This window comes from Engraulis encrasicolus, chromosome 21 (assembly GCF_034702125.1).
Source record: "Engraulis encrasicolus isolate BLACKSEA-1 chromosome 21, IST_EnEncr_1.0, whole genome shotgun sequence".
Lineage (NCBI taxonomy): Eukaryota > Metazoa > Chordata > Actinopteri > Clupeiformes > Engraulidae > Engraulis > Engraulis encrasicolus.
Window position 1 is genome coordinate 23,815,538 of NC_085877.1, and position 144,179 is coordinate 23,959,716.

The window sequence follows — 144,179 nt, forward strand, 5'->3', positions numbered from 1 at the left end:
CTAAAAGTAGTAGCAACGATAGTAGTCTGAACAGAAAAACAGAAAAAAAGGTTTTTTTTACCCAGTAACAAAGAACACAGAATTCCAGGTATGTTTTTTTTTTTTTTAAGTTAGTCAATCCCAAAATGGTGCCAATGAAGAATGAGACTTGAGAAGTCTCATACGTCCCCGGCAGTCACATCCTTCCAGACTAGCGCATTGAGGCTCAGCCCACACACACACACACACACACACACACACACACACACACACACACACACACACACACACACACACACACACACACACACACACACACACGAGCAGCAACGTCCAGCAGCTCTATAATGTTGAACTTCTGATTTGTGTGTTTGTTCACTATTATTATTTTTACACAAGTTACTCCCATTGCCTCACCCCACACCCTTCCACACCCATCCAACATGCTATGTAGTGAGAAATGTTGAAATAACGTTCAAGTTTGTAGTGCGGAACGTTCACACAACGTTTAGGGTCTAGTCTGCACGGATCGCTAGAACTAGCCAACCCACATGCATGCACACACAGCCACTTTTGATTGTTTTCCAATAGCCTACGCCACCCACCACCCAAAACCCAATTTGGACCCACAACACACGCACGCACGCACACACACACATAATCTCTCTCTCTCACACACACACACACACACACACACAAACAAACACACACACACACACACACACACACACACACACACACACACACACACACACACACACACACACACACACACACACACACACACACACACACACACACACACACACACACACACACACACAATCTCTCTCTCACACACACACACAAACGCACACACAAACTTTAAAGCTGTTGAGCTTTTGATTTCTTCTGTAAAGGTGCAAGAAAAGCCAAACTATTCACATACCAGCTTGTCTGGAATGTTGGGTGCTTGTTTTGACACACACACACACACACACACACACACACACACACACACACACACACACACACACACACACACACACACACACACACACACACACACACACACACCAAAATGCAGACTTCACAGGTAAACATAGTTGAATTCTAAGAGGGAGAGGAGTGGAGGAGTGTGTGTGTGAGTGAGTAAAAGGAGGGAGGGAGGGATAGCAATAGAGCTCCCCGTTCACAGGGCGTTTCATCTCGACCTTTTTAATTTTGTCCTTTCTGGGCACCTGTAGTGAGTCGTCAGGTCAAAGGTCACATGTTAAAAGGTCAATCAACAAGGGGCCGGCAGGACGTCATGCAGCCAGGGCGCATGGACAAACAGGTTAAGTGTGTGTGTGTGTGTGTGTGTGTGTGTGTGTGTGTGTGTGTGTGTGTGTGTGTGTGTGTGTGTGTGTGTGTGTGTATGTCAGTGGTTTCTGTACTGTGGACAACAAAACTAGTGTTGAACTATGACCTTGAGTGTTTCTCTGTGTGTGTATACGCGCGCGCACGTGTGTGTGTGTGTGTGTGTGTGTGTGTGTGTGTGTGTGTGTGTGTGTGTGTGTGTGTGTGTGTGTGTGTCTGTGTGTCGGGACTGAACATCCTATGATCTGGGCCACTGGGTTCTCCTGTGATGCAATGCAACACACACTGAAAAGTTCCACACTGAAAAGTTCTCCTGTTAAGTCTGTGTGCTGGCCTGCGCATTTCCAGTCTACACCAACAGAGGGCACTGCCAAGCCATTACGACACACCACCTACTCATGTTTTTTTTTTTCAAAACACACACACACACACACACACACCACAACACACACTGAAAGCTGTGTACACATACAGCCAAGTGCAGGTGTGTGTGAATAGCATGTGAGCTTTAGGGGATGATCGGGGGAGGCCAAAGAAGGAGCAGTGGAAGAGGTAGGAGTGCTGTGATGATGTTGGGGACAAGGGGTTTTGTGTGGGTCCAAACAGGAGGTTCTGTCGAGACGACGGGCCTCCACCTTCTTCTTTTGCTCTCCTCCTCCTTTCTGATGGCGTCCCCAAGGATGGGAGGGAGAGAGACAAAGATGAGGGGTCAGAGGGAGCGGAGAGGCGCAAGGTTGAGGGCTGCACTAGTAGTCGGCAAGCCAGGGGAGAGGGTGTAAAGAGCAGGCCAGAGGCTGGTAATGTCCTAATTTGAGGTGTTGGGGTGGGAGTAGTAGTACGAGTGGTGAAGTTGCTGTCCAGGGGGAGAAGGTGACTGCTGGGATACTGCAAGGGAGGTGACTGATCGGTATAGGGATTTGAGAGTGTGGTTGTTGTCTGTCAGAGGGATGCGCTGTACCAGTAGGCTGACATCCTCCTCCTCCTCCTCCTCCTCCTCTTCCTCCTCCTCTGGAAACTCTAGGGTGTAGGGAAGCGAGGGAGGCCAAGAGAGATGTGTGCACTGCAGCGATGGTTGGTATGGGTCTGTATGTTGTTTTAGGAGTGTGGCTGGCTGTGTGTCAGAGAGATGCGCTGTGTAGTAGGCTGACCTTCATTCTCCACCACCACCACCTCCTCCTCCACCTCCTCTTCCTCCTATTGGAGGTTTGTTGAGAATGAGGGAGAGGGATGGACGAATAGAAAGTGTCTCTACGGGAGTTTAGGGAGTGTAGTGGCTGTGTGTGTCAGAGGGATGTGCTGTAGGCAGACCTCCAAGTAGACAGACCTGGCACTTCTTTTTCTTTTTCCTTCTCCTCCTCCTCCTCCTCCTCCTCCTCCTCTTCCTCCCCCTTCTTGGTGGGGTTTCTGGGTAAGCGAGGAAGGCTAAGGGACGGGGTTGTCATCGGGATGGGCATTTTGCGAGTGTCTGTGGGGAGTGTGGTGGCTGTGTGTCAAAGGGACGTGCTCCTGCTCATCCTCCTCCTCCTCCTCCTCCTCCTCCTCCTCTTGGTAAATGGTAAATGTCTCTGTGGGAGTTTTGGGAGTGTGGTGGCTGTGTGTCAAAGGGGCGTGCTGTCCAGTAGGCCCACCTGCTCTTCATCCTCCTCCTCCTCCTCCTCCATCACCTCCTCCGCCTCCTCCTCCTCTTGGTAAATGGTAAGTGTCTCTGTGGGAGTTTTGGGGAGTGTGGTGGCTGTGTGTCAAAGGGACGTGCTGTCCAGTAGGCGGACCTGCTCTTCCTCATCCTCCTCCTCCTCCCTCCACTGCCGCCGCCTCTGACGCTTTTTCTTGCCGTAGCAGCTGGCGAGGAGGAAGGAGGGCACTAGTTGAACATGATGTTGTCGGGGTCTTGGTCGGCCATCTGGGCCATGTGCCGCAGGATATCTTTTTTGGTGATGATGCCCAGGAGACGCCTACAGAGATGTAAAGGGGGTAGGAGGAGAGAGACAAGGAGGAGGAGGGAGGGAGAGAGAGGAGGAGGAGGGGTGGAGGAGGAGGATGGAGGGAGAGAGAGACGAGGAGGAGGGAGGGAGGGAGAAGGAGGGATAGAGAGAGGAGGGAAGAGGGAGAGAGAGAGAGAGAGGAGGGATGGAGAGCGAGAGGAGGAGGAGGGAGAGAGAGACAAGGATGAGGAGGGAGGGAGAGAGACGATGAGGAGGAGGGGGGAAGGAGAGAGGAAGAAGGAGGGAGAGAAAGACGAGGAGGAGGGATAGAGAGATGAGGGAGGGAGAGAGAGACATGGAGGAGGGAGGGAGAGAGAGATGAAGATAAGGGAGAGAGGGACGAGAAGGAGGGAGGGAGAGAGAGGGAGGGAGGGAGGGAGAGAGAGAGACGCGGAGGAGGTAAGGAGAGAGACGAGGAGGAGGAGAAGGAGAAGGAAGAGAGAGATGGATACAGAGGAAGAGGGGAAAGGAGAGATAGAGACAAGGAAGCATGGAGGGAAGAAGAGACATAGGGAGGGATGGAGAGAGATGAAGACAAGGGGGCAGGGAGAGAGGGAGGGAAAGAGAGAGAAAGAGGGAAAGAGGGACAAGGAAAGACACAAAGGAGAGCAGCAGAGGAAGAGAGAGAATACCACGAAAAACAGAGTCAAAGAGAGAGGAATAGAGAGGGATAAAAAAGGGGGGAGACAGAGAAACAGATAAGAAAAAAGAGAAAAAAGATTGATACACACAGAGAGAAAGACAGAAACACACACAGAGAGAGATAGAGAGACGGAGAGAACAGAAAGAGAGAGAGGAGAAACAAAAAAAGAAAAGGAAGGATGGGAGGGAGGAGTAAAGGAGGTATACAAAACAAAATGAAGGGAGAGAAAAGAGAAAGTATTCATTAGTACAGTAACGGCGTTAAAATGTGGAACTGTGGAAGGTCGGCTGACTGTGGAAGGTCGGCTGTTGCGGTAGAAGAATTGTGGAACCAAGTTTCTGTTGGCAGGTGCAAAAGCTACAAACCTTGGCTGGAATTTCAGAATCAATTGGTTGTATTACCCTTTCTGTTTTATTTGTTTGTTTGTTTGTTTGTTTGGCCTATGGTCAGACTGCTAAACATGGCCCCAAATATCAAACGTCTGCCACTGTTGCTCTCAAATACCAATGCCAAAGCCAATTTAGCTTTCCTCTTCAATGAACCACAGAGAATGGGTCTGATTGACAAAATGTAACGTGGTATCACAAACAGTAATGTTGGGCATTTTTGTTCCATTGAGAGGGGAAATTGTGCAGATCCCCTGTGCATGGGGTTCAGGACAAAGGCAAATTTAGGTGAATGGTTGAGAGGTCCGCACACTTGAAATCATTTGTATCTTCATTCAATCACATTTTTTATTTCTATGTCACCCCCTCCAGCGTCAGAGAAGTTGAGGATAGACCAAGTGGCAGTTGTGTGTCATGTGTAGCAACAAGCTGGCACCATGTTTACTGCTGTATCCTTTAGCCAAGCCTAATGCAGTACCTGCACATCTGCCAACACAAACACCAGGCACAGATGGAAGCGGTGGAAGACCGGGTGGAGAGAGAAGAGAGAGAGAGACGAAAGGAAACTCGGAGGGGGAGAGAGAGAGAGAGAGAGAGAGAGAGAGAGAGAGAGAGAGAGAGAGAGAGAGAGAGAGAGAGAGAGAGAGAGAGAGAAAAAACACAGCCAGCGGGCCAGGCAGTGAGGTGAGGATGTTTGTTTGTGTGAGTGTTTGTGTTTGCATGTGTGTGAGTGTGTGTTCTGAGAATGATTTCCACTGGAGGATGGTACAGACAGACAGAAGCTGGAACAAGGAGGTTCAGTACACACTGAGAGATGTAAATGCACGCGCACACACACGTACAGTACATAAGCACACACACACATACATACCACCACCTACTTGTGAGTTTTCATGCATTCTCAAGACCAGATTAGGTCTAGCTCAATTCCACATATCAGCCCTGGTAAACTATGCAAACGGTTAGCTAGTAGAAAATGTCTTTCGTAATTTCAAATTTGAACGCTCCCAAACTTGGATATGTGTGTGTCTTGAGTGTAAAACAAGGTGGCCCTCTAGTGTTTACCAGTCAAATTACATGTATTTCAGTATATGTTCTCCTCACGCATATTGAATGACGACTTTGTGCTATAGAAATACTTTCGATTGATTGATTTTGCTGTTTATTTTGCTATTTCCCAATAAATGACATCAGAGGAGTGAAACCTAAGAGCAGTCAAAAGAAGAAATCCAACCATACATTAATCTCACACTAAACTGTGGGATACTTATTAGCTAACCAAACAGGTCAAGTGTCAATCAGAGACCGATCACCTGTGCTGATGTCCACTGGTGGATTTGATGAAGTGATGAAGTACATTGCACTTTCTGAGCTTTAGGTTTCGTAGTTCTGATCAAAATGGGAACTAATTGCAAATGGGAACGATAAATGTGCATATGCATGTACCAGTGTGTGTGTGTGTGTGTATGTGTGTGTGTGTGTGTGTGTGTGTGTGTGTGTGTGTGTGTGTGCGTGCGCGCGCGCATGTGTGCATGTGTGTGTGTGCGCGCATGCGTGCGTGTGCGTGTGTGTGTGTGTGTGTGTGTGTGCGTGTTATTAAATGTGCATGCTACTCTACTGAAAGTATTACAGGGTTAGAACAGAACACTAGTGAAGGAGGCATTGAAACATCCAATCAGAGATCAGAGGAAGAGACAACCAGCCAGAAAATGAGAGGTGTTGGAGGAATTGGAGATACAGTATGTGTGTGAATGTCTGTTTGGTTATGGGGGTTGTCTGTTGGGCATTGTATCATTTTTTTCACCCCTCAATCACTCAGTCACTTGTCAATCACACACGGTACTCTAATGTCCCAACACACAGACACACACCCCTCCACACAGAGGACTTGACAATGGTTGCTAAGGCAAGAGGGAACTGGCTCTATGTGATGGGTGGCTTGGGAAATAATAATAATTAAAAAAAATAAGATGGAAGGAAAAGGAAAATAGTGCCAAAACTAAAAACCACAAGTGTCAATCCCGCCTTCAGAAAGTAAGTGATCCCTGCCAAATACAGTATTTGACATATCCCGAAACATGTTAATTAACTATGTTAACTTGCTAATCATCTCATCTCATCTCATCTCAACTTGCTAATTAGCTATGTTAATTAGCATATTGGTTATGTTAATGTAAAATAGCACCGCTCAGTATTTTTTTCCAAACTTCAGATGATGTTTCAGTGGTTCACCATTATCGTAAGAAGTGTTGCTTTAAAGGTAAAATTCTGTGTGAATCATAGCCTTATTACAATCCTGCTGTTTGTGATTGGAATAACAACAGAAAAATATTTGCACAATAAAGACCAAAACATGGACTGACAACTAACACTTAGGTTTTAGGTTCATTTTCAGGTGTATGCCCATTACAGTTATTGCCAGCTGTTGATTTGTTATTTGGTGCATGCTGCTCCAAATGCTCTTCCAATTACTGAAATCACATTTTAAAAAATCATTCTTTTCCCCCACAAGCCGCACCCCGTAACCTTGAAAACGACACAACTATGGGGATCGACTCAAACTTCGACTCAAACTTCTTCTCCATTTCTTCTATTATACACAGGCAGAAGACATACTTTCTTCACGGGACTGACACCTGTATGGAAAAACTACACACTACAAGAAAGGAGGAGTAGGAGTAGGTGGAAGATGTTGCTGCTAGCATGCTACCGCTAGCAATGCAATGCTACCGCTAGTGCTACTCGCTAGAGTTACTCGCCAATTGTGCACAAGGCCGCGCTACACGTGCCGGCGGTCAGTGGTCATCGATCTGTAGTGGGGCCCAGCAGCGAGTAGAGATTTTGATTGCCAGCAAAAAGAAAACAAATAAAAATAGGACATGAGTCATTGACTTTGGGGTAGGTGTTAGGGTTATTTTGTACAAATAAGGTAGGTAGGTAAACAAGGTGCTTAGCATGCTATCCACAGAGCTAAAAATGAACAAATACATAACTACATAACTGACGTTACTGTAAGTATAGTCTATTGTCAGGACATTGTAATGTCCCTTATTGAAGTGTAAGACCCTGTGTTAGAAGGAGAATAGGCTAATGAGAATATCTATGCTTATGGTGCTAGGTGGCGGTGCTACGTCACACAATGCTAGTGGGAAAGTCTAATTTCTTCAATCGTGTATTACAGCAGGGGTTGTCTATCCTTTACACACGAGTACCTCTCTTTTGATGACGCAACGTCACTATAATACAGGTAGAATTCCCAGAAACACCCAAGAGTTTAAGACCCAAGACCAACGCAAAAGCTGCAAAGCCCGGAATCCCAGTGCAAAGTGAATGGGCACGATCGTGATGAAGCAGTGCTGCTTTTGCTAGGCAGTGGGCATGTGCACTTTGCCAGTTGGATGCATTCTGGTTAGAATTTTCTAACCACAATGTATCCAACTGCCAAAGTGTGCATGCCCAGTGCCTAGCAAAAGCAGCACTGCTTCATCATGATCGTGCCCAATGTCTTTATTAACATCATCCTTGCTAACAACACCCTGACTGCCTACACTCAAGCCGCGATTGGCTGATGTGGTGGTCACTATGGCTGGGAGGGGAAAAACAGCCAATCATATGTACTTATTTCATATTTCCCATTCTGGCCCCGTTTCTCCAAAGCATCATTTCTAACCAGTTAGCAACTTAGTAGGTTGCCAATGGGAAATTGCAGTGCAACAACCCAAGTAAGTTGTTAACTTGGTTAGCAACGACGCTGTCGAGAAAAGCAACCCTGTTCTGTACTTTTACTTCGATTCATTTGAAACTTCCCTCTAGTTTCATGCGTCCCATCTAAGAGGAGTAGGAGGGGCCTACTAGACCGTGCGGGAGTGGTCTGCCTGTCATGGGCAAAGGGGTAGAGCTAATCACCAGAGGCTCCGCCTGCTCCTTGAGCTCCTCCAGGTGTGCTAAAATATTCTTCTTTGTGATGATTCCCAACACAATCCTGCAACACACACACACCAACGACACACACACAAAGACAGACACACAGGCTCAGCAACACAAAAGAAACAAATAACAACAAAACAACTAAATGCAGACAAAACAATAAAATAAACAACAAAATGCAGACAAAACATGTTAAAGTAAACACAAAAAGGCAAGCAAAATCATAAGACGTAAGATTAACTCAACAACAGAGGAAACATAAAAAACAATTAGGCTACAAATTATCATTGCTTAAGTTAGTACATTAAGTTGTTAAAAAGCATAGTGGGCTGAGATTCAAGGAAAAAAGAAACTTGTAAGCACTAGAGTTTTGGTAAACCGGGGAGGGAATGCAAAAAATCATGACAAAGTGAGGAATCAGAAGTGCGTAAGAAATTGTGTTGACGTGGGACTGCCCATACATCTCCTGTGGAATACTATCCTGAGGGGTTCTTACTGCATGCAGTACTTATTCAAATTCCAGTCTGTGCAAATGTAGGTAAAGGGCAAAAAAAAACGAATTAGAATCTCAAAAATCCTTTTTGAACTTTCAGTATCTGAAACGTTTCAAGCCACCTGGCAAGCCAGACTAAAACATGACATTTTAAGTCTGGAATCAAACGGTTCAGGGCAATGAGTATGACCAAACTGTTTTTGTTGTGGTTCAAATTGCTTCTTCACTGCCTGAGACAACGCTATGACCAATCAAACGACCACTTTTTGTAGCCGTAGCCATTCTCTCACAAGGACCTCTCACAAGGACCATGACTAGACCAACTCGGCAGGCAAAACATATTTTTGGCCGCTAGCTAGGCGGGTTCATCAAGTTTACTACTAAGCTATGAATGGAGTGAAATTTGAGCATTAAGCTCAAAGTAGTCATCGATCAAGAGGTTTCCATAACGTGAAGCAAGTGTCTTCAGGAGAGTAGGGAGCAGCAGCAGCAGCAGCAGCAGCAGCAGCAGCGTGAGCTCTGATCAACCTCAGAGACAGTGTAGAGCTTAGCATGCAAGAGCCATGCAACAGCATTAGTGTCCAGACTTGGTGTTTGTGTGTACGTGCGTATGTATGTTTGTGTGCATGCTTTCGTAATGTACTGTATGTAGGCCTATTGTATGCAAGTGTGTATGGTTGTGTGCATGTCTTTGTACCCTATTCATGTGTATATGTGCATGTATGTTTGTGACTGTATGTGTTCACATATGTGTGTCACTGCATACGTGTGTGTGTGTGTGTGTGTGTGTGTGTGTGTGTGTGTGTGTGTACATGTGTGCGCACGTGTTTGTGGAGAAGAGAGAGAGAGAGAGAGAGAGAGAGAGAGAGAGAGAGAGAGAGAGAGAGAGAGAGAGAGAGAGAGAGAGAGTATCACATGTGTACATCAATCTACTGTACCACACACAGCGCCAGACACGGGTGCATCTCTGGCGACAACGGGTAACATGGCGGTGGCGAGCGGATGATGAGAGAGACAAGACAGAAGAGGAAGGAAGGAGAGAGAGATCATCTCCATGCAATAAGGAAACTTCCTTCCTCTTTGTTTCTTTGTTCAAGACATTTCCCTTCCCCACAAAATAAGGTTTAAGTGATACTGTGCCATTTTTGGAAATGCGTTCATTTTATAGTCCCCTTGAGTTAACTGATAGAGTTGTATCTTTCTCCTGAAGTTTCAGCCATTCGCTGAGTCTGGCAGTGCAAATTCTATATCCAAGCTAGCAATTTACATTGAATAATATGAGACCAGCAGACACCCTTGCCTTATGGTTCCATTTTGTTTCTCCATCCGAAAACCATAGACCCATGGTTATATACATACGTTATATATATATCGTTGTGGGTGACAAGGCAATATCTGAGTCCCACCCTACCCCTTAAAGGGGTATGCCACTATTTTGGGGCTTAATACAGTTAAAATCGTTGGCTGGGGTTTATAAAGGTGGTAAAGTGTCTTATTTTTCATGTTAAACGTTGTCTTGCTGTAAGACCAGTTAAAAGAGGGAATATGTCGCTAAGCTAGTGAAAGTCAATGGATCCGTGTAGCATTGTAGCATGCTACACGGATCTATTGACTTTCACTAGCTTAGCGACATGCTCCCTCTTTTAACTTGTCTTAAAGCAAGACAACGGCTTACATACAAAATAAGACACTTTACCACCTTTATAAACCCTGGCCAACGATTTTAACTGTATTAAGCCCCAAAATAGTGGCATACCCATTACACCCACCAGACCACCCTACACCCACCCACTAACCCAGTGTTTCCCAACCTTTTTTGTCTTGTGTACCCCCCGATGCCTTTTCGTTGTGCCATGAGTACCCCATAACTTCTGTTCTATATTGCTTTCTCTATCCCAAAGTAACTATGCTCCATACATTTGTAAAAAAATACATTTCTGCAAGTACCCCCTGCAGTGTGCTCGCGTACCCCTAGTGGTACATGTACCCCTGGTTGGGAAACACTGCACTAACCTACCTAACCCCCAACTCCCACCCACTGGCCCTCCAGCCCCACTGGGCCCCCTTGCCCCCGCCGCGTGGCCCAGGATGACCTTACCCGTTGTGGGTGACCAGGCACTGGCGGAGGCCCAGCTTGCGGAAGATGTCCACCACGATCTCCATGGGCGTGTGGTCGGTGACGGTGAAGGGACTCATGTCCAGGATGGAGCGCAGCTTGAGCGGCCGCGGGCTGTCGGCGGGCAGTGTGGGCGCGTGCTGCGTGAAGTAGACGCGCGAGTTCAGCATGATGCCCTCCTGCTTACGCCGCGCGTTCTCTGGAAAAGGCGGAGGAGGAGGAGGGGGGGTAGAAAAGAAAAGACCGGGAGAAGGGGAGGGGGAGGGAAAGAGAAAGAAACAGAGACAGAGAGATACAGATTAATGCAGGGACTACACTGGATGCATTGAGTGAAGTACTGAAGATGTGCGAGTTCAACATGATCCGCTCCTGGTGAGAGAGTACCAAAAATGACCATTGTCTGATTCTAGTGAGATTACTTCTTAACCAAAGACCAAAGACCAGTTGGTACCATTCAGTTTTTGGTACCAGCATCCAGTTGAATCATACGTGCTAGAAACTTACATCACCTCAGAGCCTCAGACACCGACTGGAAGAAATCTAGGACAGGTGTACAATGAGCATATTGAAAAAAATGGTAGAGGTGTAAAATTTGTGTAAAATGGTGGACTGTTCCTACAACTGTATCAGGTAGTGAGCATGTGGTTACCGATGGCGATGGTGATGTCCCTGCGTAGGGCGAAGCCCACCAGCCGCTGGGACTCCTTGGAGACGATGACGGGGAAGCCATTATAGCTCGTCTGGCTGATCACCGTCTGAAGCTCCGCTAGCGTCAGGTCATCCTGAGAGAGGAGGGGGATAGAGGGAGAGAAGGAGGGGCGAGAGAAGGACAGGTGGGGAGAGAGAGAGAGAGAGAGAGAGAGAGAGAGAGAGAGAGAGAGAGAGAGAGAGAGAGAGAGAGAGAGAGAGAGAGAAGAGTAGGAGAGAGAGAGAGAGAGAGAGAGAGAGAGAGAGAGAGAGAGAGAGAGAGAGAAAGAGTAGGAGAGAGAGAGAGAGGAGAGAGAGAGAGAGAGAGAGAGAGAGAGAGGAGAGAGAGAGAGAGAGAGGTGAGACAAGGTGGGGATAAAAGAGGAAAAAGTAAGAAAGTTGGAGGGATAGAAAGGGATAAATGGAGAGAAAAAGATAACAATAGAGGTTATGGCAACAAAATGTACCACAAAGAAGAAATAAAAGAGGTGCATTCCAATTCAGACCAGTGAAAACATTTATCTGATTTGGAACAGTAAGTGGCACACTAATTTGGCTTTTTCTCGGAGAGCAGAAAGCACAGAGCATAGATACAGTACTATAAATATCTATTACAGCTATCTACAGAATATAACAGAGTGATTCTCCTCATCTGTGTGCACTCTGAGTGGGGGATTTGAGATCTAGAGACAGAGAGAGAGCGAGTGAAGAAGAAACAGGGAGAGAGGAAGAAGCACGGTCATGGACGTGGTTCCACTCCTCACCTGTGTGAGCACGGCGAGCGGCGGGTCGGACCGGCGTGGCCGCATGACGTCGCGCGCCAGCGTGGTGTGGGTGAACTCCTCCTTGGCGTCAAGGAAGGGGTAGCCGTTGAGGCGGATGTGCGCCTCGTAGATGCCCTCGCGCCCAAACGCGTCGCCCACCCACTTGCTGGTCATCACCGCCGCCATCAGGGGCACGATGTACTCCAGGCCGCCCGTCAGCTCGAACACGATGACCACCAGCGAGACGGTCATGCGCGTCACGCCACCTAGGGGTGCGGAGGGGAATAACTCATTATAGTTAGATAGGGAGCCCCACCCTTAGACCAGGGATAGGCCAAATATGCTCGACGTTACATTTGGTGTGATAGCCACCTGGCTCATGGTAGCCAATACGAAATGTTTTGATCATGAATATTCATCAATGTAGAAACAAGAAACTGTCGGGACTTTGCTCAGCACACAGAGTTAAGCTCAACTTTCTTGTGCAGTGCATATTCGATTATATTTTCAGAATGTGCCACTATCCAGTTTTTAGTCACAAATGGCTCCCGACCCAACTCACCGAGGCAGGCTGCGGCCCCCACCATGGCGTAGAGTCCTGGCGTGATGCAGTCTGCGCCCACCTCGCACCACTCCTTGAAGAGGAACCAGTCGTGGTGGTAGTACGCCAGCTGCTCCATCACGATGCCCACGATGCGCCCCGCTATGGCCCCAATCGCCATGCTGGGGATGAACAGACCCGACGGCACCTGGCAGAGGAGGAGAGAAGGGGAGAAAGAGACAAGAAATTAATATAACGGTGCGATGAGTCCCCATTGGGGATGAACAGACCAAAAGGCACCTGGCGGAGGAGAGAGGGGAAGAGAGAGAAAAAAGATGAATAAAAAGGTGCAATGTGGCCCGTTGGGAATGAACAGACCCACAGGCACCTGGAGGAGGAGAGAGGGAAGGGGTAGAAAGAGAAAGAATAGATGGAAAAGGTGTGATGTGGACCGTTGGGGATGAACAGACCCTATGGAAGGGGAAGGGGGAGAGAGCAGAGAGGTTCAAAAGTCGTTTATTGGACCAATGTCAATGAATTTATTAAATGAAAAGAAAGAAAGAAAGAAAGAAAGAAAGAAAGAAAGAAAGAAAGAAAGAAAGAGGAATTAATGGAGGACACGAACGGGTAAAGAAGCAAGATGAGGAAATAATGAAAGAAAGAAAGAAAGAAAGAAAGAAAGAAAGAAAGAAAGAAAGAAAGAAAGAAAGAAAGAAAGACAGGAAGGAAGAAAGAAAAGGTAAGGTAAGAAGGCAGAAAGACAGACAGAAAAAATAAAATAAAGGAGAGCAATAGAGGAAGAACACAGAAGAGAGGAGAGAACAGTGAGGTGTTGAAAACATGTTGAATGGTAAAAGGAACTCCACCAAGAGAGAGAGACTGCCAACAAGACATAATTATGATTATGAATGGCTCCAACCATGTAATTAACTTACTGCACTGATAAGAGTGATGAAAACAGCATGACAATAGAGACGCCAACACCGCAGTAATAATCCACAAAGGCACTTCCAACTTGGCTCTCCTCTCCGAATAAGCAGTCAATGATCACTCACTGTTCATCTATGTATTCATACATCCATTTTTCCCCCAAAGTATATTTTCTATCCTATTTCTACCCTTTAACAATATATGTCAACATCATGGCACAGAGCAACCTACCTTGAGGCTGAAGGTGAGTATGTTCACGATGACCCTGAAAACCCATACCAGGTCTAAGGCCAGAGCGTTGAAGGGGGGAGCTCTACCTTATATATATGGGTTCTAAGTGTTTATCAACACAATGTTATGAGGAGGGGCAAGACACTGGCAGCCACCCACGTGACCTAATTTTTTGACCCACAGCGATTTCCAACAATCAGAGGTTGAGTTGTGCGCAGCTAGTTTAATGCAGTCAGGTTATAAACAAAATGTAGAACCCATGTATAGCGCCTGCCTAAATGTGTGGCATTATGGGAAGTGAAGTTTGTATATCCATACCCAACAACCAGAAGGTCAAGTGTACACACAGCAGAGCATATAGCTACCATCTAAATAATCATCTTTATCCAACCACATCTCATATAATATACAACGCGTTCCAAAGTCATTTGCATTATAATTTGGAACACGACGTAAGCTTAAGCAGCCAAGTGGCCAAGTAGTCAGACAGACACAGTAAAGCAACCAACCATCACCAGTAGCTCTTTGAGTGCCATGGACTTGAAAACGCGCCTTTTCAGAATGTATGGCACAGTGCCAAAGACTTGATATCAAGTCAATTGCGTTTTTTATGGGGGGTGGGGCCTAACACGTTGATCTGGTATGTTTGTTGTTCACATGGACAAAGAACTAAATTTTTTATGGCTCTTGAAAAAACACTCAAACACTCAAACATCTTAGATGATCCTACACTGAACTATCTATACCTACTGTATATACGCAAGCCACCAACGTTCATGCAGTTAACAATGTCGAAACGGTATCCACTGACCTTGAGGCCGAAGGTGAATATGGTCATGACGACCTTGAAGACCAGCGCCAGGCCCAGCTGCCACATGGCCGAGTAGACGCCCGGCGTGGAGGCCTGGTTGCCGGCGGCGTCCACGTAGGCGGCGGTGCCGTTCATCTTGGTCCGGTACTGGCAGAGCTGGGAGGACTCCAGGGGGCCGCAGTCGGTGAAGAGCTCCTTGATGAGCTCGCTGGTGTTCTGGCGCGTGTAGGGGTTGGGGAAGGCCACCAGGGCGGTGACGGCCGTCACGGTGATGACCTCCAGCACCGGGTACTTGCCGAAGCGCGTGGACTTGCGGCGCCGGCACCAGGCGATGTTGGCCCGGATGAAGAAGGCGCCCCACAGGCCGCCGAACACGCCCAGCAGGATGAAGGGGAACAGCTCAAACAGGTACCTGGAGAGGGAAGGGGGGAGAGAGAGAGAGAGAGAGAGAGAGAGAGAGAGAGAGAGAGAGAGAGAGAGAGAGAGAAAGAAAGAGAGAGAGAGAGAAGCAAAGGGGCAGAAAAAACAGAGAGAAAGAGATAGTGGGGAAGAGGGAAAGAGAGACAAAGGGCAGAGAGAGAAAGAGAGTATGTGAGTGAGTGATGGGGCATTTATTTGCTTACCTGATTTAGCAACTATGTCTATTTAATGGCCAACAATTTTGCATTAAGTAAAAAACAAACCAACAGCAACAATCTTCTATAATAACAATCTCCACTACAGTAACAAATAAGCTAAAAGCCAGATGAGGGGAAAGAGTTTGAGTAGGTACCAGGGCGTGTGGTACTCCACATAGAACAGCACCAGTCGGCTGTTGCCAAAGGGGTTGATGGAGCGCAGCACGAAGGCAGCCACCAGCGCCGCGAAGAAGGAACGCCACAGGGTCTTCAGAGGGAAGTAATAACTCACCTGGAGGGAGAGAGAGAATAGAGAGGGATGAGAAGAGAGAGAGAGAGAGAGAGAGAGAGAGAGAGAGAGAGAGAGAGAGAGAGAGAGAGAGAGAGAGAGAGGGGAGAGAGGGGAGAGAGAGAGGGGGGGTGAGAAGAGGGAGGAAGGGAATGGGGGAAAGAAGAAGGTAAAGGTAAAGGGGTTGATGGAGCGCAGCACGAAGGCAGCCACCAGCACAGCGAAGAAGGAGCGCTACAGGATCTTCAAGGGGAAGTAGTAACTCACATGGAGGGAGAGAGAGAGAGAGAGATGAGAGAGAGAGAGTCGGGGGGGGGAGAGATGAGTGAGGCCTTCAGGGGAAAGTAGTAGCTCACCTGGAGGGAGGGAGAGAATAAGAGAATAGAGGGGGATGAGAACGAGGAATGAAACAAAGAACAGGAGGGAGGAAGAGGAGGAAATAGCGGAAGAGAAGAAGGGAAGAGTGACAAGTTCATCGGAGAGCGGAAGAGGCTCTTCAGAAGGAAGCAGCTTGTCTGGCGCACAAGAGAAGAAAGAGAGATGAGACGAAGAAGAGAGAGAAAGAGAGATGAGACGAAGAAGAGAGAGAAAGAGAGATGAGACGAAGAAGAGAGAGAAAGGGAAAGAGGGGAGGGAGGAGGAGAAGGAGAAGCAGGGAAGTAGGAAGGCGATGATGAAGGAGCACCACATGGTCTTAAGAGGGAAGCAGTAGCTCACCTGGAAGAAGAGATGGAAGAGGGCAATGAGAGAGAGGAGAAAAAGAAGGAGGAGGAGAAGGGAAGACGGAAGGCAAGTATAACTGCCGCCACTAAGTTGAGGAAGAGTGGAGCGCTACAGGAAAGTAGGAGGGAGAGAGAGAGAGAGAGAGAGAGAGAGAGAGAGAGAGAGAGAGAGAGAGAGAGATAGAGAGAGAGAGAGAGAGAGAAAGAGGGAGAGAGAGAGAGAGAGAGAGAGAGAGAGAGAGAGAGAGAGAGAGAGAGAGAGACCTGCCAACAAAGAGAGGTAGAAGCCAAAAAAGAGGCTGAAAGAGTGGAGGGGGAGACGGCGATAAACAAAAGAGACACCGGACAGAGCGACATAACAGCCGCCTATTCCAGAGACAAAGGCACTGAGGCACAGTGCTGCTCTGAAACATTAATGGCAGTAAGGAAACACCATCAACAGCACTCTCTGGGTCGCCATCTTATTCCCCAGCAATCTCTATCTTGCCTTGGAAATGTCAACATAACATGTACTGTACAACGTGTATTAGTCAGGGGATTACAGTAGGTCCGGAAGATGATGGTGATTAATTTCTCATGATTACAGTTACATTGTGACAGAACACTGTATGTGGGAGTGTAAAAATGAATGCTAATTAATTAAAATGAGTTATTAAACTAAACTAAAAAAATAAACAAACAAGTGTCTGAGTTGATATCAAGACAGTCTTCCCTGGCCTAGTCTGAAGTGGACCAGTTTGCCTTCCATAATTAAAATGAATGTTATGTTGGGTAGAGTCAATTAGTCAGAGTCTGTGTGGATGTGTGTATTTGTGTCAGAGGAGATGAGCGGAACAGCGAAAAGGTGTGTGAGGCAGTGTGAGAAAGTGTGTGTGTGTATGACACTGACTGAATGTGTGAAAGTGAATAAGTGAGTGTGTCTGATTGTGAATAGGTCAATTTAGAGAGGGAAAGAGACAGAGAGAGTATGTGTGCATGCGTAAGTCAGTAATGTAAATGTGTGTGTGTGTGTGTGTGTGTGTGTGTGTGTGTGTGTGTGTGTGTGTGTGTGTGTGTGTGTGTGTGTGTGTGTAGAGTAGAGTAACATTTTTCAAAAAAGAGAGAGACTGTGTGCGTGCCAAGTCAATAATATAAATGAATGTGTGTGTGTGTGTGTGTGTGTGTGTGTGTGTGTGTGTGTGTGTGTGTGTGTGTGTGTGTGTGTGTGTGTGTGTGTGTGTGTGTGTGTGTGTGTGTGTGTTTGTTACTAACCTCCTCCAGACTGAAGAGGACCCCTCCAATGGGCGCCCCAAAAGCCACCGACACACCTGCTGCTGAGGCTGCAGACAACACCTGGATAGCACACACACACGTACACGCACACACACACGCACACACACACGTCAGCAAAATATTTTTTATTTTTTGGAGGAAGAAGATCATTCATTTTGCAAGACATCCCCTGACATATTCATCAATTCATCTAGCCGCAATGAAAGCAGGTTCATACAAACGTCTCCAAACTACTAACTAACCACTACTACACCGCATGGCCATCTTCTCACACCCATCTCTCTTCTTGTCTTCTTGGCCTCGTTTTTACTACAGCCTGAAGACGAAGACCTCCCTAGCTTTATGTGTGTGTGTGTGTGTGTGTGTGTGTGTGTGTGTGTGTGTGTGTGTGTGTGTGTGTGTGTGTGTGTGTGTGTGCGTGCGTGCGTGCGTGCGTGTACCTCTCTCTTCTTGGCCTCGTTCTTGCTGTACTTGGGGAAGAGGTAGCTGAAGATGTTTCCGCAGCAGCAGGCCACATGCACCAGCGGGCCCTCCTTGCCCAGGCTGAGGCCCGACGCCACCGCCAGCACCAGTGTCATCGTCTTGATCATCAGCGTCCACTTGCCCAGGTAGCCGCGGATGATGAAGCCACTCAGGATCGTCTTGATCTGACGGAGGGGAGGGGGAGAAGAAGCGAAGTATACGTTTTTATTAGTAATAAGTTCTTACATTATCAGGTGACCAGCGTCTTGCTCATCAGTGTCCATTTGGGTGATGAAACCACTAAGGATGGTCTTGATCTGGAGAAATAATGTATAAATAAGTAGTATTCATTATTTGTACGGTGATATGGGTTATTGTGTCATCGTCTTCATCATCTGTGTCCACACTTGCCAAGTTAGTCTGAGTATCTTGAGAAAAATATCAAAATAAATAATTAATAAAAATAATAATAAAATAATTGAGTCGAGTGGGGGGGGGGGGGTTTAAGTTGCGTCTGTGGGTAGGTTTAAGAAACTGCAGGTGCTCATCGGTGTCCAGGAATACATGTATAGAGCAGATAAAGAGGCCGAGGCACTCTGAGGTGAAGTTAAAAGTCCTCTATTACATACATCTGTCCCACTCAGAGTAATAAAGGACTTTTAACTTCACTTCAGAGTGCCTCAGACCCTCTCTCTGCTCTCTACAGAAAAAAAATAATTATTTGTTAAGACTTAGTGATTCAGTGATGGTCTTAACCACCAAAGTCCACTTCACCAGGTAGCCTTGGATTGTCAGAATTGACTGGGGAAAGGAACGGTGTGGAGGACACAGTCTTCATTATCACGTTATGTTTTTTCCCTATCATTTTGAAAAAAGAAGGCAAGAAAGATAAACAAGAAGAAAGCTAAGGAGCTGGCACCAGCAGAGGGAAAGAGGGAGTTCCTTATCTGATGTCAGATTGACCTTATTCGGGCTCAGGCTGTAGTGTACTGTGCCGTACTGTGCTGTGCTGTGCTGTCCTTTTGGCTTTCCAAGGTGTTCCTGCTTTGGCATTTACCCAGCTGAGCTGCTTCACTGGATTCACTCACGCTTGTAAGTACTAGGCACTGCAAATTTAGTTGGAGATCGCTTCTTTTTCTATAAATTACTGGCTTGTTTTATTGTAGAGAGAGAAAACGATGTGCATCAGATGTGTTTGTGTTACAAACAACCCATGCTATCTTACTTTTGGAAAGGCTGACTATGATTGTAGAAATCCCCTCACAGACCACTTGAAATCTCACAGACCACCAGTGGTCCCCTTTGAAAACCACTGGCCTATGCACTGGCCATCCTCACTGTTTTTTCCACTTTACAAGCACATTTGCCACTTAAGGACTTGCAACTGTGGACCCTCTGACAGAAAAAAAAGAAATCTCAACCATATCACAGTCCTCTGTGAGCCACTGACTTCACTGGCCCTGAACTAACCCTTTTCCGGGTGTTCGCTAAGCACAAACATCCAGTGACTGATCTCCTGCCGTTGCCCTGGAGATGTCGAGCTTGATTTTTTTCTTCTTTTTTTAAATATCATGAGGCCAACTCTTTTTTTTCCCCCTTCTATTTTTTTTAACTGAATGACGAGGGGTTGTTATGGTTACCGAGAGGGACCTTTAGAAGGGTGCCATTTTGCTTCGATTTTGTCAGCATTCACCTTGAATGGCATTTAAATGAACTGCTAGCTAGATACACAGCTAGTCACAAGGTTATTATTATGGTGTTAGGAAAGGTACAGTTTGCTACTGTTAAACATGGTCAATACCCAGAGAGATTCAATATGTCGTGTCAGTGAATTATCAGTGATTTCACCAAACAAATGAAACAAACTGTCTGCATGGTTGACATTTTGGTCTTGCTGAGAGGACACACGCAATATTTGTCCTGTTTCACACAATGCATCATGCTTCACTTCTCACATCATCTCCACTTGGGTTGCATCTGCCCTGCACTACATCTGGAGACCACAAGGGGGAGCACCTGCTGACAACAATCAGTATGCATTTCAATCATTACAATCAAAAAGCTAAGAAGTTTATTCTTACGACTATTATTTAAATTCTAAATCTAAGTCTAAGTCTACATGTACACATTCAATGTCTAGAAGAATACCAATACATTGAGACATATTAGTTTGTCATGAATGAGTTTTTCATATCAAACACCATTCAAATGCTGAACAATGTTTTTTTTGTAAAGTTTTTCACACAGATACCCGGATTTCTCACATTACACAAACAAATCTTTGGTTGGTATTTGAAGAACCATGACGCACTCCAACTAAGCATGGTTCCACATTGGAATGCAGAAATACAGCATCAAACCTACAGAAAAGCAGAAATACTAAACCTACTCCCTATTCCCTTCTTCCCATATTCGTCTTTCCACAAGTCAGGTTGACTGAGCCCCTTCCTCAATTCGACATTTCCCGATTCTAATCCCTAAAGGAAAAAGGTTGAGTCAAAACGCTGCCTGGTAGAGTTCCTGGTGCCTGTCTGCCTGCTTGCTTGGCTACTGAGATCCAGCCACTGCTGTACATTCCAAAGCCTGATCATAAGGCCCTGTGTTACCCAAGATTGAGGCCAGCGAGTTGAAAGTTTAATCTTACATGTGTGTGAGGAAATCCTTCCTAATGACAGTGGCAGACACTGGCAGCTCAGGGGGGAAGCTGGGTAACACGTAACACCTGAGGTACTGCTACGATACGTACGCAGTTGATGGTAGCACTGCACATTATGTCCAACTGTACTACGTAAATGTGCGTGTTAACAACATTCTAATGCTTGTTCCCATAATTCAGTCTACAATCTTAAAAAGTCCCAATAATGCTTTGAATGAGTAATTGCATTCAAGTGTGTGTTTGTGTATCTGTGTATGTTTGAGAGTTTATATGCGTGTGTGTGTGTGTGTGTGTGTGTGTGTGTGTGTGTGTGTGTGTGTGTGTGTGTGTGTGTGTGTGTGTGTGTGTGTGTGTGTGTGTGGGTGTGTGTGCGTGCGTGCGTGCGCGTGTGTGTCCGCAACTCCGCATGCATGCATGCATGCCTGTGTTAGTCCACATCTCCAATGCCTTACCTCAGGGATCCCCGATCCACAGGCGTAGGGTGCGAACACCTTGACCAGGCAGACGGCCAGGAAGGCGAAGGACAGCGCCCAGTAGATGTACATGAAGTAGTTCATGATATAGGAGCCAGGGCCCTGGTGGAGGAGGAGGAGGAGGAGGAGAGGCACAGAATGACAAAATTGCAGTCATGCATAGTAGCTACGAAGACACAAGGTTGCAGTTTTTTTTGCACGTTTGCAATTACAAGTTTGATCAAGCAAATGTAGACTTGAAATACAGTCCATAGGTTTACAAAAGAGAAAGCACTTGACAGGGCCCAGTAGATGCACATGAAATAGTTTATGATGTAGGAGCCAGGGCCCTGGAGGAGGAGGAGGAGGAGGAGGAGGATGAGGAGGATGAGGAGGAGGAGGAGGAGGAGAAGGAGGAGGAGGAGAAGGAGGAGGAGGAGGAGGAGGATAGGCATAAGAACAGAGAGCACACAATTACAGCCATGCATGATTGCATCTTTTGTGTGTTTAGATATTTTACACTATGTAGATCCTATCTTTCCACCTTAGTTTATTAATTTATCTTTTACCGCCTCCCTTATTTAAATGTTTTTTTTCAATGTATGTGCAAGTGTGTGCTGCTACTGCTACTACTACATTTGCAATTTCAAGTTTGACTAAGCAAATGTATACTTGAAACACAGTACATGGGTGTTGGGTTACTGAAGTTCACATGTACAAAAGAGAAAAACAATGCCGTGGTGAAGAGCCAGAGAAACGCATTTACAAACGGGACTAACCACCAGCTTGCTCGCCTTCCTGTCTATCAATATAGTATGTGTCCTGTCTGTCCACAAGCCCATCTGTATGTCAGTCCATTGGCCTTTCGTGTTTGTCCACCACCCTGTCAGTCAGTCAGTCTGTCTGTCTGTCCTTCTGCCTGACTCTCCACCCGTCTCTCAGTCAACCAGTCTATCCATCCGTCCGTCCGTCCGTGTGTCAGTCAGTCAGTCCCTCCTACCTAGGCCTGTCCCAAGGAGCCCTTTTGTCTCCACTCTGCCTGCCTCTGTGTATCTGTCCCCCCACTACACAATGTGTATAGCTGGCAATGTGTCTGTCTGTCCCTCCATCCAATCTGTCTGGGCATATTAGTCCATCCTACCACAACCTATCCCAGTATTAGCTCCACCAGCAGTGGGGGCACCTGTATTTCCTTTGCCTGCCTCTCTGTCTATTCGTCCCCCATCGGCCCATCTGTCCAGTCAGTTAGTGTGACAGTCTTTCCATCTCCATACCTCTGCTTGTCCCAGGATGAGCTCGGACTAGGTCTTCCGCTGGGGGCACTTGTCTCTACCCTGTGCATATGTGCATAGTGTGTGTGTGTGTGTGTGTGTGTGTGTGTGTGTGTGTGTGTGTGTGTGTGTGTGTGTGTGTGTGTGTGTGTGTGTGTGTACCTCTGCCTGTCCCAGTATCAGCTCAGCCCATGTCTTCGACTGGGGGCACTTGTCTCTAACCTCTGTGTTTGTTTGTGTTTGTGTGTGTGTGTGTGTGTGTGTGTGTGTGTGTGTGTGTGTGTGTGTGTGTGTGTGTGTGTGTGTGTGTGTGTGTGTGTGTGTGTGTGTGTGTGTGTGTGTGTGTATACCTCTGCCTGTCCCAATATGAGCTCGGCCCATGTCTTCCACTGGGGGCAATTGTCTCGCTCGGCGAAGGTGGTCTCGTTGGAGCCCCAGCAGCACTGCTCGTGGTTGAACCACATGGCACTCAGGCACACGCCCTCCTTGATGTCGTTCAACCAGTCAGCCGCAATGTCTATCACGCCCGCCAGTGCCCCTGCAGGAGTGGAGGAGGAATAGATTTTGAGTTTTGACTTTCATTCATTTTTACAAGGGAAAGTGTAGAAATTAAACATTATCCTTGCAGCCAGCACAGATGTCTATAGCAGTTTATAGGACTACATGCTAATTATCCGCCTATTGTCCCTTGGCCGGTGGATGTAATACATAAAAGCATAGATAAAAATGTACAGGAAAACATCACATTTGTCATTAGAACAGTTTGGATGGATGGATGGATGGATGGATGGATGGATGGATGGATCGATGTAGAGAGAGAGAGATGAAGTGAGGGAGGTTTGGATACGGATGGATGAAAAGAGATGGATGGAGGGATGGAAGGGGAGGGTGGAAGTGAAAGGAGGCATAAAGGAGGTGAAATGGGGGGATGGAGGAGTGGAGGAGGAATTGAGGAAGGGATGGATGATAAATTATTGGTGGAAATTATAGGTGGAAGGGGGGTGAAGGAGAGAAGACAGTGTAAGGGGGGGTTGATGGAGAGAGTAATGCAGGAATAGTGTTGTCACGATACCAATATTTTGGTAACGGTACCTGTATCAACATGTATTTCGGTACTTTTTGGTACTAAAAAAAAAAAAAACGAATAAAATATTGTAACGATTCTATGTCCTGTAATGCAATATTTTTCCAGCTCCCTGTACAAACTCCCGGAAAGTACGAGTATTGGAACACACCATCTGTGTCTCCCTCCGAGTAAATGAGCTAGTTCTCTCGTAACCTAGCATGTTTAGCTAACTTGCTACAGCCAAAGAGGCAATTTTACAGGATGGATTCACAAAGCAATCAAAAATAATGTCACTTGTGCAAATTCTGCATACAGTTTAGCATGATACTATTCCAACTGTAAGTTAAATGTACAAATAAGAGTGCTAAGCAATCGCTAACGCTAACCGCTATTCAGTAGCTGCAGCAGCTGTTGTCGTTTGCCTCATTGTTGCATACCGGTACTTTTCAAACGCAGTATAGTCGGCCTACCGTTTCAAATGCCTTAGTACCGTGGTACTTTTTTAATACCGGTATACCGTGCAACCCTATGCAGGAAGGGACAAAAAGACAGAGAGATGGATAGGGATGGATGAAAAGATAAATGAATGAAGAGAGAGATATATGGACGGATGGAAGGAATGACACAGCAGGTGGAAATGAGAGAAGGATGCAGAAAGGAGGAGAACAGGAGAACAGATGGCAGTTCTGTGATTGTGCTACATGCCAGCTTGTCATCACCCTCTGAAGTCTGCCTGTTAGATTAAAGATGGCAGCTTAATGAATCCACTTCATCCAGCCGGCCAATCTAAATGACACCTCAATGTCTCCAAAAATTTGACTACAATCATGCGTTATGACATGTTTCTTTTCAGTGGAGGCATAGAGAGCATCTCTCCATCTCTCTTCCTCCATAACACTTCTCTATCTATTCCGCCATCCCAGCAACAGCTTCATTTTCTTTTTATACAGGCATAGTAACACACACACACACACACACACACACACACACACACACACACACACACACACACACACACACACACACACACACACACACACACACACACACACACACACACACACACACACACAGACATGTTACATCATACTAACAGCTTTAGCCTCTTGTCCAAAAAGTGTCTGTTACTAAGTGCCAACCAAAGCAGGGCACAACCATGGGTCTTTTTCATGCGACGTCAGAAAACCTTCTGACACTGAACATTTCAATGCATTCCAAGAAGCCATAATAAATGTTGCATTCAATGGAATAGCTATGTATATCTAGCTATGCCACTCTCTTCTGCTTCACACCTTGACCGAGGCAGAAAAGCAAGGCACAGAAACAAGCATACACACACGCGCGCCGCCCGCACACATGCACGCACGCACAGCCTATTTATCTCTAGCTGCTGTAGACACTAGTGAAACACACACACACACCTGCACTGTCCCTGGGGATACATGATGGAAGCAGTGATCACACGGCCGCACTGTCAGCCTGTTTTAAGCCATTTAAAGTTGGCCCCTGCACACACACACACTGACAAACATGCGCGCATGCGCACACACACACACACACACACACACGCGCGCACATGTACGCGCGCACGCACACACACACACACACACAAACTGTTTCTGAGTGCTGTTCAGGTGCGAAAGGAGATGACCTCTGACGGAAGCGTCCTCCACCCGCCCGCACTGTGGACCCATTCAGGCCAGACGCTTAACTTAATTGGAGCCCTGTTGAGCTCGTTAGGCTGGTTAGCCGGGAAATTTGTGGAAGATTTGATTTTATTATGGTGCGGGACAGTTTCCAGGAAGCACAGAGAGAGGATAGGACTGGAGAGGGACAGTGCGAAGTGTGTGTGTGTGTGTGTATGTGTGTGTGTGCCATAGCTTACAGACAGAAGTTGGTCTGGCAATTGTCTCATGTTTCACTGTGCATCTGCCTGTAGGGTTGTGTGTGTGTGTGTGTGTGTGTGTGTGTGTGTGTGTGTGTGTGTGTGTGTGTGTGTGTGTGTGTGTGTGTGTGTGTGTGTGTGTGTGTGTGTGTGTGTGTGTGTGTGTGTGTGTGTGTGTGTGTGTGTGTGTGTGTGTGTGTGTGCGATGATCTACCTGAGGCCAGTCCAGTGAGAGTGACCACTAGCCATCCTGACCAGGCGTCGTAAAGGCTCTTGGTAAACTCCCACGCCGACTCCTTCTTCTTACTGTTGATCTGTTAAACACACAAACACATTTTGCCTCTTTATTTGATTTGACATTTATATATTTATAACTGATATGCAGCTTAAGAGAATCCAAACTTTCCAAGCCTTTACAATATTAAAAAGACCGGTTCACTGCGTGTTAAAAAACGATAAAAGTGACACACGCACACACACTTTACTTCCTTAATTGAATTGAATTGAACTGAGCTTCATCACAGCAGAATCCAAACGTTCCACATTTTAACGGTATTTAAAAGATCCGCTCAATGAATGTTTTAAGAAAATGAGGCAAAATGCAGTGAATTATTTGGCTTGCTTCACAGTCCACAGATTTGAGCATTTGCGTATCCATAGAGAGAGGCAGCTTCAGTGTGCACTAGAGGATGACATTTTTCAGGAATTCCCTTGGGTCCCGCGGGATTCCCGCGGGTGGGAGTCAAAATTTTAAAGATGAGCGGGAGCGGGCAGGAGCGGGAATAAAAATGAATGGGAGCGGGCAGGAGCGGGAATAAAAATGAATGAGAGCGGGAACGCTCGCTTATTTTTTCATTCAAAAAGCCTATGAAACGGGAGTGGGATTGATTTTGAGTGGGAGTGGGCAGGATTGGGAAACATTGGGTTGGGACGGGATGGGATTGTTTCTTTTACTCCAGTCCGGGACGGGACGGGATGGGATTTTTTTTCTGGGACCGGGATGGGATGGGAATGAAAATCCACTCCCGTGTCATGCTCTAGTGTGCACACAACACAATGCAACTGTGCCATCTCATAGTCTCTCTCAACCACACACACAACCACGACCCAAGACCCACGAACACACACACACAGACACGCAGACACACACACACACACACAGACAGACAGACAGACACACACACACACACACACACACACAGTCTCTCTTTCACATACACTAGGGCTGTGACGATATTGAATCGAATCGTCATTAATCGTGATGCGCAGATATTGTATCGCGATACAAGGGCGCAGTATTGTGACGTGTCCTTTCAAAGTTCTGTTACCCTTTGTCCAGAAAACAAGGCCGACAGGCGGACAACAGATGCGTCCCTCTATGCCAGTTCCAACTATGCCATCCCCCCCCCCCCCCCACCCCCCCCCCCCCCCCCCCCCAAACGCCCCCCTGGCCTCCTCCTAGCCTGTCAACGCCCCCCGAGGATGTACTTTTTGTTTATTGGTCATCATGGACACTCCAAATATTGTGGCAGGCAGCAAAATGGCGAGACATGGCTTTATTTTTTGCAGTTTAGGGTATAATAAGCTTATCATTCTTGGATTTGGAAAAGAACCATAGGCTATGATTTGAAATTTCACATAGCCTAGATGAAGTGAACATTACAAATTACCAGACATTTATTAGGCCTAACAACCTTTAGTATCACGCCATTTCAGCATTATGTGCATGTGGGAAAGAATCTAAACATCGACAAATAATAAATAAATAAAACCGTTTGGGTGAATCATGCGCTTACCGGTATGTACTTTTTTTCAATACCAGATTCACCGTCGAGGCACAAAGCAGTGAAACTCAATTACCCAGAATGCTGCACGTGAGCTCTCTGGTGATTCTGGAAAACAAACATGGCGGCAACTCGCTTTACTACCTTAATAATGTGTTAATCCGACGCTAGATTTCTTAACTGATGAAAATCGAAGGCAGAAATCAACATTGTAGTGTCTAAATATGAGGTCGATTGGTCTATTTGTGGCGTACATCACGATCGGCTGAGTTGTTGGCCTCACGTTTGTCAGTTAGCCTGTGGCTAGGCTACTTTTCGCCAACGTTAGCATCCGGTTTAGTATAGAATGCTTGCACGCATTCGCTCCGGTCCAAAATGGCAAGTCTGCCGCCTTGTGGCCACAGGTAGGAACAATTGAAGGAATGCGTTTCAGACACAATTGAAGGAATGCGTTTCAGACGGACGGACGGACGGACGGACGGACGGACAGACAGACCCTCTTATAGAGATGCTGGGACGCATCTAAAAACCCACATGATATGATGTGATAATGATTTGAAGCTTGGAAGCACTATCATATTAGCCTTTTGCAACCTATTCTACGTATAAACCATCATAGTTTTATTTTTATTGCATAATGTTGGCAAAGGTGAAAAAGAAAATTAATGAAGTAAATATTGCAATGCATCGTAAAAATACATGTATTGCAATGCTTCGTGATAGTATCGCATCGTGGTATGTGTATCGTGATGCGCATCGAATCGTGAACTCCTTTCAAATACCCACCCCTAACACACACACACTTTCAATTTCACACACACTCATTCTCTATATCTCTCTCAAACACACACACACCTAACTGACAGCCTCTCAGCAGTTAAAGCAGGAAGTGTAAAGCCAGCTTCATCTCTCATCTCCAACTCACTATCTCTTCTGCTTTCCACGAACACACTACACAGGGAAGGCCACCTGGCCTCGGGGATACCAGATATTCAAATACTCGCGCACGCACGCACAAGCGACATCTAATAGCAGAGACTTGCAGTAATGTTTACATCGCTTAGGGTTTGCTGCAGGAGAAGGAGCTCAGCCTACCTCTGATGCTGGTTGTGCTGTACCACCAGAAAGAGAGAGAGAGAGAGAGAGAGAGAGAGAGAGAGAGAGAGAGAGAGAGAGAGAGAGAGAGAGAGAGAGAGAGAGAGAGAGAGAAGAAGAAAAGAAAAGAAAGACAGAAAAAGAGCAACTTTCCTGACACACACACGCACACACACACACACACTCTTTCAAAAATCCAAAATTCAACATCTTCACTACATCTGCTTACTCAGAACCAAAGAGACAAACCACACACACACCCCCTTCTGAGTACACACACACTCTACATCTCTCTCCAACACACATTGAGTCTCTCTTTCTCGCTCGCATGCACATGCACACACACAGATTGTCACTGGAGACCTTGAGGACTTTCCATTGTACCAAACCACCAGACACACACACACACACACACACACACACACACACACACACACACACACACACACACACACACACACGTCTTTGAGAAGCAAACTGAAAGAGTTCATCTTACCACATGACACCAATGAAGCACCAACAAACTACCCAGCCAAACAAATCTACATTGTTCCTACAGAATAATGTATGTCAATGAGAGAGTGTACACAGTCAAGCGTGCGTGCTTGCGTGCATGCGTTCACACAGAATTCCGCGGTCTCTCCAATTAGTGAGAGCAAGCAACAACTCTCTTCAATACTTTTAATATACTATATTTTATATCTACATTTATATATTTTTGCGATGAATAATAAAACCAAATACTTCTCCTGGTCGACTTCATTTCATTTTGTAATAAAAACAAGGTGTCCCTCCAACGGCATACGTTTGCTGCCTGGTTGGAGGATGCTCTCCTTGAGTCATGTCTGGGGTGTAGGCCTATTACTTTCAAAATACATCCAAAATTCAAAATAAGGATAAGAAAGAAAGAAAGAAAGAAAGACAGAAAAAAGAAAGGGCTTGTTTTGCATTTTCCTCCTGTCTGTGAATGTTACATTTTGAGGCTCCTCAACCACGATGGTCAAAACAGTGCCACTGAGCATGAAAAGTGTACAAAGTTGTACCCTCCAAATTTGGACCGTTCTTTGTAGGCCACTTAGTATCTACCCTACTTCAGGTAGCTGGAATTCAAACAGAGTAAAGGGCGGGTTATGCTTCCTACTTGTGCCACAGAGTGAGCTTGTCGCAGCCATGATGCAGTTAATTTTGGTTTATGCCCTGTTTTGAAGCACGGTCTGCGCAATGTCATTCCAAGCTCAAACTGCCTTCAATACAAAGAGTAACCTAGACGTGTCGGTTGTTTTTTTCGCTTCACAGACTCGACGACAATGAAAATGAAACATTACATCTTTATATCACGTGCATGTTTGATCGCACTGGCAGCCACCGTGGTAGTTTGGAACAAAGAAGTGGCTCATTTGTCGAGGACGAAGCGGAATGTTTCCTCGTCCTCGGAACCACTGTTCAACTGTCCAAATAACTTCAGCGTGGTAACTTGCAAGCGCACGTGTTGTCTTTGGTTCGTGTAAATAAATCAAACGACAAAGCACGGGCAACTTATTTAATGAAGAGCTCACAGTCCGTAGACCGACGAAGGTTAGAACAAGGAAGTAGCTTGTTCTGGACTCGAGGACAGAGCAGGCTGGTCGAGAGGACCAATCAGAGACCTATTTTCGCACTTCACGCCGTCGCTCCCTGCGTCGAGACACAATTTTGGGGAGGTGCCCCAGAGTACCTGCGTGATGGGGGGGGGGCTTCACTCCGTTAACTGCGCGGCTCACTGCATCACGACGCAGGGACGCTGATCTTGAGGCATAAACCACCCTTTAGACTGCCAACTCCATTGCAAGTAGGTAAGTAGGAAAACTAGAAAGCATTTTCAGGTCAAATAGAAGAAAATGAGAGTGCTGCTGTGGGTTATGAAATAAACATTTGTTTGTATGTGTGCATGTTGTCTTCGGTGCATGCGTGCCATGAGTATGCATGGGCCTTTCAGATGACGTTGTCCTAGGTCCAACAAAAGCAGTCAGCGACCCTGCGCATGTGTATATACTGTGTGTGTGCGTTCGTGCGTGCGTGCATGCTCGTCTCACCTTGCGGTGCCGCTCGCGGTCCTTGCATTTCTCTCGCACCCAGTCGATGGTGTGGAAATCATCATAGGTGCCCACGCCCGGGATGGGCTCCTCCAGCAAGTCCAGCAGGTGGGTGGAGCTACTCACCACCCCGCCCCCGTTAGACATGGCGTAGTTAGAACCTGCATGAACAACAGAGGAGAGAGAGAGAGAAGAAGAAGAGGAGAGTTAAGCATGGCGTAGTTAAGTTACATTCAAACACCTCACTACTAGTTACTCGCTTCTCTCTCACTCGCCTACTCGCTCGCCACTTGCTCATGGAGGGTTCTCTTAACATTCCCGCAGGTTTAACAGCTACTGCAAAAGCGAGAAGTTAACTGTAAATGATCCAAACTGTGCATTCTAATTGGTTACTTGCCTCACTCCAGTTAAAATATTTTATCTCAGAATCTGCCTTCTAGCTTCGCTGAAATACAAACATTCCATTGACTTCTCACGCTCAGCGAGTAACTAGTAGCGATGTGTGTGAATGTAGAACCTGAGGACATACATGAGAGAGTAGCTGACCGGCCCACCCCTGTTCCACATGGCCTAGTGATTCCCAACCAGGGGTTACGTGGACATATGAACAAATGCATTGAGTATAGTGACATTGGGATATAGAGCATGAGTGAGGGTGTACTCAGGGTATGACAAAAAGGCTTTAGGAGGTACGCGAGACAAACAAAGGTTGGGAAACCCCGCCTAAAACACAGGAGAGAGGAGGATAGAGGAGAGGGGAGATCAGGAGAGGGATATATCACACCGTTATTGTTCTACATATCAGGTGCCGTGTAAATTACACATTGCCTGGTTACCACCAGACCTACGATTGTGCAAAGGAGCATGCGATCTCCCAGGCTACAATACACACAAGCCAAAATCAATAAGCGCACAAGAACAAAACACCACAAGCATAGGTAACCCCAGCCTGAAACATGTTTGTGCCACAGTGAGCAGCTGTTCAACTCAAACAACCTTGTGTAAGTCAATACATTTGTGAACATTTTCTCATTGATTCAGACATATTTGGCAAATGAACTCGGCCCAAAAAACAAATCCAGTTGCTCACACCTTAATTCTAACCCTTTTACCTTGTGTCAATACAAACAGTGACTCTGACCGGGGGAATATTCTAAGAACATGTTTTAAGTGAAACCTCGCTCAGTTATTCTACAAGAAGTGGTAAACCCGCTAAATAGATAGCCCACAGGTGTCATCTTCAATTAGATGACTTACCACTACCCCAAAAGCTAAGCTAAACTAGTTTCCTACTTCTTGGAATACCCCCCATGAGTTCAACCTGGTACCCTCCCAGAACGAAAATACAACAAGGACGTGTTCATTTCACGGAATTCTGTGAGCCCGTGTTATAAAACAATACATGGACTCTAGTTCAACCCCAGCCTTCTGTCAACAAAGTCCCAACTCTGTCCTGGGTTCACCCGCTGAGAACTGGGCTGTCAGGTTGACTCACGGCCAAGGATTTACCCCTATGCAGGGTCACGAGTCACCTAGAGTCAAAAGAGAAACCACATGGTTGGTACTGTAGCTAGCTAGACTAGCCACCACCACACCTTTCTAACTCTAGCAACAAGCATAGCGGCTCATATAATCAGTTTAACAGGCCTCTACCGACAGGATTCTGGGTAATACTGATGTCACATCAGAGTCAAACATTTCAAAGTAACACTACAGTACTTTTCCTTTTCTCTTTGCTTTCTGGTTTAGTTGGTGTTTCTGTGTGATGGTGTGGCCATCACTAAGGTTGTGTATGCTCTTTGAATTTCACACCAATGAACCTGGACCCCGTTTCTCAAAAGCACCGTTGCTAACCAGTTACCAACTAACTAGGTTTTCAATGGGAAATCTCATTGCAAACAAGTAAGTTGCTATCTTAGTTAGCAAAGATGTTGTCGAGAAATGCACCCCTGACATTTCAGTGTGACAGTCAGAGCCCTGTTTGTGGCCCGGGATCGAATCAGGGTGGCCAAATCTTGCAGCAGTATGAAATGCAGTGTAGTAGTAGTAGTAGTGGGGCTTTTGCAGTGGTGCAGTGCCAGGGTTTTGGACACGACCCTGATCAACACAACATGGGAACATGAGTCCTCCAGCTGTGGTTTTAATGGTGTTGACCCACATCCTGTGTTGTTCACAACAGCCAATCTAAATGCTTTTCAGCTCTCCGTGGGCTGTGACGGCACTTCGGTTGTCTGCTTAAGTGGTAAAGTGTTGCTCCTATCTAAGTACTTTAATAAGCAAGAAAGAAAATTCTGCTAAAAGAGAAAACGTGGTGTGGCAAATGTTTTGTGACGTCATTTTTTACAATTTGTCAGATTCCAAAACTGTGTGGTTGGATACAAAGATCACCCGGCTGTAACTTTATGTCCTTGCAGCTCAGCTGTAGTGGGTTACATATTGACACTTTACGTGGATTGCATTGTTAAAGGTTTGCTTTCATCACCGGACTACAGGATATGGATAAAAACTATGCATGTCAAACCGGGGTCCCTGCTACCTGTACTTGAAATGAGAATTCAGAGAGGCTTTCGACCTGCGGCCAAATACACAAAACATTGCTTACAGTTTTAAAATATAGTGCTTTAAATTGCAGCTCATATCAGATCTTGTGGGCTTCTCTGTATGAAATGCAGAGCTGTACGTGAGAAATCTCTTTGATGGCCGAGCAACAGGGTAGACACTGACACGCAGTGCGCACTACATCAAAAGGTCCCTCCTGTGTGGAATGATTCTGTTTGCTGACTGCCCAGCATCCTGCGTTGCAGTTTCCTCTCCTTTCTTAGATCTGCACTCAGCAGGCTGAACTTGCAGGTCACACTGGGACCTTTTTGGGTAAGCGTGTAGTATTTGTGTTGGCCCGCTGATAAACCGGTTCAGGTTTTATGGCGCTTCCTTCCTCTAATCTGCAGCCAAATGAGCTGTGAATGAGGCAATCCTCAATGGCTACAAAATACACACTGCCTTGAACATGAGCTGCTTTGATGAGCTGCAGAAGCCGAGGCAGAAGCTAGCAAGACTAAAAACATCAACATAATATTACAGTTTTTCCGACAAACATTTCGTTAGTCACGGTGTTGGAGGGGTTCGCCAGTATCAGAGGCATGGCAATCATCATTGGAAAGGCTATTCTTTGCTGTTTCGAAACAAATATGACATGGAAATCCCAAAAAGAATAAGCTTACATTGTTGTGGTGAAGCAACTTAAATTCAGCAACACTTTATCTTTTCAGGGGACTTTGTCACAGTAGGGACACATTGACGCGAATTTGGCGCCAAGCGAACTTCGCCATTCATTCCTATGAGACAGGCGAAGGCAAGTGAAAGCAAGCGAACAGGAGCGATGCGAAGCGAAATAATTAAACAAAGTTTAATGTTATGCAAATGAGGAGCGAATTCGCCTGCGGCGGCCCAATCAAATCAACAATATAACTGTCCCATTCCATTTGATTCGCCGCAACGACCTGATGACGGTTGAGCGGTCACTGAATTTCACCTCTCTTCGCCTCGCTCGTTTCGCCTCCTATGTGTCCCTACAGTCAAGGTGGTGGGTGCTTGTTGTTAAGGTGGGTGCCTCAGCAATAAAGCACTGGGGGAGAGCCTGTTTTCGTCTGGAATCACTCGATTCAGATAGCTGAGGGCTGTGCGTGGGACTAGCCATTGTTGTTATGGTTCTAATAGCCTCTGCACTGCCTTCGTCAATGCTACGACCATGATGCTCTCCAATGTGATTATTTGTTGTATTACATGTACATGTACTTGATACACAAGTTACATGATACATTGTCATATTACATGTTTAAGTACACATACACCCCACATATGATACTTCACAGTCAAATGCTCTCTCCCTCTCCCCATCTTTCTTTCAAACTCATCGGTGCACACGCACACGCACACCCCGGCCAAGTCATAGTCATGCTCTCATAAGACCCATAAACCCTCTTTCTCTCTCTCTCTCTCACACACACACACACGCACGCACCACACACACACACGCGCACACTTGGCAACAGGAAGTAAGTGTCCTAAGACAGCTCCAAGCGCACCTTGACCTCTGTCTAGCACACAGAGCACGTGATGAGGGCTGAGCTCAGTGCACTGCCTACCGCCAGCCAGGCAGCATGATAAGCCCTCGGCAGTCTGTGCCTACTGATGTGAACACACACACACACACACACACACACACACACACACACACACACACACACACACACACACACACACACACACACACACACACACACACACACACACACACACACACACACACACACACACACACCAGGGTCATTCCATGTCAATTCAACAGGAGCCTGCGCACTTAAGTCTCAAAAAAATCTGAAAAAATTACCAAATGTACCCATGGTACTTAAGAGAAACACTGTACATTTATTTGAGTGTAAGATGTATACTTTCCATGTTACAGCTGTTTTCACTGGGGGAGGGGGGTGCCCATTTTGACCTGTGACTACTAGAGTAGATACACACACACACACACACGTTCAGTCTGTCTTAATAATATGTACACACACTCACGCACGTACACGCGCATGTACGCGCACGCACGCACGCACATGCACACTGTACACACAGCTAAAATGCAAATGGGTTATGCTGTTGTGAATGTTATAAGTAGGCTAGGCTATGTAAAATTTAAAGTTTTTCCCAACCATACCAGTGCCTGTCCCCTATTCCACTTCTGAAGAGAGTCATTGACACAATGCAACACTCAACAAAATCTGGAGAAGAATGTTAAGCAAGTTAATCTACATGGAATGTAAAGGTCAACTCTACACCGCATTCCACATTATTACGCAAATGACATTTTTCGCGGTTTCCCCAAATAATCAATACAAATGACAGTCATCATAATTTTCAAGTCATCAGTCATTAGAGTACAATTAAAAAGTTTTTGAATGAACCTTCCAATGACATCTGTATTTTTTTTAAATAATAAAAAACTTAAAATGCTCTGTTCCACATTATTAAGCAAAATAGTTTTGTAGTGTTGTAATCCAAATTTCCAATTTACATCAAAACAGTTGGAATTTGGTACCTTCTAAATTACATTTCAATGTTCAATACTTGGTGATAAGCTCTTTTTCTTACTAACTGGAATGCTGCGTTTAACATTGAAGTCAATGGCAGGGCATTGTATGGGAGTTATGGAAGCCCAGATATCCTTGATGCTTTGCTTTCAACTGTTTTTGCTTGTTTGGTCTGGTGACCCACACTTCACTCTTCAATATACCCGTAGATTTCTATGCCACCTGTAGGTGCTTTGGTGGTATCGACATTCTAACTCACCAGACATAAAACCCCATTGAAAACGAATGGGATGTTATGTCTGGTGAGTTAGAACGTCATCACCTTCAAAGCACCTAAACGTGGCAGGGAAATCTACGGGTATATTGAAGAGTGAAGTGTGGGTCACCAGACCAAACAAACAAAAACAGCTGAGAGCAAAGCATCAAGGATATCTGGGCTTCCACAATTCCCATGCAATGCCCTGCCATTGACTTCAATGTTAAATGCAGCATTCCAGTTACAGCTTATAACCAAGTTTTGAACATTGAAATGTAATTTAGATGGTACCAAATGCCCACTGTTTTGATGTAAATGGGAAAAAAAAGAAAGAAATTTGGAAAACAACACTACAAAACTGTTTTGCGTAATAATTTGGAACAGAGCATTTTGGGCATTTTAAGTTTTTTAATATTTTAAAAAATACCATTATCATTGGTAGGTTCATTCAAAAACGCTTTAATTGTACTCTAATGGCTGATGACTTGAAAATTATGACGACTGTCATTTGTATTGATTATTTGGGGAAACAGCGAAAAATGTCATTTGCGTAATAATGTGGAATGCGGTGTATACTGCTTACTCTCCAAGGCTAACACACAGGAACTGATAGGCCTATGATGGTACTTTATGCTGTTTTTTTGTGCCAGTGTCATGTGTGGTGTGTCAGCTATGTATGTACAAGACGGAAAATAAATATATTGAATCTTGATAGACTAGTATCAGACATTTCAAACTCCAATTGTTCCAAGTCTGTATAATCAAAATAATGTGTCCTAAGTCTGTGTGAATAATTTCTTTTCAGTCACAAAAGGATTGCAAAATAGCTTTCCCTAAAATAATGAACAGTGTGAATAGAGGAGTTATAACAGGTTTTAATTATTTCCACAGGAGTTTAGATTGAATAAGACTTATTTACTCTGGCTGTTTCCCAATGTGCAGTGTTCTAACCTTGCTAGGACTTGAAACGCCCAGTGATTGGATACTTCGCAGAGTTCACCAAGGGGTATCCAATCACTGGGCGGTTCACGTCCTAGCAAGGCTAGAACACTGGACATTGGGAAACAGACAATGTGTCACAAATCAATGCAGCCAGTGTATCATTCATTACACTCTGAAACCAAGGCCTTTTCTCCAATTACACATTTGTGCTAAAGAAATGTTAAGTTAAACTCACATAACCTGTGGTCTCCCTTTCTATAAGAGGATTATGGAGAGGCATGGGTCTAAATACTAAATACCTTCCAAATTAACTTAACAAATATGTTCTCCAAATAATTTCTCCTAAAACACCTTTCTAAGAAAAGAACATGTTCAATCGTACCATCCATCAAGTGAATATGAATTCATCCACCAATTTATCTGCCAATTTATCAACACAGAAATAATATGAGCCTATTCACACCTCAAGAAACAGAGAAACTAGGCCAGTACATCATGCACACAAGCAAGCACACTCTGTATGTAAATGGTGTGAAAGTGCATCACATACAAACACATATTCACACACACAACACATATTCACACACACAACACATAATCTCTCTCTCTCTCACACACACACACACACACATACATACACATACACACACACACACACTTGAAAACTTGCAAGCACAACGGTGCAATGCATATTCACAAACACAGCGTCACGTTGTCTCCATAATGGAGAGAAACCTTATGTATGCGCACACACGCACGCACACACACACCGCAGCTGAAGCAGCAGCAGCAAGAGCATCACCGGCCTAAGGCCATAAATACTCTTTCTGCACCCTCACTATTCTCTCTCTGTTGCTCACATAGTCCTTCCATTTCTCTCCCCCATTCTCATCGTTATCTCTCCCTCTCGCTCTCTCTCTGTTCTCATCATTCTCTCTCTCTCTCTCTCGCTCTCTCTCTGTTCTCATCATTCTCTCTCTCTCTCTCTCTCTCTCTCTCTCTCTCTCTCTCTCTCTCTCTCTCTCTCTTTCTCTCTCTCTCTGTGTGTCTGTTCTCTCTCTCTATCTATCTATCTCTCAACACAAACATGGTACACATGAATCATCATTATACCGCATCATCATTATCAAGATAAACAAAGAACTTGTTTACATTTCCATGTATTTTTTTTTTGCTTAAAATGGACTTACAGAAAGCAGGGGAAAATCACTTTATAGCGGTGTGCAGCCATTCTGGCTCCAGCCAATTTCACGCTAGGGATGCTAGTAGGGATGCAAATTATCGATTAATTCATTAATCATTAGTTGATAGTGTTATCGATCGACTTTCGATTAATTGATAAGCGGCGTTTTTTCACCTGAATTTCATAGGGCCTTTTAAAATATCAGCTAAATAGTTAAAACACTGAGTTCAAAAAGTATAGGCCTATATTGTTATATTAAATTATATTATGAGAATTAGGCCTAAGCTTACATTATGATCATTAAGCCCATATTGTATTGTATTGTATGATGTTATATTATATTATATATTCCTCAAGTAATTATGCATTAGGAAAAGAAAGCAGACATGTTTTCTATGGCATCTCCACACCACCTTTGGGGGGGCATTGCTTGGTTTCACCCAGGAGTGAACTAGTAGCCCCACGCCCCCTCTGTCGCCTTGCAGTTGCCTGAGATATGATGACAGACAACGTTGAGTGAAACGTGATCAGAACTTGTCTGCATATAGGTGTGTCAGCCAGCATGATCAACCACAAGCATTTTAATTTTATACGCTTCAAAATAAAGAAATGCTATCTTTTGGGTGGTGTGTTGTTGTCCATAATGCATAGTAATGTCAACAAAGTTTGTTTCTGAACAAAAAAAAGCTATTTCCTGTGTCTGTAAGGAGAGCTAATAAGCTAACAGGCTCCATTGAGAATGAATGGAGCTATGACAACAACACTTACAGCTAACATGGATTCACCTGAAATTGAACAGATGGTGCTCCTCTTCATGCATGGTCATATACCTGTAGTAGGCCTACCATGCCCAGTTCAGCTAATACTAGTCTTGATATCTGACAGGGTGTTAGTGATTAAAATTACAGCTCACAATTTGAAATGACTACGTTTGTGATTTCGCTAGTTAGCACGCTAAGCTAACATAGCAAGCTTAACCCTACAGTGAAATGCTGCTTGCAGTGACATTTGCCTGTCTTGAAAGATCGTTTTTCTCATAATTCAAACAGTAACAACTTACACAATTGGGCTTGGCATAATCACAGATTCAAGTACACATCTCCAAAAGACCCACAAGAACTCTAGAAGTTGCAATGACGATTTAATAGATAAAATCTGCGCACCATGGATTTGAATAGGACTAGAACTAGAACTACTCAACAGTCTCTAGCGCCCTCTAGCGATTAATCGCGATTAATACATTTTGATCGAGCAACCTCTTGCTCGACAACTAATCTAAAGTCGATTAATCATTTGCATCCCTAGATGCTAGTGATGTACTTTAGTCGCACTGCCTCTGCACTAGCCATCACTGAGATCTCTGCAACTGCAGCATCAGAGCTGGCTGTACCTGGACATGAGTGTGTGCTAGCATGTGTGTGGTTATATACGTGTTCATACAGTATGCATACAGAATGTGTATCTACTGTATGTGCAGGATAGACCGATATATATATCGGTATCGGTATCGGTCCGATATTTGCATTTTTTAAAGTGTATCGTATCGGCCGATAGGCGTGTGGTTTTGGCCGATATGATTTTATGTCATTCAGGTTTTTTTTTTTAAAAACCTGAATGTTTTATTTTTAACTTGAGACCTGGAATATTTGTCATTTTTTAACCTTTTATTTAACCCATATCGGCCCCAAATATCGGGTATCGGAAATCGGCCAAGGGTGATGAAAAAAAAATCGGTATCGCATCGGCCATTAAAAAACCTGTATCGGTCGACCCCTTATGACGTGCATGCATGTTTACATGCCTGCAAGAATTGATTTTGTTTGAAACAGCTCACTGTCCTCATTGAAAGGCGTCCCATTACATGTACATTAAGTTTACATTTAGCAGCTGACAAAAGAGGACAATAACAGCTAAACGTGTGGAGGAATACAGGCAGTCTCTGCCGTTTTAGTGGCGCCCGCCTGCTGACATCGCCTGTCAGCCCCTCATCAGAAATGTTTTTCATTCGTACCAAACGTTGATACAAATAATGAATGAATGAATGAATGAATGAATCCATGATGCTTGATCAGATCCATCAGCAGAAGTAGCAAGAGGCAATTTTTGACAGCAGACTGCAAAAGCGTTGCAAAAGGCAGTCACCATTCGCCTATTAATGACTCATTAAAAATGTGGCTGACTCAGGAATGGAAATTAATATAAAAAAAATATATGCCTTGTGCCCCTTTAATGACCAGTAATAAGGTTACACAGTAGGCCTAACGCTTTGTCATAGCTACAATGGCTCAAGTCTGTTGTAAGTGTGTGTGTGTGTGTGTGTGTGTGTGTGTGTGTGTGTGTGTGTGTGTGTGTGTGTGTGTGTGTGTGTGTGTGTTGGAAGCCCCCTTGCTGTGGTCATCACAGCCTTTCCAGCACCAGAATGTGGCGAGCTGTTAGTGAGCGCGTGCGGAAAGTTCCAGCAAGGCGCCACTCGGCCGCAGTGGCTGACGATCAGTCACATCGCCTGGGTGACAAGTGACCAAAAGTAGCGGTAGCACATAGGTGCAGCCAAAAAGCAACAGCCAACCATCTAGCTATGATCCACTCGTCCGTCCGTTCATCCATCCATCCATCCATCCACCCACCCATCCATCCATCCATCCATCCACCCACCCATCCATCCATCCAGCAGGATGTAGCAGGGCTTGACGTTAATTTTTTTGCTCACCGGCCACTGTGGGTAGTGGTTTTCCCAAGTCCCTGTTCATTTAGCCTTTCTGCTAGCCAGAGTTTTGTTGTTGTTTTCCTTTACAATACTCTTGCATTTACTGTGGGTGAATGACATTTTTTTAGGGGGCCTTAGAAGTCAAGTGGTAAGTTACAACCACAGCGAATGCCCATAAATGAATGAGTAATTTGTAATTAATGTACTACAATGAATATGCTTCTTAGATAATTGACTAAAAAAGAAAAAATCAATTAATTCAAAAATGGTATTAGCTGTGGTTGCACCACCCTGAGTGTAGGTCTGAGTGACAAATGAAGGAGGAGTTGAGATATTTCCTGAAGAACTCACAAATGAGGATTCCTATACTAACACACCAACCAACTCCAATTCAATAGCTTTCTCAATATTATTTCTCGTAAATTTTGATTTGCTTGTAAGAAATTGAAAGCAGGTTCAACACCCTAATCCATACTGTACATCAACCAATCATCCATCCGTTCGTCATCCATGCATCCATCCATCCTTCAGTGAAGGATTTGGTGACTAATCAAATCTGTGTTGTGTTTCTCGCAAACGTAGTTGCTAGCTAGTTAGCAACATGGGTAGTAACTAACGTAGTTAGCAACCAATATTTTGAGAAATGCAACCCTGGATACTGATATGATGATGAAAGGTAATCAATCTTTGGTGATGATGACCAACAGTAACACATGCAGAAGAAACACCAAATGTCAATCTAGCCATCAACAATGTTGAGGATGAACCGTGGTGGGCAGATGTCTTCAATAAGCATTCTAGAACTCTGGAGATAATGTCAGGGATGGTTTGGAGTGATTTGACAGGTTTGAGCTGCTGGTTTGGTCACAGCCAAGGTGACTCAGGGCAAACAACAAAGCTGTGTGTGTGTGTGTGTGTGTGTGTGTGTGTGTGTGTGTGTGTGTGTGTGCACGCGCTACAGATGTTAATGGACTGCATTAAGGTAATGAGTTATGTGTTTGCCGCACTGGGTTATGAGCGCGAGTAGAGACTACAGTGCATTTAGCTGCTTCTTAATCTCTGAAGCTGGGGTCAGTCATTCACTCGGCTGAATGGATGGTACAGTGCATGCAAGAGGCAGGCAGGCAGGTAGGTAGGAGTTACGGCAGAGACACATTGCATGGAAGCAAAAATAGCGAAGCGAACTCTGGCAAAATTCAGTACTCCATTCTGATAGCTCAAGCATCAAACTGTAGCAGCGAATCAAATCTATTGAAACATTTTGTGCTGTTGATTTGATTGGCCAGCACAGGCAAAACGGAAAAGAAGAGGCAGAGAGTGAGAGTGAAAGAGAGAGAGAGAGAAAGAGAAAGAGAGAGATTGCAAGAGAGGAAATGAGGGTGAAGAGCTGCTATGTCTCAGAGATGGATGGATGAAGTTTAGTCTCATCCTGAGGGCGTCTGTGACGCGCGAGTGCGTGTGCGTGTGAGACGAGTATGCTGCATGCAAGTGTGTGAGTGTGTGTGTGTGTGTGTGTCTGTGTGTGTGTGTGTGTGTGTGTGTGTGTGTGTGTGTGTGTGTGTGTGTGTGTGTACACATCATAGGGAGCCCAGCCATGAAGGGACATAACTCTCTCTGGTTTCTCCTTAATGTGTCCCCGTTTGAAAATGCCTCCTCTAAAGCTACAGCACGTTGCCTGTTAGTCATAAGTGTAATGGTGATAATTAATCACACCACAAGTCCTACCTGAAGAAGATAACAGCTGCAGGACAGGAGCAGTGAACCCATGCATGTAAATGAAGCTGGATTTGTGTGCATGAAAATCAAATCAAAAGAATACTTTCAAGTTTGTAGTGCTTCTGATGTTTCATGTGTTTTATTTCTTGCATCAGACTTGCATTAACCATGGTGGGAGTGGTGGGTGGGAGGGGGAGAGGGAATCCTCTGGGGCCCAAGAGTCAAGGAAGCCCTGAAGCTCCGCCTCTTTGCATTCTCATGTTGCGTTAAAATCACACATCCTGGAACACATCCCCTAGGTTTATGGTCAGGTCCGCTGTCATTCACCACCATTACACCTGCACATACTGGCTGTGTGTGTGTGTGTGTGTGTGTGTGTGTGTGTGTGTGTGTGTGTGTGTGTGTGTGTGTGTCCGTGTGTGTGTGTGTGTGTGTGTGTGTGTGTGTGTGTGTGTGTGTGTGTGTGTGAGAGAGAGAGAGAGAGCTTAGTGTGCGTAAGCTCTGAGTGTTAACGTGGCCCACTGCTGGCCTCAAAGCTGATCAAGAATTCAGCCTGCTGCTACTGCTGCCAGCCGCTGTCCTCCTGTCCTGCTGCCCACTCACATACAACACACTCATCTCTTCCATCACATACACACACACACACACACACACACACACACACACACACACACACACACACACACACACACACACACACACACACACACACACACACACACAGACAAACATGTCTACTATCTAACACGTGCATGCGCGCGCACACACACACACACACACACTAATTTAGACATGCTGTGCCCACTAAAACACACACACACACACACACACACACACACACACACACACACACACACACACACACACACACACACACACACACACACACACACACACACACACACACACACACACACACACACACACACACACACACACCATATGCAGGTGCGATTATTTGAGAGTGGACCTGACAATAAAGTTGAGGATGTATTTCAGGACACAAGCACAGCACAGCACAGCACAGCACAGCCACACACCGAGGCCTTTTAGAGTGCTGTGAGAGAGGCACGGCACAGTGCTGCTTGCAATCAACATTAAGTATTACCGCTCGAGGCCTGAATGTGTCGCCTTTGTTTTTAATACTCTGCATGATAGGCAGCAGGCCTGGGGATAGTATGCAAAGCAGACAGGCTTGTGTGTGTGTGTGTGTGTGTGTGTGTGTGTGTGTGTGTGTGTGTGTGTGTGTGTGTGTGTGTGTGTGTGTGTGTGTGTGTGTGTGTGTGTGTGTGTGTGTGTGTACGTGCAAGACACCGAGAGAAAGCCATACATAAACAACAGAACGACAGACTTCTAAGACAGAAGAGGTAGAAGAGGATGATATTGTACAAGATGAAGATAGTACACCGTCTTGCCAATAGAGGAAGTTTTCTCAGTGCTGGCGTAAATGGCTATGTCAGCCAAGTCCACTGTGGCAAATTGAAGAAGCCACCATAAGCACTTTCAATTCCTCAAGGCAGACATGCTTAGAATAGTACTGCATTCTTAAACAAACACACACACACACACACACACACACACACACACACACACACACACACACACACACACACACACACACACACACACACACACACACACACACACACACACACACACACACACACACACACACACACGTGACACACAGGTTGCCATCTGACACAGTTCTGCACACAGTCATGTTGGCTGTGTAAACAGACTGCTTCCTGGGAGCGGTTGCACAACACATAAGCTTACCGTGTAGGTTACACAAAGCCAACAAGAAATAATTACATTGACAAAACCCAAATGGTTAACAAATACAACATGTGTAAGTGTGTTATCCGGAGGTAGAGTAGAGTACTTGTACAGAGTAGAGTAGAGTATTGTATCAGATGCACTGTACTGAAATGGCACAGAACAGAACAATTTTCCACAAGGATAATACACATCCTCCTATCTATCAACTTTTATTAATCCTGAAGGAAAGTAAGGTAACTTAAGGTAATTTAGGTGTATAATGCAAAAATAGAAGTTAAAAAGTAGAAGCTACCTCATTGTGTTGTATGTGTGAGCACAGCAAAAACATTCCAAAAAACGCTATTTTATACTGTTGATATACTAAATAAACTTGAACTTGATTCAGCACAGTGTAATAACTGGTGTATAAACTGTGAGATCATGTAAGAGTGTTGTAATTATAGCAGCAAGAAGGCTTCTACTCTAGTTGAGAAGCCTGGTGTTAAGTGTAAGTGTATGACATGTTTAATAACATGTATTTGAGTGCATCATAAAAGAATGCCGGCTGTAAGTAATGGGTTACAGTTCATGGTCCATCGCCACATAACAATGTGATATTATTTTTTTTTAAATCTAAAATGGAGCCAATTCATGGGAAGGCCGAACCTTTAGCTCAAAAACTGATACTTTTATCACCAAACACTAACACTCACTCCCTGAACTGACACATAGGGTGTGTGTGTGTGTGTGTGTGTGTGTGTGTGTGTCTTGTCTGATAGTGTCACATAGATATATAAAAAAGGCAGAAATACAATATGCCAGTCTTATCTTCTTTGCTGATAAAAAGGACAGAGGAGAAAGAATAGAGAGGCATAGTAGGACAAACTAACTTAATTTACCAGGAAGTGGTCTGCTGTGTGCACTGACCAAAAAAGTGTAGAGCTGTGCTGCTCAGACACAAGACCTTTTCGGATCCTTAATTAGGCCCAATGTGTGGTAATCAGACACGCACGCACGCATACACACCCACACACACACACATACACGCACCTGTGAGTTTGTGTGTAAAGACCTTGATGTGTCTTGCATTCTTATTATGTGTTCTGAGAGTGTGGTGACCTACCTTTTCCCGATACAATATCCACCTACACGGTTGGCTGGCAACATGCAGCAACATAACCCATCAACAACAGGCTGCAGCAACATAAACCATCTACCCTTCCTATAACTAAGTGTAGGCCTGTCACGATAACAATTTTTGCCAGACGATAACGATAACAAGAAATTATTGCGATAATCGATAATATTGTCTCTCTCGCCATTTTCAAACAATATAATGTGCAATAAAAAACACTGCTATGCAAGGTGCGGCCTCCTTCTTGAAACATTGAATGTAACATTTGGGCCAGCAGACTCAGAGGTTTAAATAATTAAGATTGACGCCTGCTCCAAGAAGAAATGTGTCAAACAATATAATGACGTAAAAATGCGATAAAAATGTGACTACACCCCTTCGCATTTTTAAAGCATCACGGCGGGGTGTATATATATATATGTTTTTAAATACATCCTCATGGAGCACAATAGGCTCTAAATAGGCTTTTTTGTATTTATTATTAAGGTAAGTTATATAGTCTTTCTTTAACATTTTCTGTTATTTATCTTTCTCAAGCACACTGAATGGCTTATAGGCCTATCCATGGTGTGATGTAAAATAACCTACTGGTGGGGTATTGTTAATTCCCAAATTATTACTTAGACAGCTTATTTCAAACAAATGCACGTCGTTACTAGCTAATTGTCAATCAAAACCCAAATCAGCCCTGTTAAAGGCATTTCAACATCAGCAAAAAGCAAAAGAGCATGAACAGATGCACAAGTGCAGCTCTCTCTCTCTCTCTCTCTCTCTCTCTCTCTCTCTCTCTCTCTCTCTCTCTCTCTCTCTCTCTCTCTCTCTCTCTCTCTTCTGCGCACTTTAAAGCCCTTTATGAACGCCCATACATTGATTCTTATGAGTTATGAGTCGCCATGCCTCTGTTTCCCCTGTAGCGCGCTCAACCGTTCACATTCTCCTGGTGTGACAGATTTAAATCCACAAATTTTATCTTCATGATTTGCTTGCGGACTGCCTACTCATATTGTTAGGTCTAAATAAACAAGAAATATAGCGAAAATCACAAAAAGAACAGACAACGAACGTCGGGGTAGGAGGCGCATTGAAATAATAGTGGAAACTCGGCGAGGTTTAAAATAACAGCCTCAGAGCAAGTTTGTCGCGACGGCATTTCATGTTTGGCATTTCATGTTTGCACAAACACGTCTTCGTCGTGGATATTGGGTGGCTGCGCATGTTTCAAAATGAACATTTGCCTCCGTGTTGGAGCTGTTAATTCCTCTGAGGAACGTTGCAGATGCGCTGACTGAGTCTGGAAGAATATTGCGCTCCTAGTCTCTAGCGCTGATTCTTTGTCGAGGCGACGCGCGGGAACACCAGCGTTCTATTTCAAAGACGCAAGTAGCCAGATCAATGCACTTTTTTTCCAACCAGAACTGCACTGAAACTTAAAACTACACCAACATTTAAGCGTCATTGCGCTGCGTTAGCCTATAACGCGCCATCAGTAGTCTTACGGCTACGGTAGAGAAAGGGAGAGAGGGAAAACAAAACATCACGCAAATAACTTATCGTTACTTATCGGGGCCAGGAAAGTGATCGTTCTTGTAAATAGTTATCGTCCGATTTATTGACTTATCGTATATCGTGACAGGCTTCCTCAGTGCATAAAAGCATGCATCCCTAGTCCAAATAAACTGTTCTCCATCACTGTCCCCCAACTAGGCTGGATTGGTAATCTGGCATACAGGGTATTCTACCAGTGGGCCGACAGTCCCAGGTGGGTGATACTGTTGTTGTTTTTTTTAGGGACTGGCACACAGTTAACAGGAGGAAGCCCATTGGTCCATTGTCAATATAGACAGTGTGCTGAGTTAAGTTATGGTTAATGTATGAAAGCGGATTGTATGTATAAGGGGTCAGTTAACCCCTTAGCGCAGCGCTATGGCTCTCTGTAATGTCATAGCAATGTTGTTATGATGTAGTTCAGCATTTTCAGCAAGTGAATATGGTCACCGACGACCCCATCTGCAGTGCGAGGCTACAGCCAAAATACCCAAGTGTGTTTTTTGGGCCAACACCAGGCCTGCCCCCAGCAGAGGAACAAACTACCTGCTGCTGCTGCAGGAGTAGAATCATCTCTCTCTCCCTCAACCTGCAAGAAAGCCTGTGAAGACTTCTCTCTTCCAAGACGGCTTCGCATCATAACAAACTAGCAATACTAAGCACCAACCTTGTTATGGCTGTGTAGTCTGGATTCTCCCCACATAATGCATTAATTGTTTTTCCCCTGCTGCACACAAATTTGGAACAAGGCATCGGCTAATGTCAAATTAAACACAAGTGTAACGGATGTCAACTGGCAGTTTGGTGTCATAAAACCTTCCTCTTGAACCCTCATACAGTATCAGTAGCACTGAGCTATCGGTCTGGACCTTTGTGCCTCCCATGCCCGAACTGGAGCATTGACTGGTAGGTTGCGGGTTCGAGCCCCGAGTGGCAAACTAGTAAGGATGACACACACACACACACACACACACACACACACACACACACACACACACACACACACACACACACACACACACACACACACAGTCAAAAGCCAACTTTTCAATCATGGGAACATGACAGACAATACAGTGCTTTTTGAATCTTTGACTCTTGAATAATGTAGTATATTTGGCGTCTGGGAAAATACTGGGAGAGCAGATGTGAGAATCAGTATTGAATGGGCACAAATTATTTGACTGCATCTGCTGTCAATTATGCAAGCAAGACAAAAGGCTATGTGAACGCCAACTCAACATCTGGAATAAGGATGGTCTACCAGCACACACACACACACGCACGCACGCACGCACGCACGCACGCACACACACACGCACACACACACACACACACACACACACACTTTCCTCTAGAGAGACAGTCTGGGAGAAGATGGAGGCTTCCCTGACACACATATGATATCACAAGTATTGACCCACTGAAACTCACATACACACACATAGCCTACGAGCTTTAAGTAAGCGATGAGTAAGGATATTTTTGTAACACACACACACACACACACGCGCGCACACAGCAAGCTGCACTTGATGTGTGCAAATAGACATTGAGGGAAAATGATAACCCACACCCACACATCCGCAAACATAAATAAGACGACGGGCATCTTGCCAACTCACAACGTTGTTCTCTTTAACACACAAACAGGGTCATATGATGTCAAGGACAAGGTTAATAATCGACTATGTGCAGAGCTTCTGAAAAGAAGTCGAACTGGCTGACAGAGTGGTCGTGAATGGCTGTCACTTGCCATTCATTCTGGACTTGCTTGCCAACAATCAACGTCGTCGTGACAGCATTCCATAGCACAGAAAGCCCACCCATACACCATCATCGTCCAGCCTGAATCGCACACATGGAGAAATACCGCGGGACCAGCGATGAGTTGAGCTCCATTCAACCATAGAAAACGCGCAGTATGTGGTGTGTTGGTGCGGGTGGGAGAAGGAAGGGAGAGACGGAGAATAATAGAAATGGAGGCTTTTAATCGAGCGACTATGAGGGCTGGAATGCGTGTCGATGTTTTCGTACCTTTTTTCGGTAGCTCTTGCAGGGGAATAGTATCCCCTCCCCCGTCGTAGGGGACGTAGGGGTCCTCCGGCAGCTCCTCCATGGCAAAGCGTGCTGTGACTGCTTTGCTCGCGCTGCGCTGGAGCGGTCTAGAACTAGGCTAGCTAGCGCCCGATGTTGACCAGGCTAGGCTAGCGATAACGACGGCTCAGATCTAAACAGAGCCGTCAGGCGAGTCTGCCATATTTCTCTCATCGTCAAGCCGAGGCCATTGCAGTGTGTGTCTGCCGTCTGGCAGGCTTTGGCAGCAATACGAAAGCGTATATTATGGAATTGAATGCTTCGGTAATGAATATGAGTGAATGCTCGCGCTGTTGCACTTGTTCTAATTCTTCTCTCACCCTCCCTCGCTCGTTCGCTCTCCTGCAGCAGCTGACAGACTGCCCTGGAGTTGATGATGTCATCGAAGGGAAAGACGATCAGGAGAGGGGGAGAGAGAAGAGGAAGGGAAAGGAGGGAGGGAGAGAGAGAGCCTGTTGCCACTATGACACAGCCAGACCCAGGGCTGGGAGATCTCACTTGAGGACGTAGAGGGGTGGACTAGGGCTGAAGGATGGAGATAAGAGAAAGCGGTGTTCACATATGGAACAGTCCAATTCAAGCTTCTCAAAAGGGAGGGTGTGTGCGAGGTGGCTTGCACTGCATGGTTCAGTAGCCACAACAAGTAGATTACACTGACACAAACGCACCAGCAGCAACCATGTAGAATTCAACCCTCTTTGCCAAATTGACAACTGCGACTGCATAAAGTATTACTAATGACTATAATATCAGTATTTGCTATGCACACTATGCATTTATTATGCATACGTACCAAGTGCAAATACCAAATACCTATTTATTTAGTCGTAAAAATCTGTAGGCTTCAACTTTGGACCTGCGAGTAACCATAACAGTCGTCTTCACCATATTCAATTATAGGCACCACACAGCTAACACATCACGTCCTTGCAAGCAAGAAACAAGTGCAGAGATGGCAACCTGCCCCCCTGACAAAAGGTGCCAGGGAGGGAGAACTATTTTGATAGTGTGTGAATCACATGTATCGGTTTGCATCTGTGTGTGTGTGTGTGTGTGTGTGTGTGTGTGTGTGTGTGTGTGTGTGTGTGTGTGTGTGTGTGTGTGTGTGTGTGTGTGTGTTGACCTCTGCATGACTGCTACAGTACATTGCAAGTCCACCTGTCTCTATCCACCTGCCACCACACGCACGCACACACACACACGCACGCACACACACACACGCACGCACACACACACACACACACACATGCATAGTGCCAGAGCTTACCAAAAACAACAAGCTTCTGAATCATAAAGCAATTCATGCTTAGACAAGTTTTCGCTGACTAACACACACACACACACGTGTCCGCATCCAATCCCCTCGTTCACACACACACACACACACACACACACACACACACACACACACACACACACACACACACACACACACACACACACACACACACACACACACACACACACACACACCTTGCAGCCATTAAAAACCACACACCACAACCGCACAGGATTTACAACTGCTGCAGGATAAAAATACCACTTTACTTCCCTGCAGGTAGTGCTAGATAGCATACCCGTCACGCCGTGTAACCACACCCTGTGTTGTGTTTAGCACGGGAGTCCTTAAGCAATAAACAAAGATTGTACTCATAAGAAAGACTGAAAAGCTTGGCCCTGCCGTGGCTCAAACGGTAGGGCACTGCACTTAGGGGTTTTAATAATAATCAAATTGTATCGAATCGTATCGTGGGGCATTCTTAAGTATCGAAAATAATCGAATTGCTGGCCCCCTGTCCAATGCCCTAGCTCCATATCATAATAGAAGTGGAAAAGCAATTGGAAAAAAAATCGAATCGAATCGTATTGTATCGTGGGGAATTCTTGAGTATCAAAAATAATCAAATCCCTGCTTTAAAAAAATGATACTGTGGGGTTTTTCTATAAATGTAAGACAGGCACTTTTGATCCGATGAGTTTTCTGCAGATCAATTTTTATTACTGTTCCTAATGAAACAGGAGACATCGTCTTCGAGGGACAACACTGTGTTCATGTTACCCCTGGTAGAAAAAGCCTCCTGACCTGTGGCATCGTTTAGCCTTTTATAGGCTCTTTTCTCAGCCAGGGCCAGATTCTTTACATGCTAATTAGCCCGGCCCCACCTCAGCTGACAGGCCCCAACCTCACTCAAGCACAGATTACAATACTTACACACTGGAAATATATATATATATATATATATCAGTGACGTGCAGTGAAGGGTATGGTAGGGTAGGCAGTAAATATAGAATATATATCTATTTATATATATATATATATATTAACGGTGGGTCCGGTCCTCCCCCAGAAAAAAATGTATTTCTTAGATGCAATTTCCTGCATTTTAATCACATCTGGAGAGTAACTATCAGCTAAAAAACTTTTACAAAAAGACTAACAACTTTGAACAAATAGTACCCCCTTTCATGCAGATCTGAAATGTAACGTGTGTGTGTGTGTGTGTGTGTGTGTGTGTGTGTGTGTGTGTGTGTGTGTGTGTGTGTGTGTGTGTGTGTGTGAGAGAGAGAGGGGCCTTATGCCACAAGGTATGGTTTGAATAGGCAAATAGGCCTATTCACATAAACATGCTGATATGGTCTTTAATGTGCAACAAATTAGTAGGCCTATGTTTCTCTAAATACTGTAAATATAAAGTAGGCTATAAGATGCCATCAGTGCTTAACCACCACAGCTCTAATAGCCTAACTAAATAAGTAAATAGGCTACACTATTTAGACATTTGGACATTGTCAGTAGACCTAAATCTGAAACAATAAGTGAAAACATAATTTCAATTTCTTGAAAAGGCCAGCTACACTTATTTGTTTTGCCAAATTGCCAAATTAGCTCCAGGACCCATACTTTGTACACCTTTAAGGACCTGTAGGCCTACATTTTACAATAATAATTTAGAAAGCTACAACATTTTGGGGGGAAAGCTTTAAGTTTTGGCTTTAGCAGTTGATTTTGTTGCTCTTCTGTTTATTCTGTTGCAAATGCCAGGGCGTTTCACATGGATGGAGGGTGGCACAGTGTAGCCTACTTTTGAAGATAAAATGTCTAGTTCACCAACTGTGAATCACACCATAGCATGTGAGGGGGAAACGATTTACATTTAGCAATAAACCAACCTAGGTAACAGCTCCTGCCTCACTGCCGCGTTTTGTGCTGATAATCAAACACTCACAGACAAGAAGGAAAGTAGGCAAGGGGCGGGTTGCTTGCAAACATGACCCGTGCATTCAGACAGTATCGAGTAAACCAACGAAACCACTTCTGAGACTCATTCTTGTGCGTGATAGTATTCTCAAACACTTCAGCTACGGTTGTGCAAGGTGTTTCAAATAAAGTCAATTTGTGAGTGCGGAAGCACTCCGAGAAACCATCCCCAGTCAATCGTCCTGTTCCACGTTGATCTCGACTCGCACACCGCGCACTTCAAAAGAACGCAGCTGCACTTGCTAACAGGCTCCACACAACTCACGCATTGCGTAGTCATCATCATAATAAATTAGGGAAATGGAGTCATGTCGTACGCTCAAAAAACAATCTCGCGTCCATAATAACACACACACGGTCTATTCATGTCCACCACCGCACAACCAATCTTCAATGTCAACACCCTGACAAACGGTGACAAACAAAAGGCACCACGAAAAAACTTGAGCATGTTCATGTTAAAAGGCTACCCGCAGCATAATAATTAGATGAATCTTACCTTAAAGCAGAATCACAAGTAGGCTGTGTTTTTCATGCAAGCTAGTTCCATTAAAAGCCCGGGGTGGTTGACATGATGAAGACATTTTGTCCCAGTGCAAACTACTTGAAGCTGCTACCCATCTGATGTTGAATATTTCCACAATGCAGCGATTGCAAACGGCTCAGCTGTCCTGTCCACTTTGAACCGTCTTTCTTGCTACTTCTCGGCATTTTTTAAAATAATAAAGACAAAAAGCCAAAGACTGCCATGTTTTCTTTCCGATACGGCTAGAGATTTGAACAAGCCTTGCCTTGCTAGTTGTTGCTATCATAGCTGCCTGTAGGGCAGAAATTGGCTACTACCTGAATTGTAACAATTTTTCATTTTGGGCGCTGTGATTGGCTCACATACTCCCGCCACAGAGTAAAGGCTCTGCTTTTAGTCCCATTGACAAGCTATGTGACAACTTAATACGCATGCGCAAACTTTTACATTGACAGCATTGAAGGCAGGGTAGGCAGAGGAAAAGCGAGCCTTACCGGGCTGCCTGGCTGGCATTCGAAAGCTCTGCTTTCAGCCTGTCTCTGCTACCAGCCGGTGTCCTGTCTATATGAGCGACCCGTCGAGATGTGATTCTCTTCGCTACTAAGCATGCGCACGCATGCGCACACCCTCGCGGTGGTTTTCGCGGGTGATTGCCCATCGAATTGTGAGACCGCAAGTTACGATAGGATCCCCTGAGACTGTCAACTTTAGTGACTCAAACTGTAGCCTAGTTCTATGTCCTCCTGTCCACCAGTCATCATAGTCTAGTTAGCCTATAGCTTGTCCACCGACTGTCATGGACTGAAAGTTATGATATATCCCCTGGGAAAACGGGAAATAGCGTGGGTCATCCAGCAGATCATTGGAAAATCTGCGAAATAGCGTGGCCTCGAACATTTGCTACTTTGTTGCCTAACCGTAATCGCTCACACACTCAGCCTCGAACATTGTAACATCGATCAGAAAAGACTATTTATGTAGAGGAGGCATTCTCATTGCAAAATGGAAAAAATCGCCACCTCTGATTGAGCTGTCAAAATGCTCCCTCCACCCTTTTCACTCAAGAATTTGAATCGACCGCATTGTAAAATCCTGAACATGGTAATAAGAAATGCACTGGTGGGGATGTTGTGAAAATATGATTCTGGTCATTAAAAAACAGACATCTGCCAAAGCAAAGCCACAATACGCTATCTGCTATCTGGGAATATATAATATATAAATTATATATAATATATAAACGGCGCTTGTTTATCCCCATAGCACATGATTTCATGTGGCAATTTTGCCTTGCGAGCCCACGTCGCCATTGAAAACCAAACCAACAGCAAATTACTGCATTAAAAACCCCTAGGCCCTGATCCCCAAACACTTTCTTTCTCCAGTATTTGCGAAAACTCAACTCTCTTTCATATGGTAGCCTACTCAAACGAGAGGCTCACGTTTTTTTAGTGGTCAGCAGCCGCACGTTCTTATTAAACTCCACACGAACGATTGCACACCACTGTCCGTAAAATAAACAAAGTTATGGTTATTAAAACAGTCCTACGCGGACCGATTGAAACGCCTTCCGCGGAAAATCAAGGTCGCTCATTTAGATGAGGCATCGCAAATCGATAGAACACCACTATCGAATAGGGCGACCGGTCGCTCATCTCGACGAGGCAACACATCTCGACAGAACACCGGGACTGCGCGTTGCCACGGCAACCTGCCCAAGCCTGAGCGCTTTGCTTCGTGCGATTACTTAGGTTTTTGATCGTTGTCCTGTGTATACTGTACTTTAAACAGCTCATAATTTATGCTGAATCAATGTTATTGTTGTGTAGGCCTATGTGAACTCTGAAGAATATTTTTTTAAACACGTGTTAGTTTTTATTTTTAAGACATTTATCCCAGGGTAGGCACTGCCTACCCTGCCTACCCTGACCGCACGTCTCTGATATATATATATATATATATAATATATATATATATATATATATACTGTATATATAGACATATACATATACATCTATATTCCTGAATATACATGTACATAGAAGAATCTACATAAGAATCATCTAAGAATAAAAATTTAACCACATAACCATATCGTATCATCATGGGGGCTGTGATTTACACCCTTAACTGCACTGCTACGCCGGGCTCCCAGGTTCGATTCCGGGCCGAGTTCATTTCCCCATCCTCTCCCATTTCTCTGTCTCTCTCACTTCCTGTCACCATCTCAGACTGGTCCAATCTAAATAAGGGTATAACCTATGCCTGGGATAATTGGCAAACTCTGTCGCTAATCCTAAACTTTTGATGTGACAAAACTGTTGTTCATATTAAACCGATTTCACATCCATATTTTCTCACCACCTGGCCTGTAATAGCTCATGCTACATGTAAACTCGAAGTAACCCCAGTAGAGAGGACTTTTGAATGAATTTCCTTAAAGGGACGCTGTGTGAGATTTTTAGTTGTTTATTTCCAGAATTCATGCTGCCCATTCACTAATGGGGGTCCCACAAGGTTCAGTATTAGGTCCGGTACTCTTCACCATGTACATAAATAGCATACTTTCTCTCCTTTCCAACTGCTCTATTCATCTATATGCAGATGATACAATTTTGTATTGTGTTGCAGATTCTGTACAGCTAGCCTTGGAGAAACTGCAGCAGTCTTTTAATATCCTACAAAATGCCTTCATTGGTCTTAAGCTTCTACTTAATGTAAGCAAGACTAAATGTATGGTCTTTACTCGATCTAAGCATGGCATGAAAAATGATTTTAATATATCTACTTTAGATGGGTCTGTTATTGAGAGAGTATCACATTATAAGTACCTGGGAATCTGGCTAGATGACAAGTTCACATTCAAGAAACATACTGACTGTCTTGTCACTACGCTCAGACAAAAGCTATCTTTCCTGCACAGAAATAAATATCACTTTCCTGTTTTCTGCAGAAAAAAGTTAATTGAAGCTACTTTTCTGTCTTCCCTTGACTATGGTGATGTTATTTACAGACATGCACCACTCTCTAATCTGAAGGCACTTGACACTGTCTATCATTCAGCTCTTCGTTTTATTACTGGGGATCCATATAGTACTCATCATTGCCTGTTATATGATAAAGTTGGGTGGGCTCCACTTTCTCACAGAAGGGACATGCATTATTTTATTTTTATTTATAAGGCCCTCACTGGCAAACTCCCATTTTATATTTCATCTCTTTTAGTTTGGCACTCCAACCCATACCAAACCCGCAGCAGCAATTTTTTACTGGAGGTCCCTTATGCCCGCACTGAACTGGGTAAAACGGCTTTTAGTGTCTGTGGACCTTCAGTTTGGAATACCTTACAACAAAGGATGGGTCTTCAAGCCTTTGTGCCATTAGAACATTTTAAAGTTACACTGGGAAGTTTTTTATCACATACTTGTACTTGTTTTAACTCATAAGTTTTAATTCATAGTTTGTCTTAATTCTTACCTCTTATATGATTTATGGTGTATTGTGTATGTTGTTTATATATGATTTTATATGTGTAATTGTTTGTTTTACTCGACATCATTGTAAATGAGGGCTGGGCCCTCAATGATTCTTCGAGTTTAAATAAATGAAATGAATGAATGAATGTTACCATTTTCATGAATACTTACCATCAGCACCAAATTCTGAGTATTCATTGTGACTGGAAAAATTGCACTTTTCATTCATGAAAAGGGGGATCTTCTCCATGGTCCGCCATTTTGAATTTCCAAAAATAGCCAATTTTAGCTGCAAAAATGACTGTCCTTGGACCATACTAGAAAATATTTGTTTAATACTTAGTAAACTTTCATGTAAAGATCAAATTTGGCAATAGGCAGCCCAATTTCAATAAGCAGCATAGTTGCAGTACCTTTTTTGACCATTTCCTGCACAGTGTCCCTTAAAGAAAATAAAGCTGTAGGACTCTTGTTCTTGGATCTTAATGATTTACTTACAGTACTTGGAATTCCCTCCTGCCGTGCAATCAAGCAAGCAAGCAAGGAAGCAAGCAAACACACACACACACACACACACACACACACACACACACACACACACACACACACACACACACACACACACACACACACACACACACACACACACACACACACCTCTGTGGATACTGCCAATATTCACTGCTGTTTTCTGAGGATTTGCTCTGCTTTGTGAGTACACTATGTGCTACAGATTCTTTGGACTGTACAGCCACTGCTAAGGCCTCTGCTGTTTATAAAGAGAATGCTAAGCTTATTTACACTGGATGAAAGCAGGAAATAACAAAAGCAATCAGAGATAGTAACCCAGCCCCATTGGCAATGCCAGATGCGTGTGTGTCTGTGTGTATGTGTGTGTGTGTGTGCGTGTGTGTGTGTACGCGTGTGTCCGCAGTGTTTTGGGTCACCTGAGGGTGGCGCCAAACAGACACAAACCGACAAAACCCCAACCTGGCAAATATATACCTGGAATTGGCCCTGCCGTGGCCATCTGGTGGGGCACTCGCCTGCTGTGCGGCTGACCCGGGTTTGATTCCCGGCCCGGGTCATTTGCGGACCCCTCCCCGTCTCTCTCCCCATTCGCTTCCTGTCCGCCTCTCATACTGTCCTGTCAATAGTAAAGTCTAAAAGATCAAAAAAATATCTTTAAAAATATATATATTATACATATATATATATATAACTGGAATCATCACAATGTTATCATTACCATGGACTAACAAATGTGAACATGTTCCCTTCTACACCAGACATGACTCCAGCCACTGTGTCTAATATCTATCAACCATATACTAACGTCTTCTCATTGTGAGGATATTTATAAGAATTAATAAGAATATTTGTATGACAAAACCTATTGCTCCATCTGGCATCCAGACCATGTCGTAGCCTGTGCTTTGTTGTGCACTCAAGTGAACTGATCCATGTGTTGGCAAAGTGTCAGCAGCAGGATGCAAAGTGCCAATTAGCCAACTGTGTGGTCAATACTGTGCTACACTACAGTTAAACTTAGCAGGCCATTTTATTCAGCCATCACACTGATACAAATATTAAACCGACACAAATAAAAGGGTCACTTGCAATTACATATGTAGCTAACATTCACACAAGTACATTGCACTACACTTGGCGTGCTATTGTGATAAAGTATCATGTTCAGTCTGAATCACATACAGTAGCCTACTAAAGGGTTACTGTTGAGGCCGCCACCTCGGCAACCAACAACTCCCACCTTGGCTAGGTCCCCAGAATAGATAAAGACTTTGTATTGTGAATGTAGTCTCTAATGTTGCTTCGGCAACAAAAATGTACTTTTTTAAACGTTTTCACATTATATTTCAAACATGCACAAAATGTATATTGCACAACATGGCCTGTCCAATGATTATAATCACGTCTGATACCAGACAATCCCCCACCACATTGACTAATGTAAATTGTGTACATTCATAGTATCTGTAGACAGATACTATGAAACACATTGTCATTATATAATGCCCACAATGACATACACACATTCATATATCATGAAACACACACTCCCACAAATCACTCTCCCATCAGGCTGAAATGTAATACCTTTTGGTCACTTCCTAAGATTGCTCCGGAACCTTTGTGGGGCAACATAAACCCATCGACTCCTCCTCTCTTCCTCCTCCTTGTTTATTCCAAAAGAAGCTCTCCACCTTTAAACTGGTCTCTTCAGTCCATCAAAGTCCTCTTCAGTCCTCTCGAACCCCTGGCATCCACCTCCTTCGCCATGTTCCCTCCTGCTCTTCTCTTCCTTTGCTGGGTCCAACTAGCAAAACAAGGCCTGACACTGTACACCTCGCCTAGGTGCTAACAAGTGACGGTCATGACTCTCTCTCACACACACACTCACACTCTGTCTCTCTCACACATTCACAAACACACGCTCGCACATTCACGTATAAAAATAGACTCTCCGGTAATTCCAGCTGTCAACTGTATCCTCGCGAAGAAAGCACAGGAGGAACACAGCGACAGTGAGAGAGAAAAAGCGAGAGAATATGTTCTTTCCTTTTGAGCACAAATTACTTCCTTGAGCATTCAGAGTCCATGGTTGTGAATGACCAAACTGGTTCTGTGGAATCTTTTAGTCCTCGGATCCTAGTTCCACTCCTTGCGTAAGGGCGGCGTTTGATTGAGTCGTCAAACAAACCAACTCACCTGTAACCAGTGCACCTGTACTGCCTGCGCCATGGTAATCTCGTAATCTCCAAATCAAACAAGTTTAGCAAACCTGTATTTTCTCCCAATGACTTGGCACCAGCTGGATGGAGTCCACCTTCAACAATTTCTATTCCTCTTTTCATTCCATTTCTATTGTTCCATCATCACATCCAAGGCAATGAAGATTTCCAGTGTGTGATCCAGCCCTTGCAGTCGAATTCACATTTTTTCCCCCTCACACAGTTGTTTCTTGTCGTTCTCTCACAGCCACTGAGAGCAAGTGTCATGGGTCTTGACACAAACAGAGTGGCAGAGTGAATTGTTCTTGTTGATCTGTCATGCACGGCATACAAAAGCACAAAGCAAGTACCTCCAGTTGTTTCTTGCCATACACACACACATCCAAAGACAGAGCAAGTGTGACGGCTTGTCACGTCGAGGAGGGCTCCTTGTTGTTGTGGGTCACCCGATGCCACCACAGCCACCGATGAGGCCCCACCCAGCAGCACAATCGCAGGCCTCTGATTGGACACAGATAACTGAATGGCAGGGCAACCTGATAGCCAGCTCTCCCTCTCTCTCTCTCTGCGTTTCTCTCTATGTCTCTCTGTCTCTCTCTCCCCATCTGCCTGTCTTTCTGTCAGCGTGTCTGTCCTTTCTCACCTTTATCTAAGCCAGAGATAGTCTGCATACTTCAAACACACACACACGCACACGCGCACGCGCGCGCGCGCACGCGCACGCGCACGCACACGCACACGCACACGCACACGCACACGCACACACACACACACACACACACACACACACACACACACACAGGTTTGTCTCAGGAAGACACAAGATGTTCCTCCTGGCCTCATTAATTATGAAGTCAGTGATGAATTTGAAACGTACACCCACCCACAAAGATACTCTTTTTCACACACGCACACACACACGGGTGGGGCTTTAGGGTAGAAAAGTCAACCTGCCATTATATCACCCCAAAGAATATAGTTTTGTTCTGTGACAAAAAACTATACAGTACTTTAATCCTATAATTATGAGGCCTTTGGCCACAGTCAGTCTCAAAAACACTACTGTGCAGTGGGCTGTATACGTGTACTGTATACTGTAGGTCAAAGGCGTGCAAAACCCAGGCCTGGGGGACACATATGGCCAGCAATGTAATTTTCTCTAGCCCGCAGAACCATAACTTAAGAAAGACAATTTTCAAATCCAAAGTGACACTCTCAACCAACATTCCCAAAACGGCTACCAAGGAAAGTGGTCTTGCAGGTTTCAGATTTAACCAAGGCTATTGCTATTATCTATATAGGCAGTGTGCAGGCATGAAATAGCCAACAACTTGTGACAGTGTAAACTATATATTATTATTGGCACAGAAAAGTTGCCTGTGACATTTGACTGGTCTTCAGTCAGAATTCTAAACCCTTGTTCCACAACAATTATCTAGCCCTGGTATAAAGGTCATAAATCTGGAGATATGGGGACTGTGTACTTCCTTACTGATAAAAAAATGCAGCTTCAAGGTCATACCGCAGAGTGTTTGGTAAATGCTATGGAAATCTACACCAATTGTGCTTTCTTTTTGTCCTTGGTGGACTACACATGTGAAAATCAGGGTTTACCCCCAGCATATAATTGTTAAAAGTGCATCATTTGATGGTAGTGGTGCGTATTCGTGAAAAAAGGTAACATTTACGAGGGGGACGCATGAATTCTGGAAAGAAACTGCTAACAAATATTAGACAGTGCACCTTTAAGGCAGCCACCTTGATAATGAACAGACCGTACCACTATCAACTAAGTCCACTGAAAAGATCAACATTTTGTGTTTTGAATGTAATTTGTGAAGCTGCTTCATCAAAAAATATATTTTAAGGGGTTTTCATATCATGTTTAATATGAAACTGCACAGCATAACTTTTTTCAATGACAAAAGTGATAGCAGCCAACCCCCCACCACCTTGACTAACGGAAATTCTGCGGGAAATACTAAAAATGTTTTAAAATGTGTCAATGACATGTATATACATTCAAATTCACAAGCTTCATTGGCACACCACTGATTATGGGCAGGGACGCCACTAGGCATAAGCAAGGTAACCAGAGCACTACAAGCTTGAGGGCCTACTCAACCAATTTGTTCCCAAATTGGGGCCTCCTAAATTAACATTGACTAAAAAAAAACTTTTATAATTATTATCATTTAGTTATGAGGGGGGGGGGGGCTCCTGACCAGCTATGCTTATGGCATTCAAAACCCTAGCAGTGGCCCTGATTTTTTTATTTTTTTTTCCCTGCTCTTGCATTTTTCCTTCTGGTCTCTAGAGGGGGAGCAAACCCCTTCAGACTGTTTTGGAGTTTTGGCCCCAATCTGACATATAGATCATTTACATCACACTGCAAGAATGTTACATCAGGCCTGCTGAGATTGGCCCGCCGCCAAGTATATGCCAAGTTCTTAAGAGCAGCTATGCATTTTTTTTCCTTCTTGTGGACAGCAACATTATGGCTGTTGGGTTGTTGTTTTGAGACTTCAGAAACACAGGCTGTCTAAATTCCACACGAAGTACAACAAACACACACACACACACACACACGTACGTACACACACAAACACACACACACAAAGAGGCCCCTGTTCTAACACCGACGCAAGGGGTAAGATGGTGTGTGAGAGAATGCCTAAGCAAGTGGACTACGCAGGGAGTGTGTAGGGGGTGGGGTGGCAAGAACAGCCCTCTCTTGTTGGGTCCCTCGTGTGTGTGTGTGTGTGTGTGTGTGTGTGTGTGTGTGTGTGTGTGTGTGTGTGTGTGTGTGTGTGTGTGTGTGTGTGTGTGTGTGTGTGTAGATGCAATTCAGCTCTGCTAATAACTAGCAACAACTCTGAGCTATTAGTCCTAATGAGATACACAAACAGTAAATGTAGACCACAGGCCCTGCTTTTGTGGCCTGATGTAGAGGCCGGGTTCTTTCACTTTGACTAGTTGTCAAAGCAAGTTTAACACACTGCCTACGTTAACGTGACGTTTTTAATTCCGAATTAATAATTCAGAATTAAATAGTTCCGTCGAGTTTACTTTGATCTTTCATTTAATTCTGAATTGTGAAGTGTTTACATGACGTTTTCAAAGCGGAATTAAGCTTTATTCAGAATTAAAGTGAGTGAATTCTGAATTATGTCTCATGTAGCCACGGTCCGTTCCATCAGCAAGTTAAGTTTAAGTAGGACATTTTCCAACTATCCAATTACAATTCCAATTATCCAACCTTCTTCAGGTTTTTTTTTTTTTTTTAAAGATTTTTTACCTGAAAAAGGTTGGATGACCGAAATATTGTATGAGAGTTAACTTGCTGGTGGAATGGACGGTACCCGGGATCCTTTTCACACTTCAATGACACTGGAGTAATTGCCCATACACCTGTCCGACTACAGAGGTGTGCAAAAGCGGCCTTTTTGAACTAGTCGTCATGGCAAAATGGAATAGAGCGGAGAGCGGAGGTACTGGGTGGCGGTGGCAACACACTCCCCAAACGCACACATGCATGCACACACACATGCACACACTCACACATGCATGCACACACACATGCACTCACTCACTCACACATACAGCTAGGAGATGGCAGTAGGGGGCAGAGAGCATCATCTTTGATCGATTTAAAAATTGTTGTTAAACACCCTGTACTCTCTACTTGATGCTGGATTTTTTTCAGTGCAGACATATGTTCGAAAGTATGCAGAACCAGCATGATAAAAAACAAAATGTCTGCAAAAACAAATTTCTATGCCTGCTATTGTGTTTCCATGTGTGCATGTTTTCTGTCAAACGTGTCAGAGGAGCACAGAGACAAAAACTAAGAAGATAGGCACACATCCCTTCTCACCAAAGACACATGGCCATGGGTGAGGCAGTGACTTATGGCTTTCAGGTCAAAGGCCAAATCCTCCACAATGGCTATGCATACAGAGTGCCATTAGATGAACTGTGGGAGTGGGAGGGACAATGCACAAAAGGAAATGCAAAGTGACATTCCTTCACACCGATTCTGCTCCCTTCCGCCTCAGTCATTCATTCATTGATGGACATTTTTTTTTTAAAGTGCACCTAAAAAATCGCTTGTAGATATTTTTTCAAAGGCATGTTTTTCCTGTTAAAATGGAGGTACCAAATATTTTTCAAGAAATAACAATAGTCAACAAACCATAGATTTGTTTTCAAAAAAGACTTACAAACACACAACAGAGAAAGACAGACAGCACCACCATAAACATAACCCCTTTTTGGAAAACTACTAAATAATTTACTGAATTTGTCTGGCTTCAGGAGTCAAAATGAAAGGAGAGAAAAAAAACACAGATACTCAAGAAAAAGAAGATTCGCTCACTTGCCATACTTGACCAGAGCTCCAGCTTTGGTTGCAAGATGGCCAACAAAGAAAATGCGAAATGGAAGAATGGCGAAAATCCAACTTAAGAGGGGTTGGGAGAAAAAGATGAAATTTGCCTAAAAACCGTACCTTGAGCATGAAATGATTAAGGAAGGGCACAATCGACAGCACAGCACAGGGATAGCACATCACAAAACACCATGAAGGCTCCAAACTCAAAAGCGATGACTTGAGAGGAAAAAAAGAAAATACCTTCATAGGAAAGTATACAAAGAGGATCCCAACTCTAAGATGATGAATTTGAAGATGAGGTGAATACGAAGACACTGTATAGGTTGAATAGGTGAACTGGCACATCACCTCACAACACAGAACACTGGGAGACTAACAACCAACTGAAAAAAATGATTGAAGATGAATGACATGAAAAAGATTTTAAAAGCACGTCACACCACATCACGGCAGAAGGCTCCAAAGGGTCGAAACAAAAAATGATTGAGATGGGATGGTGGAGCATGGATGTAAATGTTTTGCAAATGGGGTCACCACAGCAAAAATATCCAAGCAGTGACCTCACATCAGCATAAAGAAATGAATATGGAACTGCCCAAAGCAGAAACATAAAAAGGAGATCTTCTCTGACCACCATCCCACCATGAAGAGGAATGAGGAACATTGAAGGATTTTCAATCCTTCATCATCCTCATCACCAATCATGCCAACCAAAAGGTCAACAAAACATGAACCGAAAGAAGAAACAAAAAAACACAAAGCACAAGTAAATAAGGACAGGAGGATGAGGGGCTAGCTACAGGAAACTGTAGAAGAAGCTAGCAAAGCATCTGGAATGGGTTGTGAGGAGGAGGTTGTCTGGGGCCTTCTTGGGGAAGAAGCAGAGGGCTGGAGTAGGGGGCTCGCCCCGGGCTCGGGGCCACCCTACCTGGGGAGGCGTCCCCGTCCAGCAGGCTGTCGTCCTCGGTGGTGTGGAAGTCCATGATGACGCCGGCTCCATCCAGCAGCTCCTCGTCGCTGCTGGCGCTGGTAATGCTGTTGTAGCTGTTGCGGTAGTAGCCCCTGGTGCACAGCTGTGCCGACTCCATCTAGCTACACAGTAACCTGTGCAATGCACATACACACACACACAAACAAGCAAAATCGACACCGTGTCCTATATTTATACTAGAAAACTAGGCTTATGTTTATGAAGAGATTAGAAAATTGTCCTGTTGATGCCATTTGTAGTAGGCTAATGGCAGTTGAAGCTGTTGCAGTACCGACTCCATCTAGCTACACAGTAACCTGTGCAATGCATATAGACGCGCGTTTAGCAAGAGTGTGTTCACTGCACACACACAAAACAAGGGACCACACAATGACAAACACTCACACATGTACAGTGTACTATAAGCAGTTATGTCGACTCTATTATCTGTACAAAATACTAACATAAAACTATGCGTGCTGAATTTTGAATGACGAACTAGGTCACTGTGTCACACTGTTCAACAAATAATTTCAAATACATGACTTAACATGGCAAACAACAACCTCACAAATAAGCGGCATCGGCAACATAATTAACAGCACAGCGACATGGCAGTATGAACAAGTGCACTAGTTTACAATGCGCTGCATCCTGAACCAATGACCATGATTACACACAGTGAAATATACGTAAGGTATTTGCATGTTTACGTGTTGTAAACAAGCAGGCTTTCTATACAGAATATAATTGACCATGCTTACATACGGTCAGCTTATTATTTGTGCTCACATGTTGTAAACAAACAGGTCGAAGATGACAATAAGATTCCAGAGAACCATATGTCAGAGAGTCATGGTCAACAAAAGTCTGTGTGGTAACTGTCATCTAAAAAAAATGTACAGTTTTGTTTATGTCGGAAACCTGACATGGCACACAAGTATACTGAAACTCAACAACAAACTTGACAAAATTCAGTCTGGTGGCCTATTTCTAATTTGTCAACAACAATGGGATGGAGAACAAGTATGTCCTGGTTGACAGAAGGAGCATTGCAGAGACAGGACTAGGAAGCACCAAACTCCCCAATCGCATGTCAGCTCGCTTGCCCTTCATTCTACCTGCACACTGTACTGTATTGTACAGAGTCTAGACATCTATCTCCCGATCTAACCAGCACTGCGTAGTACTGTATACTGTAGGCATTCATCTTTCTATCTAACCAGCACTTCCCCCCAGTGGTGGAGAGGTGAAACTGCATACAGGTGTAGAACGTTCAACCAATGTCAAGGTACACTGAACAACAGGCCAGTCCAATTAAAAAAAGCACAAAAAAAAGTCGCAAATAGGTCAGCAAACAAACAGTAATTTGGAGTGCTTCAGGGTGGCACTCAAGGTTCCAGCTCTTAAACTATTTATTTTGCGTCAATTAAAGTCAAGCTAATTAAAAGTCACAAGATAGACCATAGAAGACTAAAGTCACGATGCGGGGTTAAATGATAGGGAAAATCCACTGAAATGACAAAAGGGTGAGGCGGTGCTTGCAAAGATGGTAGATATCCCATAATTCATCATGCATGAGTCACTTCCTGGAACCCCCTGTCATAGATGGGATGGGGAGGTGGCAGGGTGGGATGGGAGATGGAGAAGTGACAGGGATGGGGAGGTGGCAGGGCTGCAGAGGTGCCAGGGATGGGGAGGTGGCAGGGCTGCAGAGGTGCCAGGGATGGGGAGGTGGCAGGGCTGCAGAGGTGCCAGGGATGGGGAGGTGGCAGGGCTGCAGAGGTGACAGGGATGGGGAGGTGGCAGGGCTGCAGAAATGCCAGGGATGGGGAGGTGGCAGGGCTGCAGAGGTGCCAGGGATGGGAGGTGCCAGGGATGGGGTGTGTGGCGGTGACAGGGCTGGCATGGGGAGGTGGCAGGGTTGACATGGGATGGGGTGTATGGCGGTGACAGGGCTGGCATGGGGAGGTGGCAGGGTTGACATGGGATGGGGTGTATGGAGTTGGAAGGGCTGGGATGGGATGGGATAAGGAGGTGCCAGGACTGGGGGTGTGGAGGTGCCAGGGCTGGGGGTGTGGAGGTGCCAGGACTGGCTGGGAGATATAGAAGTGACTGGGGTTTGGGTTAGGGCATGGGAAGGTGCCAGAGCTGGGATGGGGGGGCAGCAGGGCTGGGAGATGGAGAGGTGACAGGGATGGGGTGGGGGATGGGGAAGTCTAGGGATGGGGGGTGGTAGGGCTGGGAAGGAGAGGTGGCAGGGTTGTCTGGGCGTGGTGGGAGTGAGGGATGTGAGGATAGAGGGAAGTATAGTGAGGTGTGAGTGTTGTCTGAATGGAGTGTGGAGGTGAGTGGTGAGGTGTATGGATGCAGTAGGTGATCGAATGAGGAATGTAGAGGGCTGTGGTGTGGAGGGGCTTAGTGATGTGGGGATATGGATGGGGTGATGCAGAGAGTGTGGGGTGGGGTTGCTGACAGGCCTTGCATGCGAGTGAGTGAAAGTGAGTATGAGAGTGAATGGTGAGAGCAAGAGTGAGAATGTGAGAGAGAGATTTGAGATACTAGATAGATAGATAGATAGATAGATAGATAGAGAGAGAGAGAGAGAGAGAGAGAGAGAGAGAGAGAGAGAGAGAGAGAGAGAGAGAGAGAGAGAGAGAGAGAGAGAGAGAGAGAGATAGAGAGAGAGATAGAGAGAGAGAGACATATTCATGATACTTTATCATGCGATGGTGGTTTAATGGCTTCTGCTAGGGAGGGCTCCCATCTCTTGTGGGAGCAATTAAAGATTCACACACAGCCACTCAATCCCAACCCCTCCCCTCCCCAACCATCCCATCCCATCCCAAGGCCTCACACATCCGTTAGTCATCCCTCTCTACAATCCCTCACTCTCCAGTAATCTGTCTACTGCTTCCTCTCTATCTCTCACTCACTCTCTCCATCTACTCCTCCCTTTGCCTCTCTCCATCCAGTCTTTGTCATCGCTCTCTCTCACATGCATGCACGCACACTTTGGAATAACATGATTTACTAATTTCTTACCAGACATACTGTGAAACTACAGTGAAATAACAACCTTTAGGCCACACTCAATATCTGCATCTAATATTTCTACACTTCTCCTCGGTTACTCTTTACAGGGTACTCAATATCTTATGAATATTCCCACACCTTCTCTGTTCTTCTGTTATATGGGCAGTCATGGGTGAGCGGTTAGGGCGTCAGACTTGCATCCCAGAGGTTGCCGGTTCGACTCCCGACCCGCCAGGTTGGTGGGGGGAGTAATCAACCAGTGCTCTCCCCCATCCTCCTCCATGACTGAGGTACCCTGAGCATGGTACCGTCCCACCGCACTGCTCCCCATGGGGCGCCACTGAGGGCTGCCCCCTTGCACGGGTGAGGCATAAATGCAATTTCGTTGTGTGCAGTGTTCACTTGAGTGCTGTTTCACAATGACAATGGGAGTTGTTTCACTTTCTTTCTTTCATATGTATCACCTGTTCCTCCTGAGACACTGGGGAGATGAGAAGATCACAGCTGTCCTTATCAGAAGCTTCTGAAGCGTCACAGTGATATTTAAAACGACGTGCTAGACACTGTGTGTGTGTGTGTGTGTGCAGTGTGTGTGTGTGTGTGTGTGTGTGTGTGTGTGTGTGTGTGTGTGTGTGTGTGTGTGTGTGTGTGTGTGTGTGTGTGTGTATAGAAGAAGAAAAAGAATAGGTGAGTGGAAAGAAAGAAAGAAAGAAAGAAAGAAAGAAAGAAAGAAAGAAAGAAAGAAAGAAAGAAAGAAAGAAAGAAAGAAAGAAAGAAAGAAAGAAAGAAAGAAAGACAGACAGACAGACAGACAGAAACTAATGTATGGATGATCAAATAAGCCAATGAAATGACTGAATGAACTGATGAATGAGAGAGCGAGTGAATGAACAGATGAATGAATGAACATAAGTTAAAAGAAGAAAAGAAAGAAAAGAAAAGATTATGTACACACAGTGGAAACCAAATAAGCCCAGAGGAGCAGCGGGCCAGATCATGAGTCTGCTCAGCTGACCTCCAGTCTGTCCAAATGTCCTCCATTATTAAAGAGACATTAACCACATCAAATGAGCACAGAGCACAGAGGAGACAGTTTACTGTGTGTGTGTGTGTGTGTGTGTGTGTGTGTGTGTGTGTGTGTGTGTGTGTGTGTGTGTGCGTGTGTGTGTGTGTGTGCGTGTGTGTGTGTGCGTGTGTGTGTGTGTGTGTGTGTGTGTGTGTGTGCGTCTGTCTGTCTGTCTGTCTGTCTGTCTGTCTGTCTGTCTGTCTGTCTGTCTGTTCAAGGACTCTCACAACACTGCATTGTGTACAGTATGGATTGGTTTTGTTAGTAGGTCCGTGCTGCAAATTAACGAAATATTCCTAAATGAACAGGAACTAAACTCGTTTTTTTTTTTTTTTTAAAGCTTTCTTGGAAAACTGAGATAAAGACAAAAGAACGAGAGGCACGGGTCAGGTGGTGTGCCGTGTGTGTGTGTGTATGTGTGTAGGTTGGTGTCTCGAGACTTTTTGCCGTGAAATACCACTTGCTGTCTCGATCAGATTAAAGCGAACGAAAATAAAATTCATTAGGTCCACTTAAAAAGAAAAACACACAGACACTACAGAGAGAAAAGGAACACACACAAAACTGTATTCGACCGACGGACGCCCTGCAGTTAACCTGGCCCCAAGCCTGCCAGCTGAATCCACACTCCTCCAATAGACAGCATACCAACTTACAAGCCAGCCAGTTGCGGAGGCTGCATGAAGGGTCTGTGTTCCTTTTTTTAAGATTGTTTTTTTTTGGTCATTTTCAACTTTATTGATGACAGGACAGTATGAGAGGTGGACAGGAAGTGAATGGGAACAAAGACGGGGAGGGGTCGGCAAATGACCCGGTCCGGGAATCGAACCCGGGTTGAACGCATAGCAAACTAGTGGGCCACTGTTAGTCCACGGCAGGGCCCTATTTTCTCTATTTGAACAAGGCTCTCAGAGGGCTGCTTGAGAGTTCTGTCTACTGGGGGCATGATGGCTCAAAGAGCCAAGACACTGTACCATTACACACTAGCGACCCGGGTTCGATTCTGACCCGAGGTCCTTTGCCGATCTTTCCCCTCGGTCTCTCCCACTCATTTCCGGTCACACTCTCTCACTGCCTTGTCCTAAATAAAGGCATCGAAAGTCCCCAAAAAATGTAAGAAAATAGTTCTGTCTACTGAGGACCATTTCTGGTTGAGGTGCAGGACAAAGGCTGAATCAGGATTTCTGAGTGAGAGGTCAGTACACTTGAACTACATTGCTTTTGTTTTGTGGCATTCCATAGCAGAATTGTGTTTCGACCAGCCACAAAAAAGAAAAAAAGGGAATGCTTCACTGGGTCCTGTATCCAGTTAGTAAAAAAGGGTGCTCATCAAAAAGAACTTGGGCGTCCAAACTTCAATGAAAAGATAAAAAAAACACTATTTGAGGCACTCCTTACTAAAGTTTAAAAAGCCTTTATTAAATACTGGCTACATGCCTACGCGTTTCGACCCATTGTCTTCATCAGGGCAGATGAAGACAATGGGTCGAAACGCGTAGGCATGTAGCCAGTATTTAATAAAGGCTTTTTAAACTTTAGTAAGGAGTGCCTCAAATAGTGTTTTTTTATCTTTTCATTGTGTTTCGACCAGCTTGAGAATCTGAAGAAGACTTCAGCGGTGGAAACGTAAGTCACACAAGACTACAAAAAAAGAATTTCAAAGTGTGCAGACTTCTTAATCAGAGAAATACAGTAAAACAGCCTGTTGCTGAGTTTGAATATGGGACTAGATGTTACTTTTTTACCCTTCTCTTTATAATGTGGCTATCAGGAGGCCGATCGAGACTTCTGTCTAGACTGGCCGGGACGATCCTATAAACATTATCTTCATCCTCATCTTAATCTTCTTCTACGACAGAGTGGGCTGGAAATTGAGATGGAAGTACTACCAGGAACAGCCCCATAAATGTTATCTTCTTCTCTGCTAAGAAATTGGAAATTGAAGGAATTCAGATTGAATCAGATAAAAGCGTTGGTTCACTGAGAGGAATCACTAAGCCTCACAAGCTGTTGGCCGGCACATCCACATTTAAAAACTAGATACCGTTCGTAGGATGTGAAAGTGTGCGCGCGCGCGTGTGTGTGTGTATACAGGTGTACTTTTAATTCCACACAGTAAAGTGCTTAAAAATCATACAGCACAGGTACTTGCCTGTTGCTTCAGATTATTGACCGTAATTCTCGTTCAGGTCTACCTGCATGCACACGTGCATGCAACCTATGTGTGTGTGTTTTTTAAAGGCGATCCAGGGTATTTCAGGCAAGCTCTACAGTAGTACACATCATTTGCTGATCTCACCATGGCAACAGTGAGGCAAGGCGGTTGAGGAGAGTGGGTGAAGAGAGAGTGGGAGACAAAGAGTCTGGGATCAAAAAACACACACGTGTGTGCTTGATGTGATTGGGGCAGCCAAGGCTCAAATGTTAGGTGTCTTTCCAGGTGGAATCATCGCATCATTCTCTAAAAAAAAATCTGTGTTCACTAATATGGCCATATAAATCATATCCAAAATGTTATATCTGTACTTTGTATATTTTTTCACACAAAATCTGTTAACAAAGCACCAACCTTCACCTGTTTTTGGCATCATTTGTTGAGAGTCCATGTTCAGACTGAACAAAATCTCTAGAAATACAGTATGCGCCAGGCCTATGGAATTGTTAAGGGTTAAGGGTCGCAGTCTAGCGCTCCATCTATTGGGTGTATTAACCATCACATATATTATTAACAGATACATTTGAGAGGGTTGAGTGGGGACCCTTTGATGGAGTGGGGGACCATTCAGCTGGAGTTGGTCTGGGAAGTCAAAAGGCTGCAGTCTACGAATCTCACGTCATCCATGGCTGACATGGCCTTGAGCAGAGATGAAATACAACATACACAGACCTTTATAAAAAACCTAGTCAGAGAACCATTTGAGAGTCATTTTGAGGCACCACTAAGGGCAACAACTCAATGATACTAGTTGAAAACAGCCAGCTAATGGCATTAATGGGCACTATGCCTGTTTTATTATCGAACAAACTACTCTGGTGGGGGTGGTGGTAGTGACAGAGAGAGAGAGAGAGAGAGAGAGAGAGAGAGAGAGAGAGAGAGAGAGAGAGAGAGAGAGAGAGAGAGAGAGAGAGAGAGAGAGAGAGTTAGGGAGAGATGGGGAGTGATGGGGAGTGATGGGGAGATGGAAAGAAAGTGCTAGGGAATGGAGAGATGGACAGATGGATAAAAAGGTAGACAGAAGAGGGAATGAAAGCATTTCTCAGTCAGCCCGTGTCTGCCCTTCGCTATGTTGGGCTGGACAGGGTTACAGGGACTGAGTGAGTAAGAGAGCACGTGTGCGAGAGAGAGAGAGAAAGAAAGAGAGAGAGAGAGATAGAGAGAGAGAGAGAGAGAGAGAGAGAGAGAAAGAAAGAGAGAGAGAGAGATGGGGGGGGGGGGATCTCTGGGGAGATGGGAAGACAGATGGAAAGAGATCATGAGAGCATGAGTCTCAGTCAGTGAGAGTTAGTCAACCCCTGGACTGCACTTCACTATGCTGGGTTGGACTGGGTTTCAAAACACGGGAAAATCAGATTTCAATCCGGACACAGCCAGCCTGTCTACTTACAAGCAGACCCTATTTAATTACATGGCCTTTGCTCACACACACACCGGCATGGGCGGTTAGAAAAAGGGTGAAACGCACTTAAGCTTAACAACAGCAGACGAGACATTTCATGCCCATGTGTGGCTTGTGTGTGGGTGAGAATTTACACATTCAGAGTTTGGGGACACACAATTTCGACCCCCTTATAATATTAACCTTACATGGTGGGTTTGAACTGAAGATGTAGGTGTACATGTTTTGAGAATAAAAGAGGAGATTTTAAAAATCAGTTTGCATTATTTGTTGTTTTGAAAAATTTGGCCGATATCCAACGTTGATAATATATATTTTTTAAAACAGTGCATCCCTACTTTTAATTATTATTTCAAGCAATCACTTGGCGTTATGGCTGTCAAACTCAAATGATGCTTTCTCCCTTAATCTTGAGGTGGGAATCTGAGGTAAGGACTTTTGGACTTTTGAATTTTGTCATTTGAAAATGCAGCCTCCTCCAACCATTTTTAAATCAACCTTAAACCACCCCAAACCACCCCCACAAGACCACATCAAAGTATACTGGGTAAGTGCTAACTCTGCAAATTAAGTTGGTGTTGCACCAGGTTCCAACGTGGCACCAAGCGTTTCCCTCTTTTGGTTGTCATGGAATTGTCGTCTAGGAGACTGTTGCTTAGTGATGATTTTGCAGGGTTTTTTTCTTTTTTGTTTCTGAGGTTACTTGTCCTTGTGGTGACCCCCCCCCAGACAGAAACTGATTTGACTGTTTTTGTTGTTGAGCAAACTTGTTCAACTCCAAAACTTATCCCGATTATTCACATTCCTTGAATTAATATGTAAGCCTGGGTCAGATTCAGAAACGTCGGTCTCGGTCTGCAACACAGACTACTGTTCACTCTCTTCACATTTTCCCCCATTGCAATTTACACAACCCAGATTCTGAAGACACTTTGATTTGCAATTAGTGAATGCTCCCATAAACTCTTAAGGTGATGAGGACACAGAGGGCACCTTTGTTTACCAATATGTCTGGGCAACGACACTATACAGTACGATTAATGATTGATTAGTTTGGACTGTTTATCTCATTGAAGGTCATGATGCACAGGGAAAACATAGTGGGCAACAATATTACAAGATTTTATTTGGACTGTTGAAAGTTGCCCTGTGTGTCATCACCTAATACCACCACTATGATTAAGTCAACCAACGTTCAGCCAACCCCCCCCCAATCCCACCCCCCATCTCTCCCCCAGTTCCCTCTGGTCTGATGAGGCTGGCCATCACCACCAGTCACAAGGTCAGGCTGCCCTGTGGCGTAGCCAATATGGGGTGGATTCCAATATGCGGACTCCCTCCTCGGCTTGTGCTTGTGCTTGTGGCCTCGCGTTTCGCTGACGCCCTGTCTCCGTGGAGAAAACAATTCAGTTTCCCTGCTGTCAGCCTAGCCACAACAATTTTTGAGTGACTATTCTTCACTCACCATCCCGTTTGCAAATGCTAAAATGACATTAGAATTGAGCTTTTGCGAGATATTGAAATACAACGCTGTTGTCGGTGACGACATCACAAGGCCACGAGGAGGCAAGTAAGCAAGGGAGGCCGGGAGTCCGTACTTTGGAATCCACCCCAAAGTCAACCAACGTTCACAGTCCATCGCACCCCCACCCCCCATCTCTGTCAGTTCCCTCTGGTCTGATGATGCTGGCCTCCACTGCCAGTCACAAGGTCAGGATGCCCTGTAGCCGGTTTTGCCAGATTGGGCGGTTTCCCCGCCCAATTGGGCTGCTTAAGATGACCACCTGTGGGTAAAAATGGCACTTGGGCAGGTTTTCCTGCAGATTTATGGCCATAGAAATCAATAGAATTTAGTTCAAATTGATTGGAATTTAGTGCTGCCTGGCGGGTTTTGAGCATTTTTTGAGATGGAAATCATCAACCTCATCTGGCAACTCTGCCTGTAGCCAGTATGGTCAGATGAGGGGAAGTTAGGGGGTATTCCAGTCAGCAGTTTACATCACTACCCAGAGCGGAGGCATAGCAACACACCACCGCATCCTGAGCCCTAAGCACAAGCTGATCACATGGGGTCGGGTCCTACTATAAAAATTCCAATCCAGAGCCTAGCCTTGCCCATGGCTCCGATGGCTAAGGAATCGTAGACTACTGTTATGCCCGGGTTCGATTCCGGCCAGAGGCCATTTCCTTGTCCTCCACCATCTCTCTCTCCCAACCGTTTCCTGTCACCGTCACTATCTAAATAAAAATATAACCCCCGACCCTAAATAGATATAGACCCCACTCCCCACGCCCACCCCTATACTTCATTAGGCTGAGGTAGGTTACTTACCTCTGTTGCCCAAATCATGACTTCTCCTAACCATAAGGGCAGAAGAGGTAGTACCTGCTACCTTTACCGATTACCAAAATTCCAGACCCCTGGGGACCCCTATTGAGGGTCACTCTGATCATTTTGTTCCCTTTGTCCCTCTGCCCTTATTACGACTGCCCTAACATGGACTAGGGTATGTCAGCTCAGAACACTCAAGTCTGGAGTGAGGAGCCTGCACACATAAAATCCCTTTTTCTTTGTTTTTAAAAAATATATATTCCATGGCAAAGATAACGTTTCGCCCATTGTCTTCATCAGATTCTTCACAAACAGGCACAGTGACATTGCCGTCTTACCTATTACCTGACATTAGTGTTGATACCGGGTCAGGGGTTGTTCAGCTCTTTTCTAGTAGGATCAAACTGACAATCTACTGCAGATCCATTACAGTTGACTATATGGGTGGGCACTCTGTCATTACCTCTGATCAGTGATAATGACTGAAATAGTGTTTTCGATAGAGGACGTTTCTTTAAGACTCCTTATGGCAGAAAGGAATCATTCCAAGCATCTTATTTACCTCTATGGTATCATCTGAACAAAACAGACCGTTCTAACCCAGAACAGAAACAGACTGTTCAGTGTTCCTTGCACTCTCGTTGGTGATGGCTGTTGTTTGTTGCCATTGCCAACATTGCGCACATAAGTTCGCAGACTACAATGCCATATATTGAACTTCAGTATGTCACATAGGAGAGCTGTGGTATATAGGTCACGGGGTGTCTTGTCTTTGCATTGAAAAGAAGCGCAGTTAGATAACTGCAGAGGGGGAAAAGTCTGAGACAACCATGGAAGATGCCGAAATGGTTCCATCCGGAACACGAAGTTCTGACCAAGTTAAAAAACTGATGTATCCCCCTCCTCTCCTGTGGGAGTGGCGCTGTCGCTGTTTCTATGAATTTTGGTCACAGCGTTGGGCCACATTCGCTACGAGCAGTCATCAAACGATATATCTCTGGTTAAATAAATGAAGACGCACGAGCAAATAAATAAGTAATCTCTAAGCCCAAGCGACATTGCGCCGCGCTGGCAACGACCTAGAATAAAGAATGTCTCACAATCAAATCCTCTTCATCCACGAACAATACTCCATACCACAAAGTTGTTCCAAAACCAAAACAACAAAGCAACGCAGGAGGGTTTTTTTTGCGTGAGACGGGCACGTCTCTCCTCTCCTTTAGAGGCCTGTCTCGCTTTGCAGCGCCAGACCAAAATGAGGCCGTATATTCTTCTTCTAGTTCTGCCCTCAACCATGACTTGCATGCAAATACACGAGTCTCAGCCGAACATGCAGAACACTCATTCATCAAGTGTGTTGTGCCCAAACGGCCGTTAAACTCGAACTACAACCACGGCGCTCGTTTGTGCGCACACTGGCCGCATTCAGTAGCCTAATTATTCCAAAGCAATTCAGATTGAGAACTATGCGGTACATTAGAGATCACCGGGAATGCATAAAACACACGTTCGTTTGTATCCATCGTTGTAATGGAAGAAGCCTGTGTTGAAATTTAACTATTGAGATATAAAAGTAGCTTCGTAAATCGCTCACCATGACATGCAGGTACATTACGCGGCACTTCTTCTTTTCAAAGGCAAAAACGCCTCCGCCCCCTTTATGTCTGATACAAGTGTATCAAATACATCAAAACAATGTAACAGGACAGATAGATACTGTTGCAAGACCAAAGCTGCTGCTAACCCAAAGTAACCACTATATTTAAACTGTTAGCATATGAGTTGATGTCTGGTCCCATTTCTGGATAGCTGGGCCCAGTGCAGTTCACTGTGGTGGGAATTAGGGAATATATCGATTGCAAATCGTTTTGTACATTTGGCACAGCACATCTCAGCAACAGAGTTAGCACAATGACACATCGTTTCGCATGCTATGGCCTAACTAATGTGTCATTTGTGTCAAAAGACATGGCGCGGCTAGTCTAGAAACAGCAAGCCCCATAATCTATGCCGAATATCATGAATGCTTGCACGTACAGTAGCGCTAGCTCCACAGAGCAGCTGGCCTTGGTGCTAAACCATCACCTTTGGAAACACACAGAGACGATATTGGTCATTACCTACCTCGGAAATGCCTCTAGTCCCCCCAGAAATGTAAAAATCATCCTTCTCTTGTTGAAAGGGAAAACATCGCACAATAAACATCTGACATTCTCCTCCGGTGCTGTATTTTTTTCTCCTCAATATCATCGAGCCATGTCAATGACGTTTACTTCCGGTATCGTGCCCACCCCCCAACCCCCCGCCGACAAATAGGATGGCAGAGGAGAACGGCAGTGTTTAAAAAGTGTTTATCATTGCACCGTCTGATCATTATTCAAGGGACGGCGTCATCTATTTTTGTCGGGAACATCTAAAGGATGATTTCATAAACCCTCATCATCAGTGGTACAGTTTTTCTATTTGGCCAAAAAAAGAGACGGATTTATTTGACCCAAATTAAAGAGTGAACATAAATTGAGAAAGATGCTACTGGAAGATGGAAAAATATACACCTTGCACCTGTTGATACCATATTTTGAGAATGATCCATTTAAATGTTCACCATTGATTAAAACATTTTAAAAGGAAATGTGTTATGTACAAACTCCATGAGACAGGCACAACATTTGTTTTATTGCACTTTTATTTTAATGAATTATTGCAACTTTACATGACAACCTTTACACACACACACAAAGGCTACCATATACAGCAGGCTAAAGTCATGACATCCGCACACAAGTGCATGCGCGCAGGCACACACACACACACACACACACACACACACACACACACACACACACACACACACACACACACACACACACACACACACACACACACACACACACACACGCAATAGAGGAGTAGAAATATGATTACCGTTCCTAAATTTCTACCCAGAGGCATCAATTAGTTGCATCAATCAACTAGAAGCAGAACACTGCTGGTCAACAACATTTGGTACAGTATACAGTCTACAACAGACCGTCCACTGTATTTATTTACAAGCATTTGATTTCTCCCAACTAGAGGAGTCTTATTGTCACATTATCTAATTAAAACAACGGCATGGGGCTATTCTATAAGATTCATGACAAATAATCAGTGGTCAGTCATCAACGGTGCATAAACCCCCCCAACCCCCCGCCCCCCAGCAGCCTTTCAAAAAAAATCTTTCCCTGACTCAACTGCGTCAGTACACATGGCCTTCTGACTGCATAATTAAAAGGTTAAAGTAATTACTGGGCGGCATATTATAGTGCAGTGCTTATTCTCCATCAGTACCAAGTATGGAAAATCACTGGGCTTTCGGGGTCACAGGTTACAAGCTACTGATAGCTCATTTCGACAAAGCAAGCCGCCCATTTCAACAGAACATCAGCATTCATTGTCCATTAATCTGCCTTGCAATTAATTAAAATACACATGCATCTGTGTGTTTGTTATCAGCCTGTATCCAGGCACATTAAAAGGTATCCAGGCCGTGCCCTCCTAGTGACGCAACAGCTTCAGCATCTCGAAGAGATTTGAAAGTCGATGATAATCAGGCTAATTAAAAGGTAGGGTATGTCATTTTTAGCAGTTTATTCCTCATAGTATTTTTGCTGCCCATTCACAAATGTTAAGTTTTTCATGTACTGTATATTTCACCACCCCCATCAATTTTTAAGTGTTCATTATGACGTTGTGAACAGTTAATATCAGTTTATTACTAAACGAATATCAATTGCATGAATGGGAAGCCGAAATTTTGAAAATAAACGACTAAACTTACATACACTTCCTTTAATACACCTAGATCGTCTCTGCGTTCTCCATCAGTCCGTGTCCAGGCTCCGGCAGTATTGGGGAGTAAAATTTATCACAGTCTCCATGACGATACCATTAGATATCAATCTCTTAAGGCAGCGATTCGATTATTTTCAATACTTAAGAATGCCCCGCGATACGATACGATTCGATCGTCGGCCGTATGATTGATTCATCGATACATATTGATTATTATTTATATCCTCAGTATTCTGTCTCCCTGTGTTCCCCATTAGTCCGTTAATTTTGAAAATTACATACACTTCCTTTAATACACCTAGAGCGTCTCTGCGTTCTCCATCAGTCCGTGTCCAGACTCCGGTAGTACTGGGTCTCCCTGCGGTGCTGCTGGACGGGCATGTCCCTCCGCGTGTCCCGTAGCTTCTGCAGGTCCACGGGCACCAGGGCCAGGCCCGGCTCCGAGGCGCCCAGGTCCGCCAGCACCGTGCCCCAGGGGTCCACGGCCAGGGCGTGCCCGTAGGACGAGCGCTTGGGGTGGTGGGCGCCCACCTGGGCCGCCGCAAACAGGAAGCTCTGGGTCTCTACCGCCCTGGCTCGCAGGAGAACCTACCGGAGGAGGAGAGAGAGAGAGAGAGAGAGAGAGAGACAGAGAGAGAGAAAGGAGGTTCACACATAGGCACTACTACATCATATTACTAATGTAGTTTCATTCTTGTTCCACCTCCCTGTAGTTGATCATTTGAATTGATCATGAATGATGACCCTTGATTCTTTGTTTGAACAACTAGTTCCAACTTACCTCTCACCATGATATCATGGGAAGTTTGAGTCTATACATACCAGAACATATACGTGACCATCATAATGACGGTGGGAACATGGCCATTTTTTGTGTACCACTTTAAAATGTTAAAACTCCTACAATAAATGGAGAATATAACAATGAGTAATATTTTCATGCAAACCAAAGATATTCCTTAGAGGTAAATGGATTTCTGTTTGAGAAATTTAGCTCCAAGAAGTGCATTGCATGATGGTACATGCATGATGATGCATGATGGGTAAATGCACTTTGTGTAAGCACACTTTGAATATATTTGGATGAAGCATAATCATGGTGCACTTAGAAAAAGTATACTTCCAATATGTTAAAGTGATTTACTTTAAAGCGCACTATAGAAAATCACACTTCGAAGTCACTTGGGTGAAGTATATCAAAGTGCATTTAAAAAAAGTGCAATTGCAATATGTTATTAAAAAATACACTTTTAGTAAGTTCACTATTAGAACACTATTAGTATATTCCTCTAAATACACTTTAGCCAAACATCTTCTAAGTGCACTTTATGTATGGTTCGCAAAGTGTACTTTCTTTGAGAGCAACTTAATTACATCTAATTTTAAGTACACTTTAAATAAGCATATTGTAAACATACTTTTTCTGCGCACAAAAAGTGTGAGTGCGCTTTTAACATGCTAAGTACACTTCAGTCGTGCTTTTATTGTACTAAATTGAACCACTTTTTCACCTGGGACTGCATTTTTGTTAACGTACGTATACAATAAATTAAGAATAATATAAAGCATTTAAAATGTTCAAGATATTTTTGGGTCTTTTATGCCTTTATTTAGGATAGGATAGTGAGGGAGGGACAGGATATTAGAAGCAGATGGGGAAGGAGTGGAAAAATGGTTGCAGGTCGCACTGGAACACAGGTCCCTGGTGCCCCTAGGCCAGCGGCATACTAATATAACCCCTACTTCCAGAAGACAGGAGGTCAACACAGGCTGCTACTACTAATACCACTTAGTGGTGTCAACAATAATCGATTCGGCAATACAATGCAGTGCAGGGCATGGACAATTCAATTCAATGCGGCAAGTTCCATAATCGATGCGGCCACTTTTCTAAGTTTCAATTACTTCCGTGGATATTTCGGGAACAAATGAATGTTAAATGAAATAAAAGCACTTCAGAGCATTGAAAACTGCAAGACTGATACAGAAAACAGTCAATAAAATGTTGCTCAGTGTCTGACTACTTGTATTGCCTCATCATGACTGATGAAACATTTGCTTTGCTTTCAGTAGAAATGTAATGCATTGCAATGCATTGTAGAATTGAATTGAATTGAATCAAATCGCTAGCCTCGCAAGCCATCCTACGTACTTCCGCCAAAGGATTGGCTCCACTACTGTAGTCTGGCCGTGCTTCTCCGTGCTTCTCTGTTCTCGCCGTGCTTGGAGCAGTAGAATTTAGATCGCAACGCCCCCCCAGAAAACAGCCAATAAGCGAATACGCCCCCCACGTGGGGGCGAAAGGGGGAGGACGCTCGTGACAATGACGTACACATCTGCGCCAGAGCCATTGGTCTGCGCTATGTTGTTGTTGAGTAACTGCCAACGATTGGGTGAGAGGTGTCCAATAATTTCAAACCATAACTGAGTGCAAACTTCCTGCTTCCTACAATCGCTTCAGAGCAAACAAATGCCAGACCATGAATACGAAATGAAATGATAGTATAATGGTTTGGTCAGGACCAGGCTATCAAATCGCTACCTCCCGAATCGTAATCGAATCGAATCATGAGGGCAGTGCCAATGCACACCACTACTACTACCATGCACACTTCTCCTACTACTGCCATTACTAGCCATTATAACAACTATGTACAGCATGCAACTGCTCCTGACATACGGGAGAACGTAGGAGCTTAACGCCGGTTACGCACTTCTTACCCTAGCTATGAAAATAATTAATAATCATAATCCTCATAGCAGATTATCCAGTATAAGGAATGCAAATGAATGTGCTTCAGTTTCACAGGACAGAAACATGCTTTATAACTGTTCTGTAGTACATTTTGCAATGTGTATGTCTGAACAAATTCACCTACATTAACAATTCATATATCTATTAAATTCCGCTTTTCCTACTCTACTCTGTAGTTCCCAAATGAGTTCCCATTCAGCAAGTTCAAAAAAAGGATGCAAGTAGTGCCTCAACATGCAATGCCTCAAGTGAGAAATTAACAACTTGTTCAGCTGGCTCTGATCGTTGTGTAATGTGTAATCCGCGGAGAGCATAAACGGTCCAAGGTCCTGCAAAAATCCCTTTTTTCACGCATGTATGCTTGTTATGCTGCAATACAACCAAATGGTAGATTATGCCACAATACAAGACTTAGTGAGCATAAATCCGCCATACGACGGGGAGACATAACGTCCCCGGTCGCAAGACATTTTATTGAACATAATCATACCCTTGGAGACTTGACATGTATAGGGATTGAACAAATTCAAACACCTCGGAGAGGGCGCAATGTAGACAGAATGCTTCTCAAGAGAGAGGCATTTTGGATACATTGTCTCCAATCCATGTCGCCAGGGGGCATGAACGAAGACTTTGATTTATCACCTTTCCTCTAATGCCCCTCTAGATTTTCCAAGTTTTTTCATGTTCTTTCCGGTGCCTGCTTCTGTTTTTTATGTGTTATGAGATTTAGCCTTGTTGACTTAACCATATGTATATTTATGGCTTTTTGTTCGCATGTTGCTAATTGTTAAAAATACATCTCTATTGTTTTTGTAGACTTATTTGTGCTGATCCAGGGTGGCGCGATGGGCGCTCCAATTAATGAACGGCTTTCAGGCCTGATGCTTTGGAGCGCGCACTGCGTCATCCCCAATCAGCAACAGGTGAGCTAAGGAGACGCCTAGATAAAACTCAGGAAGTAGCTTAGTAAGATGAGACACTGACGAAGGCAACAGCCGAAACGTTTGTCTACACTTCTGCTGCTATGTAAATAAAAAAATTAAAAAGAAGAAAAGAAGAACCCGAGTGCGATCCACTTTTTCACCTTCAAAGTTATTCAACTGGAGACGCACCACACGGAAGAGCGCGGTGTATGAACTACTACTAGATTATGCCACAATACCTCAGGGCAGCATACTGTAAAAGACTAATGGAGCAAAGTTAAGATCAGGCCTAATTTGTGCAAATAGACGCATCATTGTGTTAATGATTGGCCAGGACCAAAAATCCATTATGGTACTTGTTAGGTACTTAGTACAAATACCTGGTAGGTGTCTACATGGTAGTTCAAAGTGGGGATCTGTTTCCAGGCTGCATGGTTGGGCGTGCGTTGAGGTGCTTGCCTGTAGTGGCTCATATCATACATTAAAAATATAGAATTTGTGCACACCTGAATTAAAGTTCACTTTCACCAGCGTCATCCCATCCCTATATTTTCCTGTTAATCTGCACAAGTTCTGCAAGTGGAATGCTTCACCATTGGCTGAAAATTCATAGTACTTCACTGATACGACATGATACAGAGTCTTTGGTAATAAATTACGACTTGGTCATTGTCATTCTGGTAACAACAAGCTTATAAAAGGTGTCTTATAACATGAAATGGGCAGGGGATGTTTGAGAACATAACACTGTGTCTAACATGTCCATATAAATAGGAGCAACATTCACTCTGAACACTTTTGTTCTTTTTGGAGTACTGATCAAACTATAAAGTCAATGGAAAACAAGACAAAAGACTGCACTATGGCCCTACCGTGGCGCTAATGGCACTCGTCTGCTAAGCAGCCGACCCAGGTTCGATTCCCAGTCCCTGTCCCTCGACGGCCATTCCCCCGTCTCTCTCCCAACTCACTTACTGTCTCTCCTCCACTATTCCTGTATCATAAAAAAGCAAACAAAGGCTTGAAAAGCCCCTCAAACAATACTTAAGAAGGCTGCACTATACGTCCTCTCCAAAAGGTACTACATACATACATGTAGCATGCCAATAGCGCATGAAAATAATGCTTTTACACTCCATGGTCCTGCCATAGACCTCACTGTACAAAGAGGAATTACTAGCCCCCTCTTGTGTCACCATTGTGCCAAGAGCTGGTGGTCTACCTTGATGGGTCATGACAGAATCCTAGATGTATAGCTTGATTTGTATGAGCTATGGACATTCCATGTTTAGTAGAGACACGGTGTCTAGAACTCCCTCGGCCCATTTAGGGAAAATGTTGACCCTGCATGACCGTGCATGGGCCATCAGTGTTGCACAGTGCGCCTCTGCACTCACTGTGCATAAGACGGATTAGTGGTCCCGCTCTCGTGCAATCTTTGTTCCAGGAACCAGCTTGCCATGAAGGGTCTTGGCATGTTCACCATTTCCGACAGAACTCGGTGCTCTCTCTTACCTCCCAGTGGGCAGTGCCAGTTGCTACGGTGAAAGCAGAGGGATAGGTCAGAATATCGGCCCCGTGCCGCTGAAGGGCCAATGAGTGCTCAGGAAAGCGTAGATCGTAGCACACAGCCAGCCCCACCTGTGCATGGAGAGAGGAGAAGGGAGAGAGGAGAAAGGGGCTGGGGATGAGTATGTAGACACATTACATACTGACACTTTCATCCAAAGCGACTTAGCTATAGGGTATTTGTCACAGTCCCTGGAGCAATGTGGGGTTATGTGTCTTACTTACTGGTACGGGAGTTGAACTTCTAACCCTTTGATTATGTTATGATCATCAAATGTATGACAAAGAAAACACATTACAAGCAAAATTATAGCTGCAAATAATTATTATTTATTAATTGTAATTAATGTAATTTAAATTACACAACTGGATGGCACAATAGCTGTATGACTAGAGGACTGAAGTAATGCATTCAAGACCGCGTTCACACACACACACACACACACACACACAACCACACACACACACACACACACACACACACACACACACACACACACACACACACACACACACACACACACACACACACACACACACACACACACACACACACACACACACACACACACACACACACACACACACACACACACACACACACACGATGAGAAAAGCTGCTTTTTCCAAACCACCACCCCTGTTAGAGCTGAGTGGGGGATGGGGAATACAAAGCCTGGAATTTGATGCAGAGGTATTTCATTGATTTGGGTTTAGGAACACTCACTCATGTTAGAGCTTTAAAGTGACCAATCGAAACACAGAAAGACTGGTTTGTTTATTGTTTTACTCAATTTAACGGTCAATAAAAGTATAACACATGAGCTTTTCAGTGAGCGCAAAGCTGGTTGATCGTTTAAGGGACTTGAATTCTTACTTGAGCTGAATTTGATTCATTACACTACATATAATTACAATAAACTTTCCTGACGCTTTCATGCCAATTGAATTACATTCTGCAAAACTGAGTTCTGTAGGTACAAGGTTACTCTACCAGACTGGTAAACTATAGTTTAAATGGCATGCATCATGCATCGCGAGGTAACTCTTCTCATTAAGTAAATGAAATGACAACAACTGGACTACTGTAGCTAAATGTCAGGGGAACCTCTTCAACCTGGCCTGTGAGCGTCTCCCTGTTTTCCCTACAAATGGAAAGTGCAGTAAGTACAGTAACATTGAAACAGACAAGAAGGCTTTCAAAGTACTGGTATCAGGTTGGATATTGTAGTTGATGCAAATTTGATATTGTAATATCTCTAAAACGGGACACATTTGGACCATAGGCCTACAGCTTTGTCACAAGATAAAGTAGGTGTGAAGCAAGCCATTTTCAGTCCACACTGAATTTTGACTAAATATGTAGTTACTGCACTTTTGTGAGAAACTTTTTCACAGACCCCCCTAGCAATGCACGGCAGACCCTCAGGGATCTCTGGACCACAGTTTGAGAAGCTACTGACCTTGCCGATAGGAGTCTGGACGGGAGGCACCAGGGCGGGGCCGGGGATGGTGAAGGCGCTCTCCTTCAGGGACACACCTTTCTCCACCAGCTCCACGTCAAAGAGGTGCCCCTTCCTGTACACACTCACAATCTCACCTGTGGACGGTCCACAAATACACATATAGTAGAGATAGCATTAAGTACAGTACTTCTCCACCTTATAAAGTCCTGCCCATTTCGTATCATTGCGTGCGTTAACAGAATTTCCGGTCAGCTAGTTCCATGGCTTGCTCCAGTTAATGGTCGGCATTGAAGTCTGTGGACTCCACTGCACAACCGGAAAGCCAGTAAGAGCTCCAATGCTAGCAATGCCACACCCGTGTAACTAGCGGACAATAAACACACTGCACCACTGACGTATACACATCAGGGCACTACGCACACCTACTGTAAACTGTAGACACTAACAGTGTCATCTGTAGATGGAAGATCTATTATAACAATCATCATTACTATCACATTACATTGCAGTGCATTTGGCAGACGCTTTTTAACCAAAGCGACTTACAATCGAGGACTCATACAATACAATAACACAATAAATAGAGGAAGCAGAGGAAATGCTTTACATAGACAACACCACAAATAATTTTATATACTATACTATATATTATACTTTTCACCTTCCAACTGATTCCCACAAGGGATTGCTCATGGTGAGTGTGGGTGTGTGTCTGTGTGCTGTGCATGTGCCTAAATCATGATCATGCCTCTACATGCAGATGAACACCATGTGCTAGAACATATTATATGGTATGTGTGCATGCTTTACGGCCACTTTACATCACTGGACTACTTCTAGGCAACTTATCAGGACACCTTAGTTTAAACCTTGTTGTACTGGAGTTTTTGTATTTTTTTATATTATTTCATTTGTTATCTACTTATGTCTGTGTATGTGTATGTTTGAGCCATCTGAAAATATACATTGTCTGTACGCGATGTACATGTGTTACATGTCTTGCAATGAATATTATGCGTACAGCATCTTGCATTGGCTTGCAATGAATATAAGGTGTATGCTGCAAGACACTTTCATTTCCTTCAGGATAAATGAATGAACTGTACTCTGCTCTACTCTACTACCTTGAGCGTTGATGATGATGTGACTGTTGTAGATGCGCTGTGTGCTCGCCCAGCTCTCCCCTTGCTCGTGGAATCCACCCAGGGACAGCCATACTCCTAGCTTCCTTTCACACACACACACAGGCAAACAGAGGCACTTCAGACATTGAAGCAACACTGAAGCATGTACTTTCTTAACCCTTTCATGAAGGGCCTGTTATCACATTACTCTCATCAAAATGGTAATCACCATGTCGTAATCTGTTATTTAAGACCAGGGCTCTAAATGAACACCAGCCAAATGCTGGTGAAAATTCAATATGCCGCGGGTAGAAAAGAAAACTTACTAGTCACTTTCACTAATAGTGAGTGTATGTGTGTCAAGTAAGATCTACTTGCCAAATTGGCTAATGATGAAAAAAGTTAATTCATAGCCATGCTTCAGACCCATGGGAATGTCATAGCACTGTTGTTATGAGGTAGGTAGCCTCTTACTATAGATGGGGTCGCCGGCGGGCCTATTCACTATTTGCTGAAACTACTCAACTACATCATAATGACATTGCTACTATGACATTACAGAGAGCCTTAAGTGACTTATTAAGACATAGCCATTACAATTTCGGTGACAGTAGGGTTATAACAGGCTCTGCGCTAAGGGGTTAAACTAAAACAACAACAACAGTGTCACCTGGCAAGCTCAGAGTAGCGCGTGACGGTCTCTCCCGCGAGCGTCTCAGACAGCTCCAGGGTCTGCTTCACGCTGGAGCCGATGTAGTCAAAGCCCTCTGGGAGGAAGACCATGCTGGCCCCCGCCGCCCCTGCCTCCTCCACCAGCCGTGACCCCAACGCCAAGTTCGCCGCCTTGTCCGCGGTGCAGGTCATCTGGCACAAGGCAGCCACGGGGTGGGTGGAGGTGGAGGACATCCTGAATGGAACACATTGGAAATTGTAATTAGAGGTAAAAGGTGCACCGTGTACTAATTTTAGCAGTTTCTTTACAGAATTCATGCTGTCCATTCACAAATACATTCTTCACGAATACTTATCACCACCATCAAATTCTAAGTATTCATTATGACTGGGAAGATTGCACTTTTCATTCATGTAAAGGGGGATCTTCTCCATTGTCCGTCATTTCCGAATTTCCAGGAATAGATATTTTTAGCTACAAAACGTACTACACTTCGGTCATACTAGTAAATATTAGTCTATATGTTTTTATTTACTTTTAGCTAACAGTCTTAAAAAGCTTGAATTTGGCAATAGGCAGCAGTTTCAATGAGGAGCATTAGTTGCGATACCTACTCTGGCCACCATCCTATACAGTGCACCTTTAAATAGATCTGTATCTCTATCTAATTGCTACCACTTCCACTCGTCAGGGCGGTCACCTTGACAACAAACAGCCTCCACCTTGACCAGGCCCCCAGAATATATGAAGATTTCATTCTATGAAATTAATGTTATTTAGGGCTAGCTTGAGTTGGGGAATGATGCTGCTTTAGGTGCTCTGAAGGCCTTTGGTGGCACGGGCCAAAAGGCTTTCACCATTTTTTTACCTCTCCTGTCAAGACCATGTCAAGTCTTAAGAGGTTCGTTACAAGTGTGTATGTACGTATAAAATAAAAGTACAAAGTATACAAAGTATACAGATAGTTACAGTAGTTTACAGACAGTTAAAGGTCATCTAGGGTTAGGAATAAGGTCATCTGGCACATGGCAGCTATGGGGTGGGTGGAGTAGGACATCCTGAATGGAACACATTGTAGTGGAAATTATAATGAGAATTAATTAGCTCTGTTGACTCAGATGACCTGTCTCATTATTACCACTTCCACTCGTCGGGGTTTCCCAGAGCATTAAGGCAACGGCCGCTGACAGCTTTGCCAGGCCTAGGACAAAATCATCTGAAAGGCCCCCCCTCTTAATAAATACGTACAATGTAATGGGGAGGGAGCCTATTCAGTTGTCCCTGGGCCTGGGAAAACAGACCCCTTTGTAGTCGTCCCCCGTCATCGTTAAGGGCGTTAAGGGGCGCTGACAGCTTTTGCCAGGGCCAGGAAAAAATCATCTGAAAGGCCCTCCTCTTAATACATACAGTTCATTTGTCCCTGGGCCTGGGCCAACAGACCCCTTTGTCCTCGTCCCCTGTCAGCTTCCCTGGTTAAGGCGGTCGGTCACCTTGACAACAAACATCTTCCACCTTGACAAGGTCCCCAGAAAATATGAAGCTTTTGTTCTCTGAATGCTAAATACCTGGGCTTCAGAACAGGGCCATGGGCAGCTATGAGGTGGGTGGAGGACACGGACATCCTGTATTGATATTATAACGAGCATTAATTAGCTCCATGTACTCAAACACCCTGGGCGCTTCTCAAAACCTAGTGCGCACACTTCCAAGTGTATCAAGCCTAATTAGTCACGCCCAGTGATTGGATACTCTTTATTAGTCACACCCAGAGATTGGATACTCCATAGAGTTCACCAAAGAGTATCCAATCACTGGGCGTGACTAATTAGGCTTGATACACTTGGAAGTGTGCGCACTAGGTTTTGAGAAATGCCCCCCGTGTCTTTACTAAACACTTCCACTTGTTTTTGCCTATAACACCAGCCCCTCACTCAGCCCCACCTGCTTTCCTACGATATTACGATTGGCTCAGTCCATTGCCTATGTACCAATGGGCCACCACATGTGGACGGTAGGCCTGTATCTAAAAAATAAGCAAAACAAACAAACACCCAACAGCATCAGCCCCTGAGTACTGTCAACCCTGTGTGGGACAGCCAAGGCTTAGCGGTTAAGGAGATGGGCTTTAGATCAGACAGCTGCAGGTTCAAATCCCACCATCTCACTGCATGACTGAGGTGCCCTTGAGCAAGGCCGCACACTGCTCCAGGGACTGTGACCAATACCCTGTAAATCACTGTGGATTAAAAAAAAGTGTCAGCTTAGTGTAATGTAATGTATACCAGATTGCCAGTCCAGCCCTGCCCAATATTTTTGAGAGCGAGAGGACGTGCATAAAATCCTTCCAGACTGGTGATTCGGTATACCGGTACATCCTCCCCTGTACAAATAGCAATTTAATGTAGGCCTATACAGCACCACCATCCCATTACATGTAAAGATCGACTACTGTTTTCGATTAGTGTAACCGAGGTGTTCCCGCCTTTATCATGATAGCAATGTTACCATGTGACAGGAAAGTAATGGGGTGAGAGAGATGGGGTAGGGCTGGGAAATGAATGACCCAGGTCGAACCAAACACATGTCCCCATGTAGGCCTACTACCGCCTGGTAAGCTTATGGTATGAGTGCTCCCCGCAGTGTGCCACGGCAAGTCCCAAGACCAGAGCCTACCTATTTATCAGCAGCAGGTGACACAAGACGGCCAGAGGTGGGTGGAGGATAAGGACACATTGAGATTCAATTAGACCACCCGCCCGCACTCTAGCTCCTGCCTCCCAAAATGTCTGTGCACGCCACGGATTACAAGGGCCTCCCCTCCTTACAAAAAGCATCCCATTACAGATCAGAATTTTATTGACATCTTTTTGGCGTGTAATTTTTTTTTAACACGTTTGCACCAGTTGATATCTGTGTAGTATTAAATGTTCAAAGGTCTCAAAGGCAGTGAAGGCCAAATCCCACGCGCGCACACACACTAAAAATAAGAAGACTGTGGTATTGACAGATAATCAATGACTAGTTATTCAACTCTATCATGCATTATCCCATTTGAGGTGAAAAGCTGTGATTTGTCTCCACCTAGTGTTTAAACTAAGCTACGACAGGTGGAAAATTCTCATAATTCTTTACACACTGCATGTTGGCAAGTCTATGTCCATTTGCAACTCAGCGGCATGATTCATACTGAATACAGTTCACTCCATTTGTGTGTTGTATGATAACATTGTTCTGGTTTTATTGTAACAACTCTGATGCTCATCCTACTTCTTGAATTCTCATGCTACTGCGACACACGATATGGCCATTTAGTAAGGCAAGGCAAGGCAAGTTTATTTATATAGCGCATTTCATACACAGGTGCAACTCAATGTGCTTCACAAAGTTAGCAAATGTAAATGAAAGGAAACAGGGAAGAAAGAAGGAAATGAATTAGAGTCAAAAAACATTTAAAACATTAAGATAAAACATAAGTTAAAAATAATAATAAAATAAAATAAAACAAATTAAATAAACATAAAAATAAAAATAATAATAATAAAAAAGAATGATATGTAATTTAAGATAGGGGAAAGCATCTGAGAACAGCTTTGTCTTGAGTCTAGATTTAAAGCTATCAATAGTGGGTGCATTTTTTACGTCATCTGGAAGCTGGTTCCAAAGCTTTGAAGCATAGAAGCTAAAGGCTGCCTCTCCACACTTTGTTTTGACTTTTGGAATCACCAGCAAATTCTTCTCCGTTGACCTTAGTGACCTGGTTGGTGCATACAGCTGAAACATATCCAGTAGATATGTGGGTCCCATTCCATTTAATGATTTAAACATAAGTAGCATTGCCTTAAAATCAATTCTGTAGCTTACTGGGAGCCAATGCAGCGATCTTAAAATTGGAGTAGTGTGGTCGAACTTCCTTGTCTTTGTAAGAACCCTTGCAGCTGCATTTTGTACAAGTTGAAGCTGTTTAATGGTCTTATTGGGGAGGCCAGTAAAAAGACTGTTACAGTAATCAACTTTACTAGAAATGAAGGCATGTACAAACCCCAACTCCGTAGCCTAGAAATCTAGACGCCCCTAGCGACCGCAAATTGGCTGCGCTAGGCTACCAACTCCGATGAAGTTGGGATGTTTTGTAAAATGTAAATAAAAACAGAATACAATGATTTGCATACCTTCTAAAACCTGCTTTCAGTTGAATACACAACAACGACAAGATATTTGATGTTCAAACTGATCACATTTATTTTGTTTTTTATATTTTTAATCAAATCTAATTATATTTCTCCAACACGTTCCAATGAAGTTGGGACAGGGACAACAAAAGACTGGGGAAATGGGAAAAATGCTCAAAGAACACCTGTTTGGAAGATTCCACAGGTACTCAGGTTAATTGGGAACAGGTGAGTGTCATGATTAGGTATAAAAACAGCTTCCCCCAAATGCTCAGTTGTTCACAGCAAAGATGGGGCGAGGTACACCACTTTGTGAAGAACTCCGTGAGAAAATAGTCCAGATGTTTCAGAACAACGTTTCTCAGCGTGCAATTGCAAAGAATTTAAGTATTTCACCATCCACGGTTCATAATATCATCAAAAGATACAGAGAATCTGGTGAAATCTCCACATGTAAGCGGCAAGGACGAAAGCCAATCCTGGATGCCCGGGACCTTCGATCACTCAGGGTCCACTGCATCAAAAACAGACATCAGTGTGTGAAAGATATTGCCAGGTGGGCTCAGGATTGCTTCAAAAAAACACTGTCAGTTAACACAGTTCGTCGCTACATCACCAAATGCCAGCTGAACTGGTACCATGCCAAGTGAAAGCCATTTATCAATAACCTCCAGAAGTGCAGACGCCTTCTCTGTGCCCGAGCTCACTTGAAATGGAGAAATACAACGTGGAAAAGTGTGCTATGGTCTGATAAGTCTTCATTTCAGATTGTTCTGGGAAACCAAGGCCGTCGTGTTCTCCGGACAAAAGAGGAGAAAGACCATCCAGACTGCTATCAACGCAAAGTTCAAAAGCCAGCATCTGTGATGGTATGGGGGTGTATTAGTGCTAAAGGCATGGGTAACTTGCACTTCTGTGAAGGTAATATCAATGCTGTAAGGTATAATGAAGTTTTGGAGCAGCACATGTTGCCATCCAGACACCGGCTTTTTCGGGGATGTCCTTGCATCTTTCAGCAGGACAATGCCAGACCCCATTCTGCTCGGGTTACAAAAGCGTGGCTTCATAGTAAAGGAGTTCAGGTACTGGAATGGCCTGCCTGCAGTTCAGATCTGTCCCCTATTGAAAATGTATGGCGCATAATGAAGAGAAGAATACGCCAAAGGAGACCCTACACAGTTGAACAGCTGAAATTGTACATCAAGGAAGAATGGGGAAGAATTCCACCTGAAAAGCTAAAGCAATTAGAGTCTTCAGTTCCCAGACGCTTATTGAGTGTTCTTAAAAGAAGAGGGGATGTAACACAGTGGTAAACTGTCCTCCGTCCCAACTTCATTGGAACGTGTTGGAGAAATATAATTAGAAATGATTAAAAATATAAAAAACAAAATAAATGTGATCAGTTTGAACATCAAATATCTTGTCTTTGTTGTGTATTCAACTGAAAACAGGTTTTAGAAGGTATGCAAATCATTGTATTCTGTTTTTATTTAAGCTTACATTTTACAAAACGTCCCAACTTCATCGGAGTTGGGGTTTGTATTAGCTTCTCCAGATCATTAAACAAAGGCGTAGGTCAGAGGGCTTCGGCGTTCTGTTTTGTAGTGCGAAGGTGCTCTTTGGTTAGGCGTAGCTTAGAGATGTATGATGAAATCCAAGGCACTCTTCGTCTTCATTAAAAAGCTTTTAATTAAATGTAGCTAGTTAATATTTGAACATTAAAAATATGAACTAGCTACATTTAATTAAAAGCTTTTTGATGAAGACGAAGAGTGCATTGGATTTCATCATACTTCTCCAGATCATGTTTAGACATCAGGCCCCTAAATTTAGAGACGTTTTTTATGTGATAAAATGCAGACTTAGTAATAGCTTTCATGTGACGGTTGAAGTTTAGGTCACTGTCAATGAGGACCCCAAGAACTGTTTCCCTTGCTTTCAGTCCCTTCGTTTCAAGGATAGTAGCAATCTTTTGTCTCTCCTCTCTTTTCCCAAATAGAATTACTTCAGTTTTATCTGTGTTCAGCTGGAGGAAATTGTGAGACATCCATTTGTTAATTTGGTCCATGCAATGATAGAGTGATTCAAGGGGGGTGTAGTAGTCATTGGGGGACATAGATAAGTAGAGCTGGGTATCATCCGCATAGCTATGGTAATTTATGGATTTATTCTCGATAATGTGTCCCAGTGGCAACATACAGATTGAACAGTAGTGGTCCCAGAATGGAGCCCTGGGGGACCCCACAATTCAGAGACATCGGTGATGAGGTATGTCTTCCAATGGCGACAAAAAAACTTCTTTGTTGTAGGTACGATTTTCCACTTGATCACTATGCCTGTAAAGCCAACCCAGTGTTCCAGTCTATGTAGTAGAATGATTAACTGTATCGAAAGCTGCGCTTAAATCTAATAGCACCAAGACGGATGATTTGCCAGCATCAGAATTCAATCTTATGTCATTCATAACTTTAATAAGAGCTGTTTCAGTGCTGTGGTAGGCACGGAAACCTGATTGAAACTTATCAAAATAGCTATTAGACATTAGAAAAGCAGTTAATTGGTTAAAAACAATTTTCTCTATTATTTTACCCATGAATGGTAGATTGGATATGGGCCTATAGTTGTTTAGTACCAGTGCATCCAGGTTGTTCTTTTTCAGTAGGGGTTTCACAACTGCTTCTTTCAGACAGCCTGGGAATATGCCTGTTTGTAGTGAGGTGTTGATGATCTGAAGTACATATGGTGATATAGATGTAAGATGGATTTGAAGAAGGCTGTTGGTAGAATATCTAAGTCAGATGTAGAGGAGCTACGACTTTGTACCGTTCTATTAAGAATGAGCTCACAACTTTTTTATTTGGAGCTTACTGACTGTCAGCCAGCTTTGCTGTTGTTGCTAACATCATTTGACGTGATACGAGCGCTATTCTATAGCCTACAAAAGCTTTATTTCAGACAATCCATGCTCTTACCTGCATTGGCTTATGAGGCTGGATGTCCTTCGACTGAAACGGCAAATTGTAGAAAGATTCGCTCTTAAAACGAGACTGCCAACCATGAGGCAGCAGCAGGTTAACAAGTAACTCCAGTAGGGTCAAAGCACCACTTCGCACGTTTGATTCCCCTCTACGGAAATTCAGAGGCTGTGTTGTTTGATTTTGATGCCAAATACAATATTCAGAACGAGAACATGTGAACTAGACAGTTCAGATGACAGCACCGCCACAGACGAATCCGCCTACATTGACTGGCAGAAAGTGTGTTTATGTATTTTCAGACAGGCGACCGGTGAAGGCACCCAACGAGATATCATTTGGGTCCTTCTGATCCACGGGCGGCTCAGATTGCAAGATGGCAGCCAACAGTAGCAGTAGCACGGGTAGTAAAAGTGGCGGAGGTAAACAGTCTGGCCCGTCTGCTGAGCAGGTAATACAGTAAAATATGTATTAGAATAAATATAGAGAAAGCATTGTAACCTTTTATTGGCTTGGTGTCCATAGCGGACCTCAATTTCTTGAGGATACCTGGCAAGCTTGTATGGGTGCCTGTGTCACGCCAGGGCCACTGCCGTTAGCTAATGGTACTTCTCATAGCGTCTCTTCAATGAGATTATCTAAGCTGTCAAAAAATCGACACGTTCCTAAAATGTCCCAATTAAAAAAAACATGGCTATTTTTGTTTACAGTAGTGGTGGGACTGCTCTGCTCTCAGTATTATGCAGCTACGCTTATCCAGTCTGAATAGCTAGCCTGAAGCACACACCCATTAGAAGGCGTCTAGGATGCATGCATTGCCAAATGCCTCTTGTAGATTTAGCTAGCCACCCTGCTCGCTCAAGACGTCACATTTCTGAAAAAGGAATGAAGTTGAACGCAGCAGGATGGGCGAAGACGGCACTATTCGTGTCCCCATGTGCAGGAAGGAAGGAATTGCTGTCATTTGTAGACATTATAACAGCGAATAACGTTATTCCCAATCCTTTGTGATCATCTGACTGGCTGAATCTGTATGGTAGCCGAGAGGGCGCTGTGTCAGTGATAAATATTATTGGTTTGCTGAAATACGGCATAGTCATTTTCATTATGAGACTGGGGTCATACCTCAGCATAAATATTAGTTGATTGGCTTGTGTTGTCCATAAATTAGATTGTCAACACAACCAGACAAAATATATTCCTTACACAACCACACAGTGTAGGCTAAGAAATAAAACAGCATAAAGTGAGAGAATAGATGTGCATTGAGTTCATATTAGAGTGCATTAGAGATTGTCTATATAATGTGTGTTTTTCTCCATTGTGTTGTCACTGGTTGTTGCATCGCCTTTTGTGACATGTAGGTTGTTCCCATAGATATTGAGTATGATAGTTGAAATTGAATAGAATTTAAAAAAAATAGTGGTATATCCGTCATATCAATTTTCACTTGAGGTATTAAGTGTGTTTACTTCTGCTGGTTGTCCTTTTTGTGTAAGTGTAAGTGATGACCAATGAAGCAGATCTGTCTGTTGGATTACATTTCATTGTATTACACATAGCAGACGCTTTTATGCAAAGCTATTACAGTTATTACAGGGTATTTGGTTATAATCTGGAGCCATGTTGGTTGGGTGGCTTTCTCAATGGGATTTGAACCTGCAACCCTCTGATCGAAAAACCCTCCTTATTGATCCAGGGATCAATCTCTCTTTAAATCTAATATTGAGCGTTGTGACTGGTCTATTGATATGCCTGTTTGTCTCCCTGACTGTGTGTACCGTAGGTGGTGTCCAACTTCCAGCGCATGCGGCAGGAGCAGCGCAGCATGGCGTCGAAGGCGGCGGAGTTTGAGATGGACATCAACGAGCACGGGCTGGTCATCGAGACGCTGAAGGAGGTGGACCCCGGCAGGAAGTGCTTCCGGCTCATGGGCGGAGTCCTGGTGGAGCGCACCGTCAAGGAGGTGCTGCCCGCGCTCGAGAGCAACAAGGAACAGGTGAGATCAGGGCAGCAATATTACTTAAGATGAAACTCATTAGTAATAATGGGTAATTGATCATTAAATCCAGGGCTATAAAGTAACCTTTTTCATCGTTTGCCAATTTGGCTGGTAGATGTGAAATCTTGCTTGCCAAACGTGCACTCTCACAGTCAAAGTGTCTAGAAAGTATTATTTTTTATAAGCCATACTGGGGTGCATTTCTCAAAAGAGAAGTCTGGCCTGTTAGCAACTTTGGTAGTTGCCAATGGGAAAATGCATTAAAAGCAACAAAGTATTCACCCCTGACTTTTTTCCAGCATGTGGTCGGTTCGTGGTGTTAATTCAGAGCCCTGATTAAAACGTAAATATAATTGTTAGTGGCTGTCCTTCCTTGAGACCACCAAAGAACAGGTGGAATCATGTCCGACATGTATTAGTGTTATTTGGGGAAAATAAATATTTTCTACACACCATTCCATTCCACATGTTTTTTGGCGAATGTCCATGACAACTTTTGGCAAATAAATTGGATGGCAGATAGTGAATCGAAAAGTCTCCTGTCATTTGTTGTAGTTGTGCAATTATTTTTTTACTTCCCCTTTAACTCTCACCGCTTGCAGAATAAAAATTGAGATGTATCATTTGGCACTATTGCAGTTGTACACTCATTGTCTCTTTTTCTCTCTTACAGTAGTATCATTTGGCACTATTGCAGTTGTACACTCGCTGTCTCTTTTTCTCTCTTACAGTAGTTCAATGTTGTCCTAATGATAGTTCTTCCTGTTTTTTTTTTAGATTGGCAAGCTCTTGGAGTCGCTGAACACACAGATGCAGAACAAAGGGCGGGAGCTGACGGAATACCGGGAGAAGTACAACATCCGATTGGTCGGCGAGGAGGACAAGAGTAAAGGGGCAGGCAGCTCGTCCAATAAGGAGGCCGGAGACGCGGGCAGTTCTAAGCCCGGCGCAGGGGTGCTCGTGTCGTAACGGACTCTGGAAATGTGCTCAGATGTTTAAACCTCCTGGACATGTGGAGCAGAACAAGAAAGTTTGGCCACATGTGGCTCACGTGTGGTTAGAGTATGGCAGAGGAGTGACCTTAAAAAGCCAGGATGGATGTGACGATGTAATTTGTTGTGGAGGTTGGGGGAGGGGATTTTGGGAGGTCAAAAAATGTTTCATTGATGCAAACAAATTGCTTAGATTTGCTTTCCCTTTCTGTAAGGAAATCGTACAACGTAGTGGGAATTTCTCTTGTTATAATGCCTGACATGTGGCTGTGGAAGTATTGAGTTAAGTCACCATAAAATATTGAGTTGAAATCAACACAAATCTATACAGCTCAGTGTATGGTTGAGGTGGATGGACGGGTTATTTGACAAAGGAATACACAACGTTTCACTGTAACGCTCTTCAGTTTTGAACTCGTTCCATGATAGTCATTGAAATATTTGGCTATGACCCATCTTGTGGCGCACTGCAAACATTTTGGTAGCACTGAAGGAGAACTGGGCATGTTTGAAATCTATTGGTTAGTTCAGTAGCTGGCTTTCAGCAATGCATTGTGGATTTAAAAACGTCATTTTTGTGTACATGTGCAATCTTATTCAAACATTAATATAATATGAAGCCAGACGATACAGCAACATTCAGAATGCAATGCAAGAGTTCTGCCTGGCCAAGGTCATCACCCTTTTACATTCATTTCCCCTTGTCACAACTGTTATGCGATACACCACGTCAAAATTAAACAATGATGCATGTTGTGGAGGGAGACTTTCACTTCTCCCTTGTGCAGTAGAAAGCTAATAGTGTACTCCAAAGTGAACATGAAGTGCTGTCATAGTTGGAGTATTGGTAATTGCCATACTCGGATGTATGGTGATATTCTGTCAAAAAGCATCCTATTTCAAGTCCAAAATGCATTGCTTTGAAGTGAGCCACTCAGCCAGATAATTTCATACAAACCCATTCACACAACAGGAAGGAAAAAAACATACACACACTTGCATCTGCAGGCTGAACTGACTTTTGATGTGAACACAGCCAGTAACATTGCACCACTTGCCATGTAATAATAACTATCTGTGGAGGATACCGTTTTTATGTTTGCCTTTTTGTGTTCATTTATAAAGAAAAGACGTAAAGCATTTCTGTGTGTCAGTGTCTGTCCTTTTGTAATTCCTATGTCTGCAAAGCCGTTTCTTCTTGTTACCCATATGCCTGATGAAGATCCAGGGTGATCGAAGCGTTGCTTTTTAAATACTAAAGTTTATGTTTTGGAGCTTATTGGCAGTGTGCAGACCTACCTCCTTCAACTGCAAAGCAGGTTCTGTGATCTGGAGGCAGGAGAGGGGTTGTTATTCCTCACATCTGGCTGATGGTGTAGTAGTGGATAAAGTGTCACCAGCTAGCTGGTGCTTAATTTCATTCACAAAAGAAGAACTGTCACACTAACTTGTGAAGGAACTAGACCTAGGTAATCACTGGTATTCATATGATCTTGGTTGTGTTTCTATTTAGTTGAAGAACACTACAAAAACAGTAGGCCTATGCATAATGTGTGCATGACTGGGAAGGCGAATGGATTGAGTTATTCTTACTCAAAAGCTGTTATATCAGACAATGGCCCAAAGGGGGTGGCAAATACCCTTCTCAGCGCTGCATGGACTTCTGATGGACACCGGCGCGAGCAGAGCTGGAGGCAGCAGCGCAAGTTTATTGTAACATCACACCTGAGGAGACAGCAATGAAGTCCGTTCGATACATTTACCCGGTAACATTGTAAATTGAACAGCTAAAATCACTGCTTTCGACACAAGGAAAATACCGTCTCTGATGTGCGCACAAATAGGTTATAGTATGAGGTTTTAGGTGTACGCGAAATCAGGCGCAAGCTTGCATAATGGTGTCCCAAGAGCCCAGTTTGTTTTTCCACCAGCATCGACAACCACCACCAAGTAAGTGTGTGATTTTAGGATATTGTGCAATTAAATGCATTACTATGCCTGCCTACCAAGTAGTTAGGCTACCTGGTAGTTGCCTATCTGTAGTTGTGTATTGTAATGAATGGCATTTCGAAGTTTAACTGCAGGTGTTTTAAAATATATATATAACCGGGGTTGGTCAGCAGTATGCAATTGTAGACAAAATAAAACGGGTTTGAACGCAAGATGGGAAAGCATCGGAGACCCATTTTTTATTGTCACGTATACATTTTAATGATCTGTTTGCCCTTTATTTGGTACGCTTTGCTTTCTCTGCAAGAGATAAGTTTAGGCGTCGTCGTGGGTTCGAGTGTTGAGTGAGAGAACTTCAGAGATTTTGCATGCAACTTGCAGGGGGCAACCCGACAGGCAATCTGTCCGCTAGAACCAGCATCTGCAAGCGGGGCCTATGTCGAATCTCAAAATAGTAGGCCTATTTGCTTTATTCATACGAGCTAGTAATGGAAGGTATTTCATTTAGTTTGGTGTTTTTTCGTTTGTACGATTATTAATGTAGTGTGTGCTGCAGGCTGCCACACGGTGGCGCGTGCTCATAGGGCTCTGCAGAGTCTCTATATAGGCCTACGGCTCTGGGGCTCTGCTTCTTCTCAGACATTCTTCTCGTTCTGTAGGCTATGCTTGCATGTTCCACTACGACACATGTGAATGCAAATGTTATAAAATCACAATTTGAGATATTTTGAATCTCGAAAATAAAAAGATCTGTCGACGAGGATGGGATTCGAACCCACGCGTGCAGAGCACAATGGATTAGCAGTCCATCGCCTTAACCACTCGGCCACCTCGTCACGTTGCGTTGCAATCTGGGACACAGTAATATTTGCAAAACCGTTACTGAAATATGTTTATGGTCTTTTATGTCATTGTTCACATTTCCGACCATTCGGATGTATGCGTAAGGTGAGAAACAGGCACGGAATGTGGTCATATGGAAAGATGTTCCTCAGCAAAGCATTGATTACGGAGAGCTTTTCAACCCCCGCCTTGTCTGTTCTTCTCTGTTGTTTTTACTACAAAACCATTTCTTCGGATATTTACGGTAGGCTACGTAGGCGCGCATGCACGCACCCGGCATCACATCTCAGTCTCCGCCTCCTAGCCATGGTCGTACATGAGTAACCATAACGTTGTGCTGGTTTGCAATGGTTATAATAATAGTTAGCTGTCGCTATTCATCGACATGGGGACTAAATGTGAATGTGTAAAAGACCACTCCAGTCTCTCCTGTGCCGTGGACAAATCGACGTGCAAATCGGTAATGTATGCGACGTGGATAACATCAAAGGCAAGCAATCCCCATTGCAACGAACAGCTGCAGCCAGCTAAGCTAGCTGTTATTATTTTCTGATGCGCCACACTGCAACGTTTCTATTTCATGTAAGAGAGACCGATAACAACAGCTAACCACTGTTGTTACATCAACCAGAATACACGTTTTTGGAATGTATTTCTCGAAAAAATGCTCAATTTTCAAGGTAGTCCTCAGCGCACTGATCATTGTAGCGCTGCTCCAGCTGATCTATCTGTCATTCCTGTCGAGATTTCACGGCAAGCAGCAGCGCTACAAATACTCCGAGTTGTTTGGGGGAGGTGGCAGCAGGAGAAATGCCCACCAGAACGAGAAGAACACTAAAAAGGAGCACCTCCGCTACTCCCTCTCCACGGGCGGCATATTCGACGCCAGCGGGCAGTATCGCGTGTACAAAAACTTGATGAAAAGCGACGTGTCGACCAATCAAAAGCCTGGGTCGAACACGCTCGCCCTCGCGACGCACACCACCATCAATAACCTCCACCACCTGGACTCGCTGTTGGAGCGCTGGAAGAACCCGCTATCAATTGCCATATTCGCGCACGGACAAGACGTGAAGTTCGCAACAGCACTAGTCTACGCCCTCAGCATCTTCTGCCCTCACATCCAAGCCCTGGTGGACTTCCACCTCGTCTGTCCGTCAGAGGAGACCGCCAGCTTCCCAGAACAGGACCGAGAGCACTTCTCGGGCCTGGAGGACTGCGCTGGGGTGTTTGCCAAGCTTGGCTCCCACAGGGACAAGTATAAGAACTATGCCATCGGCAGCAACATCTCCTACCCTAACAACCTGCTCCGCAACGTGGCGCGCAGTGGCACTGATGCCGCCTTCCTGCTGGTCATCGACGTGGACATGGTGCCCAGCGCCGATCTGCACCAGGAGTTTGTGGACATGCTGGCACGGAGACGGATAGCGCTGGGTGGTGGTGGTGGTGGCAGCGGGGGCTCGGACGAGGTGTTTGTGCTGCCCGCCTTCGAGATCCGGCACACGCGCAAGCTGCCCGCCACCAAGCCAGAGCTGGTGCAACTCTACCAGGTGGGTGATGAATGGAATCGAAAATAGAATTTCTTAATTGAAAGTTTACCATGTTCGCCATTGTGACTATTGCACAGCACAGTACAGGGCACACAATCAGCATTGCATCCCATCACATTTCAGTCCTGCATTTTACCCCTGACCAGCAAAATGCATAGAAATGTTGAGTTTAATATGATTGGTTTAACACACTCGATGCCTTTGCCAGGTGGGTGAGGTGCGTCCCTTCTACGAGGAGCTGTGCCCGCGCTGCCAGATGCCCACCAACTACTCGCGCTGGGTGAACCAGCACGCGCCACAGGGCCAGCTGGACGTGGCGTACACGCTGAGCTGGGCCGACCCCTGGGAGCCCTTCTACATCGGCCACCGCTCCGTGCCGCTCTACGACGAGAACTTCCGGCAGTACGGATTCAACCGCATCAGCCAGGTCAGGAGCAGGAGTCGTTCAGTGCTGGCATGCTGACGAAACACACACACACACACACACACACACACACACACACACACACACACACACACACACACACACACAAAGAGAGGGCCTCAAGATCAAGTACCCCATAGACACAAACAATACACTCTCAGAAACACACACGAATATGCACCGTAAAAGGGTTCAAACCGTACTGTATAGCGCACCATAATAAAGGAAAGGTTTAGCGTGTAGTGCCACACTTCTTGCTCGTACACCTATTGTAAAGAAAGGCTGGTCATGCATGTTTTGGAAAGCGTTCTCCTCTTCTCTCTCTCTTCTCTCTCTGTCTCTCTCTTTCTGCATCTGTCTGTTTCTCTCTATTGTCACACTCACATCTGGATTCCTCCTGTCTTTCTTCGCCTAGGGCGCCAAATGTCTTGGGGGCGCCAAGTCCCACAGAATTAAAACATTAAGCGAAATAAAGCATTGTATGTATATTGACAATTATTATTAATTATTATATGGTTGTGACGTCATCTGTCGAATGCTCCATTCATTTTAACGGGGCTCCCCAACGTTCGGACGTCTGTTATTTTTCGATAACGGACGGGTTGGTCTATAACAGACCGCTGTCAATGGCAACAAGACTTTTCACTGCTAAAGCGACTTTTCAACAAGACTCTAATCAGCTGCTGTGATAGACAGCACCCGTTGTCCTGGCTACCGCTGTCAAAGGCAACAAGACGTTCACTGCTAAAGCCACTGGCTTGTATACAAGTCAGTGGCTAAAGCGAATGTTTCATATCACTCCGCAGGTGGTCGGTCTTTTGTCACTCTAATCAGCTGCTGTGATAGACAACACCTGTTGTCCTGGCTAGCCTACCTAGCTGTTGCCTAGCGGTGTTCCACAACGGCACTATTTTGTTTTGAGCAGCAACAATCTTAACATTAAATAGGTCTAAAGCAATGTCCCCGCATGTGTGAATCATTTAAGTATATCCATATAATAAGCGGGTTAACTTTCGGCGAGTCGGTCGCTTTGTGGAATAGCAGCACTTCAGAGAGAACAAGACCCCTCCGCTCCGCGTCGGGGTCTAAAGATTCTCTCTGTCGTGCTGCTATTCCACGGTAGCGACCTTCTCGCCGAACGTTAACCCTTACTTAATAGGTAGTAGATCAACTGTGGTCGATCAGATGTATGACACCATGTTTACACATGCCAATTTCTAATTCCACCAAAAGCAAGGAGGGGTGCTAGCCTAGGGCACCAAATTGACTAGAACCAGCCCTGCATCTCCTCCCCTGTTATTTCCTCATCTCCCCTCCCCTCCCCGATCCTCTCCTCTCCTGAACTCTCATCGTCTGTTCTCCTCTGCTCCACTTCACTGTGTCCTGGTTTTGTCTTGTCATCTTTGGTGTCTCTCCTCCTCTCCTCCACCTCTCCTTTCCTTCACCACCACATTGTGTGTCCTCTTTTCCCTCCTCCTCCTCCTCCTTCATTGCTGTGCTCTTCTTATTTCTCCTGTCCCGTTCCCCAGGCGTGTGAGCTCCACATAGCGGGCTACCGGTTCTCGGTGCTGAGTTCGGCGTTTGTGGTGCACCTCGGCTTCAAGGTGCAGGGAGAGTTCCACAGCCGCAAGGACGAGGAGAACCGACGGAACCGAGTGCTGTTCCGCAGTTTTAAAGAGGGCCTCAAGACCAAGTACCCCAACTCACCCAGACGCTGCTGACGAAGCACACACACACACACATACACACACACACAGAAACACACACAGAAACACACATAGAGGGCCTCAAGACCAATTACTCCAACTCACCCAGACGCTGCTGACGAAAACACACACACACACACACACACACACACACACACACACACACACACACACACACACACACACACACACACACACACACACACATAGATGGCCACACACACACACACAAGATGGGCCTCAAGACTAAGTACCCCAACGCTGTTGACCATAGACAAACACACACACACAGAAGTACCACAAACTCACCCAGACGCTCATGACACATGCGCGCACCAAGACCGCCCAATAAAGACAGACTGACAAGGCAGAAATATGAGGATTCACGTCAGTCCCAGATAACATATAACCCTGATGCTTAGACCATGGAGTGCTTTCATGTGTATGCATACCCCTTGTAGCCACACACACACTCACTATACTGTGAAGGCTTTTTACTGGCCAGTCTGCAGTCAAATTGAGAGAAACCTTGAAGACCACTGAAAGTGTTACTCTTAACAAAATGCCACTGAGTCTGAGAAGGACACTCGGCCTCATTTTCTTACTGAGGGGACTTAAGCAGAAAAGGTGGATATTTTTTGTAAATAATCACAGAAATACAAATCCTGATTTCATTATTGTAGCCTGCCATCAAAATAACAGTATTTTACGCTTGGTAATTTCAAGAGTCTGCAGCGCTAAGAACAATGGGCCGTTCTTCTCATTTCTTAAAAAGAGATCGTCTTAAGCCCTATTCCGACGGGACTTGTTTAATGTATGGACGTGGGGAAATGTGATTTTTATCTGGATTGAAATATTTATCTGGATTGAAATATCTCGGTAAACGAACAGAAAGTAGGAGGGGTTACTCATCACGCACCTGTGACTGCACTTGTCGTCATGTGCGTGCCAACTCCACAATATTTTTATTGATTTTTGAGCACATTATTGTGCATCCATGGAGGTATTTGGTCCCGCGGAACAATTCTAATAATTGCCTGTTGGTTAACTAACCCATGGAAATCCATTCTAATGCGTCTGCATGCTTGTCCTTTCATTTGGAGAGTGGGTTTGACCATGCTGTCTGATTTTGACAGCGAACACAGCTTGGAACAACTCCCTAAAACAAAACTAACGGTTTACTGCAAGGCTGCAATGTTTGCAAGCCGGGAGAGATTGGATATATTGTATGTTTCGTGCACTTAACCAGACATCTTTACATAAGGGTCTCATTCGGACGGGATTAGTATTACCTGGGGTAATTCCTCTGGACCGTTTTACAGGAGGTAAAACTCGCAGTGAAGTTTACCCGACATACTCCTCTATCTTCACTGACATGGCGCGTTCGGACAGGACTACATTTCCCGGTTATTTTTACTTTACCCCAGGTCCCCACATTAAACTAGTCCTGTCGGAATAGGGCTTTAGAATGTTGAAGGATTAGAACCTCAATAGCCAGTGAGAAAACACCTTAGCCATTTTGTAAAAAAAAAAAAAAAAAGCCTCTGAAATGTAGCAGTATTAAAGAAAGGCAATAATGCCCCCATCAGACCAACATAAAAGTTGTCTGTCAAGAGACCACAAGAAAGGTCTGTCTGCCATTTTACTTTTCGATACAATACAAAAAAAGGTTCATTGTGGACAATAAACTCGTCCTTGCAAAAAGTAACACACAAATGCTCCCTTTGACCCTTCATCTTGGAGATTATGGGCAATGAACACGTGGACAGTAGGGTAACGCAGCTGTATGTTTGTGACTTGAAACACTATTTATGACTGGATGCAGTATATTTATATTTTTATTTATTGAACATGGATGGTATCACCCTTGCAAAGGCAGAACATAGATTACATTGCTACTTGCACTGTCTGCTAAGGCATTGAAGGAACCTTGAAAGAAAAGCTTTCCTGTAGGAAGACGTTGGTGTCTCTCCTTCAACTCCTTCCATTCAATTTAATCCATGAGACAGAACAGCATTTCGATCACATGGTCTTTTTTGAGATTTTTGAGAAAGAAAATCCCACACCCCAGCCACATTTCACAGGGGTTTATGCCAGGGGTGGGGAACCTATGTCTGGTGTGCCATTAACGGCCCTTGAGGCAGTCTTATCTGGCCCCCGATATAAGTTTATGTAATGCAGCTTCACATGAAATATGACCTGTTTTGTAAAGTAATCTTAGAAATTACATTTGCAATACAATTAAGTTGTATTTTCAGGGGACCTAGTGAAGGTGGGGTGTGTTGTAAAGGTGGCTGCCTTCAATGTAGGCCTATGTGCAGGGGGAAATTATGGTTTGTGCTCATAGTATGGCCCTTGGAAGACTTAAACAGCTCTTGGAGGAATTTGATGTGGCCCCTCGACTGAAAGAGGTTCCCCACACTTGTTGTATGCAAACATACGGGCTGCACGCACAGCTGAGGGTGCCTCTGCAGCCTCAGATTGTTTGGACGCGGCATGCTGTCACTCAAAAGATGCGCTGATGTGATTGGCTGCCTAGCACATTGCTCCTCCTCACAGCATGAATGTTTGTAAACGAGAAACCCATGTACGGTCCTCAGTAGCGTTTTTGAATCCCTGGGCGACCCCTTGTCCTATTGGAGCCCATGATGGCAGGTTCTTGCTGTGCCTCATGAAAGCTAACACTACTGCAGTGTCATCGGCGTCAATGTATGAAGAGTTTTGTTGCAAAATGACTTGAATGCTATTTTTTGACGTGCATTTTATTATTAAAAATGACTGTTTACATGTCATTACATCCATGTGTGAATTCTTGCCATTCACTTATTTTGGCAACACGTGTCTTAAACCTATATAAAATGCAATGCCCAATACAAAAATGTCAATTTCCCAAAATGTTCCAAAATGTATGTCATTTTGCAATGAAGCTCTTCGTATTTTTTGCAGTTTATGTGGGGTTTTAGTCTTTACTGAGAGAGAGAGAGAGAGAGAGAGAGAGAGAGAGAGAGAGAGAGAGAGAGAGAGAGAGGTAACTTGGGAGAGATACATCTGGAGGGAAGGATCTGGAAATGACCTTGGGCTGGAATCGAACCTGGTTCCCTAGATTCATGGTACTGCGCCTTAACTCATTGCGTCATGGCTCCCCACACAGTACATGTAATATTGGCCATTATTAATAATATGCAGTATGGGGGGCTGGACATTAACCTCTAGAACTGACCAGGACTTGCTTTATCTTTAAAAAAATACTTTTTAAATTTAAATGTCCAATGCCTACAAATATAATCCCAAACGGAGGAATTTGTACTGAATTTCCTTTTTTGTTGGGTGCACTGACTATTTTGGACTCAGAGTGGTGTTTTTCTTTTATTCTCTGTCTTTAAATATCACGACTAAACAAGAACATAACCCATGGGAAATGGGTTGGCTATTCTTGTGCATGTATGAGACTTGCAATTACGTTTTCTTGGTTTGCAGTATTTAAAAGGAGGAAACCTGCCCTCCTTATGATATTGTATTATGGGTAATAATGACTTAACTGCTGTTAACACTAGATCACATATTTTCTTTGTGTCATGGTTTTGCTATTTATTGAGTTGATTACCATGCTCTGTGTACTATGAAACAAAACTGACTGAAACTGCACACTTTGTATAAGGTCAATGTCTTCTACCACAGCATTGTTTGGAGGATTCATTTTTCTTGCATTGAAAGCATTTCAACTCTCTCAAGACTGCAATTTACAGGTGGCATATCTTCAACCATGGCTTTGTGCTGAAACCCAGAGACTGATATTTTGATGTAAATTGTGTTTTCAGCCATGGTGTCCTACCTTAAGTTGCCATGTTTTACCACTTGAGAAAACTCCATTACTACATTTCTGTGTTTCTCACAGTAACACTACTAGTGCTGGAGTGTGTGGAGTGCTACAGATACAAGAGAGATGATCTCACTTTCTCGCTGAATGATATGTGTTGTTGATTTTATTTCTATTTGAAGAGGTGGAGTACATGATCTGCCGTAGTTAGTTGGTTGATTAAATTTTTGCCTTGGTTTCATTTCTCATTAAAAGGTACCATTTGACTTGATGTCAGTTGTGATTATTCTGTCCGTATCACACACACACACACCCGTCCACCTTGAAGAAAGTAAACCACCCATCTGCACATTTCCAAAAGGTTCCTGCAGAGGGCAGTAGATCTGCACCTCATGCAAATATAGACGCATCTCAGTTCAAAGTTAAACTTTTAACTGTTCAGTACTAGTAATAGTAAGTAGCATGTTTTTAAGTTAGTGCTCTGAGGGTACTTGACTTCACCTTTCATCCAAAGGCTTCATCGGCCATGCCCAGTTGATGCCGACTTAACTCCTTTAATTGTACAAAGTAGTAGTATTCTCTCTGTGCTTCTTTATTCCTACTTCCTACATTTGCTTTTACACTGTTGTAAAAATATAGTTTGCATTGTGAAATTTGCTTAACACTGCATTGTTATCAGAGGGTTGACAAACAAAATTAATGATGAGTGTGTGGATTCATGTACTATGGCATCTCAGCCTCAGAACAGATACAGTACAAATCCTCTCACTCACACACTGAGTCACTCACACAAACAAATAGACATTGGTCTGTGTACACATCGTTGGCATTGGAAATCTCATCTTCAATACACATGCAGTACATGGGCTACACAATTTACTCACTCACTCACTCACTCACTGACACAATCCGTGTGGTGGTAACAAATTGATACTTGTCTGCGTACAAATCTTTGTCATTGGCATTCTCACCTTCCATAACACATACACACACTTCCTTGCTCGCGCACCCACTCACTGACAGACAGTCAACGTGTGGAAACAAACAATTTGATACCTGCTCTCTGTGCCATTATCAAACAAATGGCCACTGACACCTGAGCGCCTGATCCTATTAGGACCTCCTGTTGCTCCAGCTAGCCCGCGGGGCGGGAGACCAGGAGTGTGTGTGTGTTCGTGTGTGTGTGTGTGTGTTTTGTGTGTGTTTGTGCAAGAATGGGGTTTTACGAGACCCCCATATGGATAGCTGAAGGGGTATGGGTGTCCCCCCACAACCCCACCCCCAAATACCCCCCGCCGCCATACCTTGCTAATTAGTCACCATAATCGGCGTGAAATGAGGACACGGATACGATACCAGACAGACAGCTATCACACACACAGACACATATGATCTGGATTAGTCACCAGTAACAACTGATTTTTAGGCATAAACACTTTTAAGGATTATGATTACTCATACAAGATTAAAATATTGGTAAAAACAAATACTACTTTGGGATTTTTAACACAAAGGTCAGTTGAGGCCAGTGTGTTGATGTAAAATTATAAAAGAAGAATTCTAGAATGAGAAATCCTCACGCCATTGGGTAAACCACTGGGGTTTTCATGAAACCTTGTGTAGATAGGACTCCTTCTTACCTAAGCTAGTAGACTGCCCTTCCTATAGTATAGTACATGAACTGAAGCATTTTAAAGCATTGTTGCGGTACGTCCAAGACCATCTCTTGCCTAACCCAGGCTGACCAAGACGTGCTGGTTAGACCATTATGAACCATGGTTTTGCAAAAGGGCACTTTCTGAGAAAGCCTGTGTAAGTTCAGTTGACACTGTATGGACTATTATTAACTGTAAAACAACCCTCCTCTCCTCTTTTGCTAGGCCTGACTTTAAAAGACCTGAACCTTTAGCACTTTTTATAAAAAGGAAAATGTTATGATAACATTTTACTGGTCTATGTTTAGTGGTCATATGAGCCCCCCCCCCAAGTATGGTTCGTTAGTGCCTATTACACAACTACACGCACAGTGGCTACTAAGAAAAACTAAGCACTAAGTTGTTATGGCCTTGCGATAACTTGGATTCACTCACGTTTATCCTCCACTAAATCCTTTGTTGTGTTTCCCGGTATGCAAGGTGCCACTCGGAGTATTGAAATTGCCCTTCTAATTAGTTCTGTGCCATCCTCTGCCCTTCTAAGAACCGGAACTTGTAGGTGATACGATACCCAGTGCCGGAACAATTGCACAGAGAGAGCAAAACACAGATAGGGCCCCACATGCCGCCAGTCAAGCTCCTAATAGGGCCCTCACCACCAATTCAGGAACAACCTGGGCCCAGGGGCAAACACCCTGTTCGGTCCCCCTACAGCTCCGCCCCTGTTGGTGACACCAAAAATACACCTATTTTGGAGACCCATAGAGTATTAATGGCAGGCTAATGATGGCTAATCGTCTCTTAGCCAAAGCTCCAATTTAGAGTATCCTCCTCCATTTGCAAATTGCATTGAAAATCTGCTTAAGCTTGAAGAATAGGACTAAAGTTCCTGCACGGTGCAGACCGTACTGTGCTTACTGCCGCTTCTTACTCCTTGCATCATACATCAGTGTTCCCCAACCTTTTTTGTCTTCCATACAGCCTAAGCCTTTATTGTCATACTATGAGTTCCTGCTAACTCTCTGCCTCCCTCCATCCCAATGTGACTGTGTTCCATATATTTTGTTAATTTCCCAGGTAAGCACAACCTGCAGTGTTTGTGTACCCTTAGTGGTACACATACCCGTGGTTCGGATAAAGTAGAAGTAGACCTACTCTGGTGGTGTGATATTGCATAGTTTCAACTTTGTAATACCATTCTACGTGTGTTGTAATAACACTTATACTTCATACAACTCTGGTTAGGAATCACTGCCATACACACCTGAAAAATACAGTGCATGTGGTAAATGATACAGACGAATAGACCACAGTAGAATATAGGCCAAGCTAAATGTACTAAAAGTAGCCACATGCTTTTTAATGGAAACACTATTTTATTATTACTATTTTAAGATCATACAAACAACTATACAGTATACACAACTTCTGAAACTGCCACAAGTGCTATAGCTTAAAGCAATTTTGAACACATTTTTGTTTCACCCTGCAGAAATGAACACATTTTTGTTTCACCCTGCATGTCACTTAAACTTCAACCCCTCAAGTTAACTTGCCTATCCTGGTTTCTCTCACACCTTGTTTCGAATGGCCCGAAGTAAGGCAGCAAAAGAGTATGTCATTGGTATGTCACTGGTTGGTTGCGGTCCACGTCGGCAGCTGATTGGTTCGCGTCCCAGAAACGATTAAGCGTGAAAGAGCCTGTGTGTGTAGGCCACAGAGGGACGACTGAGGGCACGTGTTGACACCATGACACATGACACGTGACCCCATCACCACCTGATGCTTGGGACTTCCATCGTTGCCGTCCCACTGAGACAGCCAAGAGGTCACCATGACTATTTTGTATTATGGAACTCCGATTATTATCTGACTCCAGCCCTCTGATTGCCTGGTTAACACCAGACCTAATCACAAGTGAGATTAGGTCTGGGGAGTTGCCTATTGTACATTCTGTAGGGTGCAGAATATTTGGCTATTATGACACACTGCCCTGCTCTCTGATTGGGCAGAGAAACTGTAAAGGTGGGAATGCTTGGCCATTATGACACAGGTACCATGATCTTGGCCGTTATGAGTCATCCTCGCCAGACTGTCTTTCAGATCGAAACGATTGTGTAGAACTAAAGGCAGTATGGGAGTTCCCAGGCTAGCCCTCTGATACTCCGATTATGGAACTCCTTTCAGAATTCTACTGCGCTCCACCCAAATGAAGGTTACACAATTATTTTTTTGCATGTTTTTTTGGATAATCTGTTTATCTATTTACTTTTTTTATATATATAAAAAGGCCTTGGTCCATTGGGATATCAATTGTCCAAAATGCCATTGTTTTGTGTCCATTGTTGTCTACATTAGCTGTCCTAAGTAACTTTTTTTCCCCACAAATCAAGACTTCAAACCCACAGATGGATGGATGGATGGATGGACGCGTGCATGGACGAATGGTTGGGCGGCTAGCAGACCGCCATTGTAGCGGAGTCTATTGTAGTGGGACAGGGGGGAGCAGGGCAGGCGCGTGTGGGGGAGGTGTGTGGGGATGAGGAGGCGCTTGCTTAAGCAGGTTTGGTGAGGTAAAGTGGGCTTTGTGCCGACGGCTTTGGGTCCTTGGCTGCCAGCTTATTTGGGTCAGCCGGCTTTACGACACAAGCAATTAGCCGCTGCTCACTGCTAGCAGGAGGGCTGCCCTGACTCCCGAAGATTAGCCATCTTTCGTTGGCTAGTCAGGGAGTCAAGAGAGGGGGTGTGGGGGGGCTAACCAGCTGGAGAAAACACATCTCGCATCCCTATCCAACACCAAAACACACACAGCCACCCCACCCAATACCTCCACCAGTCTTTCAGTAGGCCAGCCAGGGAGGAGGATTGTGGAAGTGGGGGTTGATGGTTTGGGCAAACCAGCTGGAAAACACCCGTCTCGCAATGCCCTATCCAACACAAACACACAAACACACCCCGCACAAAACTCCCACTCGTTTTTTTTTTTTTTTTGCCCAGCCTGTGTAGGTGGTGTTTTTGGAAAGAGGTGGAGGTGGGCAGGGTTGATGGGTTCAGCTAACCAGCTCTAGAAGAACACACGTCCCGCACCCCTATCCAACAGTAAAACACCATCCCCAACCCAACACCTTTACCCAGCGCCACCGCTAGACATAAGCGGAGTATGCAAAGTGCTTAGGGCACCAACCAGTGCTTGGGGCACCAACCACTCTGCCCCCAAAATTGGGGCCTCTCACATTAAGATTGACTAAAGAATGCCATGAAAAAAATATTGAATTACATCACAAAACATTTACACTCACCGGCCACTTCATTAGGAACACCGCTCTAGTGCTAGATTGGACCCCCTTTTGCCTTCAGAACGACCTGAACTGCCTGCAACAACACTTGGGTAGGCTGTGGCATTCCAACAAAGATAAATTGGTACTAATTGGCCCAAACTGTGCTGAGAAAATATCTTTATGCCATTATATTCCCAGCCTGAAACGTTGATGTAATGAAGGGTTGACGCCAAATTCTGACCATTCCACTTGAGAGCTGCAGTAGATATCAAGACTCATCAGACCAGGCAAACATTTTCCGATCTTCTTGTGTCGTTTATGGTGAGCCTGTCCAAATTGTTGCCTCATTTTAATTTTCTTAGCTGACAGGAGTGGCACTAAATGTGGTTTTCTGCTGCTATAGCCCATTTGCCTCAAGATTTGATGTGCTGTGTAATCAGGGATTCTCTTATGCATACCTTGGTTGTAATGAGTGGTTATTTTGACTTAATGTTGCTTTTGTATCAGCTCAAACCAGTCTGGCCATTTTCCTCTGACCTCTGCCATCAACAAGGCATTTTTGCCCACAGAATCGTTGCTCACTGCATTCTTTTTCTTTTTCGTACCATTCTTTGTAAACCCTATAGATGGTTGTGTGTGAATGTCCCAGTAGATCAGCATTTTCTGAAATACTCAAATCAAGCCCTTTCGGCTTGACAGTCATGCCATGTTCAAAGTCATTTAAATAACCTTTCTTCCCCATTATGATGCTCGGTTTGAACTGCATGAGATCATCTCGACCATGTCTACATGCACAAATGCATTGAGTTGACACCATGTGTTTGGCTGGCAGGTGTTCCTAATGTAGTGGCCGGTGAGTGTATATTTATTAGTTAGTGGATTATTATGGTTGTTATTATTTAATTATGAGGGAGGCACCTGAGCAATTATGCAGCGGTCCTGCCCTTACCCAACAACACCAAACCCCACCGCCCTACCCAATTCCTCCACCAGTCTTTCTGTGGCCAAGGGGGGTTGTGGAAGGGGGGGGGGTGTAGTTGAGCACGAGAGTAGGTTGAATAAACCAGCTGGAAAACATGCATCGTGCACCTCTTTCTGACACCCCCACCCCTACTGATACCTCCCCGGCCCATACTACTAATCTGACCTTGTCTTTCAATAGCGAGTCAGGGTGTGTGGGTGGGTACTTGGGGGGTATTAGCAAGAGGGCGGGTGAGCAAACCAGCCGGATAATATGCATCTTGCACCCCTTCTGACAACACTGCTAATCACATACACACACAAACACACGCACACCTTTCATTTATTTATCTTTTGAGGACACAAAGAATGTTACCCTCTGACACATGTAATAAAATACATCTTCAATCCTTAATCTTGAATCTAATCAAACACCCCTACCCCCCCCCCCCCCCCCCCCCTCCTCAATGAGACCACCCTCAACCAGCTGGTTAGCACGTGTCTGCACACTCCTCTCCGAATGCTCCCTACCCAACGCCCGCCACCCAAAACCCTCAGCAGCACCTACCCAGTGTGCCCAATACCAAAAACACCTATCCAAAAAAACCCTTCCCTCCCTTACACTAAACCCTCACTAACCAGTGCTGTAGTCTACGTAGAACGCGGGTATACGGAGTATACCCACTTCTAAATTTCAGGGATTTCAGTATACCCACTTAAAATTGATTTATCCATTGTTTTGAATAGCACAAATATATACAGCATACCCACTTCAAAAAATACTCAAATATACAGTATACCCACCATAAAAAAGTAGACTACACCACTGTCACTAACCCATATCCAACACTCCTTAATTTCAACAACCCCAGAAACAAGCCCCAACAGAACAGCATGTCCTAACACCACAAATAAAATGTTCAGTCTACGTGGTCACCCCCAACCCCTCTAGTTTAACAAAGAAAAAAAACATGCACATCTGTCTCAAAAAAGTTTTGGGCCCAGGACTAGCAAAGTCGCATGAAACGTTAAAATAAAGTCTGCACACCAAGCTCCCATTTCCTCTTATTTTAATATGACGTCACATTAAAATAAGCATTGCAAACTTGGTGTGCAGACTTTATTTTCAGACCCAATCTCTCCCCAACATCCACCATCATCAACCCACCAACCTTCAACCTTTTTAGCCAACCCCCCTTCTCCCAACTCCCTAATCAACACCATAGAATAGCTGAAGGGGGTCTTGACCCAATTTTTAACGGGTCGACGAGGAACCAGTGTGGGTGAGCAACCATTGAATGAGCGCACTCAAAACTTTTTTGGAGGAGGGCAAAAACAAAAGGTGAATGTGCTAGCATGTGTGTTAGCAGCAGGATGAGTGATTGTTTTCATGTCAGTTTCAAATAGCCTTTTGACCATCATGAATAGGGCTCTTTAAAAAAAAACTCGAGTCAAGAAGTGTTCTGATGCTCATTAGCGTTTTATTTGTCCAGCTAGTCTACTGTTCAACAAGATAACACCGACTTACAGAAGTGATTAGCCTTCTGTGCCGATTGCGCCTATTGTGATCAGCCTTTTGTGATCATTTCCAGAGCCATTCACATATTAACCATTGTTCAGTATTCTATGTGTTGTATATACGTATGTATTGCTGTAAATGTATGAGGTAAACAGAGCTGCTTATAGATTTGTAATACCAGAGTGGTAAACTGCAGGACTGCTTTACAGCTTTTTCCAGGCCCAGGATTAAAGGGGCAGTTTGGTCAATTTCAACATGCAGTTGTATTACTCACGCTACCCTTGACTTGTCAGTACCTGGTGATGCCACATTTTTCGGCTCAGCCCTTTCCGAGATATGAGCAATTCTAATGGGGGCAGCGTTTGTTTACATTTTTAAAAAATGAAACATAGGCCAACTCCAAATATTTTCCCAAAAGGTACTGCTGTTTGCTAGTTGTCTGCTGATGTTTTATGTTTTATGGATGTTTTTGGGAATAAATACAAATGTTTTTTTGAAATGTAAACAAAGAGCTGCCCCCATTACAATGACCAGGATCTCGGAAACGGCTGAAGAAGAAGAAAAAAAAATCTCAGGCACTGACAAGTCCAGGGTAGTGTGAGCATTACACCTGCATGTTGAAATTGACCAAACTGTCCCTTTAAGTCATCTGAAAGGGCCCTCTTCTCAATACATACCATAGGTCTACAATGAACACGCAATTCTGGGCCCGGGACAACTGACCTGTCTCCTCCCCCCTGTCGGTTTCCCTGGTGAACTGTACAGTACAACCACAGTTGGATGCAGGACCGTGTGTGGTGCCCCCAATGTGGTGCCCCCAGGCACTATACCTCACTGGTTCCCCTTTTATAAACAATATTTAAGTTTGTGTCTTGTGGTACTGGTCAAAAATGGTTGGTGCCACTGGGCATCCGGCCCTGGTTGGAAGGGGCAAGATAGTAGTCGTTGCTTTGACAGATCTTCATCATATGTTTTCTTTTTGTGGGGTGTGATCGACTCGGACTGTCATGCCAATGATCCAGGCTCTTAGCAGCATAGCGGTCAGGCACCCTGAACATTCGGATTTGACTCCCGACGGAGGAGCGACTCTGCTCCCATTCCTTCAGTCCATGGGGTTTCTAGGACTGACTGGGTGATCCTTCAGTGAGTAGACCTAATTGCTTCGAGCAGGCCACTCTAGCATGATGGGTTTGATTGGGATCTTGCACCAGTGGTGGTCCTTCCTTCTCAGTGACTTGCTTGCTCTAGAAAGACAAAAAGGAATCTCCTAGTAGTGCATATACGGAGCAAGCTGGAGGGGCCAAGGGGGTGGCCAACTTGGGCCCAAGGCTACACTGTAAAAAAATGCCCGTTGAAATTACGGCAAAATTGCAACTGTCAGTGACCGTAAAATGTAAAACAGTTTGTCTCTGTACTAAATACGGCAAGCTACTATTAAGTCAAAAAGTGCTACATGACTTTATTTTTGACAGGTGTCATATGTAGAAAATACTGGACTGTTCTCTGTAAACGAAAATATTTGAAAATACCGTTAAGTGAAGATGAAGTAGTCAAGAAACGGTACATGACTTTATTTTTCACTGGTGTCATATGTACACAGCAAATTTGTCAGAGTTAGATTGATCAGAGTTAGACTGGTGTTCAGCCAAAATCTAAACATCAAGAGTTGCAGCAAGACTACACAGTGTTATTTGACTCCTCTGGATCAGAGTTGTTGAGCTAAGAGAGTCTAGAGAGTTAATGTTTTATTCCCCGGAGAGTTATGAAAACCATACCTCCCCAAATGTCAAATGTTTTGGCAACATGAGCAGCGATTTTTGTTGAGTCCCCTATAAGTGAACCAAACTCAATCCTCTGTAAGTGAACCAAATTGTGAACCAACAGACAAAGAACTCTGTTCTGCTTTTCTTCACATTGTGTATACTACAAAAAGTAGGTGCTCTTTCTGGTCGTGTTAGGCTTTTTGAGTCCTCTTTTTGTCCAATAGATCTCTTGTGATTGCACTTGTTCCAGGTGTAACTTGTCAAACCACTGATAGGCTGGTTGTAACAGGCAGAGTTTGATGTCAACATGCTATTTGATTAGTAGCCATCAATGAGTATTAACTTAGATTACAACCCTCTGCATGTGTCCTAGTTCATCCTGCGCAAAATTTACCTTATTGGACTTTGAGGCTTTGCCATCTGAGTTTTCGATTGAGAGGCAAATTGACAAAGTAAAGCTCTATAAAATTCAGAATATCCTTCTTTACATTCCCCCAACCCAACAGAAAGCAATGGAGGTTATAATTAATTAAATATTAATTACTCCACAGAAAACAGATTGCCTGTCTGCTTGGCTCCAGGTGCTTCCACGTTGTAGATTTGACAACAGTGAAGCTGGCAACTGAATAAACTGTGCAACAGTTAAGGACTGCAAATGGCAACCGTTTGCAAATTTTTTCAATAATTCACTGTAACTTATATATTTCTCCGGTAACAGCATACAGTTTAGCCTCATTTAATGTGTAAAATATACCTATAGGCTAGCATAATTTGAAAAAGTCTATCTGGGACAGTAATCCCTTGATTAAGTCTCTTAGAAGTATACTAGTCTATTTGAAACTGTCATTCTACTTCATCCAAATCAATCTGTCAATCAATTCCTGACCTCACCTGAGTGCTAAGGACTGTCATGCAATGATTAACTTACTGCCTGCACCTGCGAAATGCCTCATCACTCGGGTCACATGGTTCACTTGAACATGTATTTAAACCGGGACTGTTGCATTGTACTGCTCACTGGTTGGTAGCTAGCTAGCTAGCTGGCTGACAGGCTGTTAAGGCTGGCCTGCTGGCTGGCCTGCCCTCACCTGGCCTGGCCTGGCCGGCCCGGCTAGCAGGTCATGTTGTAAGGGTGGCTGTATGGCTTGCTAACTAGCTTGTTTGTTAGCTTGCTTGCCCCGCTAGCTGTGGCCTTCATTTTCCTCAAGGTTCTTTTCAGGCCTTTTTTAAATAAGGAATGCATTTGCATACCCTTCATTGATGATACTAGACTGGTCCACCTGCCAGTACTAGACAATCTGGCAATTGGGCATTTATTTAGGTATCTAATTAGGTTGAGGTTTATCGGACTCCAGTGAGTAGAATCAGTCCAATCAGTTGTCTGATTGTAATTCTATAATTGGACACACCTATTATGTGAAATTTATGGGAATTCCACTTAAATGCAACATGTATAAACTGTGAATCCTACGCCTGAGCAACACAATTGTGCTGCTGGTTTAGCAGGATTGAACCATAAAATAAGGTTGTAAATTCTGTGGAATGAATAGAGATTCACATTAAAAACAAATGCTTTATACTGTAAATTGAACAGTCATACCGTCAAGGCATCAATAATTTCTGTTGTTTTAACAGAAATTGACTGTAAAATAGGCAAATGAATGCTGTGGAATGGTTAGTATTTCACTTAAAAAACAACAGGGTTGCATTGTTAATTATACAGCTGTATACCATGAGCCTACATGAGTGTCACTGTTATTTAAACAGTAACTCCCCTTTATTGTAACATCTTGAAAATGTTGATTCTACAAGTCTTAATATACCTTACCGTAAATCCATATACAAGATCTCTGTGTTTTATACGGTGAAGAAATGGCAACCACAGCTGCCAGTTTTTCACCGTAATTTTGACAAGAATTTTTTTACAGTGTACAGGGGGGTCCACATTAGCCAAAATGGGGTTTATTTTTTTGTTATTACACCTTTGTGGGCAGTCATGGGTAAGCGGAAAGGGCGCCCAGAGGTTGCCGGTCCGACTCCTGACCTGCCAGGTTGGTGGAGTGAGTGATCAACTAGTGCTCTCCCCCATCCTCCTCCATGACTGAGGTACCCTGAGCATGGCACCGTCCCGCCGCACTGCCCCCTTTCGGGCGCCATTGGGGGCTGCCCCCTTGCACGGGTGAGGCAATAATGCAATTTCGTGCTGTGTGTAGTGTACACTTGTAAGCTGTGGAGTGCTGTGTCACAATGACAATGGGAGTTGGAGTTTCCCACTTTGGCTTTCACTTCACTTCACTTTATTATTTAGGCAAGATAGTGAGAGAGAGACCGGAAGTGATTGAGAGAAAGAGAAATGGGGAAGGATCAGGAAATAACCTAAGGTCAGTTGCCCCGTGCCCAGGGAGAGGCTGGGGAGCGTGGGCAGAGTAGCCGACAGGGGGGGGCAAAGGGGTCAGTTGTCCCGGGCTCAGGGAGAGAGGGGACTCAGAATTGGGTTGTCATTACATTGTATGTATTGGGTGGGGGGCCCAATTCATATGACTTTGTCCTGGGCCCTGCGAAAGCTGTCAGCGGCACTGAGCGTGTGGGGTACATTACATTACATTTCATTGCATGTGAGTGATTCTCTAATTCGCCTACACTTTTAAGTCCGTGGATTTTATTTGGCAATTCCACTAACTATTAACTGCATCCAATGATGTTTTGGACATTAGAAAACATTTATCTTTCATATAATACAGAAAGTGTAGACATAGCATTATTTCCCTCAGCAAGAATGAATATTTAATACTGGTTTTCATGCCGTCCTGTTTTCCAAATGTCAGATTCAGTCTTCATATTAGCATGTAAAGAAACTTGTTTTGCCCAAGACGATTGCAAATGTTGATTCACAGTAATCATCACAATATGACAAAACTGTCAGAAAGACCACTGTCCTTTCCATTATACATGAAATTTGCCATTTTGTGTGTGTCCACGAAAACTGTGTTAACCGTGTCACGGTCTGAAACCTCCTCCATAAATCAGTAATGGTTTGGTCTTAGGCCATACGAACAACATCACGTGATGTCATAACCTCTTTGGCAGGATACGGGAAGACTTTTTGGTAAATTTTGAGCTCCATCCTTCCATAATTTAATCCATTCTTTTTCATGTTCTCATAGCGGGAAAATTGCCTGTCAACGGTGTTATCAACATATTCATAAGAATCTGAATTAGAAATCACATGTAGAAAAACACAGATAAAGCATACAGATACATGAATTGATTGAGGTGTTGTGGTGGAACTTCTGAGGTCCTCAGTTAGCACAACACCATAAAAATGGCTGAAATGTCAACGGTGTTACCGTCAATGGTGTTACAATTAAGTATGACAGTCAGGGTTGCCAGATGAGGCTGATGATTTCCAGCCCAAAAAATGATCAAAATCCGCCCTAAAAACCCGCCCAATTCTATTGATTTATATGGCAGTGGGAAGGTTTTTCTGATAGATGCCATTTTTACCCGCACACGGCCATCCTAAGCAGCCCAATTGGGCGGGAACCAGCCCAATCTGGCAACACTGATGACAGTTGAGGAGGAGTATGTTTTTGCCAATTCATATCCATATTGACAGACAAACAAACTAAATAATTTGTGTTCTAGGGAGATGGGTTTGTCTGCTCTGTTTTTTCTCCTAAAAAAGTGCCGACTTGTTCCCCTGCACTGTTGACCGTAACACAGTTGAGTAACACGGTTGACTGTTTTGAAAGTGTTTTTGCGCTATTGATCCCTTATGTGTTGGAAAAATCCTATGAACATACACTAGGGATTATCTCTGGAGAAGGAAGTCTTGTGTAAGGAGGGTGACTATATTCAAATCAGACGTTACAGGGATTTATGATGAAAAATGTGTCAGTCTGTATCACAGTGACTCATAAAATCCTACTTATGAAGCTCAACAATCACATTTTCTATATCAGTTGCACAGATTAATGACAACATTACTGCTAAGGGACATAAGCACTTTCAAACATATATTGTTTCAACTCTGTAGTATTTTTATATATGTTTGAAATGACATAGTATTTGTCCATAACACTGTTGACAAAACAATTAAGCAAATGTTCGCTTTCATTAGAGTATTTATCAAATGATTTAAGATTAAGCTTGGCAATTTGTTTGTTTGGAAACTTAAATATATATACACTATGTAAACATCTAGGTCATTTAGTTGAAAAAAAATACTGATAATTGACATTTTGCTTTTGCCAAAAGCGTAGGGGAATCGTAGAATCACTCATGTATTGAGGGGGAGGACCCCTTCAGTGTGTTTTGTGTGTTTGTGTGCTCTCTCTGAGTGCAGCATAGCGTGACACAACCAACACAAACACACAGCCTGACACCCACAAACAGTCGCACACACACAGAGGGTGGGGAGCATGGGGGTACTGCACATACATTACATTTCATTGTATGTATTGAGGAGGGGGGGGGGGGGCACTCTGTGTTTTGCTCTCTCTGGGTGCAGCATAGCGTGACACAATGAACACAAACACACAGACTGACACCCACTAACAGTCTCTCTCACACACACACACACACACACACACACACACACACACACACACACACACACACACACACACACACACACACACACACACATCTGCCACCTTTAACCAAGTTGAGACTTAACGCTTCTCAGTAGCGGCTTATGAAGCAGGTGACCCGTCTGCCGAGAAGCAAGCTGTCTCTCTCTATATATATATATCTCTCTCTCTCTCTCTCTCTCTCTCTCTCTCTCTCTCTCTCTCTCTCTCTCTCTCTCTCTCTCTCTCTCTCTCTCTCTCTCTCACACACACACACACACACACACACACACACACACACACACACACACACACACACACACACACACACACACATGAACACACACTCCTTTGGACGGCGTGGTCCCGGACAGCCCTACTTAAAAGCATCCTCTTACAGCATCCATCCCACTGGCCTGGGTAGGACTAATGAGACCTGACACCAACACTTAACTGACTTACTTACTGACTTACTACACACACACACACACACACACACACACACACACACACACACACACACACACACACGCGCGCACACACACACACACAGACTCACTTCCTTACACTTCCTGACATAAACCCACAGTAACACAGACTGACACACACACAGATGTACAGTATAAGGTTCACTATGTCTAACTGTTTAATCACTCTTAAGGTTCTCTTTTACTTCAGACATGTAAAAGTTTTATCTTTTGCCTGACATGTTTCGACGGTATGACCTCCGTCTTCATCAGAGGGTCACTGGGATGTTGACGTGGGATGTGCTTTTTTTGTCATTATTGACAAGGAGCTCACACCACAGCTGATTTTAAAGCACGTCACACATCAACATCCAAGTGACCCTCTGATGAAGACGGACAACGCAGTCTCACCCCAAGTAGTGAATTTCTGACTACCTTGGACCAGACGGCAATTTTTGACGTCTTGGGTATTCCTTCCACGTCACATTTTGACTATGTGGCCTAACCCTAAACCTATCCCTAAACCTAACCTCAATGACGTTATGCTGCCACAAGGGGCGCCTTTGAGGACATAGTCAAAATGTGACGTGGAAGGAATACCCAAGACGTCAAAAATTGCAGACTTGGGGTGTCAAAAATTGAGTAGTCAAAAATTGACTACTTGGGGTGACACTGTGTAGCGACGGAAGTCATACAGTCGAAACATGTCAGGCAAAAGTTAAAACTGCCTGAAGTAAAAGAAAACCGTAAGAGTGACACACACACACACAGGTACATGAAGACAGAGAAGCAGGGCTCTAAATTAACACCAGCCAACTGGCCAAATGCTGGTGAAAATTCAGTTTGTCTGGTAGAAAAGACCAACTTACAAGCCACTTTGACCCATTAGTGACTGTGTGTTTGGCTAGTAACATTAACGTCTACTCGCCATTTTGGCCTTGCAGAGAAGGGAAAATAAGCGGCAGTCCTTGGTCATTATTACACAAAAACTAAGGTCAGTAAATCTACATTGCGCCGTATGCAAACCCTCTGAAGAGCATGCTGGTTTCCGACCAGCAGAGCAACTGACGTACACGTAATGGTGCATAAAGTCACTGCATGTGACTTTTAGGTGTTCCCAAGAAAATACTGGTGTTTCCCTTTTCCCTCAAATGTATTAACGCTAAAATCATCCATTAATTATGTATTTTAACAGAGAACAAATGCAACGGCTGGAAAACATACAGTGACACAGTGCCCAGGGATGAAGAACACATCATAGCCCGTGTGCGTGCCGTGCATACTCATGGACCAATACTATTACGCATACTATTACATGATTAACGAACCCAACATAACTTATTTACTACTATAGTAGATGGCTGCTATCTAGTGTGTGCAGACCATACCTGTTTAGTAGCAGAGATGGTATCTAAGGTACTGTATCCCCTTAATGCACGCCGTACCTCCTGTGACACAATTTGATCGACATTGAAAGTTAACTACTATAGTACTACACTACTATGACAGGGCACAGGGCCTTTAGTAATACATTACGACTTAATCATTGCCATTGTGGTAACAGCTAATTTATAATGCCGTGTCTTAAGGGGTTAAGATCTGTTCTCACTAGCGATGGAATTTGTGGCTTTTTGGTGGGATATGACTGTGTCATGACACTGTTTTGACCCTATTGTGACATGTCGTACGTATGACGCCGGCGTCAGGTAAAATGTAAACTGAATATGTGTACAGTGGCATAGCCTGATAGCCTTCTAATGAGAACTGTACTTGTGAAAGCCAAAATGTGAAAGCCAAAAGTCCAACTGGGGTACTCCCATTGATAAAGCAATCCACAACACACAGTGCTGCTGACTGCATACAACAAAATTGAATTCATGCCTCACCCATGTAAGGTAAGGGGGCAGCCTCAAACGGCGCACCAAGGAAACAGTACAGTGGGACGGTACCAGGCTCAGGGTACTTCAATCATGGAGGACACCAGTGACACCACTTATCTCTGGTGGTGTAAGCTTTAAGCCCCTTACCATCACCATCCCAGTATCCAGTTCATCGGAAGCTGGACGCAAGTTGTGCAATTTCTTGGAGTTGCGATTTTTTAGCCGTCATTGTGTCAAGCTGTACTGTGATTTCCGAGCCGATTCATCATTTGGATAAATATGTCAAATGTATGACCGATGTCTACACTTGATGTCTACACTTTTTATAATGCACCTATACATTTTATCATTGAGACAGGATGACTCTGTGACATACAGGCCTACAAAGTACTTCTGAGCTGGCCATACAACTGGGTTTTCAGATGGCTTGGTAATCTGTCTGGTTCACGTACTGGTGTTAATGGGAGCAGTGGAGATGGAGACGTACTGTACAGTATGTGCTGTACCTGTGTGTGTGCATGGGGGGGGGGGGAGTTACACACACACACACACACACACACACTTAACGGCCAGTACAAGGGGCGCGGTCAAAGGCGAGGAGTGGATGCTGAGGCCAGGCAGCAGAACTTAATGAGCATTAAAGTATTAGGTGAGAATAAGACGCGGCGCTAAGCGCTTTAGCATCGCCAATAGCACCTGTTATATCATTGTTATTGGCTCCTTAACAGGGCACGGTTCCTTGTATTGTTCTTATTTTAAGTTATTCGTTATACTGTATTTGTGCATTTGTTATCTATTTTAAGAAGCCAACTAACTGGAACAGCATGAAGGATTAAATATGGCACTAAGTGTCATTAGGCTAGACCTACTGGTTTCGTTGGGGGAAAAAGAGTATACTGTGTAGTGGAAAGTGCGCACATCCAGCAAAAAAGCATCAGCAGGTGCCAAATCAAAAAACTGTCACATGTAGGAGCGGGAAAGGATCTGCACACTGCTTGCGAAAGACTTTATTAGGAGCAACGTTTCGATCATAGATCTTCTTCAGGCATCTTGAAGATCAAGATGCCTGAAGAAGATCTATGATCGAAACGTTGCTCCTAATAAATTAAGTCTTTTGCAAGCAGTGTGCAGATCCTTTCCCGCTCCTACAGGAGAAAGAGCATACCGCCAATTACTGCATTGTTCGATTATTTTGATTAGCTTTCAATTTGTTTGCTTGCCCCACAGGGTGGATGGTTAGCAATTTCTCATTTCGAACTACAAAGTGACAGCCCTCTTAACTATATTGATATCGGCCATGTGTAACCCGTGTTATCTTGCACTAGTTCGCCACTCCACTCACAGCAACAGTTAGTTGCACATGAAAGACACAAAACAAATCAGCAGTGGTGTTTCTTCAACAATGAAGAAAAGTGCTTAAAGGGAATAAAAGAACACTAGTGTGACCTTGGGACCTTAGGAATGGGCTGTAGTAGCCCCTTAATGCACGCTGTACCTCCAGTGGCACGCTGCAATAGTCATTGAAAAGTACTACAATACTGTGACATAACACAGGGCCTTTAGTAATGCACTACGACTTGGTCATTGCCATTCTGCCAACAACAAATTTTATAACAGCGTGTCCTAAGGGGTTAAAAGGGGCAAATTCTACTCTGATAGGCAAATGTACAGGAGATATGGACCTCATCAATGCTATACTGTTTGTTAACCTTTGACCCTTGAAAAGGTATTTTCTCCATTACCTGACTTCCTGATCTGCGACAACAGGTGTTTACAATCATGTGGGTCAGAGTTCACCACTTAGCGTTGTTCTCTCCATCTTACACTCACACACCCTCGTACACACTGTGTGTTCTGATGTCATTGTTAACCAACTCAGGGGTCTATAAATAGTTGTCCCTTGCTAAAGCTGGCACAGACACAATGTGTGTGTGTGTGTGTGTGTGTGTGTGTGTGTGTGTGTGTGTGTGTGTGTGTGTGTGTGTGTGTGTGTGTGTGTGTGTGTGTGTGTATGTGTGTGTGAGAGAGAGAGAGAGAGAGAGAGAGAGAGAGAGAGAGAGAGAGAGAGAGAGAGAGAGAGAGAGAGAGAGAGAGTGTGTGTGTGTGTGTGTGTGTGTGTGTGTGTGTGTGTGTGTGTGTGTGTGTGTGTGTGTGTGTGTGTGTGTGTGTGTGTGTGAGTGTGACCTGCGTTGCGTGCAAACCCTCCAGTTTCCGACCGACAAGCATAAGAGTCATGTGGAGTCCCTGCGCGCTACTGAAAACCTTTTCCGTAGGTCGGTTTTGAAAATTTGTGAAAGAAAATGTTGGATAGCAATTTCGAGAATCAGTTGCGGATGGAAAAATATCTCATCCATGGGAACATTGACCACGTGGACCCAGGTTCAAATCTGACTTGGGTCATTTCCCAAACCTTCCCGATGTCTCTCTCGCACTAGTTTTGTGTCTTTATCTTCATTTTCCTGGTCAAATAAAGGTGGAAAAAGACCCCAAAACAAATATAAAAAACTAAAATAAAATTAATCTGGCCACCAACTCAAAAATAATCACGCTAGCAATGGTAGACAGATGGACAGACTCATGTACAGCTTTGAGTGCGAGCAATGGGCAAATGCTTGATGAACTATTATATGAATTACCCTACTCTGTTTAACTATGATAGTTTCTAAGTACTGAGGTAGTCTATGTTATTGCTCATTGTACTTTGTAGTACTAAGAACACAGTCATTTATTTTAGAACAGGGGTGGGGAACCTTTTTCATTCGAGGGGCCACTTCAAATTCCTGCAAGGGCCGTAAAAGTCCTCCAAGGGTCGTACTATGAACACAAACCAGGTTTCCCCATGCACTTTAGGCCTATATTGAAGGCAGATAAAACAGACCCTACATTTTCTAGGTCCCCTGAATATAACTTAATTGTATTGCAAGTGTAATGTCTTTACAAAATATGTCATATTTCATGTGAAGCTGCATAACATTAAACTTATATTGGGGGGCGGATAAAATTACCTCAAGGGCCGCAAATGGCCCTCGAAACACAGGTTCCCCACCCTTGTTTTAGACTATGTGATTCTACATTGTTGTATGCAAATATCTGTTTCTTTTCTGTTGTTCAGTTCAGTCATTTGATATCTTTTTCCCCCAGAAAATAGTTACTTAAAACTTATCTTTTACCACACATCACTCTTAAATTTACACGGATGGCTTGCGTTACAGCCTTAAGGAGGATTTAGCCCAAACACTTGAAATGTCAAAAGAGACTTAGCATGTCAATGGTGGCTTTAGCCGCTAAGGAGGCTAGTGGGTATTCATCCCATTCACAGACAGGTAATTCCCTGCAAAATATACAGGAGGTTAGCTCATCTCAATCCCCAGTGTCTGCACTGCACCGACACCACCTAACCCAAGCACTTTCATTCAGTGACGACCCGGGTGTCACATTTCGTCTGTCTCTGTTTGTCCCTCTCTCTCTTTTTCCAGAAGCTATTGATGAGGAAATTGACAAAGTTTGCTTCAAACAGCAAGAAGCTGATATATGTTGATGGAGATGCACGCAGCAGTCTTCTGGCCAACGCATTATTCTGTACCTGGGAACACTGGCATTTTAATGCAGAATTCACCTCACCTGCAGCAAGAGACAAAAACAGCATATTACAAAAGGGGGGGGAGTGGGAGAGAGAGAGAGGGGGGGGGGCAGACAGACAGTGAGAGGTGGAAAGAGACTGAACAGAAGGAATAGTGGAGTAGGGCTAGGTAGATAATAGAAAGACAGTGGGAGATAGAGTGGGCTAGACAGAGAGAGAGAGAGAGCGAGAGCGTGCCCGGGGCCGTGTTCCCCCATGCTGGGTGCTGAGTGAGCGCGGTGGTGTGAGAGGACTCTCTCGGGGGACTCTGACAATATTTGTTTCTCCAACGGCCCCCCTGGCACTCCCTCATCCAGACCCTCTCCCAGGGTGGCCCTGGCCTGCATGACAGAGAGAGAGAGAGAGAGAGAGAGAGAGAGAGAGAGAGAGAGAGAGATGAGAGAGAATGAAAAAGAGAAGAAATTTGAATGACTCAATGGTTGAGGGGAGAAAAGATGGACTGACAAGCATGTGCATGTGTGCGCGGGTGTCCGCATGTGTGTTATGAACTTAATTAATTGATTAATACCTGGACAAATGGGTTTGTGTGTGTGCGTGCATGCGTGCGTGTGTGTGTGTGTGTGTGTGTGTGTGTGTGCGTGCATGCGTTCCATGCGTGCGTGCGTTCCATGCATGCTTGTGCTTGTGTGTGTGTGTGTATACAGGATGTTGAGCTGACGGGGATCTACGGAAGCCGAGGGGACGTGTAGCAGTTGTTTGTTTGGCCATCAGCCCTGGGGCCATAAGAGCGTGTGTGTATGTGTTGAGGGGGTGGCGGGTGGCAAAGTGCAGTGGGGGGGGGTTGTCAGTGTGTGTGTGTGTGGAGTGGGGGGGTGGCAATGGGCAGTGTAGACGTGGAGGGGGCAGTGGAGTGTGTGTGTGTGTGTGGCGGGGGGGGGGGTCAGGGTGTATAGGTCAGAAGCTGTTGGGAAGGATGCTGCTGCTGCTCATTGAATTGCAAACGAGCCAGTAATTAGCCGCTACTCATTTGCAGTGGGGCGGAATTAGCCAGTGTGTGTGTTAATGTGTGTGTATGTGTGTGCCCGTGCCCATATTAAGCACCTGTGTGTGTGTGTGCATGAGCGTGTGTGTGTGTGTGCGTGCGTGTGTGTGTGTGTGTGTGTGTGTGTGTTGTCATAAAACACATTCTGTGTGTGTGTGTGTGTGTGTGTGTGTGTGTGTGTGTGTGTGTGTGTGTGCGTGCGTGCGTGCGTGCGTGCGCACGCGTGTGTGTGTTGCTGCGTGTGGCCATCTTGTCTTTAGCAACAGGCCGCTAGCCTGATAAGAAGATAACGCTAATGACTTCTCCTCCCACACTGCTTGTTAATTATGGTTGTGTGGCTTTACAGGGTATGATAATACCCCCTCACACACACACACACACACACACACACACACACACACACACACACACACACACACACACACACACACACACACACACACACACCCTGCTGAGATTGCCCCAAAAATCAACAGCTCTCTTTCTTAAGCTGAGAGCTTCACCGTAAGCCTAATTAATTACACCAAGCAGGGGGCTCCAGCACAGCATATTGTGAGATAAGTGATGTGTATTTGTTTGTGTGTGTGTGTGTGTGGGTGGGTGGGTGTTAAGATGTGACAAGAGATAACATTAAAATTCTGTGCTATGTCTTTAGAATAAATGATCGTGCTACTTCATACTTGATGACATGGAATTGTGTTATTTTGTGATTTTATGCTTTTATGCTGTGAAAATTGATATATGTCATCATAATTGATCCCAGAATGTAAGGGAATACACGCTGACACTTTTTTGATGCTGTTACATAAAAATATCAGATAGGCTAATGAAATAATGGTTATAATGACATCTGTACATTGTCAAATAATATGACTATTTCATAAAAATGCAATAATTTATTCTGCAACATACAGTATTGATAAACGGTGCTATGTGGAAATGCTTACTTTGGAAACACATTACCTGACACTGCCATATTTTTTCTCTCAACTATTTTTCCTCAGGATGAAAAACCAAGAAAGGATAGACATGACACTGAAGAAAGAAGACACCAGTAAGGGTTGACAGCCATTAAAAGTTTGAACTTGTATGACTTTCTTCTGCAAGTTTACATTTTTCTTACATTTTCTCTTCATATGCCGTTTTTGAGTTGTGCATGTTCAGTGACCTTTTTTGAGTTTCTCCAAAAATATATTCCAACACATACTGTAAGTTGCAGTAATAAATGTATATCAACCTTTGTTCATCTGAAGTGTCTGTTTGCAGTGTTGTACCTGAACTAGTTCAATGAACTATAGTTCATGAACTAGTTCATATTTCGGGAGAACGTGAATTGAATGCACACTTAGTGGCTGATGAACGAACTATGAACGAGTTCATTCTGGTGCCTGCAAACGAACTACAGTACATGTGCCTTATTCTAACACGGTACCACCTTCCCTTAGTATTCAGGTGAAAATAAATTATGATAAAATAATTGAGGTCTGTGGCATTATATGGGCTTTGGTAATTATATTGAATAATATAGCGCACAACAACCTCTAGCAAAAAGAACAATGAACTCATTCTTTTTTGGAACTAGGAACAAACTATAAACTATAAACAATTATGAGCTATGAACTAACTAGTTCATTTTGAAATGTGTGAACTGAACTTCCTTGTAGAAAATGAACTTTCCCAACACTGTCTGTTTGTTTGTCTACCCGTCTGTGTCACTCGCTAAACCCCAGCTCTGTAAGCTCTGCAAACTCCCCAATATGGGCTAAATATGTGCTACTCAGACGACCAGATTGTCTTACTTAAGGGTGTTTTTGTGTCTCTGTGTGTATAATCACTGTATGTCTTTGTCACACACACACAGATGCACCCTCCAACTCTCCACCTCCAAGTCGCAACTTATCCCATTCCATCAGCCTGGGATAACTTAAGCAGATTGCAGTCAAGTCTGCACTCCCAGTGTTAAACAGATCACTGAAAGGGGAGAGGAGTAGCAGTGTGTGTGTGTGTGTGTGTGTGTGTGTGTGTGTGTGTGTGTGTGTGTGTGTGTGTGTGTGTGTGTGTGTGTGTGTGTGTGTGTGTGTGTGTGTGTGTGTGTGTGTCTGTGTGTGTGTGTGTGTGTGTGTGTGTGTGTGTGTGTGTGTGTGTGTGTGTGTGTGTGTCTGTGTGTGTGTGTGTGTGTGTGTGTGTGTTTGTGCACACCATGGTGTTTTCTTTTGTTGTTGCACAGGTTTATAAATGTGTGATTGCATCAATGAAAAATAATGCAGGTTGGGGAGAGAAATTTACAAGGGCTTGCCCCCATCCTCCTCCATGACTGAGGTACCCTGAGCATAGCATCGTCCTGCCGCACAGCTCCCGTGGGGCGCCATTGGGGGCTGCCCCCTTGCATAAATGCAATTTCGTTGTGTGCAGTGAACACTTGTGTGTTGTGGAGTGCTGTGTCACAATGACAATGGGAGTTGGAGTTTCCCAGGTGGGCTTTAAGCTTTAAATTTAAGTAGAAAAACAGTCCTCTGCATCATCAGTGCCATATGGATGTCCACTCATGAATTATATTTAGACTATAAGCCCGATACATGTCCTCAAATGTAACCCTCTATCTCTCTCTCTCTCATTGTCCCCTTAGTTTAGCTCTATTGTCCTTCCCAGCAAGATCCCCCATCCCGAGGCAGATTATACGGTATGGAATGGCTAAACCTAGCCCATTCACCTTAACAATAATCCGCTGACCCTTTACCTGACTGCAACCTCTTGCAACAAAACAATCTCTGGTAGGTATTAAAGCCTGATAGTCATGCAATGGCTTTGCTTACAACACAAGGGCAAATAAAAAAAGCCTACAGCCATCCCTCTTGGACTACTAGTCAGTAGAGTAGTTATTTATTATAGTATTAGAGTACTTTTTATTATAGAGTCATACATTATTCATTTATTATTGTTGATTCATCCCATACCACAGTAATACCCTGAAGGCATACGACTTGCAGTGAAATGACTGGTTTACTCCATGATGAGTAGAAAGACGATATGGGCCTATTTAAATAAACACATGTGCCATCACTAAATAGATACTGTTTAAAACATGTAGACTCTTCTGTTCATTATTTATATATAACGACTTCACGATAATGACTAAAGATTTCTTATTCTAACTCACAGTCCACTATTAGCCTAGTGCAGTAGCGCAGCAGTAACCCTGCAACAGTTGGTTGAATTAGTCTAATCTAAGGACCTAGTAGGCCACGGCGGAAAGGAATAACCCGTTTGTTGAGCCAACTGTTTTAATACAGGTGACCCTGCATGCCAAGTTATCCGAGTGAGCGCAAGGCAAGGACAGATTCGCGACGGCTACTCCTGTGTGTCGCGACACTAACCTTTCAGCTTAGGATCATTCTCTAATGTCATGAGCCCTGGCTGCCAGCAGACGCCCTGACCAGGTATAGCACCACAGTGCGGCTGACAGGGAGGGACCAACGGGTATGTTGTCCTGGGCACGCCACAGGCAGAGATGGGGCCCAGAATTTCCCATGGAGAGATGGGGCCCAGAATATTGTCCTACTTACATTGTATGTATTGGGAGGGGACTGGGAGCCCTTTCAAATGATTTTGTCTTGGGCCCATAATAGGCTGTCAGCGGCTGGGTACCACCATAGCGCTAGGATCACCTGTTGCTTTTTTGTTTTACATTTTTTTTAATAACTTAGTTAGTTAAGCCAGCTAGTCAAAGTGTAATTAGTTACGCAGAATAGAGGTTACAATGTCGACATGAGTTAACCCAGAATGTCCACCGTTTGGCCTTGCTGCTCTTGGTGACCAGCAGGTGTCTGGCTGCTTAGCTTTGCATGTAATGGCACATTGTCGTCGTGGCCCCAGAATTTGGCTACAGGAGCAAAACCCATTAAAGCGGCACGCACAGTAACTCGGGATGCATGGATACGCTGTCTGGTAGGGTTATTCTTGGAGACTGTTTTCAGCAACCTGTGAGACTCAACATGTAAGTCTGTAGGTTACACATTTAATATTAGCTATTGTTCATGAGTTAACCAATGATGATGTTCATGGGCTGTTGGTAGTCCGGTCAAGTCATGCTGCAGCTTTATTGTCAGTTTCTTCATATGCACAGGTAACACAAGGACATTTCTCTCTACCCCATGCAAAGACATGGACATACACAGGACTGACATTAACAAAATATAGAATGCAAGTAAAAAGTGGTCTGATAATGAAGTAATGGAGTAATACATAACAATTGAAACATGTAACATTTTCAACATTTAACATGTGAAACATTTAACTTATAGAAAAAGCTATAGGCTAAGACCTGCAAATAAGACCATGGCTTGTGACACACTACAGTAGGCCTACAGCACAGTCCAGGGCAGTCTCAGGTGGGTCAGACTCAGGTTATCAAGTAGCAGCACGTAACCCCTGTTGGCCATGCATAGCTAAAAGTTTATTTTTATTTAATTTATAATAGTGTGTACGTATACCCTTATATAAAAAGTGTGTGCTGCAGTGTATAAGAAGTTTATAAGAAGTATACGACGTGTAAGAAGTGTGTGCAGTATTTTAGACAGAAATACGTCATTTTGCAGCACTTTGGACACACACACTGAAGTCCTGGAATAAAAGAAAAAAATGCAGGAGAAGTAGAGTTTTTTTTTAAAATAAGGGTAGGCCTATTAAATAAGATAGGCCTGTTAAAAATGGGGGGTGGAGTCACAGCAGGCAAGTTATGAAATTAACCAAGCAACAGGTTACCAAGTAGGCTACTGTACTAGGGTACTGGGTTTGGTGTGCCACCTATGACCTACAGAGCCACGACTGAGCTATAATTAACCGGGCCTCTGTTTCCATTTTAATCAAACCAATTAAATCATGTCGTTGTTAGCGCTCCTGACAGTTAATGTCTGCCTTGGCTTAAAGTCTGCACAAGCTGATCTGATCTTCCAGTCACCTCTAGGCTCCCCCCACCCCATCCCATCCTAAGTGGCCAGGGCTGGACTGGAACCAAGAAAATACTAGCCGGGCATTTTTGGCTTGGTCCAGCCCATGATATATAGAGAACTTTTCCGTTATACCGTATATCCGAATTGACTCAAGACAATAACTTTTCAATTCAAGCGTACTTTGTCATCAAAAATCTATGCAACATAGCACAGAAGTTTGAAATTGTGTTTGATCAATCTGCAGTGTGTCTGCAGTTAAACTAAAGCATATAAATAAGACTCTAAGTTATAACTCCAATCTATAAATTGTCTTCCCCCCACCCAAAAAAAAGAACAGCTCTGCCTGGCCAGGGTTGCCAGATATGCCAAATTTCCAGCCCAATTAATACTCAAATCCGTCTGGATTGCATGAAATCCCATTAGATTTGCACTACATTGTATAGATTTCAATGCTGATACCTCTACAGAAAAAACCACCAAATATATTTTTAATTCACCCATAGAGATCATCCTAAAAGGCAGGAAACCAACCAATCTGGCAACCCTGTGCCAGGCCCATGAGGACTGGCGGCCCACTGGGGAAATGCCCTGTATGCCAGATTACCACTCCTCCACATGCTAAGTGGCTAATGACCGGGCCCCGTAATCCCCCCTCAAAACAACTACAAAGATGCTAATTCGATCCCCCATATAAATACCGCTTGACTCATGGTTCGTCTTCCTTACTAGTACGAGATCACCACCACGTCTGGCAGTCACCAGCTAAGAGCGAGATTGAGATTTGCTTTACGCACTAGAGAAACACGACTGAGATTGGCTTTTACGCACAAGAGAAACGGGCATATGGGGTCTCTGTGAGAAGTGGAGTTACAGCCTGTTCCTCAAGCATGTGGACTGATGTGTACATTCTTCCAGATATTTGATGTTTGATGATAATTATCTCTATAAATTATTGATTTAAAAGCATAGGTGTTGTTTTTAAAACTCAGAATTCAGGTCAGGACTGGACATGTTCCCCTTGCCGATGTTTACACCCGAGCAGGTGGCTCGCGTGTGTGAGAACTTGGAGGAGACGGGGGATATCGAGCGACTGGGTCGCTTTCTCTGGTCGCTCCCGGCAGCGGTGCCCGGCTCCGCGAGCGAGGCCCTGAACAGACACGAGTCGGTGATGCGCGCCAGGGCCCTCGTGGCGTTCCACACCGGCAACTTCGAGGCGCTCTATCAAATCCTGCAGAGCCACCGATTTACGCGGGAGTCGCACGCCAAGCTCCAAGACCTGTGGCTGGACGCGCACTATCGCGAGGCGGAGCGGCTGCGAGGGAGGCCACTGGGGCCGGTGGAGAAGTACCGGATCCGCAAGAAGTATCCTCTGCCGCGCACCATCTGGGACGGGGAGCAGAAGACGCACTGTTTCAAGGTGAGCTTGCCACGTATGCTTACGCCAACACCAAGGCAACGTTTCCAAATGATGTTTATGACAATGCTGTACATGGGAGGGAGTGATTACATTGTATATTGCAGCCATTATTTGCCATAACTGTTTGCTTGAGCTTATGCATCATCATTTACCACTGGCACGCAGAAGCTACATTGTAGGTTGCTGTCTGTGTCGCTCACGCCCACAGCAGTAGACTGTATCGTGATTTGTTTATTCCACTTCAGAATAACAAAACCACAGCGTGCTGAGACACCACCCATTGTGTTTTTATGGTTAAGATAACAGTGCAGTTTTCGTGAAAGTGATCCAGTTAGCAAGCAATACAAACGTGAGTCCAAAGTTCAACATTATCACCATGCTATCCAAATAACCAATTACCAAAATAGTCAGCTCAAATGTGCATCTTTTTTCTTGCCTGGTTCTTTTGTAGCTTTCACACTGTATTCCAACCAACAGCACCTCAGATTCAGAATAGGTTTTACTGTCCACAGTAGGCCCTTTGTAAACATGTTGGCTACAAGGCCATCAGTCGATAAGATAAAAAAAAATGTTATCGTCTGCAACACATATGTCACCGAAAATTGTATATTGGTTTGTTGTTCGCTCTCTACACACACATAATGTATAACTTGAAATAGTGTATGCATATGTATATAGTAACCTAAAATACTGTACGTATAATAAGCAATAATGTAGGCCTACATATCAGATCACCACACCTGTTTAACAGAGTAACAATCGGTTACCAGTATGAAATACTGTAGGCCTACTATGAGATTGGCTCTTGTACATTTTTGCATCTACAGTTTAATGGTATGTAACTTGCCATAGGCTACATACAGTGTAATGATACAGTAGAGACATTTTACCCCCAGTTACATTATTAGCCTACATTGTAATAATGTAGCAGCGTTATTAAATAGGCTCCTGAGGATGGAGGATGGACCATGTACAGTTTGGTGTCTAGTCAGTTGTCAGAGTATAGAATCAGTCTTACAGTTGGTCCATAAAACCCAGAGATCCAGTTAATGACTTTACTTCCTGATCTTGTATAGTTAGCCTAGTTACAGATAAAGTAGAGTAGTTTGGTGTCGTGTCAGTTGTCAGAGCATAGCATCAGTGTTACAGTTGCTCTGTAAAGCCCAGAGATCCACATAACGACTTTACTACAGTAGAGTAGTTTGGTGTCGTGTCAGTTGTCAGAGCATAGCATCAGGGTTACAGTTGGTCTCCAAATCCCCTACAGACCCACAGAGGTGTTTAACGTCTGACTCGGAAAGTAAGACAGTAAGCTTTAATGCGGCCTTAGACAACCTAAGCCTTCCCTGTCACGTAGATACGGTAATGCCATTACTAATGCCCTAATGCCAACTACACTGACAGTAAATGTCATGGCATAGCATATGTGTGCTATATAACACCTCTTTGGACTGGTGCTATACCGAGGGGGCATATGGTGGAAAGTGAACTCTCTGTCCTATGTATATGTCGTGTATGTACCAGGGCTCTAAATGAACTAGCCAAATTGCCAAACGCTGATGAAAATTCAGTTTGGCTGGTAGAAAAAAATGCCCACTAGCCACTTTGATTGATAGTGAGTGTTTGTTTGGCCAATATGATCAACATACTCGTAATTGCCAAATTTCGCTAATGATAAGAAATAGTTAATTTGTAGCCCTGGTACATGAACTCTGCATTACTTGACATTGCATTACACTTAACAGATGCTTGGGTACAAAGCGACATACAGAAGAAAGAAGCTATTGTAAGAAAGCTATTACAAATGTGTGGAGGGGTAGTAGAGAAGAGAGGAGAAGAGTAGAGTAGATAGGAGTAGAGTAGAGAGGAGTACAGTAAAATAGAGTAGAGTAGAGTAGAGTTACATTAATTGATCCCCACGGGAAAATCCAGGTGTCAAATATCTTACACATAATCCAGACAATGAACATTGTAGAGACACATACACACAACAGGCATTAAGACAGGTCAAAGTTCAGATTTAACAAAAATACAAACATATTCTTTTAGTTGAGATAGACAAGAAGATTAAACCAAGAAGCAACGAAGCAACGAACCGTGATGTAGTATTAAAAGTGAAAAAGAAAAAAACAGGATATAGAGTTATATATGAGTCTAGTCTATGTTATAACCTCACTGTCACCAAACTTGTAATGGCTATGTCTTAATCTGTTACTTAAGGCTCTCGGTAATGTCATAGCAATGTTGTTATGACGTAGTTGAGTGTTTCCAGCAAATAGTGAATAGGACTCCGGCGACCCCATCTGCAGTAATTTAAGAGGCTACAGTAAGCGCAGGCAGGTTGTGAGTGGAGATGGCTTAGTGAGTTCAGTGGTCAGGGAGTACACCTGAAAATTATGTAGTCAGTGATGGGTAACCTAGATACATTCGTTTCCACTCTACATCCCCCCAGTGGGCGTTAAGGAGTTCTCGGGGGGCGTTGAGAAGGAGGCAGATGAAAGGGGGGTGGCTCTCAGCTGCAAATGGGGGGCATTAGTTTATTTCATTTTTTAATACTGGGGGGGGGGGGGGTCGTTGGCAGGCTTGTGATGAGGTCAAGGGGGCATTGTCAGACTTATGAGGTCAAGGGGGTGTTTGTTCAAAAAGGTTCAGAAACACTGCCCTACACCTTCATCCATGCCTGAAGAAGCACCCTAGAGACAGCTCGACTCACGTTGGTCTTTATAGGAAGAACGTACCCAGTCAGGAAGGACAATCAGTCAGTACTACCCTACACAATAGCATAGTATATAGTTTTGTAATTTTCTATTATTTATAGTTGTAATTTTTATAATTGTAGTTTTCTGTCATTTATAACTTTAGACTCTGTTGTATGCGCCTTGAAGGAAGGTCATCCCATTGTACTGTGTACAATGACAATAAAGGATCACTATTCTAGTGTGTTGTACAACCGTTTTGACACGTGTTGTATAAGCAACATAATAGCCAGTCTTTTGTGTGTTATGACACTTGTGTGTCACACTGGAGTAGTAGTAAGAGACATCCACTTACAAAAGCAAATCACGGTTTAACCTTTCCTCTTTCTCGGTTAACCAGGTCACGGGTTACATGACATGATAGGAGTCAGGGTGTGATGTTGTACAACACAGCGCTGTGTAGAGTGAACGCTTGTATTTAGATGGGTAGTTCGTATGGAGGAAATATTTTGTAATAGTTGTTAGTAATTGTATAGTAACATGAAAGGTCATAGAAAAGCAGCAAGTACAAGGGATAACAGGGCTATTGTTTTGACGTATGCAGTAGCCGCGTTGCGTAAAACCAACTACTCATTCATACCAAATAGTTTCCAACCAATAGGTTGGAAGTAGAGTTGTCTCTCAGAGAACTACAGACTGTCGCACCACTCCAAATTTGTGTAGTGTGGTATTAGACTGGTATTAGACAGCGCGGTGGTTCCCAATCTTTTTTGGCCCGGGAACCCATTTTGACATCCAAAATTCTCGGGGACTCCCGTATACAAGTTTTTATTCATTACTTGGAGACGTCTGAAGAACGGTTTTCACCCGAAATGTTACGCAAAAAAATTAAGAAGCAGATAAATCCTGGTTGAAGCTGACTTTTTCAGTTTTATCGATGTATTGTCAGTTCTCCGCTCTGCAGAGTTTGCATTCAGGGAAGAGCATTCTTACACAATGCAAGATTGAAAATCAAATTAGTGTTGTTACATTGTTTAGCTGGTGCTTGAAATTGATGTTACCAGAGTGTGTAGCTTTAGCTGTTGCTACCAGTAACCGGCTTGAAGTGCGACCCGCCCTGGCCTGTGATGACCAGGTTAAGCTCCGAGGCTGAGCCGACTCCTGTGTCTCACATCTGCCACCATACACACACACACACACACACACACACACACACACACACACACACACACACACACACACACACACACACACACACACACACACACACACACACACACACACGCACACACACATTGCTTTTGAACACGACAACAGTCCCCTTTCTACCATCTGAATGTCGCACAAACAACATGCACACACAGAAACACACTCACAATCATGGATATAACGACACATTGTCACAATATGCAGTCTCAGTAGGAAGTAGTCAAACAGTTCAACACGCTCAAAAGACAGGATATTGGCATCAGACATACTGTATTACAGACTTTCTTAATAGTTATCCATGAAAACCCTAACTTTTTTGAATGGGCAGCATGAAGTCTGGAAAAAAACTGCTAGAAGTATTGCACAGTACTCCTTTAACAAAGTTACTGAGTCTGCCTGGTGTGCATTTCTGGAGCAGTGGCAGGATAGATTGGTGTGGAGGGAATTAACAGACTTGTGTGTACAATAATAACTTCAGACAGGAATCACACCCATGCAGGGGAAACAAGATGAACTGTGTAACTTGTCACCATCCCGGCAATCCTCTCTGGAGTGGAGTTACTGACATGGCCCAACTCCAATCCTCCAATTTGGCCTTTGGCGCCCTCCATTGACAAGATTTGTTATTGCACCCTGAAGATTCAGGTGTCGTCCTAAACCTGTATTGTGTGGCTGCCTGGTTGTTGTTGGTCTAACCTTGCTACTGAAGTCAAAGCCAATCATTCGAACATTTGCTCTGGCACCTGGTTGTCTATAAATACGCCTTTAATCAGATTGGCCTATTATTTTCTCTGTGAAGATTAAGGCACCCCTTTCCCAACGCCATGCCAGGTGTTTTAAATAGTTGCAACTTGTTGTCACCAATCCTGCCTACCAGTCCTAACCCAGTGATCTCATTAGAGGCAGGGAGAACGCTGCTGTGTTTGGAGGTGAGAGGAAGTAGAGACCTCTTTAAGAACAATAACACACAGGGCCCCGGGCAAGACACTGATAGCCCCCCCCCATATGTCCTGAGATTCACTTGTTCAATACTTAATTCTTTTTTAGAGTCCACACATTCACTAGCCAGGCCGTGCCCTCCTAGTGACGCAACACCTTCAGCGTTGCTACTAGTCAGGTCAAGAGCAATGCAAGTACTTTCTGAGTTCCCGAAAATACAGGAACTACTCCCACTTTGTCAAGAAGCAAACAACCATTAGCAAACCAAGGGAGGCGGGTCAACCATGACGTTTGGGAAATATTAATTGTTATGCTCTTGGTCAGACCAAGTCTCGAAGAGATTTGAAAGTCGATGATAATCAGGATACACATTCACCACAATGGTGCCTCCTCGTTTTTTAGTGGACATTTTTATTGACGTAGTAATAATAAAAGTGGGTCTTGAGATCATTTTCTATTACTTAAACATATATTTGTGTGTGTGTGTATGTGTTGCTGTTGATTTATTATTTGAGTTTTATGGTTTATTGGGTCAGAGGGTGGTCGGGCCTTGAACATTTGTGAACATTTCAAGTGAGTTCAATGTTGGGAAAGGGGGTTGGGAACCCCTTGTGCTGCCTCAGTTACCTGCTACATGATCCCCCATACTCACGTCACGTGGTGTGTGTTCCCTGTCCCTTGTGAAGCAGGAGCGCACTAGGAGTCTGCTGCGGGAGTGGTACCTCCAGGACCCGTACCCCAACCCGTCCCGCAAGCGCCACCTGGCCCAGGCCACGGGACTCACACCCACGCAGGTGGGCAACTGGTTCAAGAACCGCCGGCAGAGGGACCGCGCCGCCTCCGCCAAGAACAGGTGGGCGATGCCGCTTAGTGCTTTACGTCAGTGGTGGTTCTCAACCCCTTTTTTTAAACAAATGCCCCTGTTGACCTCATAAGAAGCCTCCCAACGCCCCTCGTCCTCATCATAGGCCTGCCAACGCCCCACTTAGTATTAAAACATGAAGTAGACTATTTCCGACTCATGGCAATGAGTAATATACATACATGATAATGTGCTATATTAATATTGATTGATTGATTGATTGATTGATTGATTGATTGATTGATTGATTGATTGATTGATTGATTGATTGATATCATGAAGTAATTCCCCCTCCCCTATTCTTCCAGACTCCAGCAGGACCCCAGCCTGATGCCGTCGGGCAGCTCTCCGGAGTGTTCCTCCGAGGGCCACCACCACCACCATCACCACCACCACCTGTCCTCCTCCTCGCCCTCCCCACGCAGGGGCCCCGGCAGCCCCCCGGCCAGTGACTGCAGCTCGGGCACCGGGCCCCGGGGGACCAGGGCCTCCAGCCCGGACATCTCCGTCAGCAGTGACGACGAGTTTGAGCCTTGAAATACGTTTTCTTTTTTTTGGATCCTTAAATCCTTCGTACTGTGTCCTCCTAACCCATACCTCTTCCTCTGTACTTGGACTTGTGCCCCAGGTACCTCATTCATATTGTAGGTAAAAGCTCATCCAAGCGTCTGACCTGGGAGCAGGACCAATAAATAGCCAGATAAAAGGAGAGAAAAGTCCGCTGCAACTAGGATTTTTTGCTCCCACTTATTTTTTATTTTTCCGTGACGTTTTAGGTAGAAACACTTCTTCAGAATCACCCATCATCACAATACAGGAACTGTGTCTTCATGCGTGTGAGCAAAAGGGATCATTGAGAACTTTGTTGCTTCTCGTTGAGCTCATCACCAGTACAGTGAGGCTCTTGGGCACTTGGGAGGAACTGAACGTGACTCGTGCTGCTTTGCAGACCCTATAAGAAACCAGAACTTCAACTCAAGAAGTTCTAATGCACTTAACCTATGCTCTCTATATATACAATTAGGATTGAGAACTTGTTAGGAAATCAAAACACACATTTGTTTTTTGTTTGTTTGTCTGTTTGTTTGTTTTTCTAAAGAAGTACAGCTGATTCAAAAAGACCAAAACTCTGTCCTTTGTTGGGCGCAAATGTGTGTTTATCGTTCTGAAGTTTGTTTTGTCTTTTTTTGTATTATACATGTTGTTTTTACTCCTATTTTTCTGAAAACTGGAACTGTGACATGCACAAATATCGCAATGTAATTCAATCTTATTACCAATCGTACTACATGGCACCACATTTGGCTGTAATGAAATGACTGTTATACATTAGACCTGTGATTATGCAGAACAGGTTTATGCAGAACATGCTGTTGAGAGGCGGTTCGCACTAGTCAATGAAATATGTCTTGAGGGAATTTAATTGCAAGCACATAACCAAGATTAATTTTGTTCATGTGTCTGTTCCAACAGAATTTTTCTGTTAAACACTTGCAATCAGAAATCCTTCGACACAAATCGAATTAGGAATTCTTGTCTTTGGAATGAGCTGACTTACCATCTGGTTTACCCAACACACTTTTAAATGACAAGTGTTTCGGCAGCGGAAAACAAAGTGCCAACTGATGTAGTGAATGGAGTGCATATGTTTTATGGCTTTCTAAAATTAAACTATGCAAGCCTGTGTGTATGAGGTCTGAAGTACTTAATACATCTCCCTGAGTGAAATGGATTGTGCTTAATGACAGCATATACGTTTGTAAACAAACAATTTAAACATGTACAAGCATGTACATCATCCTAGGCAAAATATTACAGCTGTAAATGGGTATAGCTTTTGGAAAGCGAAGGGGCTCCTCATTTCGTTGTCTTACAATGGGCCTATTTTCACGTGATGTCAGACGCCTTCAAAACAAGGTCTTCAAAGAAGGTATAAGGTGGCATTCGGTGGTATAGTCATGGACTGTCCATGACGGACATATACTGTACATGCACGCAGGGCAGCTGACAGGATTGACCAGGCCTGGGACACAATCATCTAAAAGGACACCCCCCCCCCCCTTTCCCAATGCCTGCAATGTATTGGGGACCCAATTCTGGGCCGCCCTCCCTCTCCCTGTACAACTCCTGGACAACTGACCCATTTGTACCCCCTGTCAACAGGCTGGCTTATACGCCACGGTTTTCTGCCCCGAAAGTCATATATATCTGCTACGTTTCAAAACGTAGCTTGTTTAACATCACAGCGAAAAAGGCTGATTTGGCCTCAACTCCATTCACGTGCCTACACCCTGTCTGACAAAGTGATGATGACCCACATGCCCATAACCCGACGACTCATTTGTACACCAGAAATGATGTACGTATGGTCGAAAAGACAGATTTTGTTTTGTTTATGTTCTGCACATTTTAAATAAATATTATTTGTTTTCCAAGTACTGAGTTTTTGCGTCCGGACTGTCTCAGAGCATTGAGCTGTTTGAGGAATGAATGACAAAAAATAGCTGGCTTGGGAAATGAGTACACTGATATTGTACATAATATATTAAGGTTTTCACTAACCTGCCTTGTCTCACACATGAACTTAAAGGACCACTTCAGTCAATTTCAATATGATGTTGTATTGCTCACGCTACCTTTGACTTGTCAGTACCCGGTGATGCCACATTTTTTGGCTCAGCCCCCATTTGAGCTATTCAAATGGGGGCAGCATTTTGTTTACATTTTTGAAAAAATTAACATAGGCCTACTCCAAATATTTCCCCAAAAGGTACCGCTGTTTGCTAGTTGTTTGCTGATGCTGCATAACCTTTTGGATGTTTTTTGGAATAAATAAATAAAAACATTGAAATGTAAACAAACCGCTGCCCCCATTACAATGACCAGGATTTCGGAAAAGGCTGAAGAAGAAAAAAAAAACTACTGACAAGTCCAGGGTAGTGTGAGCATTACAACTACATGTTGAAATTGACTGAAGTTATCCTTTAAGTGTCATGCCATTCCTAACCCATTGTACATAGGTGTGCACAGACAGGGACGAGGTGGTGATAAAGCACCTGCCCCTTTGCCCTACTGTACAGTAATGTCCCTTTTAAAAGCTGTTTTGTTTGTCACAATGTCCATGTTGAAATTATCATCTATAAATGCTTGACGATCAAAAGCCTGTGACAAAAAAATGCCCCTATATATCTATACAGTAATCTCTACAGCAGTGTTTCTCAAACTTTTTTAGACCGAGGACCACTTTGTCCGCCCCAAACATTTTCAGGGACCACCTGTCAGCGGAATTGACAGTTGAGGGGTGCTAATTTGACGCTGGTAATTTCGATTGAAATCACAAGCCTGTCTTATTGTGGTGAAAATAAGACTTCAGCTTTGTTTAGCTTTGTAATTATGTTACTAATATACTGCTGCTAGTTTGTCTTGGAAAAGTAGAAATCCCCTCGCGGACCACCTGAGCTCTGTCGCGGACCACCAGTGGTCCCCGGACCACACTTTGAGAATCACTGCTCTACAGCTTGGAAGCATCTGGAAGTTCCATATGCCCCGTCCACCCACGAGCACCTGGCCCCCAAAATGTCTGTGCACGCCACTGCCATTGGGTGATGTCGGTCCGACTTTTGCAGCTATTACAGCCTAAACTCTTCTGAGATAGTCTTCAATGAATCTGTTGCGTCAGACGTCATTGTACCACTGTGCTGACCAAGCAGTGCCCCAGTGCTGCAATAATCCATTCCTATTCTTAGTACTACTCATATTCTTTTTTTAAAGACATTTTTTGGTCTTTATTGATGACAGGACAGTACAGTATGAGAGGTAGACAGGAAGCGAATGGGGAGAGAGAGGGGGAGGGGTTGCTAAATGACCCGGGCCGGGAATTGAACCCGGATTGGCCGCATGGCAGATGAGTGCCCTACCAGTTGGCCACGGCAGGGCCTAGAACTCACATTCTAAAGGACATACTCTAAAGCAGGGCTGGGTTGAGCTTGAAAACCGCCCCAGCCATGTTTGGCTCACAACGGCCCCTCACACAAGTCTCCATACTGAAGATGTAACAATGGGCCGAGCCCTCTAAATTGGGGCCTATTAAAATACCCAAGCGCATTGCCCCCCGAGGACAGTCGGCCCACCGGGAATGCCCTATGTGCCAGACTACCAGTTCAGCTCTGCTCTAAAGGCACATTAAGTTGTCTTATATTGCAAATATGTTCAAAATGATAGCTGAGATTAAGACGAATTAATGAAACAACTGGGGCTAAAACCCAATTTTGCCTCTGAAATATAGTCACTAA

General features: G+C 44.2%; 5 protein-coding genes and 1 non-coding gene across 6 annotated transcripts; 3 read left to right on the forward strand and 3 right to left on the reverse strand.

Annotated features, from left to right (window-relative positions):
• Window positions 1–2,670: 2,670 nt before the first annotated feature.
• On the reverse strand, window positions 2,671–64,632 carry clcn3 (chloride channel 3). Its single transcript, XM_063186432.1, has 15 exons — window positions 64,233–64,632; window positions 30,472–30,632; window positions 25,735–25,834; window positions 22,920–23,107; window positions 21,299–21,421; window positions 18,169–18,375; window positions 17,708–17,788; window positions 15,601–15,737; window positions 14,829–15,240; window positions 12,878–13,064; window positions 12,316–12,581; window positions 11,514–11,646; window positions 10,847–11,063; window positions 8,235–8,310; window positions 2,671–3,269 (listed from the first exon to the last, which is right to left on the reverse strand). The coding sequence occupies exons 1-15, from the start codon at window positions 64,390–64,392 to the stop codon at window positions 3,057–3,059; spliced, it is 2,661 nt and encodes an 886-aa protein (XP_063042502.1). The 5' UTR covers window positions 64,393–64,632; the 3' UTR covers window positions 2,671–3,056.
• A 12,891-nt stretch (window positions 64,633–77,523) lies between these two features.
• Window positions 77,524–94,130, reverse strand: nit1 (nitrilase 1). Its single transcript, XM_063186434.1, has 6 exons — window positions 93,814–94,130; window positions 86,670–86,906; window positions 86,000–86,103; window positions 84,873–85,009; window positions 83,356–83,481; window positions 77,524–78,747 (listed from the first exon to the last, which is right to left on the reverse strand). Exons 1-6 carry the CDS (start codon window positions 93,897–93,899, stop codon window positions 78,481–78,483), a joined length of 957 nt encoding a protein of 318 aa, XP_063042504.1. The 5' UTR covers window positions 93,900–94,130; the 3' UTR covers window positions 77,524–78,480.
• Window positions 94,131–94,150: 20 nt separating this feature from the next.
• On the forward strand, window positions 94,151–97,950 carry pfdn2 (prefoldin subunit 2). Its single transcript, XM_063186435.1, has 3 exons — window positions 94,151–94,267; window positions 95,603–95,815; window positions 96,596–97,950. Exons 1-3 carry the CDS (start codon window positions 94,193–94,195, stop codon window positions 96,785–96,787), a joined length of 480 nt encoding a protein of 159 aa, XP_063042505.1. The 5' UTR covers window positions 94,151–94,192; the 3' UTR covers window positions 96,788–97,950.
• Window positions 97,951–99,514: 1,564 nt separating this feature from the next.
• trnas-gcu (transfer RNA serine (anticodon GCU)) lies at window positions 99,515–99,596 on the reverse strand. Its single transcript has one exon. It is a non-coding gene; the product is annotated as a tRNA-Ser (tRNA).
• Window positions 99,597–99,913: 317 nt separating this feature from the next.
• On the forward strand, window positions 99,914–107,371 carry b4gat1 (beta-1,4-glucuronyltransferase 1). Its single transcript, XM_063186436.1, has 3 exons — window positions 99,914–101,153; window positions 101,362–101,580; window positions 103,107–107,371. The coding sequence occupies exons 1-3, from the start codon at window positions 100,251–100,253 to the stop codon at window positions 103,296–103,298; spliced, it is 1,314 nt and encodes a 437-aa protein (XP_063042506.1). The 5' UTR covers window positions 99,914–100,250; the 3' UTR covers window positions 103,299–107,371.
• A 26,402-nt stretch (window positions 107,372–133,773) lies between these two features.
• six7 (SIX homeobox 7) lies at window positions 133,774–140,424 on the forward strand. The gene is made up of 3 exons (XM_063186802.1): window positions 133,774–134,181; window positions 139,715–139,878; window positions 140,196–140,424. The coding sequence occupies exons 1-3, from the start codon at window positions 133,774–133,776 to the stop codon at window positions 140,422–140,424; spliced, it is 801 nt and encodes a 266-aa protein (XP_063042872.1).
• The last annotated feature ends 3,755 nt before the right edge of the window (window positions 140,425–144,179 follow it).

Excerpts from the sequence above, each read along its gene's own strand:
- clcn3 (XM_063186432.1), bottom strand. The coding sequence starts at position 64,392 with ATGGAGTCGGCACAGCTGTGCACCAGGGGCTACTACCGCAACAGCTAC. Across the intron at positions 23,108-25,734 it reads TCTCACTGGACTGGCCTCAG|GGGCACTGGCGGGCGTGATA; the intron begins GTAGATCATCGC and ends CCACTCCTGCAG. Across the intron at positions 12,582-12,877 it reads GGGGGCCGCAGCCTGCCTCG|GTGGCGTGACGCGCATGACC; the intron begins GTGAGTTGGGTC and ends CCGCACCCCTAG.
- nit1 (XM_063186434.1), bottom strand. The coding sequence starts at position 93,899 with ATGGTTGGCAGTCTCGTTTTAAGAGCGAATCTTTCTACAATTTGCCGT. Across the intron at positions 86,907-93,813 it reads AGCCTCATAAGCCAATGCAG|GATGTCCTCCACCTCCACCC; the intron begins GTAAGAGCATGG and ends TGTTCCATTCAG. Across the intron at positions 83,482-84,872 it reads TCCAGACTCCTATCGGCAAG|GTGGGGCTGGCTGTGTGCTA; the intron begins GTCAGTAGCTTC and ends CTCCATGCACAG.
- pfdn2 (XM_063186435.1), top strand. The coding sequence starts at position 94,193 with ATGGCAGCCAACAGTAGCAGTAGCACGGGTAGTAAAAGTGGCGGAGGT. Across the intron at positions 94,268-95,602 it reads CTGGCCCGTCTGCTGAGCAG|GTGGTGTCCAACTTCCAGCG; the intron begins GTAATACAGTAA and ends TGTGTACCGTAG. Across the intron at positions 95,816-96,595 it reads TCGAGAGCAACAAGGAACAG|ATTGGCAAGCTCTTGGAGTC; the intron begins GTGAGATCAGGG and ends TTTTTTTTTTAG.
- b4gat1 (XM_063186436.1), top strand. The coding sequence starts at position 100,251 with ATGTATTTCTCGAAAAAATGCTCAATTTTCAAGGTAGTCCTCAGCGCA. Across the intron at positions 101,154-101,361 it reads AGCTGGTGCAACTCTACCAG|GTGGGTGAGGTGCGTCCCTT; the intron begins GTGGGTGATGAA and ends TGCCTTTGCCAG. Across the intron at positions 101,581-103,106 it reads GATTCAACCGCATCAGCCAG|GCGTGTGAGCTCCACATAGC; the intron begins GTCAGGAGCAGG and ends CCCGTTCCCCAG.
- six7 (XM_063186802.1), top strand. The coding sequence starts at position 133,774 with ATGTTCCCCTTGCCGATGTTTACACCCGAGCAGGTGGCTCGCGTGTGT. Across the intron at positions 134,182-139,714 it reads AGAAGACGCACTGTTTCAAG|GAGCGCACTAGGAGTCTGCT; the intron begins GTGAGCTTGCCA and ends CTTGTGAAGCAG. Across the intron at positions 139,879-140,195 it reads GCCGCCTCCGCCAAGAACAG|ACTCCAGCAGGACCCCAGCC; the intron begins GTGGGCGATGCC and ends CTATTCTTCCAG.